Source organism: Pongo pygmaeus, chromosome 21, assembly GCF_028885625.2.
Source record: "Pongo pygmaeus isolate AG05252 chromosome 21, NHGRI_mPonPyg2-v2.0_pri, whole genome shotgun sequence".
Taxonomy (NCBI): Eukaryota; Metazoa; Chordata; class Mammalia; order Primates; family Hominidae; genus Pongo; species Pongo pygmaeus.
The window spans coordinates 18,223,388-18,355,347 of NC_072394.2; the positions used below are offsets into that span (position 1 = coordinate 18,223,388).

Here is a 131,960-nt window from a genome sequence, read left to right on the forward strand (position 1 = left end):
ACTTTTTTTTTTGAGACGAAGTCTCACTCTGTCACCAGGCTGGAGTGCCATGGCACGGTCTTGGCTCACTGCAGTCTCCGCCTCCCAGGTTCAAGCAATTCTCCTGCCTCAGCCTCCCTAGTAGCTGGGACTACAGGTGCGCACTGCCATACCTGGCTAATTTTTTTGTATTTTTAGTAGAGACAGGGTTTCACCATGTTGGCCGGGATAGTCTTGATGTCCTGACCTGGTGATCCACCCGCCTCAGCCTCCCAAAGTGCTGGGATGACAAACCTGAGCCACCGCATCCAGCCTGCAAGCAGCCTTTCTAAGGACAGCAGTTCAGGTGGGCCGTGTGAACTCTTTTCTGTACACTGAGTCATTGAGCCTCCCATGTTCTGATGGCTGCTGAAATAAGACCTGTGTCTTCTCCTCTTCTCTGGCTGACAGTCGATTAGAGAAGGTGCATGTTAGACCAGAAATAGTCTAATAGCCACAGACAATGGCTGACAGTGTGCCTATTGTACCACTTGACCATTCAGCCTCTTCCCAGGCACCAGTGCCTCCAGATGGTCATAATGGCAACTTGAGGGAGTATTGCTAAAGGGGAAGAATAAACACACAGCAAGAACCTCAAACTTGACAGCAAGGCCTGAGGGAGAAGAGAGGATGGAGGAAGAGAGTTAAAGGAGGTAGAATTCCTGCGCAAAAAAAAAAACCCACAAAAACAACCTCCCCACAAACATCACAAAAACAAAAAGGCCAGAAAGCACCCAGTCCTGCAAATCTAAGCTAATTGAGGGCTGACTGGGTGACCAGCACTGGCCTGCTGCCCACATTATCCCATTTGATCATCATGACCACCCTACGAAATGGCAACTTTTTCTCCACTTTATAGATGAAGAGCCTCCAAAGGCAGCCTCTGTCCAGATTCTAACATCCTAGCTTAACATAGCTTGTTGGTTGCATTTTTAGAAATGGAGTCATACAATATATATTCTTTTGTTTCTGGTTTCTTGAATTCAATACATCTGTGTTGTCGTGTGTAGTTATAGTTCACTTTCTTTATTGTATAGGATTCCTTTGTGTAAATATATCACAATTTATCTATTGTACTGATAATGTACTTTTGGGTCGTTTTCAGCTTCTAAGAACACTAGCTATTAACAAGCATGCATGTGCCTGTCTAATGCTGGACACATTACATGTACTTCTTTTCTTTTCTGTCTTTCTTTCTTTTTTTTTTTTTTTTTTTGGTGAGACAGAGTTTCGCTCTTGTTGCCCAGGCTGGAGTGCAGTGGCACGATCTTGGCTGACTACAACCTCTGCCTCCCAGGTTCAAGTGATTCTCCTGCCTCAGCCTCCCAAGTAGCTGAGATTACAGGTGCCCGCCACCATGCCCAACTAATTTTTTTTTGTATTTTTAGTAGAGATGGGGTTTTACCACATTGGCCAGGCTGGTCTCGAACACCTGACCTCAGGCGATCCACCTGCCTCAGCCTCCCAAAGTGCTGGGATTACAGACATGAGCCACCGTGCCTGACCACATACATGTGTTTCTATTGGATATATGCCTAAGAGTTAGTGGGTAATAGAATGTGCTTACATTTAGCCTTTAGCTATTTTTTGCTCAAGACTTTTAAACATTGTTTGTTTTTTACCTAATTTGTTTTTCTAATGTTACTTACTTATCAATTTAAATCTTGTTCAACCTCTAAGTTCTTACTTTTTGAACATCTTTTATTTATATGGTCTAATTGTACTATTTCTATCTTTTTTTTGCCTTCCAACTTTAGAGTCATCTCATTATTATTATGGTTATTATTATTTTATTTTAATAGGTTTTTGGGAACAGGTGCTGTTTGGTTACATAGAAAACTTCTTTTGTGGTGATTTCTGAGATTTCGGCACATCTCTCACCTGAGCAGTGCACACTATACCCAATGTGTATTTCTATCTCTTTAAACACAATTTCATATCGACACTGTATTCTTTTTATAATGTTTTACCAAACTTTATGGCATTACTTTGAATTTTTTAAAGTGAACTCTCGCACCCCACCCGCTCACCTTGCTTTCATAGTTGGCAAACAGGAAGGGTGGGCCTCAGCCAGCATTGAGGCAGGAGCGGGCACCCAGGCCCTGGCTGAGTACAGGGAGGCAGCACAGCAGAGCTCTCCGGCGATGGAGCAGTGCTGTGTCTTCAGCATGGTGCTGGTTACACGAATGTACACATGTGACTAAATGGCACACACACAGTACCAATGTTGGCTTCCTAATTGTGATATTTTTCTATGATGTGATAAGATATAGCCATTAGGGGAAACTACAGGAAGGACACAGGGGACTTCTCTCTACTACCTTTGTAACTTCCTGGAAATATATACTAATTTTTAAAAAAACTTCAAAGAAAGCCCCCACAACGTTGGCTGAGAAATCCAAGAGATTAATGGGCACAAATGTTCCACCTTCTCTTTTTAATCTCCCCAAGAATAGTAATGCCTGCCTTGGGGATACCATAGCAAAAAATGTCAGAAAAGTGTTGAATGTTGACTGGTATTAAATTACTACCACTGCCACTGCCAGCGTTCTTACTAATGGTTAATATTTATTTGAATGCCTGCTTCATGTTAGGCACTGTGTTAAGCAATTTATATGCATTGTCGTCATCAATCTACAACTGCCTCAAGGAGTAGGTACTGTTATTCTCAGTTAAGGATGAAGACATTGTAGGTTAGCATCATCCCAGGCAGTTGGCAGAGGGAAACCCCATGTGGGCCCGGCTGAAACAGGGTTCTGGGCATTCCAGCACTTCAACAGGGAGAGTAAAAGCCAAAAAAAAATGATTTGTTCTTTCAAAGCCAATCCCATCTTGGTGAGAATTGGTGTTGCTGACGTGCATCTCAGCTCACAGTTCACACGTGCAGGAGCTCTCCTGTCCGTGCTCTGCCTATAATCTCTCAAATCCCGCACTTTCTGTGCATGCCAGCTTAACTTCCCTGTGCCCCTTTATCTGTGCACTGTCTCTGCTGCTTACTCTGCCCTGGAGCTGCCTCAGGCCAGAGGTACTAGGGAATTCATGCCCCCTAAGAGCCAATACTGATGGGAACTGAACTGTTGGATGAATACCCCAACTCCCTCTCCCCGCATGGAAATGAATGCCGTAATGCCGTGTGTATGTGTGTGTGTGTGTTTGCTATGGTGTCCCTAGACCTCGCCTGTTGTATTAAACCCAGGGCTTTTGCTTGAGCTCTTGGGAATAAGATCTTCCTCCCTTTCTTACTGGATGTGAAGGAGGACACACCTAATCCATTGAGCTGCTGGCAGCCTCCCTGTGACCACATGGAGGAGGAAGTGGAGTGGGGTAAGCCCGGCAACATCATGTGAGACCTTGAATCAGGCTGTGGAGTTGGGGGATGCTTCCTCCCATGGCTTCTGTGCCTTCTGTGGAAAGAAAGCCCCTTGAACAGAGGACTCCTGGCTTCTCCCTGTCCTCAGGACTTCCTCTCCTGCTGGGATTAATCTGACTGGTCTGTTTGGGAAGAATGAACTGGGCATTGTCACCAGGTCTGCCTCATTCACAGGGGGCACATATGTCCCTTTGCTCCTCTAGGAGAGGAATTTGTTTATAGACAGACCTAGTTTGGTCCAGTGTTGCTCGTGCAAGGGGGCAGAAGTCTAATTCTGGAGTTTGCAATTAGAAAGTGCACTTGCCTGCAAAAATAAGGCACATCTCTCAACCTGGTTATCGTATCAGTAGCAAAGGCCTTGTCTTTCTTAGTTCTTTGGTGATTTCTTCTTATTTCACACTTTAGGCAAGGAGAGAGGGTGATCTTCAGTGGGCCCCTCAGAGGTGCCATCATAGGCCATACTTGCAAATGTCTCTTGGCTGTTCAGTTGCTTTGAGCTTCTTCCCTCTCCTTATTCTGCTTCTCAATTTATCCATACTATTTTAAAATCTAAAGAATCTTAAAATCTTGCCTGATATGAGAATGAAATTGAAGTTCTGCTACCATGAAGGCGTAGGTGATAAGGTCAGGAATAATGTAGGTCACCTCATTTGGACCCCCAAACTGCCCTGGCCTAGCAGACTTTCAGATTATTACTATGAGCTGAAGAATTTGGATAAAAGGAAAAAGAAAAAAGGTGGAATCATGATCTTAAGAGAATGTGTTGACAAACATTTATTGCCTATATTAAGGATTATTGCTCATTGCAGGATTCTCTCACATGCAGTGGCCACAGGTGTACATTCCAGGACACCTAGTCACTGCTGCAGCTTTTGTTCAAAATTTTGTACTGTTCAAACCAGGGTACAGCAAACACTGAGAAGAAGCAGTTGACTTGCTAAAACAAAAAACAAAGGCAATATTTTAAAAGATGCAAGGTGAAATTTAAAAGGAGAAGGAAGAGAATTAAGACACGAAGATGGAGAAAAGGCCACCACCTTCTCCACCCCTACAATCCTATTTGACCACAAACAGAAGGACATTTTCTGGAATGATCCCAGCAATGTTACTATCAAGCGGCTGAACTCAAAATAAATATCAAACAAGATATTTAGAAATAAAGTGTCTGCGCAGCCCATATTCACCATGGGTACTGCTGATTCTTTTTTTCCTTCTTCATTTTTACTCATTTTTTTAAACTTCACTTCTTCCCTTACTTGTCCTCTCTTGGCTCCATTTATTCATCCACCCGTTCTTCCAACCATCTATCTATCCCTCCATTCATCTACCCATATGTCCATCCATCCATTTGTCCATCCATTTATCCTTCAATCCATCCCCCATCCATCCATTTACCCATCTGTCCACCCATCAACCCATTCATCCATCCTTCCATTCATCCCTCATCCATCTCCATTCATTCTTCCATTTATCCCTCCTTCCATCCACCCATCCATCTTTACTTCCTGACTTTGCTTCCTCTCCCTCAGTGCATGCAGCCTTGCTTCATTTCTTCATCCATCTGTCCATTGCACCATCTCCCGCAGATGGGCCAGTGCCAGGTGGGATGAAGGCCTGTTGGAGCTGGAGCTGCCTTCGGGGGTGGTGGCTTCCCAGCAGAGCACACGCATGCAAGTTTGTGCCCCTCACCAACCCTCACCCACCAGTCGAATCATTTCTGCACTTGTTTCCTCACCTCCTCCTCCCCCTGGATGAACACAGCTGGATGAAATGAGAGAGGACAGGAGCCCAGCACTTGTGCGGCCTTGTCATGTTGACTCTGAGGTATTCAGTCAGTGCACCTGCCAGGTCCCTCCCATAGGCTGCTCTAATATTAGGAATTGTCTGCTTCCCTCGCCCCAGAGTGCACCCCTGCAGCTCGGCCACCACAACTCCTCTCTGTGGACATGTTCAGCCTCCTCACACTCACTCCTTCCAGCAACAAAGGAGCAGCATCCCAGCCGTCTCCACCTTTGCTTTCCCTTTCTGAGGAAGGAGGTGTTACCCATGCATTCTTTTCAAGCCAGCTTGAGTAAATTCCAATTAATTCTTCCCAATTCATTCTAAAGCCACAGAAAAACCTCACTGAAAAGGACTTCTGTTTACGTTAAGGTGCTTTTACCCAATACCTTGTGAAGCTCCCCTTCCTGGGGGACACAGTTCGTGGTCTCTGGCTTTTGGCAGGTGGTCCGCTGCATTTCCACGTTCAGGTGATACTCCAGGTGGTCAGTGATCTGCGGGCAGCAGGCGTGGGAGAGGAACAGCTTGTCTCCTTCTCCGCTGTCTGTGGTTTCTGTGCCTGGGAGCTCCGCTACCCTATGTCCAAGGGCAAGGAGCTGGTCCTGGGTGGATTAGCGGGCTCCTCTCTCCTCTTTCTATTTGACTCATGATTGTTTTTGTCATTCCAAGAGAATTAACCAGAAACCACCAGAAACATGATCTTTCCCCCTGGGCAAATCTATCCCTTGGATAACGCAAGTGACGCTAGTGGTTCTGGATAGGGGTCTGTAAACTTTTTCCATAAAGGGCTACATAGTAAACATCTTAGTTATTATTGACCATGCGGTCTCTGTAACTACTCAGTTCAGCGTGAGTGTGGCAGCAGCAAGCAGTGGCAGACAAAGCACGGGAACGCTCATGGCTAGGTCACAAGAACACAACTTACAAAAGTGGGCAGCAGGCAGATTTGGCCCTTGGGATGTAATGTGCTGAGGATCCCTGGTCCTGGGTTTTGTTTAAGTGCCTTAACTTTATCACCCTAGTGAATTTATGCTTCTCTTAAAGTGCTCACTTCAAACTAAGCAAGGTTGAATTTCCCTTAAGTGGGACTATTTCTGACACCAGTGGCCACCTGATGTGGGCGTGTCAGGCCTGGGGAGAGGCTGGAAGTCATACACTCACCTGCCTCTGGACTTTAAGGACTCGGAAGATCCTGAAGCGGTACTTGTCATCACTTTCCTTGTTATACTGGTCGGTGATCCACTGCAAGCTGTCCTTCGCATGGTTTTCTACTGCCGTTACTTCACGGACGCTTAGAAAGGTTTTCTTCCTTGCTTGGTAGGGGAGGGCCATCAGAGTCAATAGAATGGCCAGCAGGAGCTGTAGGGCCTGCCAGGGCTCAGCCATCATCCTTCAGCTGCAGAGGAACAGGAAGAGTCCTCTTTGCACTCCTCAGGGACAAGTCGAATCACACTGACCATACCTGCCCTGGCAGGATTTAAGAGCAGCTGGTGGTGGACACCCACAGCTCTCCTCTCCTCCTCCTCCCTCTTCATCAGCAGCTGAACTCGAGGGGAGAGCAGCAAGAGACTGTGCAATGGTTTTTGCATAAGTTCATGCCACACACACACAGGCTAACACACACATTTTCTCTTTTGAGGGGCTGCTCCCTCAGCAACACACAGGCTTCTGTGGGCCCAGCATTGTCTTGGTGAGAGCCAGGCCAGGGCCCCTGGGAGTCCTGGAGGATGGTACCTGCTGGAAACACGGGGAGACTGAATGCCAGGACTGGCACATGCATAGGTGAGCAGTGGAGGATGGGCACTGTGGGGAGGGGCCGCCTGCACCGGAAGCCACTCTCCCCCAACCTGGTTCCTGGAGACGAGTTCTGGAAAATCCCCTCCCTTAGAGGACAAAGGAGCAGAGGCACCCTACAGAAAGGTGTGAAGGGAGGGAGAGTCAACTCTGACACGGACGATTCCCCAGTACCGCCAAGTCCTAGAGTAGCCTCCGCTGGACTTGGATGTTTTGGAGGAGGAGGCAGTGGGGAGGAAGCTTCAGGTGTGAGACACAGGAAGCTTTCTGGTTGGACATACTGGTCTCCTAAAGGTCCCATCCTGGGGACCTGATGGGAGTCCCCAGACTTGGTGGCCAGTTAGAGAAGGAAGAAGCCACTGGTGGGTGGAGGCTGGAGCTTGTGTCCCACGGCACACAGAATGCAGGCTTGGTGCGGTTATGTTCGATTCCTAGAAGGCCTGTTATGGTGTCTTTTGGGAAGATGCGATATAAAAATGTGCAGTGATGGCTCCTGTGTGGGAACCCGGGGAGGAGCCCTGGGCACACCCAAGGCCTATTTCGAGGCTTCCTCATGTGCCTCCAGGGGAGGCCAGGAACCAGGAAGCCAGGGCCTCTTTCCTGACACCCCTGCTCAGCCTTCCCTCACAGACACACTTGCTGCATAGCCATATTCACACCCGAACACACGGACACACAACACATACACATACCTGCACATACAGTCACACTCACACACTGAAACACAGACACACAATACACAGAGACAAATACCTATCCACACTCACACTGAAATATACAGACACACACACCTACATGTATACATCCACATTCACACTGAAAAGCACAGACACACAACACACACACATACTGCCACACATGCACACATACACACTGAAACACACAGACACACAACACAGAGACACACGCACCTACACGTACACAACCACACTCACACTGAAACACACAGACATACTACACACACATTTACACATATACAATGACACTCACACTAAAACATATAGACATACAACACACACCTACACGTACATGCCCACACTCACATTGAAACACACAGACACACAACACACACACATACACACACATACATTACACACCTACACTCACACTGAAACACACAGACACACAACATACACACAGACACATACCTACATGTACACACCCACACTCACACTGAAACACACACACACAACACACACAGACACACACCCCCACGCATACATACCCACACTCACACTAAAACACACAGACACAGTACACACACAGACATACACACCTGCACACACACACACTCCCAAAACTCATGGACCTCAGGGTTCACTCCTTGGAGTACAGCGGAGCACACGTCCTCCACGCCCTCTTGATGGAGGGTTTGGCGTCACTGCAGAGTGAACACTGTGGAAGGGCTCTGTCTCCACCTCCTGTCTGTGCTTCTAGGACGGCCTCAATTTGTCTAGTGGCACAAAGGCAAAGTGGAAAAAGGTGAGAAGCTGGGCATCAGTTGGGCCTAGTGTGAGGTCTGCTTGGCCTCTGCCCTGAGCTCCCTGAGCGGCTGTAAGTGGGATATCAATGCTCTTTTCACTGGGTTACTCTTGTATTATAATTAAGAGCCTATGGGGAGAGACTGCTCATTTTATTTTCCTCAGTAACAGAGCTGCATTTTTGTTTAAGTATGGGACTGCCTGCAATAAAGACTGCATTTCCCAGCCTTCCTTGCAGTGGGGGTGGTCTCATGACCAAGATCTAAGTGAAATTCTTGTTTGAGACATAGAGGAATTTACTCTGTAAATTGCTGACTCAGTTGCAAAGAGTCATTTTTGCCTTATCTGCCATTGGGAATGAGGACATGATGGCCGGAGCTCCAGCAGCTCTATTGGAACATGAAGTAATCTGGAGAACAGAAGCCAGCTCTGAGGATGGGAGAGAAAAAGATGAAAGGATTGTGGTGCCTTGTGCCCTTGCCACTTTTTGGAGTGCCAGCCCTATATTGCCATCCCAACTCTTTTATAGTAAAGTTTATTTTCTTGTTTATATAAATAAGAGTACATTTTCAACTCCTGTGTGCTTAAACCACCATAGTTTTGGTCTCTAATTCTCATGGCTGGCCACATACTACTACTAATTGAAACAGAATCTGACTCATAGTAAGTGCTTAATATGTAGTGGGATTATTGTGCAATTGTCTGAACAGTATTTACGAAATTTTGTTTTTTATTGTCTGAATTAGGTTGTTCATGGCATAGACATATTTACTACATGTCTCTGGCAGAGTTGCTGTAAGACTAGGAATAGTATATGTAAGCATCCAGCACGTGGTGGGGCAGGATGGTGGGGCTCACAAAGAATCCCTCCTGTCAATGTCTGTGGGGGTCTGACTGTGGATCCCCTCCCATGTGTGCTTTGCAGTTGTGCAGAACTGGCAATGTTCATCTCTGACCTCAGCGGGCAGCCCGTGGGCCTTCACTTCTATCAGTGCAAACATGTCTTGCCAGTTCCCTCAGGCCCCAGGTAGCAAGGCAAGAGGGCGGCACCAAAGAAGCCAGGCCAGGAGGTGCAGGTGGTCGATCTTCCGCAGGGTTGCACTGGCAGCATTACCTCTTGGTTGATCTCGTCAGTGGCCCGTGGGTTCTCTTCCTGTCGCCCACCCACCCTCCTGGCCCTGCATGGGGAGGTGAGCAGTGTGAAGAACACCACGTCCTCCAGCCCTCTTGTTCTTGTCTTTTTTCACCTCTGCTTTTTCTTCTTGTTATTCCCTCCCCACTCCCCTGCAGGCTGGAATACAAACTCTTCTCCAAGCCCAAAACTTGACCTCCTCCTCTGTGTTCATAATTCTTTACCTTAGCAGATACAAGAATCCCCTTTGAGAAGCTGATGGAAGCTGTGGCCCACTCCCCCGAAAACAGAGAATGTGCCCCTTATGGGGAACAGGCTTCACTTGGAAGTGTCATCATGGTGTGGCTTTGTCCTCACTTCCTACTGTTCCTTTGCATGGAATCAGCCATGCTATTTGTCCTCTGTGACTTTTCAAGTGACTCCCAGACAATATACACAGTCTCAATCCAGTTATTGAAATGCTAGTTTTTGGAGATGGTCAAAACTTTGAACGTGCTTTAAAGTTGCGCTTCTCCCTCCTGGAGGCTTGCATTTGGGGAGGAGTGCTTGCTTCTTTCTCTTTTTCCCTATGCACCACATCTCCTCTGCCTCTTCCATCTCACCAGCCATGGTTTTTAGGGCCCCTCTGTGTCAGAACGAGCAGAGGTGGAAGATGTAGAGGACTGGAAAATTCCTACTTGGCTGCAGCTGCTGTGCTCCCCAGCCTTGGCAGAATTTTATTTTATTTTATTTTATTTTTTTTATTTATTTTTATTATTATTACTATTATTATTATTATACTTTAGGCTCTATGGTACATGTGCGCAACGTGCAGGTAAGTTACATATGTATACATGTGCCATGCTGGTGCGCTGCACCCACCAACTCGTCATCTAGCATTAGGTATATCTCCCAATGCTATCCCTCCCCCCTCCCCCCACCCCACAACAGTCCCTGAAGTCTGATGTTCCCCTTCCTGTGTCCATGTGTTTTCATTGTTCAGTTCCCACCTATGAGTGAGAATATGCGGTGTTTGGTTTTTTGTTCTTGCGATAGTTTACTGAGAATGATGATTTCCAGTTTCATCCATGTCCCTACAAAGGACACGAACTCATCATTTTTTATGGCTGCATAGTATTCCATGGTGTATATGTGCCACATTTTCTTAATCCAGTCTATCGTTGTTGGACATTTGGGTTGGTTCCAAGTCTTTGCTATTGTGAATAATGCTGCAATAAACATACGTGTGCATGTGTCTTTATAGCAGCATGATTTATCGTCCTTTGGGTATATACCCAGTAATGGGATGGCTGGGTCAAATGGAATTTCTAGTTCTAGATCCCTGAGGAATCGCCACACTGACTTCCACAAGGGTTGAACTAGTTTACAGTCCCACCAACAGTGTAAAAGTGTTCCTATTTCTCCACATCCTCTCCAGCACCTGTTGTTTCCTGACTTTTTAATGATTGCCATTCTAACTGGTGTGAGATGGTATCTCATTGTGGTTTTGATTTGCATTTCTCTGATGGCCAGTGATGTTGAGCATTTTTTCATGTGTTTTTTGGCTGCATAAATGTCTTCTTTTGAGAAATGTCTGTTCATGTCCTTCGCCCACTTTTTGATGGGGTTGTTTGTTTTTTTCTTGTAAATAAGCTTACCAACCAAAAAAAGTCCAGGACCAGATGGGTTCACAGCCGAATTCTACCAGAGGTACAAGGAGGAGCTGGTACCATTCCTTCTGAAACTATTCCAATCAATAGAAAAAGAGGGAATCCTCCCTAACTCATTTTATGAGGCCAGCATCATCCTGATACCAAAGCCTGGCAGAGACACAACAAAAAAAGAGAATTTTAGACCAATATCCTTGATGAACATTGATGCAAAAATCCTCAATAAAATACTGGCAAACAGAATCCAGCAGCACATTAAAAAGCTTATCCACCATGATCAAGTGGGCTTCATCCCTGGGATGCAAGGCTGGTTCAATATACACAAATCAATAAATGTAATCCAGCATATAAACAGAACCAAAGACAAAAACCACATGATTATCTCAATATATGCAGAAAAGGCCTTTGACAAAATTCAACAACCCTTCATGCTAAAAACTCTCAATAAATTAGGTATTGATGGGACGTATCTCAAAATAATAAGAGCTATTTATGACAAACCCACAGCCAATATCATACTGAACGGGCAAAAACTGGAAGCATTCCCTTTGAAAACAGGCACAAGACAGGGATGCCCTCTCTCACCACTTCTATTCAACATAGTGTTGGAAGTTCTGGCCAGGGCAATTAGGCAGGAGAAGGAAATCAAGGGTATTCAAGTAGGAAAAGAGGAAGTCAAATTGTCCCTGTTTGCAGATGACATGATAGTATATCTAGAAAACCCCATTGTCTCAGCCCAAAATCTCCTTAAGCTGATAAGCAACTTCAGCAGTCTCAGGATACAAAATCAATGTGCAAAAATCACAAGCATTCTTATACAGCAATAACAGACAAACAGAGAGCCAAATCATGAGTGAACTCCCATTCACAATTGCTTCAAAGAGAATAAAATACCTAGGAATCCAACTTACAAGGGATGTGAAGGCAGAATTTTAAAACTGGCTGTTCTGGGGTCCCTTCCTGCCTCGGCCCAGCCTCCATTGTCAGCAGCCCCTCCCCTGCAGCTACCCTGGCAGCTGTGCTCATTTCCTGTGGCTGCTGTAACTAGTTACTAACAACAGTGGTTTAAAGCAACACCCTTTTATTATCTTGCAATTCTGGAGGTTATCAGCCCTACAATCAAGGTATTGGCAGGGTCGCATTCCCTCTGGAGGCCCTAGGGGAGAAACTGTTTTTTCAGCTGCCAGCATTGCGTGGCTTCTGGCTCCTTCCTCCATCATCAAAGCCAGCATGGAGTCTCTTCAGTCTCTCTACTCTCTGGCCTCTGGTGCTCCCAGCATGTCTCCTTCTCTGACTCTGCATCTCCCTCTTCTAAGGACCCCTGTGATTAATTACATGGTGCCCCTTCAGATAATCTCACCATCTTAAGATCCTTAACTTAGTCACATCTGCAAAGTCACTTTTGTCCACAAGGTAACAGGTTCACAGGTTCTGGGGTTAGGATGTGGACATCTCGGGTGGGGTGTTATTCTGCCTGTCATGGCAGCACAGAGGCTCTCCCTTCTGGCTGCCGGTTGCTCTTGCCTCGGCCAGGACTGCTCTGGTTCTTTTGGCTGAGATATGTGGAGCCCTGTTGACATCCCTACTACCTCAGTTCCTTCTCTGCTCTGGACCATCTCAACCCAGCTGCTTCTTGGCTGCCTGGCCAGAAAAGCAGGAAGTCAGTCACCACTAGCTTGGGCGAGGGTCAGGTAGATCACCTCCCTCAGAACTTCCTCTGTTCCCGACTCCTGGACATTTCATTTTCTCAACATGGGTGAGCAATTCAGGTGGCTTCTGTATCCACTATGAAAAATTTTATGTTCTTCTCTGGCACCTGATTTTGAAACTTGTCCTAATAAAAAATTCCATTTAACATTCAGTAACATTTACATAAAATGTTGCATATGACTTTAGGGAGGTTACAGGCCCCTGAATCCAATCCCTTGGCATGGCATAATATGTATGTATGTATATATACATACATATATATATATATTTTTAAAAGCTGGTCAAGTGAAGCAGTGGGAGTGGAGAAAGAACAAAGGAATCTGTAACTGTTTGTGATCAATAAGTTGTAAATACCATTGTACTTGCACCAGCCTTGATGCTATTTTAAGAACCCCTTTTCTACAGTCTCAGTTACTAAAAATTTGGCCACATTCAATGCTCCTATAGAGGTGACTCCCATATAGATAACTTCATTCCAAGTTCCCTTTTTGAAGTGTGATTCTATATTGCTACCTGTTTGCTGCAAATTCCTTTGAAAGTCCCACTGTAAACTGAATCTCCTCCAGCCAAAGAAAGGCTCATTGTCTTGACTCCCTTCCACCGCCTCTCTGGGGTACCCTATTTTGTCTCTTGGGAGCCCCAGAGTTAGCCACCAAGTCCTCCAGTCATGTCTCAGTTCCACACCCCATCCCCTATGGCTTCTTCTTGGTAACATGGATCCATGGCTCCGTGGATTAATTGCTAGGAGACATCCATCCACGGATGCAATATTGTAGCATGTTTATCTTCCAAAAAAATCCTTCTGACTTTCCACATCCTACCAAGAGTTGGTTAAGATGCTAAAATTAAAAATAGAATGGACTGCCATTTCCAGCTGTCAGAAAGACTTCCTTTCAACCTGGTATAGAATACTCAGACTGCAGTTTGTGTATATTTGCCCAAAGTTCCTGCAGCCACAGGCATGGAGTTGCTCTGCTGGAAGATGTTATCTGGCCACCAAACTGTCATCTCACATAGATGAACATGCTGAGGAACTTGCTGGTTTCTAAAATTTTCCAGGCACTCTTAAACTCCAGTGGCTTGTAAGTTTTCAGATTGCGATCAATGAATGTTCCTGCCCTGCTAAAGCTTCTTCACTGTTCCATATAGCTCAGGTGGATGTGTCTCCTTGCATGTTGATTCTTGCTTGCTGTTGTTACCTCAGCTTTCATGTCTCATGAAAACTGTTCTCCCAGCCAAATTGAACAAATGCAGTGCCCTGGACTCAGAGAGGATTGAGTGTGCAATTAATCAGGAGGGTTCCAGTCTCCCAGGAGAACCAGCAAATATCACTGAATTATGGTGAGGATGAGAAAGGCACATTTATCAGTACTGTTCCCAGGAAGGAAGGCCCCTGGACCATTGGAGGTGGCCCCAGTTTCCTTTGGGACTTTGGTTAAGGTGGGTTTTGTTTTGTGGGTCTGGGGCCAGAGGAGTTGGAATTGCAGGGCCTCAGAGGAGAGGCTGAGCTTTTAGCCAGAGACTCCTTTTCCTCACCTTCCCTGGACCATTTGGTCTCTTATCTCCATTAAAGTGGGGCCAACATTTAAGAGATGTAGGTTTAGAGGATTCCAAGTTCATGAGCTTCCTGGGGCAGCCGAATTCCCTCCTACAAAGTCTCCAGCATACATGCTGTAGCTCAGTCTTGGTAGGGGATTCCCCTCTGCTGAGCACTCTTGTCCTTCTCTTCTTTTTGTTAACAGCTGCTCATATTCTTGGACTCTGCTGAAGAGCAGTCTCCTCCAGGAAGCACCTTCTGATTGCCTGGCCCACCTTCTGCCCAGGCTAACATGGATGCCACTGCTCTCTGGCCACACTTCTATCAAAACATACAAGCTGTTCTTCTTCCACTGCTCTTTGGCTCTGCCTCTGAAACCTCACTTTGAATCCCTTGGGACAACAAAGTCAGACTGGCTGGACTCACATCTGGCTCCACCATTGACCAGCTGGGTGGCTGTGGGAAAATTACTTACATTCAACGTGCCTCAGTCTTCTCACCTGCAAAATGGGTATAAAATAGTTCCCATTCATGCTAATGAAATGAGATAATCCAGGCAAAGAGCTTATAATGGTTTTTTTTTAAAAAAAGTTCAATTATTATTGTTGTTGTTATTATCATTTGTTATTTTCTGTACTTCTGACAAGTAGTGTAGTTCTTGATGTTGAATGAACCACTGACAATGTTCACACACACACGCACATGCGTGCACTTGCCCAAATGTTAAACTTTGGTTCTCTCCTCTTTACTCATTCTTTGTACCCAGTCAGTCATAAGGTCCCATTGGGTCATTCTTCAGAACACCTGTCAAAAACCACTGGCACGGCACAGGATTTAGTTTTATTCACAACTGTATCTCCAGGGCCTGACACAAAGTCATTGCTCAAAAACATGTTGGATGAGTGAAAGCATGAATGGATGACTGAATGAATAAAATCCTTTTCCCTGTAGACTGCATTTCCACAGCTGCCTTCCAGCCCACTCTTCACTGACTCCATCCAGATTCCTGTAATATCCTGACCATTCCTGCACTGTCCACTCTGGCCTCTCCCTGCACAACACAGCTAGTTTTATACCACTGCTGTGAGGTCTTCAACTGGTTCCCAGTGGTTTAGCAAATAAGGAACAAGCTCACAAGACAGCTAGTGTTTATAGCATCACTTCTGTTTATACTTCCCCAGCTTGTACTTCTGCCAACATTAGATGAGAACGCCTTTTCCACAAACCCTGCTGGCCTCCCCAAGTCCTTTATAAGCACCTAAAATGCATTTATACTGTTCTGGGAACAAATATAATGGAATCCTGCTTCACAGCTCAGAAGGCAAATGGTGGCTGCCTAACAGCTGAGCTCCCCAAATGCCGTCACCAACAGGAAGTCTGGTTCCTTCTCCGCATTCAGCCAGGGTTCTCTTGTAGCCTCAGTAGAATCCAGAGGTTCATGGGGTGGCTGTCCTGGCTGCCAGACGAGCATTCAGAAGTATCCCTTGTACTTGTTGATCCCATCTGGAATTTGTGTTGGTGGAAGGAATGCCCTGGGGATTGAACTATGTATTTATTTATCTATTTATTTTGCAGATGGCTATCTAGTTTTACCCACCCCATTTGTTGAATAGTCATCTTTCACTTTTTAATTAATAAATTTTGTAATCATGGGGTTGTCAATCAAGGAAAATGGCGAGACAAGTCTCAATCGTTTTTGGAGATTTATTTGCCAAAGTTAAGGATGCACCTGGGAGACAGGTGCCTTTCTCTGAAGATGATTTTGAGAGCTCAAAATTTAAAGGGGAAAATGTGGGATATTGAGAAGCCCACAGTTTTCACATAAACAAAAGGCACACAAAAAATGTCGGGAATCTGCATTTTACTTAAGATAACACAGACAAAATGGGGTAGGGAAACAGTCAGATACACCCTGTCAAAGGAAATTAAATTTTGGGACCCCAAGCTCATTTAGCCAAAGGGAAAAGTCAAGCTGGGAACTGGGTCATGCAAACCTACCTCCACCTTTTGGTTCCTAAATAAGATGACTACAAGATGAAAAGCTACTCGCCTCCCCCATATTCTGCCCACAAGGAAATTCCTGGTGAGATGTTAAAACTTCACTGTGGCAATGCAAATTGATAGCTTATCTTTAAAGGTGCAGTCACCCTGGCCAACCAGACACAAACTTTATTGTTATCTTATTTTCAGAAATTGCCACAGCCACCCCAACCTTCAGCAACCACCAGTCTGATCAGTCAGCAACCATCAACATCAAGGCAAGACCCTCCATCAGCAAAAGGATTATGACTCACTGAAGGCACAGATTGTTAGCATTTTTAGCAGTAAATCATTTTTAATTAAGGTATATATATTGTTTTTTATACACTTAATAGACTATGATATAGCATAAACACAACTTTTATATGCACATATATAGTCTCTTATACACTTAATAGACTATGATATAGCATAAACACAACTTTTATATGCACTGGGAAACCCCCAAAAAATGTGTGACTCACTTTATTGCAATATTCACTTTATTGTGGTGGTCTAAAATGAAACGCCCAATGTCTCCGAGGTATGCCTATGTAAGAAATCACAAAACATGTCTATAGTGATTACACCATTTTGCATTCTGACTGGCAGTGAATGACAGCACCAGTTTTTATCCTCATCCTCACCAGCATTTGTTGTTATCATTATTTTTTATTTTAGCTATGTGGTATCTCATCATGGTTTTAATCAGCATTTGTCCAAGGACTAATGACATGGAGCCTATTCGCTCATAACTAGTGATCTTTTTATATGTGTATTTACTATGTGTTTATCTTTGGTAAAGTTTTCATGTCTTTTGTCCATTTATTAATTGGTATGGTTTTTTTTTTACTATTGAGTTTTTGAGGTTATTTGTTTTTTCTGGTTACAATTTTTTAGGTATGTGATTTGAAAATATCCTATTTCAGTCTGTAGCTTGTCTTTTCATTTAACAGTGTCTTTATTAGAGTAAAACTTTAAATTTTCATGAAGTTCAATTTATCTTCTTTTTTCCAGGGATACATGCACAGGTTTGTTTTGTAGGTCAACTTGTGTCATGAGGGTTTGTTGTAAAGATTATTTCATTGCCCAGGTATTAAATCTAGTACCCATTAGTTAGTTTTGCCTGATCCTCTTTTTCCTCCTACTCTCCACCTTCCAATAGGCCCCAGTATGGTTTGTTTCCATCTATGTGTTTATGTGTCCTCAGCGTTTAGCTCCCACTTATACGTGAGAACATGTGGTATTTGGTTTTCTGTTTCTGCATTAGTTTGCTAAGAATAATGGCCTGCAGTTTCATCCATGTCCCTGCAAAGGATATGATCTTATTCTCTTTTATGGCTGCATAGTATTCCATGGTGTATGTGTACTACATTTTCTTTAGTCTACCATTGAGAGACATTTAGGTGGAGTCCATGTCTTTGCTATTGTCACTAGTGCTGCAATGCACATATGCATGCATGTGTCTTTATAACAGAACAAGTTATATTCCTTTGGGTATATACCCAGTAATGGGATTGCTAGATCAAATGGTATTTCTGTCTTTGGGACTTTGAGGAATCACCACACTGTCTTCCACAATGGTTGAAGTAATTTATATTTCCACTAACAGTATATAAGCCTTCTTTTTTTTTTCTCCATAACCTTGCCAGCATCTGTTTTTTTAAAATTTTTAATAGTAGTCATTCTGATTGGTGTGAGATGATATCTCATTGCGGTTTTAATTTGCATTTCTCTAATGATAAGTGATGTTGACCTTTTTTCAAATGCTTGTTGGCCACATGTATGTCTTCTTTTGAAAACTGTCTGTTCATGTCCTTTGCCCACTTTTTAATGGGGTTGTTTGTTTTTTTCTTATAAATTTAAGTTCCTTATAGATGCTGGATACTAGACCTTTGTTAGATGCATGGCTTGCAAAAATTTTCTCCACTCTGCAGATTGTCTGCTCACTCTGTTGATAGTTTCTTTTGCTGTTCTGAAGCTCTTTAGTTTAATTAGATCCCATTTGTCAAATTTTACTTTTGTCACAATTGCTTTTGGTGTCATTGTCATGAAATCTTTGCCCATGCCTGTGTCCTAAAAGGTGTTGTCTAGGTTGTCTTCTGGGTTTTTATAGTTTTGAGTTTTACATTTAAGTATTTAATTCATCTTGAGTTAATTTTTGTATATAATGTAAGAAAGGGGTCCAGTTTCAATCTTCTGCATATGACTAGCCAGTTAACCCAGGATCATTTATTGAATAGGAAATCCTTTCCCTATTGCTTGTTTTTGTCAGGTTTTTAAAAAGTCAGATAGTTGTAGGTGTGTGGCCTTACTTCTGTGTTCTCTATTCTGTTCTATTCGTGTGTGTGTATGTTTTTGTACCATGCTGTTTTGATTACAGTAGTCAGGTAGCATGATACCTCCAGATTTGTTCTTTTTGCTTAGGATTGCCTTGGCTATTTGGACTCTTCTTTTGGTTCTATACGAATATTAAAATAGTTTTTTTTAGTTCTGTGAGGAATGTCAATGGTAGTTTAATAGGAATAGCATTGAATCTATAAATTGCTTTTTAACAATATTGATTTCAACAACATCGATTTTTCCTATCCATGAGCATGGAATGTTTTTCCATTTGTTTGTGTCATCTCTGATTTCTTTAAGCAGTGTCTTGTAGTTCTCTTTGTAAAGATCTTTCACTTCCCTAGTTATCTGTATTCCTAGGTATTTTATTTTTTTTGTGGCAATTGTGAATGGGTGTACATTCCTGATTTGACTCTTGGTTTGACTTTTGTTGGTGTATAGAAATGTTAGTAATTTTTGCACATTGGTTTTGTATGCTGAGACATCATTTTATGACTCCTTAACATAAAATGAGAGATATACAATTTTTTTTAAAAAAGATCATGCCTTTCATGTCATGTCTGAAAATTCTAATTTCATGCCATGAATATTTTGCTCTAAAACTATTATAGTTTTATATTTTTATCTATGATTCAATTTTGAGTTAATTCTTGTATAATGCACATATGATGAAATTTAGTTTCAGATTCATTTCTATTGCATATGGAAGCTCAATGGTTCCAACACCATTTATTGAAAAGATTTTTCTTTATACATTGAATTGCCTCTACATCAATGCCAAATGTGAGTTGGCTACCAGTTGGTCTATTTATGACTATTTTGTTCTATTCTATGTTTTGACTATTGTATTCTGTTTTTACATATGTGTCCATCACCTTATAAATACCATCATCTTCCAGTTCTATAGGATTTGAGGTAGACTATTGGGATTTTCATAACATGACACATATAATCATACATGTTTCTATATGCAAATAGGGAGGTATATGCATACAGTTGGGTGATATTTTTATTCATTTTGACAATCTCTATCTTTTAATTTAGATCACTTATATTTAATGTAATAATTGATATGTTTGGATTTTAGGTCTATTATAGAGAGGCCCATCAGTCTTAGTCCAGGTTCCTCAGGCATCTGAACCCCAGGAACAGCTTTAACCAGCATATCTGTCTTCTCTAGCATCCATGTTCCCTTCCAGCAAGGTTCCCTAAGACAGTCACAAAATATTTTGTCTGCTGCCAGGAAGAAAATTCCTATTATTTTTTCACATGGTGAAATAACAGTGCTGATGCTTGATCCTGTTTCTGATTTATGGATCAGTGGATTGAAGAAAAGGCATTTTGTTTGTTTGTTTCTCTCCAGATCTACTTTTTAGAGCTCACAAAATGATGAAACGTTCTAACGCCAGATGGCTACTCTGCTGTGTTTTGCTGTGTCTCAGTGGTTCTCTGGGAATGATGGCTCTCAAATGTGATATAAGAATTGGACACCAAAGGAGAGATAGTTTGAGACTGTTGAGCTCTGCAAAAGTCTAGCAGGCAGAGACACACCTTCCAGAGTGGCTAACGTTAGCCCCTGGTGCTCTTAGGCAACACATATGCTCCAAAAGGAGGCAGAAACCCTCAGGCCAGCTGGGAGACCAGAGGAGACCAAGCAGGTCAGCAGTGGGGATGTCAGGGAGGGGATGCTCTTCCCTTCTGCTCCCTCTTCTACTGCCAGATTGGGCACCAGAAGACAATGCCAGAAGACACTTTATAGGGAGCAACTTACCTTCAAATCATAGGCTTTCTCTTTTGTGATTCTGAATTCTCCTGAGCCCCTGAATTTTTTATTATGGTTAAAACGTGTATAACATAAAATTTGCCATTTTAAGCATTTTTAACTGTACAGTTCAGTGGTGTTAAGTACATTCATCCATGTGCAATCCTCACCACCATCCATCTCTAGAATTTTTTTCATGTTGTAAAACTGAAACTCCGTACCCATTAAACAATAACACCTCATTCTTCTCTCCCCCAGCCCCTGGCAACCCCTAGTCTACTTTCTGTCTCTGTGAATTTGATTAGTCTAGATATCTCATATGAGTGGAATCATATAGTGTTTGTCCTTTTGTTACTGGCTTATTTCACTTAGTATAACATCCTCAAGATTCACCCATGTTGTAACATGTGACGAGTTTTTCTTTTTTATGGCTGAATAATATTCCATTGTATGGAAATGCCACATTTTGTTTACTCACTCATCCTTCCATGGACACTTGGGCTGCTTCCACCTCTCAGCTATTGTGGATAATGCTGCTATGAACATAAGTGTGTGGATATATGCTCAATTGCAAGCCTCTGATTTTGCGCCTTTGGTGATGAAGGAATCCCAAGGGAGGGTTTGCAGAAGCTCCAGGGCAGGAGCCCTGATCAGGCAGCTCTCCACTCTGCCCATGAGTCTCCAAAAGGTCCTCTAGGTATATGAGCCTGTCCCTAAGGGCCTGACCAACTTCTTGGTTAATAAGAAAAACTTTGCCAAGACTGTAGATGATCACAGAAGCAGCAGCTCAACTCAGCATGTCCCTACCAGCTTTTTGATGCTTAAATCCTTCAGCCTGGGGACTCAGCATGGTCTCCATCATGAGGGCTCAGTTGGCAGATGCTACTCACTGCCCTTTGGAGAGACACTGTGGTAATAGACACTTGCCTTGATGTAGGAAACTGCCTGGCTTGGAGCAAGACCTGGAGTGGAGGGCACCAGGGGCAGAAAGGGGATGAAAGGTCTTGACTTTCAACACTGCTTGGGAAAATGCATTTTCTCTGCTTCAATTGAGGGGACAAAAATTAAAGTTCAGTGCCTGATAAGGAAGAAGACTATGGTAAATATCCAAGGGTTTCAGGTGAAACCATCACAGGCCACATCCTAGGAGTAAAAGTGAACTGGAAATAGACCATCTGCAGAAGCCCAGATTTGAATCTTTGAACTGAAAGAAAATAATGAACAATCTAGAATTCCATAGTCAGTAAAGATACTCCTCAAAAATGAAAGCAAAATAAAGACATTTTCAGAACATCAAAAAAGAAAAAAATCTCAAAAATTTTAAAGATGAAAATGTTTCAGAATGTGTTCTTCATTCATAGTAAACAACTATAATAAAAATAGCTAAAAATAATTTTAATAACTCTAGCTGTCTGTAAATTTAACAATAAAAATATTAAACAATAAATTTAAAAATAATTCATGGATTTTTGAATTGAAAGATAATAACCATATGACATATCAACATTTCTGAGATGTTGCCAAAGAAGGGCTTAGAGGGAAATTTATAGTCTTAAACCCATGTGTTAGCAGTATTTTGGGGACACCCAGAAGAGAGAGGATGGAGATTTGGCTGAACCCCTAGGATAGGGGGTCCCAAGGAAGTAAAATTGTTTAGAGAAAAGTCAGCTTTTGGAAAAAGCTAAATGATATACCAAGAAGATCCAATAAAAAATAAACACTAAAGAGAGTTCTTTGGGGGTAAAGGAAAATGATCCCAGGTGGAAGCAAAGTAATGTTGAAGGAATGGTGCACAGAAGAAGGGTAAATCTAATTGATAAATCCACATGAATATTAAAAGTATAAAACCACTGTAATATTGTTTTACAGGCTATCAAATATGTAGAATTTAAGTACATGACAACAATAACATACAAGGTAGAAGGGGACAAAGGGGTAATAGTGCCCTAAGGTTTCCTCACCATCTTTACAGTGGTATGTTGGGAGCAGGCCCCCCAAAATCTGGCCATAAACTGACCCCAAAACTGGACAAAATCTCTGCAGCACTGTAACATGTTCATAATGGCCCTAACGCCCAAGTTGGAAAGTTGTGGGTTTATGGGAAGTAGGGCAAGGAACACCTGGCCCACCCAGGGCGGAAAACCACTTAAAGGCATTCTTAAGCCACAAATAATAGCATAAGTGATCTGTTTCTTAAGGGTGTGTTCCTGCTGCAGTTAACTAGCCCACCCTATTCCTTTAATTCAGCCCATCCCTTCGTTTCCCATAAGGATACTCTTAGTTAATTTAATGTCTATAGAAGTAATGCTAATGACTGGTTTGCTGTTAATAAATATGTGGGTAAATCTCTGTTCGGGGCTCTCAGATCTGAAGGCTGTGAGACCCCTGATTTCACACTTCACACCTCTATATTTCTTTGTGTGTGTCTTTAATTCCTCTAGCTCCACAGGGTTAGGATCTCCCCGACCAAGCTGGTCTCAGCAAGTGGCACCCAAGGTGGGACTCAAATCCAGATCAAAGGGTCACCAGAGCAACAGTTGGAATGGAAAACTAGCTGGAGGACACCCGAGTACTCTTAAAGCAATCCCCATGGTGAGTAAGAAGGGGAGCTCAGAAGCATCAGGGTAATAGTGGGACAGGTGTGGGGTCTGGTTTGTTTCATCTTGGAACTTTTTCACACTGATAATGAGAAGAACAAGAGTATAGCGAAGTAACAGAAGAGGTTACAGAGCGTGTTTATTTGCCAGCTAAAGCGGCAAAGGAAGGAAAGATTCATCCCTACCCTTCTGCACCCCCTCCTTATTATTTTGAAGAAAATGACCCCCCAGATCTTTCTTTTCTGGAGGACACTGGGTGAAAAGTAGTTGCCCCAGTCACTGTTTGAGCAGCACCTCGAGCGACCACTTTTAGTTCTTTTCAGGCAGGAATTCAGCAAACTAGTTGAGAGGGTGATTTAGAGGCTTGGCAGTTCCTGTTAGAATACACCCCCCAGATCAACAGGAAAATATTACAGCTACATTTGAGCCTTTTCCTTTTACATTACTCAAAGAATTAAAACAAGCTATAAATCAGTATGGACCAGGTTCTCATTTTGGAATGGGACTGTTAAAGAATGTTACTGTTTCAAGTCAGATGATTCCTACTGACTGGGACGCTCTTACTTGAGCTTGTCTAACTCCTGCTCAAGGAGTTTTACAATTTAAAACTTGGTGGGCATGGGTGCAGCACACCAACATGGCACATGTATACATATGTAACAAACCTGCATGTTGTGCACATGTACCCTAGAACTTAAAGTATCACATATATATATAAAAATATATATATATAAAATTATATATATATATATAAAATAAAATAAAACTTGGTGGGCAGATGAAGCTTCCATTCAGGCTGCTCACAATGCCCAGGCCCAAACTCAAATTAATATAACTGCAGACCAACTTTTGGGGATTAGCAGCTGGGCTGGTTTAGATGCACAACTGGTCATGCAGGATGATGCCATAGAACAGCTTAGAGGAGTGTGTATTGGAGATTGGGAAAAAATCACTTCAGGTGGAGAACAATACCTTTCCTTTAGTGCTATAAAACAGGGACAAGGGAAGCATACATTGATTTTATAGCTCAGTTACAGGAGTCTCTTAAAAAGATGATTGCAGATTAGGCTTCTCAAGATATAGTGTTGCAGTTATTAGCTTTTGACAATGCTAATCCCGATTGCCAGGCTGCTCTGCAACCTGTCAGAGGGAAGGCACATTTAGTTGATTATAACAAGGCCTGTGATGGTATCAGAGGTAATCTGCATAAAGCTACCTTGTTGGCACAGGCAATGGCAAGACTAAGAGTGGATAAAGGAAATACTCCATTTCCTGGAGCTTGTTTTAACTGTGGGAAGCATGGTCATGCTAAAAAAGAATGTAGAAAAAATCAGCGAGTCAAGTCGCCAGATAGGGGAAAAAAGAAAACTGTTGAGCCTGAAATATGTCCAAAATGTAAAAAAGGAAATCATTGGGCTAGTCAGTGTCACTCTAAGTTTGATAAAGAAGGGAACTTGATTTCAGGAAACGCCATGAGGGGCCCATCCCTGGCCCCATTCTAAACTGGGGCATTTCCAGCTCAGGCCGTTCCCTCACCCCTGTACAATGTCTGTCCCCTGCCACAGCTGGTAGTGCCACAGTAGATTTATGCTGCATGAAAGCTGTGAGCCTTCTGCCTGGGGAAATCCTGCAAAAGGTCCCAACAGGAGTCTGTGGACCCTTGCCAGCAGGGACAATAGGATTACTTTTAGGAAGGTCTAGTGTAAGTTTAAAAGGGATACAAATACATACAGGAGTCATTGATTCAGGTTACAATGGGGAAATTCAAATTGTTATATCTACTTCTGTTCCCTGGAAAGCAGACCCAGGAAAGCACGTAGCACAGCTCCTGATTGTGCCATATGTGGGAATGGGAAAAAGTGAAATTAAATGAATAGGAGGATTTGGAAGCACAAATAAACAAGGCAAAGCAGCTTATTGGGTAAATCAAATTACTGATAAATGTCCTACCTGTGAAATAACTATTCAAGGAAAGAAATTTAAAGGTTTGATAGATACAGGAGTGGACATTTCAATGATTTCTCTATAGCACTGGCCATCCACGTGGCCAATTCAACCTGCTCAATTTAACATAGTTGGAGTTGGTAAAGCTGCTGAAGTATATCAAAGTAGTTATATTTTGCACTGTGAGGGGCCCAATGGACAACCTGGGACTATTCAACCAATTATAACTTCTGTACCTATCAATTTATGGGGAAGAGATTTATTACAACAATGAGGAGCACAAGTTCTAATTCCAGGACAATTGCATAGCCCTCAAAGTCAACATACAATGCATGAAATAGTGTATGTCCCTGGTATGGGACTAGAAAAAAATTTGCAAGATTTGAAAGAACTGTTTCAAGTGGAAAAACAAAGTTCCTGCCAAAGATTAGGGAATAATTTTTGATGGCGGCCATTGTTAAGTCTCTAGAACCTATACCTTTAAAATGGTTAACAGATAAGCCAATTTGGGTAGAACAATGGCTGCTAAGTAAAGAGAAATGGGAGGCTTTAGAGAAATTAGTTACTGAACACTTAGAAAATGGGCACATAGCTCCAACATTTTCCCCTTGGAATTCTCCAATTTTTGTAATTAAGAAAAAATCAGGTAAATGGAGAATGTTAACTGAGTTAAGAGCCATCAATTCAGTTATACAACCTATGGGAGCATTACAGCCAGGATTGCCTTCTCCTGCTATAATTCCAAAAAAATGGCCTTTAATAGTCATAGATTTAAAAGACTGTTTCTTTACTATCCCTTTAGCTGAGCAAGACTGTGAACAGTTTGCATTTACAATTCCTGCAGTAAACAACCTGCAGCCTGCTAAGCATTATCATTGGAAAGTGTTGCCACAGGGCATGTCAAACAGTCCAACAATTTGCCAGATGTATGTGGGGCAAGCAATTGAACCTACTTGTAAAAAATTTTCACAGTGTTACATTATTCACTATATGGATGATATACTTTGTGCTGCCCCCATTCGAGAAATATTACTCCAATGTTATGATCACTTGGAAAATTCGATTTCTCATGCTGGTTTAATTAGAGCTCCTGACAAAATTCAGACTACTACTCCTTACTCCTACTTGGGGACCTTAGTAAATGACACTACCATTGTGTCACAGAAAGTAACCATACATAGGGATCAACTAAAAACATTAAATGACTTTCAAAAATTACTAGGGGATATTAATTGTATATGAACTGCTCTAGGCATTCCTACCTATGCCATGAGTAATCCGTTTTCTATCCTTAGAGGAAATCCTAGTCTTACTAGCCCTTGGCCATTAACAAAGGAGGCTGAGGTCGAGTTACAGCTGATTGAAAAGCAAGTCCATAAGGCTCAAATAGAATAGATCCAGAGAAGACTCTAGATTTGCTGATTTTTTTCATCTCAGCATTCACCTACTGGTGTTATTGTCCAAGAACAGGACTTAGTAGAGTGACTTTTTCTTCCACATACTAATTCACGGAATCTAAATCCTTATTTAGATCAAATCACTATGATAGGGATCGGGAGAACTCAGATTGTTAAATTACATGGATATGATCCTGGAAAAATTATTGTCCCTCTCATGAAAGCACAAATACAGTAAGCTTTTATAAATAGTCTTACCTGGCAAATCCATTTAGCTGACTTTGTGGATATTCTCGACAATCATTTTCCTAAAACGAAGCTGTTTAAGTTTTTGAAATTAACTAATTGGATTCTCCTGAAAATAACAAAATTTAAACCAATTGAAGGTGCTGAGAATGTTTTTACAGATGGGTCTAGTCATGGTAAAGCTTCTTATTCTGGCTCAAAAATTAAAGTTTTTCAGATGCCCTATGCTTCAGCTCAAAAAGTGGAGCTTGTAGCTGTAATTGAGGTATTGACTGCTTTTGATATGCCTATTAATGTGATTTCTGATTCTTCATATGTGGTTCACTCCACACAGTTAATTGAAAATGCTCAGTTACGATTTCATACAGATGAACAACTGATGACTTTATTTACCCAATTGCAAACAGCAGTTAGGAATAGAATGCACCACCCTTTTTACATCACTCACATTAGGGCTTATACACCTCTTCCAGGACCTTTGACTGAAGGGAATCAAATGGCTGATCACCTAGTTGCTACTGCAATATCTAATGCTAGACACTTTCACAATTTAACCCATGTTAATGCCTCTGGTCTCAAACGCAGATACAGCATTACCTGGAAAGAAGTTAAAGCTATTACCCAGCGATGCCCAACTTGCCAAATGGTACATTCCTCATCTTTTACAGGAGGAGTTAATCCTCGAGGACTGGAACCTAACTCTATTTGGCAAATGGTTGTCACACATGTTCCCTTGTTTGGGAGACTAGCTTATGTACGTGTGTGTGGACACCTTTTCTCACTTTGTCTGGGCTGCATGCCAAACAGGAGAGTCTTCTGCCTGTGTTAAACATCACCTTTTGCAGTGTTTTGCGGTGATGAGCATTCCAGCTTCTATTAAAACAGATAATGCCCCAGGCTATACTAGCCAAACTCTAGCTACATTTTTCTCTATGTGGAAAATTAAACACATTACTGGTATCCCATACCATTCTCAAGGACAAGCCATAGTGGAAAGAATGAATCTGTCCCTAAAAAAGCAGTTGCAAAAGCAGAAAGGGAGAGACAGAAAATATGGAACACTGCAGATACAACTGAATCTAGCATTATTAACTTTAAATTTTTTGAGCCTGCCCAAAGGCCAGATGTTATCAGCAGCTGAACAGCATCTACAGAAACCAGCTGCAAAGAAAGAAACAGAACAACTGATTTGGTGGAGAGATCTGATAACAAAAATTTGAGCAATAGGTAAAATAATAACTTGGGGTAGAGGTTATGCTTGTATTTCTCCAGGCCAAAATCAACAGCCAATTTGGATACTATCAAGACACCTGAAACTTTATCATGAGCCAGATGCTGAGGAAGAGACTCCGGGAGGATCCTGAGGACCCCCCGGTTGCAGCCATGTCAAGACTGATTCTAAGGAGGACTCCAACTGTCATGAGCCGCACTCGTCGAACACAGCCACCCATCTGGGGACAGATCAAGAAGCTGTCACAGATGGTGGAAGAAAACCTGAGGAAAGTGGGACAACCAATCACAATGAGTAATTTTATGGTAGCTATGATAGCGGTTATCACCACTGCCATGAGTATTCCTTCAGTAAGGGCTGACACAGAGAACAATTATACTTATTGGGTATATTTATCAATCTTGGCTGGCAATAATGCCTGGATGCAATCAGTTTATGACACAGTTACACATGCTTTCTGATCTCAGTATTTACCATAATAAATCTGCTCCCATAATTGAGGCATACCACCCTCAAAAACCTATTTGTAAACAGGAATGGACCCAGTTAGAAAAAATGAATGTACTTGTTTGGGAAGATTGCATTGCAGAACAGGTAGAGGTGCTGAACAACGATTCCTATGGAATCATTATTAATTGGTCCCCTAAGGCGATGTTTAGCTTAAATTGCACCTCTCAGTCTGCGTGCCATGGTCACACTATGTTCAGCTGATCTGAACAAAACAGTCAGATGGTAGATATAATAAGAAGTACAGCAAGAGTTCCTATTATCTGGAACCATGGCGGTATAGTGGCACCTCAACCTCAAATGATATGGCCTGCTCTAGGAGCTTAACATAAGGATTTAGAATTAAAAGAACAAACATTTAAAGCATCCCAGGCACACCTGACCTTAATGCCAGGAACTGGAGTGCTTAAGGGAACTGAAAATGAATAAAAACACTTGGAAGCTCTGTGATTTCAACGATGATTGTGCTTTTAATCTGTGTTGTTTGTCTTTGTATAGTCTGCAGATGTGGATCCTGACTCCTGTGAGAAGTAGCTCACTGTGACAAAGCTGCCTTTGCTTTTATCGATTTGCAAATCAGAGAGTGGTAAAGGTACTAATTTATGGTAGACTCAGTTAAGTCAATGATACTCATTACAATCACTATAGTTACCATTAAAAGAAGAGGCAAAGAAGAAATAACTTGGCTGGGTGCAGTGGCTTACTCCTGTAATCCCAGCACTTTGGGTGGCCTAGGCAGCTGGATCACTTGAGGCCAGGAATTCAAGACCAGCCTAATCTACATGGAGAAACCCCATTGCTACTAAAAATACAAAATTAGCTGGACAGAGTGGCTCACATCTGTAGTCCCAGCTACTCGGGAGGCTGAGGCATGAGAATTGCTTGAACCCAGAAGGCTGCAGTGAGCTGAGATTGCACCACTGCACTCCAGCCTTGGTGACAGAGTGAAATTCTATCTCCAAAAAAGAAAAGACAAAAGCGGAGGTTAACTAAAAGCCACTGAGGAGAAGAAATTGAATAAAACAAGAAACAGGGACAAATGAAATGAACAGAAAACAAACAGCAATATGGTAGATTTGAAACCAAACATATGGTAATATTAGTCATTAGTAACTAATAATATGAGTAATGTAAATGGAACAACTTTCCAAATAAGACTCTTAGACTGATTTAAAAAACTATTTGGTGGTTATGAAGGCAGATATTAATTAAGATACCATATTAGAATAAAAATATGAATAAACATATTCAAGTAAATAAGAATCAAAATAATGCTAGATGTTTTGATGTCTCTGACATCAGACTTCAGAGCAAGAGGAATTACTCAGCATAAACTGGTACATTATATAATGATAAAATGGTCAGCCACCAAGAAAGTGTAACGATTCTACTTGTATAAGCACTTGATGACATAGTCTGAAAATAAATCAAGCAAAAATTGTCAGAAAGAAATAGACAAATTCACAATCATAATCATCATGAGAAATTTTAACATAGTCCTCAGTAACTGGCAGAAAAGGAGAACAAAACCTAAACCAAAACCAAACCAAACCAAACTCAATAAAACAAGACAAAGTAAAAAGAGTAAATATGGCCGGGCACAGTGGCCTATGCCTGCAATCCCAGCACTTTGGGAAGCCGAGGCAGGTGGATTACCTGAGGCCAGGAGTTTGAGAAGAGCGTGGCCAACATGGTGAAATCCTGTCTCTACTATAAATCCAAAAGCGTGGTGGTACACGTCTGTAATCCCAGCTGCTCAGGAGGCTGAGGCATGAGAATTGCTTGAACCCAGGAGGCAGAGGTTGCAGTGAGCTGAGATCGTGCTACTGTACTCTAGCCTAGGTGACAGAGTGAGACTCTGCCTCAAAAAAAAAAAAAAAAGAAAAGAAATAAAGAAAAAAATGGGTAAATATATAGAAAATTTCAACAGAATGGACTTACTGATGTATATAAATATCTAACTCTACATCTATAAAATGCAGAATACGTATTCTTTTCAACTGCATATATTAATAGAATATTGGTTTTTCTAGACAAAAATATTCTAGACAAAAATTAGTTATTCTAGACAAAAAATAACTCAAAAATTTCAAAGGGAGATAATGAAATGGTGTTCTCTGACTGTAGTAAGTAGACTTGAGTTAGAAGTCGAGGAGAGAAAAGATAACTAGAAAATCAACTACATTTGGAAATTAAACAATTAAAAAAATGTCATAGTGGAAATTAAAACTGGTTTTGAAATGAAGGAAAACTAATAATTAGCCTGGGAGGATAAAGCCAGTTTCACCTTCTGGTGGAGGAAGGTCTGGCAGCAGGGAAAATGGACTCTTATAGATATCCCCCTTGCACCCTGCAGAGCCCCACTGGCCACACACTTTGTGCTCCCGTGGGCCCAGCTGGTGATGTGGGCTCCAGCCTGGTCAGAGGCAGGCTTAACAACTGCTTCTGCTCTTCAGGAATTGGCTCACCAGAGGTCTCAGAGATTTCTTTTTCCCTGGTGAGCCTTACCTGCACTATGTGAGGGCAAGCCAGGGGCCTCAAGGCCTCCACCAGGTCTTCTCAGGGCTGGGCTGCGGCTGGAGGAGGCTTCCCTGGAAAGGTGTAGGCAGCAGGCATGTTGCATGCATGCCTTCAGGTCCAGAGTTATGTGACCTCCTGCTCTGCCTTGTTTGGAGATAACGGAGGGACTCTGCGGGGTTGTGGAGAGAGGCACTGGACAAGGCACTGCTCAAAGGGAGGTGCTCAACAGCTCAGGGCCGCTGGTGGACAGGGCTGTGTGAGACCCAAAGCTGAGAAGGAAGTCACCAGCAGCAGCTGCCACCACTCCTCCACCTGACTGTCCCCGGCCCCCAGTGTGGACACTGAGGATAGCCATGTGGTGGAAGGTGCCCCTGTTTGTGGCACTTATTGTGCTGAGCACCCACATCTGGATCATTCAAAAAGAATTTGTAGACATCCGTATTTTGTGGCATCAATGGAGTTTGCTGTGGCTCGGTTCAATGAGGACAATATGGAAGAGTACACGCACAGGTTGCTGGAGGTCCAGTGAGCCCAGCAGAAGGTGAGTAGCAGTCATTTCTTCCACTCCCAGAACTCTCTTCGCTGGCTGAATAGCTCAGAGCCCGGGGTGATGGCAGCAGGGGGTGACGTGGGGGGGTCTCATGTCTGCACCACATTTCTGAAGACAGGGCTCAGGGGACCCTTCCTCCTGCGGAGGGCACACAGCCTTCCTGATCTTTGCCCATTTCCTTGGCCATCTGCCCCTTCCTTGCGTTACATCCCCATCTCTGGACCCTGGGAGGCTGCAGGAGCCCTGGGCACAGGGGGTTATGCTACTGCCCAGCCACAGTGCCCGGGGTGGGGGCTTCATGCCAGCCCAGGAGGGGAGAATGCAAGGAGGGGCAGGGCATATGTGAGTGTTCTTGGTGTGTACGGGAGTATGAGTATGTGAGTGTGTTATTGATATATGTAAAAACATGAATGTGCTGTTGGTGTGTATCAAGGAATGAGTGTGAGTGTGTTGGTGTGTGTTGCGCATAAGTGTATGTTGGTGTAGGGTGCATGTTTCTGGCATGTTTCTGGCATTTGTTGGGCATGTGTGTGTGAGTGTGTGTTGGGCATGAGTGTGAGTGTGTTGTGTGTATAGGGGCATGAGTGTGAGTGCATTGTGTGTGTTGGTCATGAGTGTGAGTGTGTTGTATGTATAGGGGCATGAGTGTGAGTGTGTTGTGTGTGTTGGTCGTGAGTGTGAGTGTGTTGTGTGTATAGGGGCATGAGTGTGTGTTGTTAGTTTGTTCCAGGGCATAGTTGGGTATCATCTCATCCCCAGCATGGATTGCTGAGCCCCTGACTGGGTCAAGTTTCTCGACAATTTCTAGGCTGTCCAGTGAGACCTGTGCCCCAGCCTGCCCAGACTTCCTGTCTGGATTCATTTTCTCTCTACGTTTGGGTGCTTCCTGAGTTTCATGGACTGCTACGTAAAGAAATGAAAATAACTTTTAATCACTTCTTATAGAAGCCTAAGAAACATGCACAACAGCATGGTGCAGCTCTGCACTCACCTCGATGAACACTGGCAAGGTAGATAGTTATGAGCAATTAGCACCCACATGAAGCAGAACAGTGCCATCCCCCAGAGCCCCCCTCTGTGATCCCATCTAGATTCTAACCCTGCAAGGAGTCCTGCTGACCTAGTTTTTAATCCCAGGCATTAGTCTCGCCCATTTCTCACTCTGTGTAAAAGGAACCACCCAGTGTGAGCCCTGTGTGTGGCTGAGGCTCAGGTGTAAGGCAGAGGCAGTTTATTGTTAGGTGTGTCTGTGGCATGCGCAGGCTCACTGCTGCGTAGGATTTGATTGTGTGAGTGTGTCGCACCCTATATGTTTATCACTGTGTCAATTTGACTGTCAGGTATTAGTCATTGGGAAGATTCCAGTGTGTATCTGAAGCACACTTAGTGGACTCTCTTCTATTGACCTGCAGAGAGATTGTACATGGCCCTGTCTAGGCCTATTTGTATGACATGCACATGGCAGGCTTTTATCCACTTTCCTGTTTGTTTCTCTGCCTTTTTAAAAAATTCATGAAAAGAAAATACTAGCAACTGTTTGTATAATTTCTTCTTGACAGACGTGGACAATGATATTTTTAACAGACTTGGAGATGGGCCTCACAATTTGTAAAAAATATGATGAAGACGTTGACAATTGCCCATTGCAAGAAGTCTCAGCAGAGAAAAAGGTTTGAGAATAAAATCAACCCCAAAGCATCATGAATCTCTCAGGAATGGATAATAATATCAAGGTGGGCCTTTGGGAGGAGGCTTAGAAAGGTCATCAGAGGTGATCCTGGGGCAGGATGAGGGTCCCTGAGCCCTCTCCCACCTGGTGTCAGGGCTCCCTCAGTGAAGGCAGAAGGCTGGCATGTAAGCAGACAAAGTCTGGCCTCAGCACCAGGGAGATCCCTCTGCCTACAGCATGGCTGGCTGGACATAGCAGGCACCTGCAGATTCTACATGGCCTCTGTCCCCGGACCAAGCCCTCACTTTGCTTTCCAGGCCAGTACCTTCCTGAGACCCTCGAGATCCAGGTAGATGATGTTTTCCATGCGGTCCTCACTCTTATTTTGTTCTTGGGGATTGGAGGACTGTCTAGTTTCTCTGGTCACTCAACCTGTCCCTCTAGTTCCTGTGTGGTAAGGATGTGTCCTAGTCAGTCTGAGTTCTGACACCATCCTCCCATGACCCATACATGACCCATGTGAGCTCAGAGCTTGAGGATGCCCTGAATCATAGTTACAGGAGAAGCAGGGCTGGTCTCGCCCTTCCACCTGCAGTCTTGCTGTCAACTGCTGTGCTCAGTTGGTGGGTGCCCAGAGGGACCATCCCTTGGGAAGTCCGCTCTCTCCCCTAGAACACACAGGGTGGGAGCCATTCATCCAGCATCATGTGTGCTAGGGAGATTGTGAGTGGACAGGATGCTTCAGGGGTCAGGTGATGGCCCAACCAGACATCTTTCAGGAATCCCCAGGCTCAGGTGGGAGCATTCAGCCACCTGTGCCCCTTGTCCTGGTGGAGGCTTGGGCATTTCAAGCCCTGTTCCTGGGTGAATGTTTTTGTTTTTCATTTTTGTAGTTTTTAATACATCTTGACCCCCTACTACATGCTAAATGCTCTCAATGCATTACATTTTTCTAATTTGTATGTTATACTTATTTTTTTTCAGGTGTACTGCACCTTTGTCATGGATGCCCGACCTTGATTTTCCCAGTTCAACCTCCAAAACATCACCTGTAATGTGGAAACAGGTGGTAGCAGAGCCCCTGATTTTTTTGCAGCAGAAGTCCTCTCTTCCTCTAGAGTATGAAAGTTTGTAGTTCTAGGCCTATGCTGCACTAGCAGAATTAAAGACATCTTAGCTCCTTCTGGGTCTGTGAACAGTTTTGCACTCTTTCCTATTATTTATTTGCCATGGATGTTGCTGGCAGTGATAAGGGAGGTGCAGAGTGTTGAATAAACAAAACTCCCCAGTTGATTTGAGGTGGTTCATGTAGGAGCTCCCCGCCAGTTGGTTGGTGTACTCATCCATCCACCCATCGATCCATCCATCCATCCATCCATCCATCCATCCATCCATCCATCCATCCATCCATCTGTTCCTTCATTTATTCATGCACTCATTCATTCATTCATCCTTCCATTTCTCTATGCCATCATCCATCTACTCAGAAGGAATGCAGACAATTTTGTTAACCACACATGGCCCTTCTGTTTCCATCTCAGGAACAGGCTCACAGAGGGTGGCTTTTCTGCAGAAGGGCCAGGCCCAGGCCTAGGGATCAGAGAAGGTCACTGAAGCTGACAGGAGGCTCTGCCCTCTGTGGACACTGAAGGCTGCATGAATGACAAGGATGTCTTCTTCAGTGTTCAGATGACAGCTCAGAGAATGACAGCTCCAGTCCCCATGTCCCTCATGACACATCTGGTGCATATGTTCCCCAGCTGGGACTCAGCTCGGCCTTCATGTCTGTCAGCACCACTCACTGCCCCTGGGAGAGGCACCGTGGTGACAGACACCCATCCTGATGAGCAAGCCTCTCTGCTGGGGTCTTGGTCGGGGAGCAGCCTTGGAGGGGCAGAGAGATGAGGGTCTGGGGGGGAGGGGGTACATGGGTGGGCCAGAAAGGCAATGCAAAGCCCTCTGGAAGAGTCTTTCAGATCTGAAGTGCTGGAGAATCTTTCCTCCTCTATCCTAGGTTTTTAGGGACTTTGATTTGAATATTTCTTGGTAAGAAGTCTGCATTTTTCCTGTCTGGCTCATTCCCGTGAATTTGCCATAAGGGCTGATGGGACAGAATTTTCAGGAACAGCTCTGGGAAGCTCCATCTGTCACGGTAAAAAGATGAGGCAGCTTTGGTCCTTTGAACCACCTGTGTGCAGGATTTGTAACATCCCCTCACAATTTGAGAGGGCATATTTATATTACCAACAGTGTGTCTGTGTGGTCAGCAAAACCAATCTATTGCTCCCCTTGGCTTTGAGAGCACTCAGGCTGCAAGGGGTGGAGCCCTTGTTGATGGACCTCATGCCCACTGTTCTAGGCAAGCACAGTGGGTTCTGGTCAGCATTGCTCACTGATGAAAGCACCTTTACCTTCATTTCCCAGTTCACAAGGAAGGCCTGGTGTCCTGCTCTTTTTCAATTTAAAGATATAATTTGAGGTCAGATGCACTTAAGTGCACCAGACGGCTTTCAGTGTTCATGCCACACTCTAGCATTTGGACTCAAATGCTGGGTTATTTGAATGTTTCCTCCGATGATTCTCATGAGCCTCTAGTTGGGCACCTTAGTGAAAGTAGGCATGACCAATTCTGACTGTGGCTTCTCTCTCTGCTGGTTTTATGAAATTAGAAACATGGCCTTTTGGGAACTAAAGGGCACAGTTTTGCTCAATTATTGAAGTTACAACAGTTCTATCTGTGGTGCCCACTCTTAACACAACCTAAAAATATATAAAGTGACACATGCCAGGGCTAGAAGAAAAACCAGCAGCCCCATCATCCTCATGGGAAAGTTTCAGGCACCTCTCTTAAGAACGACAGAACCCACCAAGTAAAACTCAGAAGAGGCTCAAAAAATTTAAGAGCTCACTAAACATATTTGATCTTTTGTTATATAGAATATCTCCCAACAACTGGAGAACATTCATTTTTTCAGCTGATAGAACATTTAGCACAATTGGACATATTCTTAATGAATTTCAATCACGTAGAATATGTTCTCTGTGAAATTTAGGTAGAAATTAAGGACAGAAATGTTTGAAATTTCAGCTACATGCCTCTAAATAACACATGGACTAAAGAAGTAATCCCAGTGCAGATTAGACTGTACTTTTAAAACACTGGAATTGAAACCTGAGTAGCAAACTTATGGGATGCTACTGATGCCATGCTCTGAGGGTCACCTCCAGATCTGGAAATGCACATGCTAGAGTATGAACAGGACAGCAACTGATGACCTCCCTTCGATCTCAAGAATCAAAGAATTGTAAATAGAACTGGGGAAAAAGAAAGAAGAAAATCATAGCAAAAAGGCATAGGTAAGTGAAAGAGAAAGCAAAGATTGACAGAAAGGATCAAGAAATCCAATAGTTAATTTTTTGAAGGTCTAATAAAATCTCTAACCCTGGGCAAGGGAGAGCTGGCATTGGAGAAGGCAATCACAACCCACACCAGCAGTGAGGAGGGGCCTCAGGACAGATCCTGCCGACCTCAGAAGACAACAATGAGACATTTTAATCAGCCTGCTGGCAGGAATGGCAAAGATGAGCAAGAACTGGGAGCTGCAGCTTCTCTCGCAGGAGGACACATGGGGGTTCAGGCACACTTTGAGCATGATCAACCTGACAAGGCCACTGTGCTCCTCAGGCCCCCACCTGTCAGCCACTTTCAGGTCAGTCCTGTGTAGAAGTGCACCTGACCCTCTGTGTCTCCTCCCATTGAGAAGCTGAAAGAAGGTGGTCATAATTGTGTCCATCATTCTGGCCACAGTCCCATCTCTTCCTGTGTCAGCCCCAGTCCTGCCCTTACTACCAGTCCCCGAGGCAGTGGCCCAAGCTCTGAGACATTTTTTGAGATCATCAATCTACCTACCACACAGCCAAGGTAGGGTCAATTGCTCCAGCACAGGCCCCTTTGTGCACATTGGTGCATCCAGACGTGGTGCAGGCACCTCCATACCCTCCCAACCCACTCATCCCCTGGCCCTGTTCACCTCCCAGAGGCTTCCCCAGGAGTCAGATAGAGCTCAGGTCAGTTCCCCTCAGGACAGTCTGACACGGTGGCTCGGCGCGGGCCCAGGGGACTACAAAGAGGCAGAGCTGGGTGAGAACACACATTGGCCGGTGCTCCCAGGGCTTCTCTGAGCCTCTGGCCCCTTCTCATGTTCATGGTTGCCTTCCACATCCATCCTAGCAGGGCTCTAGCCTTGGACTTGGCTTCTTTCTTGCCCCCCTGCTGAGAGCAAGCACTGCAAGGCCACAGGGCAGGAGGGGGACATGGCAAGTTGGCTAGCAGGTGCCAGAAAGGGTGGAGAGGATGACCCCAGCCCCCAAAGCTGGCCCGTCCCCCTGTACCCTCCTGAGGCTCCCTGAGATCATGGGTCCATGTAGCCAGGGTCACAGGCAGACATGGCTCTTCCCTCAACTGCTCAGGATTCAGTGCCCATTATTATTCCTAAGCATTCCCATCACTCTGCCAGTCCTGGGATGAAGCCCTGTGAAGGCAAGGCAGGTGGGCTTGAGACCTCCACCCTGGTCTTATCAGTGCTGGGCCAGGGCCAGAGGAGGCGACCCTGAAAATGTGCGGGCATGTGTATGGCATGCATGCCTGTGGGTCCAAGGCTATGTGACCTTCTGCTGGCCTTCTGTTTGGAGATAATGTGAGGAACAGTGTGGGGGAGTGGAGACAGGCACTGGACAGAGGTACCAGTCAAAGAGAGGCTCAGCAGCTCAGGGCCTCTGTTGGGCAGTGCTGCGTGGGGTCAGAGCTGGGAAGGATGTCACCAGCGGCAGTGGCCATCTCCCCCTCCACCAAGAGCTCCTGGCCTCCAGTGCCAACTCTGGAGACAGCCATGCGGTGGAAGGTGCCCCTGCTTGTGGGGCTCATCGTGCTGGGAACGCATGTCTGCAGCTGCAAATTTGTAGACATCGATAAGAGCTTGAAGGATTTCGCCAGTGCTGTGGAGTATGCTGTGTTTCAGTTCAATGAGGACCAGGAGGATGAGTTTGCCTACAAGTTTCTGCAGGTCCACCGGAGCCAGCATAAGGTGAGCAGCTGCTGTCTCTCCCCCTGAACCCTGCATTCCCTGGCGCCAGGCCAGGGCTGGGTGGATCCTTGGTCTGCAGGAAAGAGCAGTGGCATTCCAAATTCTGAAAATATGCATATAATTTAAATATAAGGTATCACTAGGAGAGCTACAGCTTTCTATTTTGCTTCCTTAATGAGGGTAGCCCCTGCAAACAGGGCATAGGGTGTGAGCGTGTTGGCTTGTGCTGGGCATGAGTGTGTGTGTTGGTGTGTGTCAGGGCATAGATGTGAGTGTGTAGTCGGTGTGTTGGGGCATGAGAGTGTGTTTGTGTTGATATATTGGGACATGAGTGTGTGTGTAACTGTGTAGTAGGTGTTTGTTGGGCATGAGCATGTGAGCGTGTTGGTGTCAGAGCATGGGTATCTGTGTTGGTGTGTGTTGGGGCATGAGTGTGTGTGCTGTTTTGGGGCATAAGTGTGTGTGTGTTGGTATGTGTTGGGGCATGAGTGTGTGTGTGTTAGGGCATAAGTGTGTGTGAGTGTGTTGGTGTGTGTTGGGGCACGAGTGTGTTGGGACATGAGTGTATGTGTGTTATTGGTGTGTGTTGGGGCATGAGTGTGTGTGAGTGTGTTTTTGGTGTGTGTTGGGGTATGAGTGTGTTGGGGCATGAGTGTGTGTGAGTGTGTTGTTGATGTGTGTTGGGGCATGAGTGTGTGTGTGTGTTGGGGCAGGAGTGCGTGTGTGTTGTCTGTTGGCACATGAATGTGTGTGTGTTGTTGGTGTGTGTTGGGGCATGAGTGTGTGTGTTGGGGCATGACTGTGAGTGAGTGTGTTGGGGCATGAGTGTGAGTGTTCTGGGGCATGAGTGTGCATGTATTGTTGTGTGTTGTGTCATGAGCGTGTTGGTGTGTGTTTGGGCATGAGTGTGTGTGTTGGGGCATGACTGTGAGTGAGTGTGTTGGGGCATGAATGTGAGTGTTCTGGGCCATGAGTGTGCATGTATTGTTGTGTGTTGTGTCATGAGCGTGTTGTTGGTGCATGTTGGGGCATGAGTGTGTGTGAGTGTGTTGATGTGTTGGAGCATGAGTGTGTGAGTGTGTAGGGGCATGAGTGGGTATCATTGTCACCTGCATGGATTGCTATCCCCAAGGGATGTCTGCTTCCTAGACAACTTTCAGGAGAGATGTGAGCTCCAGCCTGGGAAGATTTCCTGGTTAGATTTGATTTCTCTCTCTCTCTGGGTGCTTCCTGAGTTTCATGAACCTCCATTTACAGAAACGACCGTAACTTTCAATAACTTTTTATAGCACCCTAATAAACATACTGAACAGCAACCTTAATATTTACTTCAATTAATATTCTCAAGTACTTTTGTGCGGTCTTCACCCACATAAAGGACACAACATTGCAGCCCCCAGGGTTCCCCACCCCAGGTAACCGTCTAGATCTATCTCCCAAGGGATAGTGCCATTCTGAGTACACTGCCTGCACTGCTGTGTAGGATTCAATCATGTGATTGTCCATACCCTATGTATTCATTTCCCTGTTGATAAGACTTCTGGGTATTAGACATCAAGAAGAGTACTATAGGAAAGACTCTAGTGCCTGCTTTAGGTATAGTGAATGAATATCTGTTTTTGAAAAAAAATGGAGAATTAAGATAAAAATTTGAAACAAAAAACTTGAAATAAAAAATAAGAGAAGAAAGATTGCACAGGATATGTATGTCTTTATTTGCATGAATAGTAACATTCACCTCTTCTGGCAACTTTTCTGTTTGATTCTCTTTGATTTTCTCATTCCAATTTCTTCTTGACAGAGACTGACGTTGATATATTTAATGGACTTGGAGATGGGGCGTACAGTTTGTAAGAAACATGATGAAGACATTGACAATTGCCCATTGCAAGAAGGCACAGAAGAGAAAATGGTTTGAGAATAAAATGAACCCAAATCATGAATCTCTCAGGAATAAAAAATAATGTCAAGGCAGGCCTTTGGGAGGAGGCTTAGGAAAGGAATCTGGGGTGATCCTGGGGCAGAATGAGGGTCCCTGGCCCTCTCCCACCTGGTGTCAGGGCTCCCTTAGTGAAGGCAGAAGGCAGGCATTTATTTGATAGACAGAGCTTGGCCCTCAATGCCAGGGAGAGCCCTCTGCCCACAGCCCAGCTGGCTGGACACAGGCACCTGCAGATTCTGCAAGGCCTATGTCTCTGGATGGAGCCCTCACTCTGGGTCCCAGCTGTATCTTCCTGAGACCCTCAAGATCCAGGCAGATGGTGTTCTCTCTGTGGTCCTCACTCTTCTTTTGCTCATGTTCTTGGGGATTGGAGGACTCTCTAGTTTCTCTGGTCACCCAACCTGTCCCTCTAGTTCCTGTGTGGTAAGGATGTGTCTCAGTCAGTCTGAGTTCTGACACCATTCTTCCACGACCCATACATGATCCATGGGATCTTGGAGCTTGAGGATGCCCTGAATCAGAGTTACAGGATCAGTGGGGCTGATCTCACCCTCCCACCCTCAGCCTCATGGGCAGCCTCCCTTTGGGGTGGGTTTGCAGCTGCTGTTCAGTTGGTGGGTGACTGGCAGGGCCATCCCTTTGGTAAGCCCACGGTCTCCCCCAGAACACACAGGGTGGGGGCAGCTCATCCACCCTCGTGTGCTCTGTGGCGGCTGTGAGTGGACAGGATGCTTCAGGGGTCAGATGATGGCCCAACCAGGCATCCCTTCAGAAATCCTCAGGCTCAGGTGGGAGGATTAAACCACCTGTGTCCCTTGTACTGGTAGAGCCTTAAGCATTTCAAGCCCTGTTCCTGGGTGACTGCTTTTGCTTTTTAGTGATTTATTTTTGTAGTTTTAATACATCTTGACTCCCTATTGCATGCTAGATGCTCTCAATGCTTACATTTTCTAATTCGAGTCTTACAATTTTTTTCAGGTGCGCTGCACTTTTATAGTAGATGTTCGAGCTTGGTTTTCCCAGTTCAGCCTCCTGAACAGCACCTGTGTGGAGAGAAGCTGGTGACAGAGCCCGTGGTTTTTCGCAGCAGAAGTCCCCTCTTCTTCTATAGTGTGACAGTCTGTAGTCCTAGATCTGTGCATCCCGGCAGAATTAAAGGCATTTCAAAGCACTTTCTGCGTCCCTGAGCAGTTTTCACTCTCCTATATTGTTTATAAACCATTGATAAGCAATGGCGAATTTATTATCATCATTATTACTTTGGTTGCAGGTGCAGAGTATTGAATAAATCAAACTCCCTGGTTGATTTGAGGCAGTTCCTGTATGGTTCCCACCAGTTGGTTTGTGTGCTCATTAGTCAGTCCATTAATTCTTGTATTCCCTCCCTCCCTCCCTTCCTTCCTCCCTCCCTCCCTCCCTAACTTCCCTTCCCTTCCCTTCCCTTCCCTCCCTCCCTCCCTCCCTTCCTTCCTTCCTTCTTTCCTTCCTTCCTTCCTTCTCCAGTTTCTCTATGCTCTCATCCATCTACTCAAAAGAATGCAGAACATTTTGTTAGCCACATGGGTCCCCTCTGTTTCCATCTCAGGGACAGGCTCACAGTGTGTGGCCCTTCAGCAGAGAGGCCAGGCCCAGACCCAGGGTTCAGAGGAGGTCACTGAAGCTGACAGGAGGTTCTGCCCTCTGTGGACACCGAGAGCTGCATGAATCACAACGATGTCTTCTCCAGGTCTCAGAAGATGGCAGCTCCAGTCTGCATGCCCGCACCTGCTCCTGATGCCTGTGTTACCCATCTGGGACCCAGCCAGGGCTTCATAGCTACCAGCATCACTCACTGCCCCTGGGAGAAGCACTGTGGTGTCAGACACCCATCCTGATAAGCAGGCCTCTCTGCTGGGGTCTTGGTGGGGGATCAGCCTTGGAGGGGCAGAGAGATGAGGGGATGGTGTGGTGGGGGGACATGCGTTGGGCAAAGAGACAGTGCAACAGTTTCTGGAAGAGTCTTTCCAAATGGAAGGGCTAGGGAGTCTTTACTCCTCCATCCTTGGTTTGGGGGGTGATTTGAATATTTCTTGGTAAGAAGTCTGCCTTTTTCCTGGCTAGCTCATTCCCATGAATTTGCCATAAGGGCTTATGGGACAGAATTTTCAGAAACAGCTTTGGGTAGCTCCATCTGTCATGGCAAAAAGATGTGGCAGCTTTGGTCCTTCGGCGAACTTCTGTGCAGGATTTGTGTGCAACATCCCTCCATAATTTGATAGGGCATATTTATATTACTAAGGGTGTGTCTGCATGGTTAGCAAAACCAATCTATTGCTGGCCCTTGGCTTTGACAGCACTCAGGCTGGGAGGGGTGGAGCCCTTGTTTATGGACCCCATGCCTACTGTTCCGGACAAGCACAGCCACATCCTCCCTGAGCTCTGGTCAGCATTGCTCACTGATGGAAGCACCTTTACCTTCAATTCCAAGTTCACAAGGAAGGCCTGGCATCCAGCTTTTTTTCACAATATGGCAGCTGTTTTCCACCTTGATCCACACAAAATCCCACTGGTTTCATTTTATATTTCTCTTAGGGACCAAGCATCACCCCTATCTGTACTGCAACAGAAAATTTGGGCCTAAATCACAAATACATGGAGTCCTCAGGTGTTCGGTGCTTGGGGCTATGGCTGTGAAGTGGTTCTTTAAGGTACTCCAATATTTTAGAAATTGTGTTTACTGCAGTTGGGTATTTTGTCCATGGCCTGTGTTCTTTAGTTCTGGCTCTCATAGAAATTGAAAACATGGCCCTATTGCGGATTTCACTGTTGATGGTGTCCCGTGGTCATGAGCTATGTAAGCAGCTTTGGTAGGGTTAGTAAATTTTGTGCCTGCCACTTTTGTTAGTTATATAATGACCTCAAACCAGTAGAGTTTTGAATAATGTGTCAATATCCAAGATCAGCCAGAATCCACGAGTCCATCTTGTGTCCTGGAAAAATCTCTCTGAATTTGGCTCAGTCATTAAGTGGCCCAAATAAGTAGGAAGTAAACATATTGAAAGTTATAGTACACAAAATTGACATATATTTCTAAATTCTAGATCTATGTCAAACCCCGAATATTTTCTACATCTTATAGAGTGACCTGTTTTGAAGGAGCAGGGCTCTTTGGAATGCATTTGCTGAGACCCTTCCTAAAATTAGGACTTAATTGAAATCTCAGCACTGGAGTGAGGGAGGCTGAAGGTAAAGACAGGAGAACTACATTCCTACACACCCAACACTGTAAAATATGTGTCACCGAAATCATCTCCTTTAACCCTCACCACAGCCCCCTCCCCATCTTCATATTAGGGCACTGAGCTACTTCTGTGGTTAATTACTGGGATTTTCTGAAATTGACCTCAGGGCCAAATGAGTCCACTACCCATATCACCAACTGCCCTTCTAACTCTTGAGTTTCCAACCCCACAGATCCACAGGCATTCAGTAAAGAACAAACCAACAGCTTAGGAACACTTGCAACTGCCACTTATCTCTTTTGTCTGATGTTTCCCAAATGATTTTTTTTTTTCAAAAGAAAATCACCCACTACAAAAGTTGCTATTGTTTATTTCCTTTCTCCTGTCAGCCCAGGAATGCAATCAGTAGATCAAAGTAACAAATCTGTCTGTCATGAAAACCTCTTGTCTGGTCTCCAGCCATACCATACTCACCTTTTGCCCCACCTGCTCTCTGAGCTCCACAGACCCTGAATGGCCTCTTCCCATTCCTCTTCCAGGCTCTTGGCTGCACCCCACTTGAAGATTTCTGCTGCTTTTTAAATGGTGATACCTATTATCTCTGCAATGGTCTATATTTTACACAGACATGCCCCCTGCTTACATCCTGTGCGTGGCAGTCAGAAAAATCTAAAATGCCATCTAAATCATACATAACCTCAAATTAGTTCTATATTTTAAAAATACAGTCTGTAATTGATTGGAAATGTGGAAAAAAACCTGGTCCTTCAAAACAGATTTTGAGAAACATAGGACGTTTTATTGGCCATGAAGTTTATCTTCACACTGATTTTCTGTTCTACATATTAATTCAGACATGGCCAATGTCTTTGTCTATACTGTCATTTACCTATTGACTTCTTATGTCTTCCGTGGATCAGAAATCCTTAATTTTATAATTTTTAATGTGGGGTGTGGCATTTTATACTAAACATTTTTAGAGTACTCTTCAAGTCTTTTCCTCTCTGCTTATTTTTTGGCTTCTTGACCTATCAATTTTTGGCTTCAGAACTATCAAATAAAATGTTGGTCACTTATCTTTTTTTCTGCAGTTCTCTTATTTTTTGCTAGATATGTGTTAGACTGCAATGATGGTATATAATGTTTTGATGACTGTATTTTCTTGTCCTATTTTTTCCTTTGTTTATTTTTGTTCCTATATTAGTTATCTATGCTATGTAACAAATATCCACAAACTTAGAAGATTAAAACATCTATTTATTATCTGAGTTTCTCAATTTGTGTGAGTCAGACTTACGTGGGTCCTGTAATCAGGGTCTCACAATGCTGAAATCAAGTTGTCAGTCAAGACTGGGGACTCATCTGAGGCTTGGGGTCCTCCTCCAAGCTCATATGAGTTTATTTTAGGACTCTCAATTCTATTCCATTGATCTCTATATATATCCTTATGTTGGTACCATAGCGTTTTGATGACTGTAGCTTTATAGTAAGTTTTGAGATTGAGAAGTATGAGTCCTCCAACTTTGTTCTTTTTCAAGATTGTTTTTCATAGTCTAGGTTTCCTGCATTTACATGGGTGAATAGGTCCATGCAGTTCCCCACTCTGGCATTCCAAAAGTATAACTCTTTTCTAGATTCTCCTTTAAAGACTCACTGGTTAGGTAAGGTCCATGCAGGGAAATATGCCTTTATATTATCTCAGAGCAATGGATTGGAGACTTTAATTACGTCTACAAAATAGTGTCACCTTTGCCATATAACCTAACCTAATCCCAGCAATGATATTCCATTATATTTCTATGTCCCACCCACAATCAAGGGGAGGAGATTATACAGAGTGTGTATCCCTGAGGGGATATCTTGTTGTTGTTGTTTTAAGATTTCTATCTACCACAGTTTCTTATTACTTTATTTTTTGCATTAAGTTCTATTTTGTAATATATTAAGATTGAAAGTCTAATTTTTTTGCTTCAAATTTGCCTAAACATTTTTCCAACCTTTTTTAAAAAAAATATTTTGGGCATCTTTTCATTTTGAGAGTCTTTCATAGACACTATGCTGTGGGTCTTTTTCAAAAATCCAATCTGTGTGTCTCAATATTTTATTTACCGAGGTATTTTTATTACCGTTATGCTAGATATCTTCTCTGTTATTTTCAAACCTTTCTGTTTACCGTATTTTCTCATTTTGTGTTTGTACACCCTCCTAGTGATGTGCCTTTGGATGGATAAACTGAAGTTTCTTCTGCTTATTCGACTGTTTTTGTTCCTGTGGTTACTGCTCACTTAGCTTCAGGGCCATTTTCATGCTCATATCCCCTGTGGCCTCCAGTTCCTGTCAAGATGGTGAACTAGCAGGGCAGCTGGCTTCTTTCTGAAATCAATGCTAGACAGACTACAGAAATGACAAGGAAACTTAAATTCTAGTGACCATCAAAGAATAACAAAACAAAAGCTACGTGAGACTCCCGAGTGACTGGCGGCTACAGGTTGGCTCTTGTTTTGAAGCAATTTTTCACCATAGAAACTGGCAGCAAATTCTAAGACTTCAGGTACCAGGGCCCCAGGGAAAGAACAGGACAGTGCAAGATTTCTTTCAGCAACAGGAGTTGATGACAACCAGTGGGGTCAAAAGTCTTCTTTCAGGGAGTTACATGGCCCATCCCAAATCTCCTGGTATGGTGGTATGAAGGGTTGAGACTATTCGAATGTTGAAGAGGGGTAAATATATTTTGCATGTAGAGCTTGTAGGTGTGATTGAGGATCTTGGAATGGGGAGATTATCCTGGATTATCTGGGCAGGCCCAATGTAACACACAGGACCTTATAAGAGAGAAGCAGGAGGGTCAGAATCGGGGTCAGAGATAGAGATGTGATGGTAGAAGCAGCAGAGAGTGAGAGAGGGAGAGCAAGTGAGAGAGGTTTGAAGATACTCCACACCTGGCTTTGAACATAGAGGAGGGGACTGTGTTTGTCAAGGTTCTCCAAAGAAAGAGAAGCAAAAGCATATTTATATATTTATTGCAGGCCCTTGCTCACACAATTACGGAGGCTGAGAAGTTCCATGACCAACCACCTGCAAACTGGTGAAGCAGAAACGCTGGTGGTGTAATTCAGACCGAGTCCGAAAACCTTTCTGGAATCACTGCTAGAGACACAACCGAAGTTGTTGGTGGTGTCTGAGCCTGAAGGCCTAAGAACCAAGAGCTCTGATGTTTGACGACAAGAGAAGATGATGTCCCAGCCCAAACAGGGAGAATGTGTTTGCCTTTCCTTCACCTTTTTGGTTTATTCTGGCCATTAATGGATTGAATGATGCCCATCCACACTGGTGAGGGCAGATCTTTTTTTGCTCTGTCACCTATTCAAATACTAATGTCTTGCAGAAATGTCCTCACAGACATATCCTCACAGAAATAATGTTTTACCAGCTACCTGGACATTCCTCAGCCCAGTCAAATTGGCACATAATATTAACCATCAGAGACCATGAGCTGAGAAATTTAGTCAGCATCTAGAAACTGGAGGGGGAAGGAAATGCACTTTCCTTTAGAGCTTCCAAAAGAAATACAGCCCTGTCCATACCTTGATTTTAGCCCAGTGAAAGCCAGTTTGGACTTCTGACCTGCAGAACTGAGATCACACATTTGTGCTTTTTGAAGCCACCAGATTTGTGGTAATTTGTTACAGCAGCCACAGAAAATGAATGCAGGTGGATTCCAATTTTGGAAGACTGTTAAAATTGCTTTATTAAAAGCATTTTTTAAAGTTGTTCTTTTTTCTTTTTAAATTTTTAAACTTTATTTTATTTTGGGGGGTACATGTGAAAGTTTGTTACATAGGTAAACTTGTGTTATGGGGGTTTGTTGTACAGATTATTTAATCACCCAGACATTAAGCCCAGTGCCCAATAGTTATCTTTTCGGTTCTCTCCTTCCTCTCACACTCTACCCTCAAGTAGGCCCCAGTGTCTGTTGTTCCCTTCTTTGTCTTCATAAGTTCTTATCATTTAGCTCCCACTTATAAGTGGGAACATGCAGTATTTGGTTTTCTGTTTCTATGTTAATTTGCTGAGAATAATAGCCTTCAGTTCCATCCATGTTCCCACAAAAGACAAGATCTTGTTTTGTATATTTTACGGCTGCATAGTATTCCACGGTGTATATGTACCACATTTTCTTTATCTAATCTGTCATTGATGGGCATTTAGGTTGAGACCATGCTTTTACCATTATGAATAGTGCTGCAATGAACATTTGCATGCATATGTCTTTATGATAGAATTATTTATATTACTTTGAGTATATACCCAGTAATGGGATAGCTGGGTCTAATGGTAGTTCTGCTGTTAGCTCCTTAAGAAATAGTCATATGCTTTCCACCATGGTTGAACTGATTTACACTCCCACCAACACTGTATAAGTGTTCCATTTTGTCCACAACCTCACCAGCATCGGTTATTTCTTGACTTTTAATAATAGCCATTCTAACTGGTGTGAGATTTTATCTCATTGTAGTTTTGATTTGTATTTCTCTAATGATCAGTGATATTGACCTTTTTTTATATGCTTGCTGGCCACATGTATGTCTTCTTTTGAAAAGTGTCTGTTCATGTCCTTTGCCCACTTTTTTAATGGGGTCATTTGTTTTTCTCTTGTAAATTTAAACAAAGTTCTTTATAGATTCTGGATATTAGACCTTTGTCAGATGCATAGTTTGCACATATTTTCTCCCATTCTGTAGGTTGTCTGTTTACTCTGTTGATAGTTTCTTTTTACTGTGCAGAAGCTTTTTAGTTTAATCAGTACAATTTGTCAATTTCTGGCTTGTTGAAATTGCTTTTGGCATCTTCATCATGAAATTTTTGCCAAAGCCTATGTCCAGATGGTATTTTCTAGGTTATCTTCCAGCGTTTTTATAGTTGTAAGTTTTACACTGAAGTCCTTAATCCACCTTGAATTCATTTGTGTAAATGGTGGAAGGAAGGAGTACAGCTTCAATTTTCTGCATATGGCTAGCCAGTTATCGTAGCACCATTTATTGAATAGGAAGTTCTTCCTCCATTGCTTGTTTTTGTCGGCTTTATCAAAGATCAGATGGTGGTAGGTGTATGGCTTTATTTCTGGGCTCTCTATTCTGCTGCATTGGTCTATGTGTCTGTTTTTGTACCAGTAACATGCTGTTTTAGTTACCATAGCCTTGTAATATGCTTTGAAGTCAGGTTGATTCTTCCAGGTTTATTCTTCCCATTTAGCACTGCCTTGACTATTTGAGCTGAATTTTGGTTTCACATAAGTTTTAAAATTGTTTTTCTAATTCTGTGAAGAATGGCATTGGTAATTTAATAGGAATAGCCCTGAATCTGTAAAGTGCTTTGGGCAGTATGGCCATTTTAACAATATTAATTCTTCCTATCCATGAGCATGGAATATTTTTCCATATGGTTGTGTCATCTCTGATTTCTTTGAGCAGTGTTTTGTAATTCCCATTGTAGAGATCTTTCACCTTTCTGGTTAGCTATATTCCTAGGTATTTTATTCTTTTTGTGGCAATTGTGAATGGGATTGCCTTTCTGATTTGGCTCTTGATTTGGCTATTGTTGGTGTATAGGAATGCCAGCGATTTTTGTAAGTTGATTTTGTGTCTTGAAACTTTGCTGAAGTCGTTTATCAGCTAAAGGAACTTTTGGGCCAAGGCTATGGGGTTTTCTGCCTTTTGCAATAGCATATTTAAACCTTGAGGACATTATGCTAAGTGAAATAAGTCAGATTCAGAAAGACAAGTACTGCATGATCTCCCTCATATGTGGACTCTAATAAAAAGTCGAACTCATAGAAAGAGAGTAGAATGGTGATTACCAAGGGCTTGAGGGTGAGGAGAAAGGGAGATACTGGTCAACTGGTACAAACATTCAACTGTAAGAGGAATGAGTTCTGGAGACCTCATGTGCGGCATGGTGACTACAGTTAATAATAATGTATTGTATACTTGAAGTTCGCTAAGGGAGTAGATCACAGGTGTTCTCATCATTAAAAAAAGGTAACTATATGAGGGGATGAATATGCTAATTTGCTTGATTGTGATAATCATTTTGCTATCTATCTATCTAAGCATCACACGTGCACCCTCTGTATAACTTTTTATTTGTTAATTATGCCTCAATAAAGCTGGAAACAAAAAACCCTGCAACTACTTCCCCCAAAAGACCATAGAAATCTCAAAATAAAAGAAAAATAAAAAGATGGAAATATTTGAAGAAATTATGGAGATACATTTTCTAAAATTAAAGGAAAACAAAAGACCTCAAGTATAAAGGTTTGGTATCGATAAGCTGTGCTACGTAAGAAACAGCCTCAAAATTGATAGCATGCAGCAGTGAGGATTTACTCCTGCTTGAAAAGTGTGCAAAGTAACTGGAGCAGCTCTCTGAATATGTTCAGAGAAAGCCCAAATCAAAAATTTCTAAGTAATATCAACATGATGATGGTGTGTGTGTGTGCGTGTGTGTGTGCAAGTGAGTGTGCATGCTTGTGAAGGCCAAAGGAGTATAAAAGTGTTAAGGGTATACGATTTGGATCTTTTACCTAGTTAACAACCACCACCACATACTTCTCCAAAGTCTAAAACCTAGAAATACTGCTTTGATTCAGTGAATGTGTATGTATCAGTCAGCTGTTGGCCCAGAAGTGCTGCATAACAAACCACCCCTATCCTGTAGCTAACCACAGTGAGCCTTCATTTTCAGGCACATAGGTCTACAGGCTGACTGCCCCTTGGCTTGTCCAGGAGGCTTGGCTTTACTTCAGGGTGTCACAGCTGGCCTCACCAAGGGGAAGTCTGCTCTACATGCATCCTGGGGCGCAGATCGGGTGCTCCTAGACTCAGTGAGTCTCTATGAAAACATGGTTAACCCTGACCAATAATACAAATAGTACAAATCAAATAAATGGAACATAATCATCTATTCCATGAAGAAAGGCTAGGTTGAAGGCAAAGATATGAAGAAGCAGGGATTGTCATAGGTCAATACTTCTCTAATCAAACTGGGATCTGAATATCAGCAGAATTTGGATCACATGGGGAGTTAGTTAGAAATGCAGAATCTAGGCCTTGCCTCAGACCCACAAACTCAGCACTTGCATTTTAATAAGAGTCCCAGGTGGTTCATGTGCACATTAGTATCAGGAAGTGCAGATCCACTACAATGATTCTCAAACTTGGCTGCAGATTGGAACCCCTGGGGAACTTTAAAAACAGCTGGCTTCCTGGACCCTGTTCCAGAGATTCTGATTTTATCAGTGAGGTATGCCCTGGTGTTTTAAATCTCCGTCAGTACTTTTAACATGCAGCTGGATTTGAAAATCATGAATACATAATTAGTAAGTGACAAAGATTTTGGCAATCAATAATAAATTTAAATTTGCATAAAGCTTTGCATCAATTTTCCATCTAGTCTTTTATTTTACAAAAATACTTGTGTAACATCATGAAGATATTGGAAAGGGATTGGTCACTGCAGTACTGTTTGTAACAGCTGAAAATGAGAAACAACTGAAGAATCTACTCATCGGGAGAAAGTTTAAATACAGCATAATGCATTTGCACTCTGCAATGCTTTGCCACCTGCCTGACAGATTCCTGCCCACATGTGTTTTCTGTACGTTGCCCTTGCTCATAGAACCCATTAATCTTTGCAGCCTGGGAAGAATGCTCACCTCTCTGCCTCACCAGGAACTTTCTGGACACTGATTTGGGATTTTCACAGAAAAGCAGAAGCTTTGAGAGCGTAACAGGTGCATGCCCCCCTCCTCCCACTAAGGGCCAGGCCTGGGCATCAAAGTGGGCCATGTGACCCTTATCCTGGCAGGACAGGGCAGGGGTTACTGTTGGCCCAAGCCAAGGGAGTTCAGAGGCCAGGCATTCAGGAAACCAGAGTCATTGGCACAGGTGGGCAGAAGATGCCAGAGGGGCCCTGTATTAGTCAGGGTTCTTTTAAAGGGACAGAACTAATAGGATATATATATGTGTGTATATATATAAGGTTAATACTTAATAAACTCCCCTTTATATATATATAAATAATATATATGTAAATAATATGTATATAAAAGGGAGTTTATTAAGTATTAACTTACATGATCACAAGGCCCCACAATAGGCTGTCTGCCAAACTGAGGAGCAAGGGGAGCCAGTCCGAGTCCCAAAACTGAAGAACTTGGAGTCTGATGTTCGAGGGCAGGAGGCATCTAGCATGGGAGACAGATGTAGACTAAGAGGCTAGGCCCATCTCTCCTTTTCACATTTTTCTGCCTGCTTTATATTCGCTGGCAGCTGATTAGATTGTGCCCACCAGATTAAAGGTGGATCTGCTTTCCCCAGCCCACTGACTCAAATGTTAATCTCTTTTGGAAACACCCTCACAGACACACCCAGGATCAATACTTGGTGTCCTTCGATCAAATCAAGTTGACACTCAGTATTAACCACTGCAGGCCTCTGACTCTGAGGGCAGAGCAGGAGGCATTTGCCTGCTCTCTGTGACCCTGTGAGAGCTGTTTAGACCAAAGGCCCGAGGCTGGCAAATGGGAGATGTCCTCACTGGGACAGGACACAGGTGCTGAATTACATCACAAAGCATAACCTCCCTGCAGGGTGTGGACTCAGAAGGGCAAGAGAGACCAGGACCCTTGACTGGGCCACAGGCATGAACTAAGAGTGCCGAAGACCCAGGAGAACCACTGATCAGGTCAGCACCCAACTCCACAGGGAGTAGGAGGGAGCTGCAGGCACAGCAGGCTGAAAGTCCACCAAGGGCTGAGGCCACAAGGCCTCTGGGGCAGCCACAGTTTTCATGATCACATCATACAGGACTGAGAAGCAGATAACAAGAGTGACGTGCACAGGGGTAGGCATAGACACATTGGGGCCTAAGGGGAGAGGAACTCTCCCTAGACACACAGATTGCTCTCAGGATAAGGAGGGGAGGCTGGTAGAGAGACTCCTTAACTGGCATTCCTGGGTGAGTTTCCTTGGAGAAAGAGAGGACTAACCCCAAAGAGTGACCCTAATGGCCTGTCTTGAATCCAGCTGGGCTGACACTAAGAGGAGTCAGCGTGTGGCTCGAAGATTCTTGAACCCACAGCAGCAGCCGCGGCCACCCCATCCTGCCCACAGCTCCAGCCCTGAGAGGACGAGGAGGAGACTCGACTTTGCCTCTTGCCCAAGGGACCATGCCCAGGTGCCGGTGGCTCTCCCTGGTCCTCCTCACCATTCCCCTGGCCCTGGTGGCCAGGAAAGACCCAAACAAGAATGAGACGGGGGTGTTGAGGAAATTAAAACCCGTCAATGCCTCAAATGCCAACGTGAAGCAGTGTCTGTGGTTTGCCATGCAAGAATACAACAAAGAGAGCGAGGACAAGTATGTCTTCCTGGTGGTGAAGACACTGCAAGCCCAGCTGCAGGTAAAGGTGTCTCTCCTTTATAGGCAGACATTTGCATATGGCGGCACAGTTGAAGCCAGACTGAAAGACTGGGCATATGAGAAAAATGACAGTATGCAAAAATCCTAAATATGTGAATGCTTAAGAGCATAGACACTTCCACAGCATTAATAAGGCAGTGAACACACAGAGCGCTTTCTACAAATGCTTGCGCTGTTGTTCTAAGTCCTTTGCATAGATTAACTCATTTAAACCCCAAACTGCAAATCAAATGTTCATGTATTTGCTAAGGTTGGGAGACAAATAGAGCGCTAGCCATGAGAAAAGATCTGTTAAAGAAAAGTGAGTCCGGGTGAACCTGGACCCAACTAGCAGACACTCCTTCATCTCCTCCTGTAATCCTTTGATGCCAGATGAAAACAGATTTAAATGGACATCACAAGTAGCCTTGATTGCATTCAGTCACTAATGAATTCAACAAATACTAATGTCCTGCTATAAGCCTACTGCTGTTCTACTCACTAAAGACTCAGCACAGAACAAGACAGGCAAACTTATGCCTGCATGGGTCCTTATGGACTGTGTGCTGAGCTGGTGGGAGGGGTTTTGGGTGGGGAAACCCCAGAGGATCGGAGGTTTCACAGTAATCTGAGGGACTGGGGCCTAATGTGGCTGAGGGGGCTGTGCCCTGGTCGGGCCTGTGTGAACCTGAGCATCTCAGGCCCAGGAGAGCTGATGGTTCTGAAGAGCCCACCTTTCACCTCTCAGTCCTTACTGAGCATGCAGCATGCCCTGGGCTTGGGGACAGGAATGGAATGAGAAGACCTTGTCTTCAAGGAGGTGACAAACTGGAGAGGAGTCTTTACTCAAGTGTCCGGCTCCAGGAGGCTATGGAGCTCTGACTGATCTTGGTGTACACAGGGCTCCAGGCAGTGGGCATCTTAGCCTTCCACTAAAGCTCTGTCTGGGGGTGAGGGAGGAAGGAAAGTGGAAAGGACGAGAGTGAGAGTAATTTTTTTTTTTTGCCAAAACTTTAAAAAAAATACAACTTTTTTGAATAAAATTGCATAATTGTTAACCAACAGGTCACAAATCTTCTGGAATACCTTATTGATGTAGAAATTGCCCGCAGCGATTGCAGAAAGCCTTTAAGCACTAATGAAATCTGCACCATTCAAGAAAACTCCAAGCTGAAAAAGGTAGGTGATGAACCACTGGTCTGTAACGGCCTAGGCAGCTCTGAGCCCAAGAGAGAAAGCTGAGGCACGCAGACCTTCCCTCTGAGGTCTGGAGGGCTCCCAGTGTTTAGCCCCAGATAGCCAACCCTGTGGCCTTTAGAGCAGAAGATCCAGGGCCACGGAACATGGTGGAACCCTCTGAGCTTCTTTCTCATCCTTCATCCTGCAGAAAGGATGTTGTCAAGACCACTCTTATCTCAAGGGCTCCATTGACTTCTGGCCTTTCGATGCAGGCAAACTGGACAAAACGTAATCACCAAAAACCTGTCCTCTTGGGTCCAGACAAGCCACCCGCTATTCCTGGGCCCACAGTCAATCATCCCCGTACAAACACGAAAGGAACTTTATTCATTCACTCATCCACTCATAGAAACTTACTGAGCACCAGGTGCTACGTGCTTTACACCAGGTCTATTCTGGGTGCTGGAGATTAAGCAATGACTAAGCCAGATGGTGGCCCCGCCCTCCTGGGTTTACAGTTGATTTTTCCTGGGGTCAGTCCAGGTTTGCAGGAAGGTTGGGGCAAACCCAAAGACTCCCAACAAAAGGAGGACTTGGCCCAGGGGCTTTTTGGCTTCAAGCCTGTATTTTTTTTTTAATCTCAGAGCAGCTCATACGCCAGTACTTGGTCCCAGACTGATGAAGGCCTGAGCATTCTGCAGGTTTGCCCAACAGGTGCATCACTGCCCCAGCCTTTACATTGGTGGTTCTCCAATGTAAGCAGGCATCACAATCACTTGCAGGTATTGACAAACCCTGATGACTGGGTTCCACTGGCAGAGTTTCCAATTCAGTAGGTCAGGAAATGGGGTCTAAGAATTTGCATTCTTAATGAGTTCCCAAGTGGTGCTACTGCTGCTGCTGCTGCTGCTGCTGGCCTTAGGATCATTTTGAGAACCACTGCTTTATGCACTGCCATGGCACAGGAATTTGCAAATACATTTATGAACTGCCCTGCCATTATATTTGATGAAAACTGCCTCTGTATGCTCAGATGAAACAAACCCTATCATTTCCAGCTCACAGTAGATGACCCATCAGGACAAACATTTCAGCAGTGAGCTTGTCCGAATGCTATCTGATCTTTTATGCTTATTTTATCTTTTACTGGTATTAGGAGTATGGTTGCTTTAAATTTATATTTTCTCCCAGGCTTTTAGGGATTGTAGGAAAGTTTTTGCTTTTGGCAGTTTGTAGAAAATATTAAAGTGCATTAAAGAAAATTGTTCTTAAGGAGCCCACTTGTGTCTAAGATTTCCATGATACGTCACAGTTTTTAAGACATACATGTTTAAGCAGACATTTGTCAATAATAAAAACTTTCTCTTTTTCCAAGCAGATGCTTTTGGTTTCCCAAATTTGATGTAATTTGCCTATAAAGTCATCTTGATCCAGTACTTTTTATTGCATATTTTCAATACTCAACAGGGACTAAACTTTCTTCTTTCTGACTTTGTCTGCCTCTTAACTCCTGGAAGTGCCCCAGTGATTTCAGTCTATTTGAGATGGCCTTTGCAGTTTGTCCAGGACCACTATCTCTCTGCCTACCCATCTATTACCCAACCATGTATCCATTCATTAATGTGTCACATACATACATACACATAGGATATTTTATTTGTCATTTCAATATTTTGAAAGAAAAGCAGAGTTTTTTGGAAGAAAAGATATGTTAGGCCCTAGAATTTTCTAAATTGCTCTTGACTTGTTATTAGAACAAAAGGGATTTTAAAAAGTTTATTTTAGATTCAAGGGTACACATGCAGGTTTGTTATAAGTAAATTCGTGTCACAGGGATTTGGCGTACAGATTATTTCATCACCCAGGTAGTAAGCACAGTACCCGATATGGTATTTTTTTCCGATCCTCTCTCTCCCCTGCCCTCCATTCTCCAGGAGGCCCCAGTGTCTGTTGCTCCCTCTTTGTGTCTATGTGTTCTCACTGTTTAGCTCCCACTTATAAGTGAGAACATGTGGTATTTGGTTTTCTGTTTCTGCATTAGTTTGCTTAGGATAATGGTCTGCAGCTCCATTCATATTACCGCAAAGGACATTAACTCATGTTTTATGGCTGTGTAGAATTCCATGGCATATATGTACCACATTGTTTTTTTATCTAGTCCACCACTGACAGGCATTTAGGCTGACTTGATGTCTTTGCTACTGTGACTAGTGTTGTAGTCAACATACATGTGCATGTGTCTTCATGGTATTCCTTTGGGTGGGATTCCTGGGTTGAATGGTAATTCTGTTTTTTAGTTCTTTGAGGAATCACCTCACTGCTTTTCACAATGGGTGCACTAATTTACACTCCCACCAGCAGTGTGTAAACATTCCCTTTTGTCCATAACATTGCCAACATTAAAATGGATTATTTAATCAATAAAATAACATACTTTAGTTAACAATTAGAATCATTTCATTTACATTGTATTAAAGAGAATTAAACATAATGTCAAGTTTATATCTGAACTTGCACCACAATGTTATGATTATTAACATTTCTTGTCTTCCCGTGGTTAAAATAGAACAGAGATCCCTCTGGGCAACTGCTGATGGCTATGAAGTCTGCAGCCTCTAGCTCTGCAGATTCCTGGGAGCTCGCTCTAGAGTGGTGACCCATCTCTCAGCATACTCCTAAACTGACACCTAGCAACAAGACAATTGCTTTTCTTTTTTTTTTTTTTTTTGGCATTCTACTAATTTTTGTTGTTGTCATCTTTTTCAGAAATTAAGCTGCAGCTTTTTGGTAGGAGCACTTCCCTGGAATGGCGAATTCACTGTGATGGAGAAAAAGTGTGAAGATGCCTAATGGTGTTTTGGGGCATCCCTCCAACCTCTGTGACTACTTTATCCATGAAAATAAAACAATGGCAGGTGGGAGGCTGTTCCCAACGTGCTTTCTTCATGCATACCTCTCTGCTTGGTGTTTTGTTTTTTAGTTGCATGTATGTAGGGACAGAAGATGGGCATGTCCAGCTCCTCTTTCCTGGCACCAAACACAGCCATGCACCTTTGGTCAGCTTGATTGTCTACCCGTCACCAAGTACAAAGGTTAGGGTGAGGTCTGATTCCATTCCCTACAGCAAATCAGAGTATTGGGGTAAATTCAGCTAGATATCGGGCAAAATTCCCCCCCGATATTTCACGTAGGTTCTTTTCTATTTTCCCTAAGTGTCAGCCAGCCTGAGAAATAAAGGGACAGAGTATAAAGGGAGAAATTTTAAAGCTGGGTGTCTGGGGAGGCATCACATGTTGGCAGGTTCCATGATGCCCCCTGAGCCTTAAAACCAGCAAGTTTCTATTAGTGATTTTCAAAAGGGGAGGGAGTGTACAAATAAGGTGGGGGTCACAGAGACCACGTGCTTCACAAGGTAATAACATATCACAAGGCAAATGGAGGCAGGGCGAGATCACAGGACCACAGGACCAGGGTGAAATTAAAATTGCTAATGAAGTTTCGGGCATGCATTGTCATTGATAACATCTTATCAGGAGACAGGGTTTGAGAGCAGACAACCAGTCTGACCAAATTTTATTAGGTGGGACTTTCCTTGTCCTAATAAGCCTGGGAGTGCTACGGGAGACTGGGGCTTATTTCATCCCTACAGCTTTGACCATAAAATATGGCCGCCCCCCGAAGCGGCCATTTTAGAGGCCCACCCTCAGGGACGCATTCTCTTTCTCAGGGTTGTTCCTTGCTGAGGAAAAGAATTCAGCGATATTTCTCCCATTTCCTTTTGAAAGAAGAGAAATATGGCTCTGTTCTGCCCAGCTCACAAGCGGTCAGAGTTTAAGGTTATCTCTCTTGTTCCCTGAACATTGCTGTTATCCTGTTCTTTTTTCAAGGTGCCCAGATTTCATATTGTTCAAACACACATGCTCTACAAACAATTTGTGCAGTTAACGCAATCATCACAGGGTCCTGAGGCGGCATACATCCTCCTCAGCTTACGAAAATGACAGGATTAAGAGATTAAAGTGAAGACAGGCATAGGAAATCACAAGGGTATTGATTGGGGAAGTGATAAGTGTCCATGAAATCGTCACAATTTATGTTCAGAGATTGCAGTAAAGACAGGCATAAGAAATTATAACAGTATTAATTTGGGGAACTAATAAAAGTCCATGAAATCTTCACAATTTATGTTCTTCTGCCATGGCTTCAGCCAGTCCCTCCGTTCAGGGTTCCTGACTTCCTGCAACACAGAGAAGGAATCCCTTTTGCTTGGGTAACAATCCCTTACAGAGGTCTGCACCCACTGGGGGCTAACTCAGCAGGTTCCATCTGGATGCTTCCTTTGGCCTGAGGCTCTTCCTGTCTAAGAGTCCCGAATGGACAGGTCATTTGGGCTGGGGACCCCTGTGACAGAACTAGTAGCCCTCCCCTGTGGGATCTCTATAAATTGGGGGATTTGTGTTTCTTCCTGTATTAGTCTGTTCTCACACTGCTGATAGACATACCTGATACTGGGTAATTTATAAAGATTAGAGGTTTAATTGACTCACAGTTTCACATGGTTGAGGAGGCCTCATAATCATGGCAGAAGGTGATGAGGAGCAAAGTCATGTCTTACATGATGGCAGGCAGAGAGCTTGTGCAGGAGAACTCCCATTTATAAAACCATCAGATCTTGTGAGACTTATTCACTACCACAAAAACAGTATGAGGGAAACCACCCCATGATTCAGTTATCTCCAGCTATCCCTACCTTTGACACATGGGGATTATTACAATTCAAAGTGAGATTTCAAACCATATCACTGTGTATGTAAACAATGGTCACAAAGACAGAGGGGTGGTGGCAATAAGTCTTGAAGGATAAGCTGTGTTGCATTGTTTGCACATGTCTGTTCATGGGTGTACGTGTGTGCATGTATGTGTGTGTGTGTGTTTGTGTGTGCATGTATGTGTGTGTGTAGAGAGAGAGAGGGAGAAGGGAGAGAGGGAAAGGGGACTTGGAGAAGGAAGTAGCCAAACAGAGACAAGAGCAGGAGATAAAATTCTCTTGAAGAAAGTAACTGTTAAACAGATGTGTCTAATAGAGAATTATTTAATGGGTGGAGTTTCTGCAAAATGAAAAGCTCTGGAGGTTGTCTAATGTGAATAGACAACACTACTGAACTTTACACTCAAAAATAGTTCAGATGGTACATTTTGTATGTATTTTACCATAATTAAAAATTTTAAAAACAGATGTATCTATTTTAAACATAGTGTTGGGTATGACTCAAGAGGCTAATTGTATCTCCAATGTCTATTAGGAGAAGCCAGGTTTTATCTCCCATGGCTTGCTTGGCAGGTGGTAGGGATTTCAGTATTTCTGCCCCCGACAAGATGAGGCCATGAAACTCCAAGGCCTCAAACTACTTTTTCCTCTGGTTCCTCTGACTTAGCCAATGTGTGTTTCAGGAGTTGGAGACTGTCGCCCTGTCTTCAGGCAGCAGAGACAAGTGGAAGTTGCCTTGGAAAGCCTCTGTTGTTCCTAGCTGTTTCCTCTCCCTCTTCAGCCCCTGCCTATGGTCTCTGTCTGTGTGCCACTCCCATTATGCCCACGCTGCTTCCTCTGCTGAGGCCCCACTCTGCTTCCTTGTTTCCCTTCTCAAATCCCCAACTAACAAAGGAACCAGGATTGGAATGTGATGTATCTTTTATGACTTGAGATTAATACATGTATCCTGATTGAAAGTGCCTCTTTCCTATGTGCTAGGAAGACTCCATAAGAAATTGCCCTCCCTTCCCTCTACCCCAGACACAGGAAGTCATGAGCCATGAGGAACAGCAGGCTGGAGAAGACCGCAGACCTGCCTTCCAGGGGCTCTCAGTGGCTGCATGGACTTACAGCTCCATGTGTCTTTTCTGGTTTTCTGGGATATGAGTGTCTTAAGAAAGACAGCATTTTTGGAACATCTTGAATTGTCTTTCCTGATAGATAGGTGAGAGGCAGCCTCAAGGACTCAGATGTCGGGAGAAGACAAGGATCAGCAGTGTGTGACCAGCTTGGATGCGGTGCAGTGGGGAAGATGCCCACCTGTGCTGTGTACAGATCTGCTTCTTGTACGGGCCTAGAGGCATGTCATGTATATGTGTTTCTATGCACAGGTCTATTTCTAAGTGCATTTCTATTTATATTAAAATTTTATTTAATTTAATGTTATCTCTTTTCAACTTGCCTGCCTTAATCTCTTCCTTTCATTTTCCCTCTAAACATGGCCAAACTGAAATAAAATGCAAAACAAGCTTCATTTTTCCTATCCAGCATTTAATGTCTTTTTGCTAAGATATTACAGGAGAACACACAACACATGTGCATGCACATGGACTCACTGTACACCACCTTTCCCTGCCTTTTCCAGAAATGAGCCCACTGTCACAGGGCCTGCTGGGTTCTCTTAAAGGTCATGGGGAGCTCTGAATGCCCAGCGCTGTCTGAGCCTGAAATGCAGGAGCACTAGGAACACAGGAGACCATGGAGCTGGAGGGGACAGGGCAGAGCCAGGCAATTCGTGTGATCTTGGATGCTGCCCAGGCTCAGGATTCACAGGGGGGTCCTTGCCCTCTACCTTGCTGTTCTCCTTGTAGGGATGCATGGCCTGTCCACCTGGCGGCCAGTCATGGCCATGCTGTGCATAAGAACAAGCAGCAATTCAGCTGAGGACAGTCTTGGGCAGGGCCGTGGGGACCTTGCAGGTTGGTGGGGAGTGAGGTCTGCTCTGTTTGTGTTGTGATAGAAGTCTGTTTGTGTTACCTGAGGTGGCTAATTTATAAAGAAAAAGGTTATTTGGCTCACAGTTCTGTAGGCTGTAGAAGCAGCATAGTGTTTTTTGTGCTGGAGAGAGAGAGAGCACATGAGAAAGAGAGAGAAAGGGGAAGTGTGGGAGGGAGAGAGAGAGAAAGAAACAGAGAGGAGAGACAGGAGAAGGGAGAATAGAGACACAGAGAGGAGAGGCGGGGAGGGAGGTGCCAGGCACATTTTAACACTCAATCTTGCAGTGAGAAACTCTCTCATTACCTCGAGGAAGGCACCAAGCCATTCATGAGGGATCTACCCAAGCACCTCCCACCAGGCCCCACCACCAACGCTAGCGATCAAATTTCAACATGAGATTTGGAGGGGACAAACATCCAAACTATATCAAGATGCAAGGTGTTGACCCTGCTGGGAGCAGGGATGGGCCGCCTTTGGCCACAGGGACAGCAGCAGCATAGAGCTCAGAGCCACAGACTTGGGAAGGAGCCCGGTGCACTCTGGTCTCAGAGGACGTGAGTGCTGTTCCAGCCTAGCCGGTTTCTACCTGTAGGGCCTTCACCACCTAACTTAATCCTATCTGCTCACACACGACCTGGGAGAGTGTCAGGACTGCCTGCCCCCCAGGGGCCTGGTGGAATGGGAGGCAAGCGGGGTGGACCTGGGAGTAATGTCCCATGTGCGTCCTAGGAGGGGCCCTCCTTCTCCTATGTGGTTGGTACACTTAGACCATTAGATGCATTTGTAAAATCTGCAAAAATGTCAGGGACAGACAGTCATCAAGACCTGGGGAGGGACGGTGCCCCTGAGAGTGTGGGGTGCAAATGGCAGCCAATCAGTGCCCTCCGCTGATTCTTTCTGGACCTCTGTGTGGTGGGGTGGCTGGGTGGGGGGGTGCAGGTGCGGGGTGAACAGGGGGTGGGCTCTGGGGGACCCACTTGTGCCTCAGCAAAGGGGACTGTTTTACTCCCACCCCCAGGCCATGTTCCTTCCTTCTTGCTCTCCTCTGTGACTCTGTCCAGAAAAAAAATTGCTTGAAATTTGGAAAAAGGCAGAGGGAGATCAGCAGAGCTTCCACCACCATTTTGGAACGTTGCTTAACAGGCCTACTGCGGGTGATGGAGTTATCTAGGGAAGGTGCCTCTGTTTGACTCAGTCTTTGTTATTGATTTAAGGCCAGACTCTAAATTTACCATTAACTTGTGGAGCTTTTTGTCCAAGGGAGATGCCAGTGATTTCTGTGCAGCAGGAAAGATCTCCCCAGATGCTGTGGTTTTTCTGCTCTTTAGGAACTGAACCAGTTATGTAACTGACCTGGGATTTCACCTCATGCCCAATAACCACGATTCCTCCAGTTCTCCTTCAGCCAGCATCTCCCGTTGCTGGTTCTCTCTTTACAGAGTTGAGGGAATCAGATGCTCCTTCTGTATTTATAAGTGGTCTAGGTTTGTAACTTTCTGAAAATTACCCTATTGCAGTCTCCATGTGAATCCCCCAAAGTTCCCCACACTCCAGGGCATCAGGTTTGTCTGATGGATTCAGGACCTGCTGCCCTCCCTCCGTCCCTCTGCCCGTCCCTTGTAGGGTCCCCGCAGGGAGAGTGAGGCAGGCCTCCTCAGAGGCCTACTGCTCGCTATGGAAGGGACAGGGGTCAAGGGTGCAAGTGATACACAGAAAAATACCCAATGGCCAAGAGATGGCTTTGATGGACATGCACGTTGGCCCCTCGTGTAGGGGCTTGTCAACTGCAGGGCCACCTGGGAGTCAGCTGGGGTCCAGAGAAAGCGACGCTGAGAATGTCCTATTTGGATCCCATTCAGGGAAGAGAGCGAGTGCTCAGACGCTGATGATGGCCACCCATTGCCAGATAGGAACATTTTGGTCATGAACTTATGATGCCTGAAGACAATAAAATGAGCATCATGTCCCTGGAGCAATCATTGTTCCTTTTGTCTGGTTCCAAACTCCTTCAGATTCCTTGTTTTTAATAACACATCTGCATCCTCAAATACAGAGACATTCTGAGTGGGCCATTGGGGGCACCCTCTGTGTGGACACTCCGGCTTTCTGCTTTGCTAACCATATTCCTGGAGGCTTTGTCACCTACACCATGCTTTAGCTTGACCACCCAGGTGAAGCTGATAAAACTCCAAATCTGACTGAGCCCTGTTCCAGAAGCAAGGTGACAGAACCTCAGGGCATGGAGGTAAAAAGCTACACCTGCTTGTGGAATTTTGCCTTGACTTCCGTTGTGGATGAAACCAACTCCACTGGTATAGCCACAGAAGCCACCAGAAAGCCAGCACTTGCTGAAGTGTCCAGGAAACCAGTCCAGGGTGGAGAGCCCATGAGACCAAATAGTTTGGAAATCATCTCTGCAAATATCATTGCTGTTTTAAAACAAATTTAAAGAAAGGGGAAAGCAGGGTGGGGATTTGTGCTAGTGTGAGACAAATAGCAAACATGAGAAGCCTGTGTGCTCTTGCCTGCTTGCAGTGGAGTCAGTCTCAAAAAGCCCCTGACTCTGTGACAACAGGCAGCTCTCCTGAAAGACGCTTTGAAGACAAAGCAAGATAGCGTGCCCACAGCCCCCCACATCTCAGGCCTGAGCCACTGTGTTCCTTAAAAGATAAACCATCCTAGTCCCTGCTTCCTGCTGCACATAAGATGATGTCTGTTGGGGTCAGTGATGATGCTTCTGTCATGTATAACCAGGTGGATTCTTACACCCAAACCTTCACGTGATTCTGCTTTACTGTAACTTCTGAGCAAGTGTGATGTGATTTTGCATGTACTGAACCTCCACACTTCATATATAAACTGTCGGCTGAAGCCCTATTTCAGAGTTGTCTGATGGAACTTCTCTAGAGGGCTGCTCCTGGGCTGTAGACCTCCATTTACGGTCTTCAGTAAGAGTCTGGAATAAAATGAACTTTAATTCTTGAAAAACTTGATATTTTTCTTTAGTCGACCCTAGAAAATGGTTAGGTATCACTACTGTGCTTTTTGTCATGATGGAGAATTTACCAACCTAGGAGTTGGCTCCTACTAAAAAAAGAACAAATTGCTTTCTAAAAAAGAAAAATGATTAATTACCTTTTTTTTTTTTTTTAAGGAAGCAATCATGGAAGAAGAAAAACCAGTTTCCCACGGCAGGTGTCTAACAGGCTATGTTGAGCAGATAGTGATTGATACATTGAAAAAAATACCAGGGCAAACATATAGTTAATAAACTTTAGCAGTAAGTGATAGTAGAATGGAAACATCAGGTAGCATGCTCAAACGCACGAGAGGGAAATCCAAAGGAATGAAAATTTACCCAAGCTAAAACCAGGAAATAAAACACAGTAATAGAAACAACAAACGTGGATGGATTTTATAAACTAATAGGCTAGAGAGTCTAGGACTTTATTAGAGTATAAAACTCACAGGATGCTCTTAAAAGCCATGTTGACCACAGACTAATCCTGACATGTTGAAAATTTGCTCAGGGTGAAGATATACTGAACAGCTGCTAATTAAAGAAAGTAAGGGAGAAAATATTAATATCAGGCATCACGGAATTTAGGCAAAGAGCATTAGGTTGGGTACAGAATTATGTTTCAACAAAACATACTCTGACACCAAGAAAATGCAAATAAAATGGCCCTAAATGACACACAAGCCAATGTCAGATTATAAAAATGAGAAAATCACAACTAGAGCTAAAGACTGAGAAATCTTTCAGAAGTACAAAAACATAAAGGCTATAAATGAGGTGGATAAAGTAATGAAACCATTATTTTCCTAGGTACATACAAATGAAGATGTGGCTCCCACCCACCGAACTGGAGGAAATCAAAAAGGGCGGAAGTACAGGAGAGACAGAGATGTCTGAGGACTGCGCCCCGTCACTCCCAGGTGAGAGGCGGCGGGCAAGAGCCCTGAGGCCACAGAGACGTGCTGTCCTCGAAGGGAGGGGGTGCCCACCTGTGCCAGTCATGGCGGGCGGGTCAAGGAGGATGCGCGCTCAGAGCTGACCACGGATTCAACCTTCCCACATCATTGCTCACCTTGGTGAGAGCGTGGAACAGACTGGGGTAGGTTCCAGAGAGTGCAGGAAGAGGGGAATTGGAGACTATGAAGACAGACACTTCTTTTGAAAGATTTTGCTGTAAAGGTGAGGAAAAAAAGAAACTTTTAATCTGAGTAATGTGAGTCCCCTTTAATTATCAAGCCCAGAGGGGCATTGAAATGTGACAGCAGACACAGCAGCCATGTCTCCCTCCCGCCTTGAACTAAATAATGACCTCCTGAAGCCGCTGGCTATGTGAACTCTAGACTAATGGATGCCAAGTAGCTACCGGGTGCCATGTGCGGGACACCATCATCCATACCCTATATAGTTCAACAGTGTAGAGCCAATCACCACCCAAAATTCTTTCTGTGAACCAATGAGAACTCCTGGCAAACACCTTTGTATCTGCCCACTCCTTGTCCCCTTTTGCCTTTAAATGCCTGCTTGTAGCAAAAGCTGAACAGGAGCACTCCTCCCCAAGGCAATGTGGAAGTGTGTCCTGGGCTGCTGTCCTTCACCTTGTTCCAAATAAACTCTGTATATTAATTTTGCCTTAGTCTCTTTCTTTAGGTCTCCAAAGAGGACCAGAGACATTCTGGAGAATTTGGAAAGTAAGAGGCTAAAGTAACTTTATTTATAGTTATAAATGTTTAACTTGAAAATGTAAAAATGAAATTCTTTACTATCTAATGCATATAAAGAAAATATATGATAAAAATAACATTTATAATACAACAAACACATAGGACACACCCAATGACAAGCTTTAGAATAACTTCAAGGAGGGAAAAGTGAACTTTTATTGATGGAACAAAAGATCTGGCAAAATGAAGAGACAGATCATATTCCTGACAGGAAGATTTAACATTAAATATATCACAAGTACTAGTTTCCCCAAAGCTGGGGAGGCCAGAAGGTTGGGGTGCTCACCACGGCTGCTCATGGGAGGGCGAATGGAACCTGCAATCAGGAGGTTTTCAGGAGCTGGAGGACTTTCCCATGCTTAGACCACACATGGCTACTTTGAGAATTGCCCTGTGACAACCTTTTCTTGATTGGGGTTCCTTGAATTTTGAATTTGAGGCTCTTTTGCAGTTGTTGCGGGCAATCTCCATGTCTAAGATGACCATAACTCACCCCCAGAGAAATAGCTCTGGTAGATCCCACAGGCAAGAAGCATTCTCTTTTTTTTTTTTTTTTTTTTTGAGACTGAGTTTTGCTCTGTTGTCCAGGCTGGAGTGTAGTGGTGCAATCTCGGCTCACTGCAACCTCCGCCTCCCAGGTTCAAGCGATTCTCCTGCCTCAGCCTCCCGAGTAGCTGGGACTACAGGTGCCTGCCACCATGCCCAGCATATTTTTTTGTATTTTTAGTAAAGACGGGGTTTCACCGTGTTAGCAAGGATGGTCTGGATCTCCTGACCTCATGATCTGCCCACCTCAGCCTCCCAAAGTGCTGGGGTTACAGGCGTGAGCCACTGTGCCCAGCCACAAGAAGTATTCTTGACTGAGGCTTCTAAATGGACAAAGATAGATGGAACAACTGCTAATTTTAAAAAGTAGGAGAGGAAAAAAAAACACACACCAGCCAAGGGCTGCTTTTTCCTTGAAAACCCAACCCACTTTTGAAGAATGAGAAAGAGTGGGGTTGAACATGGGGCCACACATGGTCTGATTTGCCCCGATTCTGGCTCATTCCCTGAGGAACGCCCTTACTGAGGTGGATCCAGTGGAAAATTAGATGTCCTCCATTAGACTTGCTGCACAGATGTGGGCCATGGATCAGCAGCATCGGTGGCACTGGGAGCTTGCTAGCAATGCTGAATCTCATGCCCCATCCTGGACACACTGACTCAAAGTCTGCATTTTAATGAGATCCCAGGTGGTTTGTGTGCACATTAAAGCTTGAGAAGAACTGCCCTCAAGTCTTAAAAATTTCTGAATGTCAATGGTAAGCCACCTAATTCTGTACATTAACATGCAGGACAATCGACATGTTAAGAATATTTAATATATTAAAGTATTTAAATCGTCTAGTTTTTTTTTTTTTTTTTTTCTTTTACAAAGATCCTGTATACCATTTTGCTCCTAAATAGCTTCCAAATGGTTTTTAGTTGTTGCTGTAAGTAAGTAGAAATTTTCCCCGGTTGCTGGTAGTTTGTACTGGAGAATGTTGTGAATCTGATTACATTATAACATTTTGCCACTTTTCTTACTTCCTGGAATAATTTAAGTGAAATACTCATTGACTCCTTTGATGGTAAATCAAGGAGCTTAGGGCTTACTGGGAAACAAGATGGACACACCAGGAAACACAGCATGCCTATGTGAGGACACCAACACAGACATGGTGAGGGTGGGTGCTGTGGGGGTCCTAGACTCCTCCTTCAGGTGCAGGCTTGCCTGTAGGTGTGTGGACAGTGACCGAGGTCCACAGCTTTGCTTTCCTTTGGGACCTACCAGTTTTATAGAAAAGCATGGTTTGAAGAAGCCCCATTCCCCATTCCTGAAGCTTATGAGGATTCCATGGTTCTAGGATTTTAGAACTTTCTATACCCCATGTTCTGACTTTCAAGACACCTCCTCCTTCTTTTGTCTATGCTATATTCTTCAGAAATCCCTGATATTCTGCACTAAAAGGGCGTCATGGTATCACACAGATTTTTTTTTTCTGTAAGACAACACATAATAATGTAGCAAAAAATTAAAAAATAAAAGATAATTTACATTTCCTACGTGCTAAAGTTCTGACTATGTATCATATATAGCCAGGGAAATGGTCCCTTCATAACTCCTGAGTCTTACCTCTGGTTTTTCTTTCCTTTCTCTTTCAGTGCCATCAACGCAGGGTCCCAAGGGTTCTCAGCCACATCAGCTCCAAGAAGAACTTGCTTCATTGAGGATTTAGGGGAGCTGTCTCATTGACAATGAGAAGTTCTCCTCCCCACAGCCCCGATGTGACCTGTTAAGGTTTGGGGTGCCCTGGCTCTTGGAGCTTTCATCTATGGTCTAAACCTTGAGCACCATAAACATTAGGTTGGCAGTATTTGGAGCTTGCATAAGTGCATGCGCATGCCTTGTTCACACATGTCCCAGTATTTTTACTTACCCTGTTGAGGGAGTTTATTCTTTCCTTTGAATACATTTCACTCCCACCTGTAGGAAACTCCCAATTGGTCTTTCTACTTTGGTATCTTTAGGTGAATTAAAAATTTCATTTTTAATAGATATTTCATATTTGTGCTACATCCTTCTGAACTCCAGAATCATATATATGCATATGTGTATATGTGTGTAGATATCTATTTAGAGTATATATGTTTTATACATATCTATAATAAACTCGATATTCATTTCCAGTCTGGTGTTAGGCTGCATGGTTCTCACTGACAGGCAGTTCTGGGTCCTGGGAGTCTGCCATTGTTGAACTCCATTACAGGCTCCCTAGCCCTTCCACTGATGGCTGCATTTGGCTAATTTTGGGGAATGGGAGCAGCAGGAAACATGAGGGCAGCTGGAGCAAGTTTTGGGGTATTTCTTCCTGGCTGTTGGAACCCAGTTAACAGCAGCTGCATTCTTCCGCCAGGGGCCAGCGCTCCGGCTGGGCAGTCCCTCCCCACCACCTACGGCAAACCCCAGTGCGTGTGGCAGGCAGAGCAATGCTTCCAGAGATGTGTACATCCTGAGCCCTGAAATCTGTGGATATATTATGCAACCTGGCAAGGGGAAGTTCAGGTTGCAGAGGCAGTTAAGGGTGTTAATAGGCTGACCTTAAAATAGGAAGATTATCTGGATTATCCAGATAGGCCCAAATTCCTTAAAAGACGGTAGAATGGTAGGGGAGTCAGAGCTGAAGTGATTCAATACGAGAACTCCACTCACTGCAGGCTTGAAAGATGGAAGGCAGTGAGGCAAGGACTGTGGGCAGCCTCTAGGAGCCAGGAAAGGCAAGGAAATGGTTTCTTTCCTAGAGCTTCTGGAAGAATGCAGCACCCCCCCGGCCCCACACTGTCCAAAGCCCAGTGAGCCCATCCTGATTCTGACTTTCAGAGCTGTAGGATCACAAACTCGTGCTGTCAGCTGCCAAGGCAGTGGTATTTGTTCAGCAGCCGTGGGAAACTAACACACTGGGCTTGGCCACCACTGCATCCTTCACCCGTGGGGTCTAGGGATGGTACACGTGCCCCTTTCACTGACTGTGGGTCTTTTACCCTCCCTTGTTGGTTTTCCTTTGCAAATATCCCTCTGTTCCCTCTCCTCAGATACCCTGTGGAATTTGTCTCCAATTTCCTGGCAGGACTGGGGATGAGATGGGCGACTAAGGGGGGAAGGGTAAAAACGACTTTATCCCCCTCCAGCACCCTCTAGCTCAGTCAGTGCCCACTGTATAATTATTGTCACAAAACCACAGCCAGATAATTCTCTTTTTTTTCTCATAATCAAAGGGCCATAAAATAGATTTAAAGCATAACTCACACTATCTCTGTCATTACTTGGTACATTTTTCTCACCCTCAAAATTAGCTGTTTTTTTCTTTATAGACCAAAGAGAATTAACAAAAATAAACTTGTGCCGAGTTCACAAGCTTCAGCTGGATGTGCTGGGGCTGGATCAACTCAGTGCCATCGACCTCCCACAGGGTGAATGGGAGCCACTCTTCAGGCCCACCTAAGCATCTGCTCTTTCCCATGGAGGGACTGGTGTCGGGCCTCCAGAAGGGGAGAGGCGACTTCAGTGTCTGGACAGCTTCCTGTGTGGACCTGGCAGCACTGCTGGTGGCGGCGATGGCTGACAGTGTCTTTGTGCTCCCACCCTGCCCAGATCTGTTAGATGCTCTCCACACAAGGCCTTCTGCCCTTCTCTGCTCCTACACCCTGATCCCAATCACACAGGAAGCATCCCCATCCTGGGGTCAGTACCCCATTTTCAGAAACTCCTCTCTCTCTCTCTCTCTCTCACACACACACACACACACACACACACACACCATTGTCCCTCCTGAGCCAGGGCTGCTTCCCAGTGACTGGCAGCCTCCCATCTCCCTGGCTGCATCCTGGCAGGCTCAGCCCAAGCTGTGGGAAGACCAGTGCCTAAGGAAGCCATGTGGAACAGAGGACAGAGGGAATGATCAGGGCAACGGGGCATGATCAAAGGAGCCATGTGGTCTGAGTAACTGCCCACAGCTGTGGGGCCAGGCTTGGGTAGTGGGAGGCAAAGAGGCTGAAGAGTGCGGGGAAACACTCTCCCCTCAGTATTCTGTCCATCTTTTCAGGCAGGCAGTGTCTGGCTACCTTGTGGTCAATCCTAGCTGATAGCTTTCTTTCTTAGCCATGTTTTAGCACAAGGAAACGAGTTTCAACCTCTTGGCTGGGCCATGGGAGCAGACTGTCCAGTGGAAAGTGAGGTCAGAGCAGAGGCTGGCTCTGCAGTAACCTCACAGAACCTTCATCTGAGTTCCAGGTTGCTGACCCGGAAAAGGGCAGAGGTGCAGCCACAGGCCAGCTCAGAAGGCAGCTCCAGTTTCAGCTCTGCCATGTTCTGGCTTTAAGGCTTCGCCATGCAGCTCATCCCTCAGTGGCTCACTTGCAGCTTGGGAGGAAAGCCTGCCTCCCACCTCAGACAGGGCTGCTGGCCTCCCGGTGCCTCCCACCTCAGACAGGGCTGCTGGCCTCCCGGGAGTGGGCAGCGTGGGCAGGCAGAGCAGCTTCAGTGGCCTTGGTATGGGAGGGCGGTGGCCTTTCTCCGTCTAGGCCGTGGATGTATTTGGACACTTTTGTGAGTCACTGATGGGGTCAAACCAGGGGCCTGGGACAGATGGAAGAGCAGCAAGGTATCCATCCTTGCCTCCGCTGCCTCCTCCCACGGGCTGGCTGCAGACTTCCTTCCACCAGAGTTGAGAAATGTTACTTCTCAGGTCCGTTTTGTTCCTGAGCAGACACAGAGTTTGATTGTTGCAACTTCAAAGTAGGCCAGGGACAAAGAGAAAGACTGCAACTCTCTTTTCCAAAGAACAGAGAGTTCTCAGATTGCGGTATAGGGAGGGCTTGAGTTCGGGAGCCCCTAGGTTTTGCCTAAACACAGGGAGCATCTGTGGCTCCCAGGCTTCCATGGATGTGAAGACGTATGTGAGTCCGGGGGCCTTTCTGAGGAAGACAACCACGGGAGGGTGAAGATGCTTCTCCCTTTCCTCCCCAGGGCCCTCATCCCCTGTCCCAGTGATCTCGCCACCAGAGACACTGTAGTGATGGGCCTCCGGGACTTTCACACAGCAGGCTCTCCCCAGCGGGTGCACATGTGCAGGCGACTGGCATGCTCTGCTTCCAGAACCCTGCCTGCCCTTCCTCCAGGAGCCTCAGGGCTCACACCTGGGCCCTTGCAGGAATAGGTGCACATGGGAAGTGTGTCCTGTGCCTGCTGAAGCTCACTCAGCCTCACCTTGCAAGTAGGAAAAGCATAGGACATGGAGACTGCTCGCTGCGAAGGAGGAACATGACCCTACGGTGGGACCAGCTTTAATTGCTAAATGTTACAGCAAACTTCAACTATAAGACAAAACCCAGTGCCAGGCTGCAGTCAGAGAATTGCTCAAAGTCCCCCCATGCTTCTCTCTGACAAAGGGAGATGTGATGAAGACAGAAGTTTCTACAGGGTCTTTCCTAATTCAGCAATCCCTGAAGCAAGACTTGAGGGCCCTGCTGTAAGGAGAATCACTGAATCAGATCATTCTATCTGTTCTGTAGAGATAGCTGAGTGCCAGAGAGGTTAGACAACTTTCCCAAATGCAAGCTGCAGCCCAGGAGTGCTGACCATAGGCCAGTGCCCATGCTTACAGTGAGCCTGGCTGCACCGGGTGTTGTCACCAACTTAACGTCTGGCTTGGGAAACGGCCAGTAAATGATGGGTCTACGAAAGAAGGGGTGGTGGAACTGTTTTATCTCCCAGGCTCATTTGCTTTGAAAGGGAACTAATCCAAATGTGACAGAGCTCTCCAGGTATGGACTTGGCAGCCTCTTGGGAGACCTGCCTCTCAGGAGACCCCTAATCCTACAGATGGAGAAGGGCTTTAGGTGGTTTCTGGAGAAATGTCGGGGAGGTCAGAGGGGAGGGACTGAGGCCTGGAGACAGACAGAGAAATCAATCAATCAATCAATCAATCACTAAACGACTTATTTCAGTAGCTTCATCTGGGCCCTCCAGCCCAAGGTGGCTCCAAAAGTTCTGCAGAGAAGGGGCTCTCCCACAGCAATCCCAGAAGCTGGAGGTCTTGTCTTGATCTACTTTTCCACAGCGTGTATAAAAGTGAGAGAGATACAACTGTTCACATGCAGAAGTAGAGGCTCCTCTGATGTATGCAACCTGGGGAGGGAGGGAGCCCAGGCCCTCGCTCATACCATGAGCCCACCACGCTTCTGACATGCACCAGTTTCAGTGGGATTTGCTTCCCTATGTTCAACTTGTGATGCAGGTTGTGAAGCTTCCCTCACACCCACCACCCACTATGTGTTTTGTTCCTTCTCCCAAGCCCTGCCTACTAGGTCAAAATTGATGTGTGCTGGTAAAGCTGGTGATGATGGTGGCTGTCATTCTGTAAACAGTCCTGCTGTTCCTGGTTCCAACAGAAGGCTGCTCTCTCCAGCCCAAGGCCCAAGGCAAGACTGCCTTCTTCCATCCTCAGAGCCAGCAATGCAGCATCCTAGCATCTCAGCCTCCCTCTCTTCTCTTCCTTCTGTCCCATTTTCTATAACCCTGTGACCTCCCTCTTTCCTGTATAAGAACTTTTGTGCTTGTGTTGGTCCCATCTAGATAATCCCAGAGAATCTCCCCATTTCAAGATCCTTAAGAGTAATGTATCTTAATACATAAGAGTTAAACTAACAGAAAAGAACCGGAATGGAGAACTTCCAATTTACCAGAAGAGGAAGAGAAAATTGATTCTCCAAACATGAGTAAAGGGAAAAAATGATAGGAATCATGATTACAAGAAAGGAAAATAAATGAGTTGTGAATGGATTAAAAGAAAATATTAGTGACCACAAAAATGTGAGTGGATTAAATTTCCCTACTAAATTTCCCTACTAAAAGACCTACTAAGAAACCAAGGTCCAGTAATATAATGTTTATAAATGATGTCTGTAAAACGAAATGACCATGAAAGATTATATGTAAGTAAATTGATGAAAATAGGTCTCAGGAACTAAAATAAAATGCTGTTCTGAAACATTTTGGAAAACACATTAAGGCCTCAAAATGAAAGAACTGATATAAACATTAGAAAAGAGGAGGTAAAACATCTCTTTGCATATAGTTGCTTACCTGGAGGACTTAAGACTCAGGTGAAAAGGCTGCCTGGTCAGTGGACCCCCAGGAGCAACCTGAGCAGGTGGCGCCCCTACCTTTTATGCTCGGTGGAACCTGGCACTGACCACTATGTTTAGAACAGCCTGATCCCACAGTAGGCCTCAGAAAATATTTCTTGACGTACTAAATAAAGCCACCATTTAATGTCATAAAGAATGATTCATGTGAAAGATGTAATAATTCTGAACCCAAATGCACCTCAAACTATATAGATGCCTTAAAACAGAGCAAAAGTGGACAGAATCATCACCAAGTGACAGGGAGGCAGCCCCAGAGACAGCAGGCATCTTTGCATGTACCTCTCCCAGTAAGCAAGAGCTGGTAGATGCCAATCAGGAAGGGCTGGAAGAGGCAGGGCACACAGGCAACACCCACATCAGGGGGATGCCTGTGGAGTCCACATCTGCACCCAGGGGGTTGAGGAACAAGGATGGATTTCCCAGGAGGCTCCAGCCCATAATTGGGAATTGACTGTGCACTGAAGAAATCCACCTGGGCAGGGGAGGAGTAGGAAGGCGGAGGAAGAGCACAGCCCAGGGAGGAGGAACACCCAGAGCCTCAGAGGCCCAGGGCGTGGGAGGGTGGGGGGGCGCCTCCGGTGTAGGAGGCCTTCCTTCCTTCCTCCTCTGTCCTCCCAGGCCAGCTTGCTGGCTTCACCTGACCCCTTGCCTGGCCTCAAAGGCAACCTTTTGTTACTACTTTGTCCCCCATTTGGTTTATACTTTTCTTCTTGTTTCTCTGTCTCTTTCCTCATTTCGTTTTCTGCATCCCTCTCACCTCTGTCCACTGGACTTGTTGTGGGAATGAGCTACAGTCCTGTGCTGCACAGGGACGCTTCCATCAGTGACAGCCCACATGTACAACGGTGGGCCCAAGATATAGTGCCATGTTTCCATTGTACCTTTTCTGTGTTCAGAAATGTTTAGATGTAGAAACACTTACCATTGTGTTACAATTGTGTGCAGCATCCAGCAGTTACAAGCTGTACAGGTGGGCAGCCTAGAAGCAAAAGGCCATACCATACAGCCTAGGTGTGGAGTAGACTCTATCATCTAGGTTTGTGTAAGTCACTCTATGATGTTCAGACAATGACAAAATCACCTAGTGACACATTTCTCAGATATAGCCCTGTTGTTAAGCAAAGCATGACTGTATATGTCAATCATTATCTCTGTGTACTGATTTTTTTTTTTTTGGTTCCTAATTTTAGGAATCTAATGAACTGCATATACTGCTCATGTATTCTCTCCCTCCTTTCTCTCTCTTTTTTCTCTTGTTCTCTCTCTCTTTCTCTTTCTCTCTCTCTCTCTTCCCCCCCTCCCCACACACAATCACACACATACACAAATGAACAATTCTTGTACAGGACTGGGGTAGCTTGTTGCATTTGCATGCTTGTTGACTATTTGATTTTCTGGAATTTCTCCCAGGCAAGACATTGGGTATGTACAAGGAGCGATACACAGAATAAGAATTTTGCTGTTGATAATAATAGCAAATGATGTAAATAACACATATGCTCAGACTAGGGACTAGGTGAAATCAGTTATGGAACATTATTCAGCATTACAGGTAAAAAAGGAATTCTTTATATAATGGGGGTTGGAAGGCGGCAACAACAGGTCAAGGAGCAAGTAAGAATATTTCTGGTATTCCCAAGTGCCAATAGAATGCGAACTGGGGTAGTGGGCTGGAGACAGGCTGGCAACCAGAGGTAGGGTATGGGCCACCTGATACAAGTGCAGCTTGCAGGTACTTGACACTCCATTTAGCCAAAATTCAACCCTTCACATTTCCTGCCCAAATCTGCTTCTCCTCCACTCCCTGTTTCAGCACATCCCACCACTACCTGCTGCTGAAGCCATTTATTGTCTGGGGGTAAGACAACAAATGACAATAAATGACTCCTCCTTCAACTCAATCAGCTCCATAGCTCCAGGCATGGCTCATTTTCCCTTTTGCCTGTTAATACTGTCAGGCCTCTGAGCCCAAGCTAAGCCATCATATCCCCTGTGACCTGCACCTATACATTCAGATGGCCTGAAGCAACTGAAGATCCACAAAAGAAGTGAAAATAGCCAGTTCCTGCCTTAACTGGTGACATTCCACCATTGTGATTTGTTCCTGCCCCACCCTAACTGATCAATTGACTTTGTGACAACACACTCTCCCTGCCCTTGCGATAATGTACTTTGTGATATTCCCCCACTCTTGTGAATGTACTTTGTATGATACATCTTCCCCACCCTTGAGAAGGTACTTTGTAATATTCTCCCCATCCTTGAGAATGTATTTTGTAAGATCCACCCCCTGCCCACAAAAAATTGCTCCTAACTCCACCGCCTATCCCAAACCTATAAGAACTACTGATAATCCCACCATCCTTTGCTGACTCTTTTCGGACTCAGCCCGCCTGCACCTAGGTGATTAAAAAGCTTTATTGCTCACACAAAGCCTGTTTGGTGGTCTCTTCACACGGACACGCATGACAAATCCCCCAGCTGAAGTCACCTTTGCTTACAACTGCAATATTCCAACGGCCTCTGAGAATCATACTGAAAAAAATAGACATCTTACCATGCCATGCCTGTGCGTTTAAACAACTGTTTTCTTGGTTTTCAATATTTTAGGTCAAATGTTGGGCAAAGTACAGTCCTGAGAAAAAAAACAAATGAGGATTTTGACAACAGAAGGTGGCACAAGGAACAGGAGTGGTGAGGGCGACAGCAGGGCTGTGCTGACATCCTCATCCTACAGAGAGAAGTGCCAGGAAATCCTGGGAGGTGATGAACTGGGAGAGTGTGATGATGGTTTTCAATCTCATAAAAGCAACTAGTAGAGTATCTATCTATCTGTTGATCAATTAGTCAAAACAGTGAGAGGCAGAGGAAAGAATAATAAGCTACTGTGTGAACTAACCTCTCATCTTCTATATCCAGGACTCCACATCCTTTAGGAGCCCTGGGACGTGGAATTGGGAGGTAAGGAGTGGGATGGGCACTTGCTTTTCATCATCTTCAGGCCGCTCTGCATTTGACTTTTACTATGGGAATTTGACCTTTTTAAAAATAACTTTATTTTTGAACAGAGTGAGCACTACAGGAATAATTCACTTAGAAAGTGAAATTCCTGCATAACACAATGCCTCAGGCACAAAGTTGCAAATGGTTGGAAATACCCAGATCTCCTTTCTTTGACCTTAAGAAATCACTGTTTGCATTCTTAACAAATGCAAATTCTTCTCTGCTTAGTGTTTTACAACTAGCTTACAGCAGTTTGTATATGACAGATCTCTTTCAGTGCATGCACATATTTTGGTTGATGTTTTAAATCTGATTTCACAAATATTAAACATTTTATTTAAAATTTACTATTGGGCTGGGTGTGGTAGCTCATGCCTGTAATCCCAGCACTTTGGGAGGCTGAGGCTGAAGGATAGCTCCAGGCCAGGTGTTTTGAGACCAGCCTGGGCAACATAGTGAGACTTCATCGCTACAAAAATAAATAAATAAATACATAGATAAATCTATTATTGATACATATTTAGTCTGTTTCTCTCATTTTCTTTTCTTTTACTCTTAGAAACTATGTTGCAGTGAATAATTTTTCAGCCAACTTTGTGCACGTAGGCAAATATTTCTGTGGGATAAAAATCCTAGATGCGGAACATTGTGTTGATGAATATGTAATTTTTAAATGTTTAACAGATTGCTAAATTGCTACTAACAAGGACTATTGAATTCCCATTCTGCCAGTGTGGCATGAAGGCCACATATCAATCCAGCATTGTTGTTGTGTTTAACTTTTTTCCAATGTGTAGGAAAATAGTGACATTTCCTTGTTGGGTTAAATTTTTATTTTTGAAGAGCTTAACCATATTTTCACATGTGTAGCAGAGATATTTATATTTATTTTCCTGTGATTTGTGTTCATGACTTTTCCCCAGATTTTCTTCTGGATTGTTTGTCTTTTTAAAAAATTTTCTTGCCGGGCCTGGTGGCTCATGCCTGTAATCCCAGCACTTTGGGAGGCCGAGGCAGGCAGATCAACTGAAGTCAGGAGTTCGAGACTAGCCTGACGAACACAGAAAAACCCAGTCTCTACTAAAAACACAAAATTAGCCAGGCATGGTGGCACATGCCTGTAATCCCAGCTACTCAGGAGGCTGAGGAAGGAGAATCGCTTGAACCTGGGAGACACGCCATTGCACTCAGCCTAGGCAGCAAGAGCAAAACTCCGTCTCAAAAAAAAAATTTCTTATAAGAGTCCTTCGATATTATGAAAACTAAAATTTCCAGTGTCACATTTGTCAAATTCTTACCATTTATCTTACTCCACACCCACTAGCATGACTATAATAAAAAAGACAGGTAACAAGTGTTGGCAAGGATGTAGAGAAACTGGAACCCTCACACACTGCTGATGGGAATGCAAAATGGTACAACTATTTTTGGAAAACCATCTGGCAGTTTCTCAAAAAGTTGAACATACAGTTATTATATGACCCAATAATTCTACTTTTAGGTATATGACCAAGAGATAGAAAAACATATGTCCACATGAAAGTCTGAACAGGAATGATCGTAACGGTATTTATTAAAAACAGCCAAAAAGCCAAAACAGTAGCCAAAATAACCCTACTTCTCATTAATTAATGAGTGGATAAATATAATATGGTATGTGCATACAACAGGTTATTATTTGTAATAAAAATAAATGAAGTAGTGATACAGGCTACAGCCTGGAGGAACCTTGGAAACACGCTAAGTGAGAGGTACCAGACACAGGAGATCACACACAGCGATTCTGTTTACGTGCAATGCCCAGAAGAGGGACATCTGTGGAGAAAGCACGTTAGTGGCTCCTCCCTAGGGTGGAAAGGGGATGGAGAAATTGGCATATAAAGGCTAAAAAGTTTGAGGTTTCTTTTTAGGGTAACAAAAATGCTGTAAAATTGATTGTGGTTTGGATATAAAATTCTATGAATATACTAAAGTCATTGACTTGTATGCTTAAATGGGTGAATCCTACAGTGTGTGAATTACCTCTGAATAAATCCATTATAAAACCCCCTCCTCATTATCAGGGAGCCCAGTCGTGGTGTAGATGATGGTGGTCCCAGCCACTCCCGGCCTGCACCTCCTGGGACCTTCCTAGCTGGGTCCTTCCTAAAATCCTGATTATCCTGAGTCATGAGCAAAGTAAAATGCTTTCTATGAGGCAGTAGTTCCTGCAGCAACCAGTGTCTGCAGTCCTGATGACCCCACCTTAGACAGAATGTGTTTGGTGATGTGAACATTGACAGGGAGGAGGAGCTATGCCAAGAGGAGAGGAGGGCTGCTTCCCCTCCCTATGCCATGGGGGCCCATGCACAGGCCCTGGGACCTCTAAAAGGCCCCACCCCAGCCCTGAAGGAGCCCATGAGAGTTCTGGTTCCCCTGTGGGCTTGTGGGTTCACACCCACCACAGCGCTCAACAAACACTGCCTCCATCCTTTTCCTTTTACCAGGCCCCTTCCCCTGTGGAATACTCAGTGGAGGACACAAGCATCTCTCGGCTCTGTGTTGTGCAACCTCCCATGGACACTTGTGTTCTGCTTTGGACACAAGATGTGTGGATCATAGTGGCAGTTGGAGTGAGGCATCACCACAGGCCAACTGTTTTCAGACAACTGATGTGTGGCCAAGAGGGGAAATGGATTCCTTTTGGGTAGATTGTCTGCTTGAATTCCTGGCTCATTTTGAGCCAAGACGATTGAGGAAATTGTCTTTTTCTGTTGGCTTTTAAAGAGCTGTTTCCATAAAAGGGAATTTAGCCCTTTACCAAATATGTTCTAAATGACTTATTGTGTGTTCCCTTTCCTTTTTGGTCTTTGTGGTGTGTGTGTCTGGTGTGTGTGTTTGTGCACATGTGCACACTATACAAAATGTATAGCCAGATTTATTACTCTTTTCCGTTGGCCTCTGCGTGTTGTACCAGCTTAGAAAGGGCTCCCTAGTCGAGCATGAAATTCAGTTTCAAACACTTGAACCTTTAACCCAGGGATTCTCAGGGCTGACTTTCTGTTTGGAATTGGACCTCAGGTCTGATGTACTTTGGGCTGATCTGTATTTTATCTTGCAAAGAGAAATATTAATTTCCAAACTTGTGAGTTCTTGGGAGCTCCCCTACTGTCACCAAGGCAGGCCCTAAATGCAGAGTAGGATGAAGTTCTGCTCCTCTGTGGAACCTGGCTTGAGCAGACAGGTTTCAGGTCCTGAGATCACAAACAGGGGAGAGAACTGTGTCCTAAGTGAGCAGAATCAGGAATGCTTTCCTGGGACATGTGTCAAGATGGGGGAAGACAAGGCTGACAGGTGGGAGGGATCTGTGCTGGCTCTTATGGGTTACGTTGTTCACTCCACAGAGGTAGCTTAGGTCGGCATGGTCATTGCCAGCTGACACCTTCTACCTGGCGTGTCTGGTGGCAACTTTTGTCAGCTGGTGTCCCCTCAGCTCCTGGCCAGGCGCATTCCCAAAGGCCTGTTGGTCCCAAAGTCCTTTAGCCTGGTTCTTTGATGGTTCCTTCTGCTTCTAGGGCCATGGCATCACATAATGGGGCTCCGAAAGTCATGGCTGTCAAGTTGCTGTCACGTGTACCTAGCACAGTCCAGAGGACAGAAGTTTAGAAAGTCAGCAGTTGTGGAACAAAGGTGAGGGACTTCTGTGAACTGGCAGCCCTTGGTGAGCCCGTGGCCTTCTGAGAGCCAGTGGTCAGAAGCGTCCTTCACTTGAGCAGCATCAGAGGGCCTGGGCTGACCTCACAAAGGGGCCATGGGTGTGACTACCTTGCTGGGGAGTGAAGCCAGAGGGCAGAAGTGCCCTGGAGTGCAGACCCCAGCAGACACTCTGACCAGGCACAGGAGCATGAACTGAGCTTGCTGGGGACAGAGAACAGCCAAGGGGCAGCCGGCAGTCAGCTCAAGTCCTCACAAAGGAGGGCAATACCACCTGTGGGCCGGGACCGTCGGCTCGAGGGCCAGCAGCCAGGAACTTGGCGAAGAACTTGGATCTGAGGTGGGCCCATGGTGTAGTTGTGGTGTGCTTGCCAGAGTGGCCTCCAAGCCCACCCTGGAAGGTGATCCAGAGACCATAGAGCAGAAAGGCTCCCTTCTCAGAGTGAGCTGCTGGAAGCCCACCAGTGTCAGGTCAGTGTAAAATAAGGAGCGAGAAGAGGGTGGAACAGGTCAATGTGCTTAAAACACAGAGAAATGGGGTGACAGTGAGGAGACCATCTGCCTGGTCCTGGGTCCTCCATGTTCACACCCCCCATCTCTCTCAGCCACATCAGCTCCCCGTTAATGGTAAGGTTGAGGGACCATGGTGGATGTTTGGGCAAGAGTCCTAGAGATGGAAGGTGCTTGTCAGTCACACACACTGGTTTACGGACAGATGCAGGCAGGGCTGCCCCAGCCAGCTGATGAGCCTCCTGCACAGCTGAGGACTTGATTTGCATTTCTAGAGGAGAGCATGTAGGGTGCCAGAACGATGTCACCAGAATGATGTCACCAGAGGATGGCCAGATTAAGACCTCATGAATCTTCTGGCTATGGTATCTCATGTATATTTAGTGCCTGATGGATATCAGGTGTCTCTTAGTTTTGCCAACACGTTCTGTGTTCAACTTAGAATACACTACCTCCACATATATTTCATTAACACAACTTAAGACTTCTGCCTACATCTCTATTTGCCCACTCTCTATACACATCTTAACTGGTTTGCCTGTCTTACAAACTACATGCTCATTTATATTCTATAGTAGAATTGGATATCCTCAAAAGCAAGTGTACATTCCAAGCAGTTATCTACATATGTGTGTCTCTTAGATTGAGATAGGTTACAAGGTAGGGGGAAGGGCAGGCCCTGAGTTAAAGAGTGGATGCTTCCATCAAGTATGCTTAAGTGCTCTCTTGACCTCTTGATGAGCCTCAGTTTCCTCCTGTATAAAGGGGTTACTCACAAAACAGCCCCATGGGGGATGGCAATGATTACATAAGACACATGAAGTGCCTGTGGAACTCTCTCAACCCTAACCTTCTGAGGTTTTAATGGAGGCTCCATTTTATAGGCATGGTTGATTAACCGGTCACTGATTAACTCAATCTTTGGCCCCTCTTTCATCCCTGGAGGTGGAGGGTGGGGCTGAAAGTTCCAATCCTCTAATCACCCTGCAGCCAGCCTCCATCCTGTGGCTATCTGGGATCCCACCAGGATTCACCTCATTAGCATACATTCAGGTGTGGTTAAAAAGGGCATGTTAGAAATAACCAAGATGATGCTGTGACATCTCAACCACTCAGGCGATTGTAAGGGTTTTAGGTGCTTCCTGCTAGAAACCTGGGGTGAAGACCAAGTATCTATTTCTAATTCTACTACAATATCACCACTGTGTTAACAGAAGTTCCTTCCTTTTAATCAGCAGTGCCAAGAAGAGCTGGGGTGCCAGTATCTGTGCATCTTCACAGGCAGCAGGGGCCAGCGTGCCACATCTGGCCCCAGTCCTGAAAGGATAGATGGTGCTTGGCCTGTGACCCTTGGCTGAGGCGCCATGGTCAGGCTCTGCCAGGCCCTGCTGCTGCTAGTGGCCACTGTGGCCCTTGCATCCAGAGGAGTCCAAGCCTGGGGCTCAACGAACGTGGTGAGGACATTCCAAGATATCCCTCAAAACTATGTCTACGTGCAGCAGGCACTCTGGTTCGCCATGAAGGAGTATAACAAGGCCAGCAGAGACAAGTTCAGCTTTAGGGCGCTGAAGGTTCTGAAGAGCCAGGAGCAGGTGGGTGGGGTGCTTGCTCCTTGCCCTTTCACTCCCCGCCCACAGTGTCAACAGAGTCAAACTCTGTAAAATATTTAAAGGGGTTTATTCTGAGCCAAATGTGAGTGACCAAGGCCTGTGATACAGCCCCAGACAGTCCTGAGAACATGTGCCCAAGGTGGTTTATAGTTTAATATTGTACATTTTAGGGGGATAGAAGTTACAGGCATACATCATTCAATACACACAGGTATATGTTGGTTTGGTTTAGAAAGGCGGGACAACTTGAAGTGGGGGCTTCCAGGTCATAGGTGGATTCAAAGATTTTCTGATGGTCAATTGCTTGAAACAGTTAAGTTGTTACCTTAAGACCTGGAATCAGCTGGGCATGGTGACTCACTCCTGTACTCCCAGCACTTTGGGAGGCAGAGGCAGGCAGCTCACCTGAGGTTGGGAGTTTGAGACCAGCCTGAACGACATGGAGAAACTTCATCTCTACTGAAAAAGAACACAAACTTAGCTGGGTGTGGAGGTGCATGCCTGTAATCCGAGCTACTTGGGAGGCTGAGGTAGGAAAATCGCTTGAACCAGGGAGGCAGAGGTTGCGGTGAACCGAGATCATGCCATTGCACTCAGCCTGGGCAACAAGAGCAAAACTGTGTCTCAAAACAAACAAACAAACAAATAAACAAACCCGGAATCAATAGAAGGGAATGTCTGGGTAAAGATCAGGGGTTGTGGAGACCAAAGTTAATCATGCAGATGAAGCCTCCAGGTAGCAGGCTTCAGAGAGAATAGATGGTAAATGTCTCTTATCAGGTCTTAAAAAGTGCCAAACTTTTAGTTAATTCTCTCCTGGATCAGGAAAAGACCTGGAAAAGGAAGGGGATTCTCTACAGAATGCAAATTTACCCCCATAAGAGCTGGCTTTGCAGGGTCATTTCAAAATTCATCAAAGAAATATATTTTGGGGTCAAATGCTTCTTTCAGGACCTGCTATTTGTCTTGGGATGCTATAGTAAAGTTGGAATTTGGTAATTTATTGCTACAAAGATCTGTTTTGTCAGTCCGAAGACCTCTGTTTTAATGTTAAAGCTAGTCAGTTGTTTCTGAATTCCAAAGGGTGGAGGGTATAATGAGGCATGTCTGACCCGCCTTCCCATCATGCCCTGAACTAGTCTTTCAGTTTTACTTTGGAATGCCCTTGACTGAGAGGGGGTCCATTCAGTCACTTGAGAGGTCTTAGAATTTTATTTTTGGTTTACATCAGTCTGAACAGAGCCCATTATCTGTGGATGGCTACTGAAACTAGGAATAGAAGACACAACTGAGAGATGCCTTTAGACACAATATATTTCTTTTATTTTAGGAGTTTTTGAAGGAAAACAAATTATATTTCATTCTTTGTTATACTGGGATGGAGATGAAAAAAATATCCATTAAAATCACTTGAAAGTGGTTACAGTCACATCAAAAAGTAGAGATAAGAGCCCAGAAGGCAGCTTGAAGGGAGCAAGGTTGGACCATTTGTGCATTATCAATGTGGGCCATGGCAAAGATGGGTTATGACACATTGAGCGAGTACAGCTGATGATGGGAAAGGAGCCTAGACAGAAGGGAGGCTCCTCTTTACAGGAAAACACCAACTCAAAAATGTGAAAGAAATGGCCTAACTAGAAAATTATGCCATCTTCTAGTTGTATCTTCTCACCACTACCACGGTCATAACTATTTCAGGCAAAGATCATCAGTGAATCCTACAACCACTGGGTGAGAGTGTTTGGCGTGAACCATTGCAGGGATTGCTTATTAGTTACAAGGGGAAAAGACACCCTTCTAATCAGAAAATTTGATAAACACCTTTCTTACCAAATGCTCACCACCAACCCTGAGACGAATTGGCATCACATACTTCCTGACACGATGTGCACAGAGGGGATGCCAGCACCTGTATATGGTATTCTTGCCCAGAATGCATACTTTGAATGTAATCAGAGGAGAAATTAGACAAATCCATAATTCAGCACATTCTATAAGACCATTTAAAATACCAGTATCATGAGAAACAGGGGAAAATGCTAGAAAACTTTTCCCCAACAAAGGAGACCTATGAAGCCTGACGGCTAAATGCAGCAGGTGGTCCTGTGTTATCTCGGTGTCAACTAGAGATTCAGTCTGGTTTATGAATTTGAAAAGAAGAGCTTTGTTTCTCTAAAGGATTGCAGCCTGCAGGGTGGCCATTCTGACAGGCTGGGAATTCTGACAGAAGCTGGAAAGAGGCACTTTGAGGGGAGAAGCATAAGACAGGAATCTGTGCTGAATGGGTTGGCTAAGTATACATATTTAATAAGCTATAGGAGGAGTCATGAAGATTCATGAAAGAAAAATGTATGCATGCACAGTTGAGCTTCATGCCTCTTCATGGGTTGCATCTTCAAAAATTGATGCTATTAGCATTATCCAAAGGTGGATTTTCAGCCCTCTGATGGCAAAAGCTGAAGTAGGGTCAACAAAACCCTCACTGTGCATCCTCCACACGTCAGGCAAAACCAGTCCAGAGATGGTGGCCAGTTTTCAGGAAGGGATGCCCTGTGAAGCTGGAGAGCTGTCACATCAAAATGCAAAGAGGGAAGAGGGACTCTGGTCTTGGCCTCAGATGATTGACTAATGGCCATAAAAGAATGAGTCATTTATTTCTTGTTTTCCAGTGTTGGTTTCTGCTTACTCCTTAGGAAAGAATACAAATTAAAGGTTAGTGAGGAAGGGACACACTGAGGTATGTCTAACATCCCATCCCATCATGGCCGGGAATTCAGTTTTTAAGGTTTCTCCGAGGTCCCCTTGGCCTAGAGGGGGTCTGTTCGGTCCATTGGAGATTTAGGGTTTTATTTTTATTTCTCAATAAAAGAAAAGAAAAAAATTATAAAGGATGTTATTGGGACAATTGATGAGATTTTAATCTGGGCTATATAATAGAAGAGAACTTTGTACCTGCGTTAAATTTCCTGAGAGAGGTGATTGTCCTGTGGCTCGGCAGGTGCCCAAGACAGGACGTGGTGGCACACCGTGAAGGCCCAGGAATGAGATCAGTCTGCTGGAGTCTGGGGAGTGAGAGGGTGGCTGGAAGGCAACACCGAGCTTGGGTCATGGCGGTGCTGACATGAAGTGTCACGCAGAGATGCCTCTTTGTGCTCCTCCTTCTCCAGCTCATCTCTCTGCCGCCTTCCCTTTGACCTTTCCTGTTCATGTCTCCAGGCTGCCAGGCCACCTGCCCTACTTTCCTGTTTTCTTATCTGATCAGGAGAGAAGGTTCACTGGGAGGCTGCATGCCGACAGTGCTGGGACATTAGGCCCCTTATGCATCTTGCCATGCTCTGTGGGACCTTGGCTCCCTCTGGTTCTTTCTGTAGGTCTGGTTATGTTGCTTGTGTTGCTTGAGTAGAGCACAGCTGTGACCAGGAATATGCCACCAATGAGCGAAATTAAAACCTTAGAACACAGGCAGTCTGCAGCCTCTCAGGCATGTTTAACACCTGTTCTCAGTAAGTTCCCGTCCCCTCCAGAACTATTCCACTTTCTTGGGTTTCTCCATATCTAAGCTTTCCTACTTACACCAATAAAATAGTGTTTTTGTTTTATAGGCAGGTGTTTAATAATGCAGTAAACCAAATACCTGGATATCTAAAAAATTATATACCATTTTGTACTGTTTCTTGTTTTTGTTTTTGTTTTTTTCCGTGAATGAATGTTTTATTTTTCAGTTTGCTGTGAGCTTTTGAATGCAGGCAATAATTCAAAAGAATCAGGTAGAAACAGATTCAATAAGAGACTACAACACAAGTATTTCAAATTCCTTGGCCTTACAGCTACATACTGCTGCAAAAGAGCACAGAAAGAGATTTTTAAAAATGTATCATCCCCCAAACAACACACCATAAAAGCAACAAAAAAATTCTTGGTGACAATTCAGCTTAAACTTAATAATATACACATAAGATTTATGAAAATAAAACAGCCATATCTTATTGGGAGATTTAAGTTAAGAATACACAGACTTGTATCAGGGGTTGGCCAAGTTTAGCCTGCTGCAGGCATTTAAACAGAGTAGTTACAGAGACAGCTTCGCCTGCAAAGCCTACAATCTTTACCATCGGGCCCTTTAGGGAAAAGTTTATAGATGCTGCTGTTTTCTTTTCTTTTCTTTTGGATATTTGAAGTAATTTTATTAATTTTTTCTTGACATGTTAAATGTTTCTATTTATTTTTAAGGTATACAACATGATGTTTTGCTCTATACATTGTGAAATGACTACTAAAATCAAGCTAATTGATATACCCATCACCTTACATAGTTACCTTTTTTTGTTTGCGTGTGGTAGGAATACTGGAGATCTACTGTTAGAGCAAGTTTCAAGCATATGATACACTGTTAATAACTGATGTCATCATGCTGGACTATCTCTTGGTAGACTGAGTTCTGCTGCAGAGTTTGTGCAATGTGAGTGCTGGCGCAAGGAGCATCCCATCCCCAGCAGCCTGGAGCCACACGGCAATGAGAGAATTCCAGTTTACTTGGCACCAGGGCTGGTTGCTTTCCGCAGGTGCACTCAGATCTCATAGATCATTAAGTTAGAACTACCTTCTTCTACATTACAGAGGAGGAAACAGTCACAGAAAAGTTTAGTAACTTGCCCAGAGCCACACAGCTAGTAAGTAGAAGAGCCAGGATTTAAAGCCAGGCTGAGCCAGGCATGGTGGCTCACACCTGTAATCTCAGACTTTGAGAGGCTGAGGTGAGAGGACTGCCTGAGCCTGGGATCAGCTTGGGCAGCATGGCAAGACCTCATCTGTAAATTAAAAAGAAAAAGAAAAAGAAAAAGAAAAAGAAAAAGAAAAAGAAAATTAGCTGGGTGTGCCTGTAGTCCCAGATACTCCGGAGGCTAAGGCTGGAAGATTGCTTGAGCCCAGGAGTTCGAGGTTGCAGCGAGCTGCAGTTGTGTCACTGCACTCCAGCCTAAGCAATAGAACTACACCCTGTCTCAAAAGAAAAAAAGAAAATAAATAAAAATAAACTCAGGCTGCTGTGCTCTTCTTCATCAGCACCTGTCTCTGAACAATGCCCAGTGGAGTGAAGGTGGTGGGAAAAAGTGCAGCCGCAGGGGAGGGAAAGAGAGGGGCCTTCGGATGGCCGGGAGTCAGAGGGGCCTGTCTGTGTAAAGACTGAGGGGCTCCTCAGCAGCCAGGACCCCACCCGCCTCCTGTTTCCTGAGCAAGTGTGGGTCAAGATAGGATTAGTGGTTGCTTGGTAGCTGATAAGTATGAATTAGAGCTGTTAGTTTTTTGGGTTTTGGTTTGTTTGTTTGTTTTTTGTTTTTTTTTTGAGATGGGGTCTCCTTCTTTCCCCCAGGCTGGAGTACAGTGGTGCAATCTTGGCTCACTACAAGCTCCGCCTCCCAGGTTCACGCCATTCTCCTGCCTCAGCCTCCCAAATAGCTGGGACTACAGGCACCTGCCACCACCCCCCTACCCCCACTTGGCTAATTTTTTTGTATCGTTTTTAGTAGAGACAGGGTTTCACCGTGTTAGCTAGGATGGTCTCAGTCTTGTGACCTTGTGATCCACCCGTCTCGGCCTCCCAAAGTGCTGGGATTGTAGGCGTGAGCCACCGCACCCGGCCTAGAGCTGTTAGTTTTTTATTGTAATTTCAACTTAGACCTATGACTCAAATATACTGCAATGGTTTGCAACTAGGGGTGGCTTTTGCTCCTTAAGGGAGTTTTGGCAATGCCTGGAGGGATTATTTTGTTATTATGACCAGAGGGGGCTGCTCCTGACATCTAGTGAATGGAGGCTCAGGATTCTACTAACCATCCTGCAAGGCACAGGGCAGCCCCCAAACAAAGAGGGATCCAGCCCAAAATATCAATAGCACTGAGGTTAGGAAACTTGATATACAGTCACCAGAAAGTTCTAAGAGTACAACTGAAAGTTGTTTAAAAAGATGAAAGCAAACTCTCAATTTCTTGAATCTCCAGTCTGGCTTGTCATTCTTGAGGGCACCACTAAGAGCAGTGTGCTCTGTCCTAGATATTTTCTATGCACTTACGTATGCATCTGAAATATTTAAAAGTATATTTTATAGTCATAAAATCATGCTTTCTATGCTATTCTCTACTTTTTTTGCCACTTGAAACATGTCTTAAAAAAGTTACATAAATACACTTAGATCCACCTCGTAGTTGTATTTCATGAGATGATGTGCCATAATTTTTTTTCGCCCATCTCCTAATGGACCATGAGGTTTGTTGATATGAAAAGTGAAACAATGAATATTCCTTTGTACGTGTTGCTATGATATTGTGAGGTTGAAATCAGGTGTCGACTGGATTGAAGGATGCCTGGATGGCTGGTTAAGTCTTGTTTTCGGGTGTGTCTGTGAGGGTGTTGCCAGAGGAGATGGATGTTCCAGTCGGTGGAATGGGAGAGGAAAACCCACCCTCAGTGTGGGTGGGCACCATTCAATCGGCTCCCAGTGAGGCTAGGACAAAGTAGGCCAGGTGGGAGAGGAGGATGACTTTGCTGGCTGAGGCTTCTGGCTCTTTTCTTCCTGCACTGGATGCTTGCTCCTCCTGTCCTTGGATATCTAACTCCAGGTTCTTTGGCCTTTGGACTCTGGGACTTGCGCCAGTGGGTCCCCGGGGCCTCTTGGGCCTTTGGCTGCACTGCTAGCTTCCCTGGTTTTGAGGCTTTTGGACTTGGACTGAGCCACTACTGGCTTCTCTCTGCTTGCAGACAGCCTACTATGGGATTTTTGCCTTGTAATCATGTCAGCCAATTCTCCCTAGTAAACTCCTTTTATATACAAACTTATTCTATTAGTTCTGTCCCTCTGGAGAACCCTGACTAATACCGAAAGTATCCTGAATTTGAATTCATTGGTTAAAGAGTACATTTGCAAAATAATGGCAAATTGCCCCTTAAAAGGGCTAAATTACATTAGATTTTTTGCAATGCTGCAGGTCTCAGTACCTCTTGCCTCTCATTTTCACCAGCTGTGGTCTCATTTTGTCTTTCAGATGTTTGCCAGTCTGATGGAGGCAAAATAACATTTTTTAATTCCACTATAGAGTGAGGAATTGTCTTTCAATGAATTTATCTACATTATATGTTTAATTCTAAGAATTGTTTCCCTTTTTCTTTTGCATTGCTTGTCTTGCTCTTACAGAATCATAGATGTTCTTTATGTACTATTCATATTAAACTATGGTTCTCATATATTTCACTCACATCCGTGTGAAGAGACCACCCAACAGGCTTTGTGTGAGCAACAAGGCTGTTTATTTTACCTGGGTGCAGGTGAGCTGAGTCCGAAAAGAGAGTCAGCGAAGGGAGATGGGGTGGGGCCATTTTATAAGATTTGGGTAGGTAAAGGAAAATTACAGTCAAAGGGGGGTTGTTCTCTGGCAGGCAGGGGTGGGGGTCACAAGGTGCTCAGTGGGGGAGCTTTTTGAGCTAGAGTGAGCCAGGAAAAGGAATTTCACAATTCAGTTAAGGCAAGGACCGGCCATTTTCACTTCTTTTGTGGTGGAATGTCGTCAGTTAAGGCAGGAATAGGCCATTTAAATATCACTTCTTTTGTGATTCTTCAGTTACTTCAGGCCATCTGGATGTATACGTGCAGGTCACAGGGCATATGATGGCTTAGCTTGGGCTCAGAGGCCTGACAATATATACTGCCAATATTTTGTGCTTGCCTGTTGCTTGTAGTTTAATTTTGCTTACAGTGTCTTTAAGATATGTTTTTAAAAACACTGACACAATAACACTTATTATTTCTTCCCATATGTTGTTTGGAGTTTATATCCTGCTTAAGAAGTCCTTTTCCATTCTTGAGTATAACAGTTAGAATTGTTATAAAGTTTTGGTGCTGCAAAAGAAATAGCACTTGAATATAAAATTTTCTATTTTTCTTCTCAGCAAGGCAATTTACTTCTATAGAAGGGTGCATCCTCACAGATGGAGCAATGGTGAGCTCACACCTGGACAAGGGAGGGGAAAGTGTTCTTATTCCTGATGCACGTGGCCCCTGCTGCTGTGTTGTTCCCTTATTGGCTAGGGTTAGACCACACAGGCTAAAATAATTCTGATTGGCTAATTTAAAGAGAGTGATGGGGTGAGTTGTTTGGCAGGGAAAATGGTCATGGCAGAGAAGGAAATCAGAATGAGTCAGGGTTGAGAATGAGTCAGGGCAGTGCAGGTAATCAGAATGAGTCAGGGTGGAGCAGGCGATCGAAAAAGGTTGCTTTATGAGGAAATTAAGTTTAAAAGTAGAAGGCAAAGAGTTGAATATACTGACATATTGATTCTTTGAAGAGAAATTTAGAACTCATATCTAACACAATTCTTCTAAGATATTTATAATTTTAGCTCAGTAATCTATCTTGGAATTATTTTTATTTATGGTGTGGAGTTAAAGTTATCCAGTTAAAGTTACTGGATCTAACTTTAACTTTTTAAAATAGTAAATTTCCGTAACTGTCTCTATAAAAGGCTTCTGTGTTTTGAAAAGCCAGCTCACCATAGACTAAGTATCCAAATATAGTTGAGTCTATTGCAGGATCATTGTTGATTCTCTTTCCTTGATTATTTTATTTGTTCCTGGGTGGGTATTGTAGAGTTGCTATTGAGTAGGAAGAGTCCTTTACATTATTCTTTTAAAAACCTTTTAAAAATAAGAATTCCCATTTATTCCTTAAAACCTTTTCATTGTGAAACCAACACAAAAACAGAAAAGTTCATAATGCATAGATGTCAAGCAGAATGAATCACTTTAAAATGAACGCTCATGAAATGATTCCCCATATAGTCTGGAGAGAACATCTCAGGCTCCCTGGAGTTATGCATGCCACTCTTCCCTGCTCTGCCCTGGAAGAAGCCTTTACCGTGAACACTGCCTAAGTGTACAGCCCTCGACACCACAGCTTTACCTGCTCCTTGAACTTCATAGGTGTGAGATCCCACATTCTGCGTTATTTTGGTTTGGCTTGTGTCTTTCAATATTATGTTTGTGCATTTCATTCATGTTGTGGCGTGTAGCAATAATATATTCCTTTTGTTTTTTTCAAAATCAAGTGTTTTATTTTTTTAAAAATTTATTGTATATATTTAAAGTATACAACATGATATTTTCATATACCTGTAGATAATGAAATGGTTACTGCAGTTGAGTGAGTTAACATATCCATCATTACACATTGTTACCTTTTTATGGGGATCAAGATCCCCCAAATCCACACTTTTAGAAAAATCCCAAATACAATACAGTAATCTTGACTTTGTCCTCATGTTGTACATTAGAACTCCAGACTTGTTTGTTCTACATATCTGTGACTTTTTATCCTTTGACCTATGTCTCCCCATTTCTTCCCCGACCCACTTCACTTTTTATGTTAAGTGAAGTAAAAAACCAGATACAGGAAGAAAAATACTACATGATCTCATTTATGTGTGGAATCTTAAAGAAAAAAAAAGTATGTTCGTTCTTACTGCTGCAGAAAATTTCATTATGTAAGCACTCTATCATGTATTTATCCTGCTATTGTTGATACATATTGGGGTTGTTTTCCGTCTTTGACTGTATGAGTAGTGACACTATGCACACACAGGAATAACTAGTGGATACTGTGCCTTGTGGATTCAGTTCCGTAATACAGTCCATTGCATTGTATTCCATGCACTACAGTGAATATCACACTAAAGTGAGTCACACACATAATTTGGATTCCCAGTGCCAATAAAGTTATGTTTACACTATACTGGAGTCTATTAAGTGTACAATAGCACTAAATCTAAAAATATATACCTTAGTTAAAAATATTATATTGTTAACAACACAAATGATACCTTAGGCCAATTGTAACCTTTTGCTGGTGAGGGATCTTGCCTCGATGTTGGTGGCTGCTGACTGAGCAGGGTGGTGGCTGCTGAAGGTTAAGGGGACTGTGGCAATTTCTTAAAATAAGACAACAGTAAAGTTTGCCACATTGATTGACTTACTCTCATGAAAGCTTTCCTGTAGCATGTAATGGTGTTTGATAACATTTTACCCACAGTAGACTTTTTTAAAAAAATGGAGTCAACCCTCTCAAACCTTTCAGCTGCTTTATCAACTCAGTTTGTGTAATAGTCTAAATCCTTTGTTGTCATTTCAACAATGTTCACAGCACCTTCACCAGAAATCGATTCCATCTCAAGAAACCATTTTCTTTGCTCATCTCTAAGAAACAACTCCTCACCTATTCACATCTTATTATGAGACGGCAGCAATTCAGTCACATTTTCAGTTCCACTTCTAATTTTAGTCGTCTTGCTATTTCCACCACATCTGCAATTACTTCCTCCACTGAAGTCTTGAGTCTCTCAAAGTCATTCATGATGGTTGGATCACATTCTTCCAAATTTCTGTTAATGTTGATATTTTGAACTCCTCCCACGAATCACACATGTTCTGAATGGCATGTAGAATGGTAAATCCTTTCCAGAAGGTTTTCAACTTACTTTGCCCAGATCCATCAGAGGAATCACTCTTTGTGGAAGTTACAGCCTTATGAAATGTTTTCCTTAAATAACAACACTTGAAAGTTGAAATTACTCCTACAGAATGGATGTTGTATTAGCTGACATGGAAACAATATAAATCCTTGTATATTTCCACTAGAGCTCTTGGGTGACCAGGTGCATTGTCAATGAGCAGCAATACTTTGAAGGGAATTGTGCATGTGCTTTTTTTTTTTTTTTTTTGGGCATTATGTCTCAGTGGTAGACTTAATATATTCAGTAAACCGTGCTGTAAAGAAAAATGCTTTCATCCAGGATTTGTTGTTTTATCATAGGTAGAGTAGATTTAGCATAAGTCTTAAGTGCTTTAGGATTTTCAGAATAGTAAATGAACATTGGCTTCAATTTAAAGTCACCAGCTGCGTTAGCCTCTAATAAGAGAGTTAACATGTCAATTGAAGCTTTGAAGACAGACATTGACTTCTCTCTAGCTATGAAAGTACTAGATGGCATCTTCTTCTAACAGAAGCCTGATCGATCTACATTGAAAATCTCTTGTTTGTGTAGCCACCTCCGTCAATTATCTTAGCTGCATCTTTGGGATAACTTGCTGTAGCTTCTTCATGAGTACTTTGCCGCTTTACCTTGTACTTTTACGTTATGGAAATGGCTTCTTTTGTTAAACCTCATGAACCAGTCTATGCTAAATTCCAACTTTTCTTCTGCAGCTTCCTCACCTCCCTCAGCCTTCATAGAATTAAAGACAGTTAGGGCCTTGCTCTGGACTAGACTTTTGCTTCAGGGAATGTTGTGGTTAGTTTGATCTTTCATCCAGACCATTAAAACTTTCTCTATATCACCAATAAGGCTGTTTTGCTGTCTTATCATTTATGTGTTCACTAGAGTAGCACCTTTAATTTTTTTCAAGAACTCTTTCTTTGCATTCATAGCTTTGTTAACTGTTTGGTGCAACAGTTCTAGCTTTCAGCCTATCTTAGATATCAACATGTCTTCCTCACTAAGCTTAATCATTTCTAGCTTTTCATTTAAAGTGAGATATGTGTGACTCTTCTTTTCACATTACAATGAGGCAACGGTAGGGTTAGTTGGCCTTATTTCAGTATTACTGTGTTTCAGGGAATAGGAAGGCCTAAGGAGAGGAAAGAGATGGGGAATGGCCAGTCTGTGGAGCCGTAGGAACACACATATTTATAGATTTAAGTTCACTGACTTATATGGTCATGGTTCTTGGTGCTCCAAAACAATTACCTAGTAACATCGAAGACTACTGATCACAAATTACCATAATAGATGTAATAATAATGAAAAAGTTTGAAACATTTTGAGACTTGCCAAAATGTGACACAGAGACAGGAAATGTGCACGTGCATGTTGGAAAAATGGTACCGATAGATGCTTGACTCAAGGTTGCCATAAACCTTCAATTTGTCAAGAACACGGTACCTATGAAGCATGATAATTCAAAGTACAATAAAATGAGGTGTGCCTGTATTTGTACATGTGTGTGCCTTTGAAGTTAGGTATACATCCAAAAGTGAAATTGCTGGATCCAAGGGTGTGCACTTCTCTCTCTGACCTCTAACCCAAGATTTAAAGGGCTCATGTGAATAGGTCAGGTCAACCAAGTCAATCTGCCTATTTTAAATCAGCTCTGCCCTAGAGGATAGCCTAATCACAGAAGTAAATTCCATCCTATTCACAGTCCTAGGGATCCCACAGGGCACACACAATAGGGAGCAGGACTCCTTGGGGGCATCTTAGAATTCTGCATACCACACTCCCTTTGTTCAATGCCTAGGAAACTTTTCTAGAATTTCTAAAAAAATGTTTTAAATGTTTTGTCAGTTGTCTCTGATTCTTCTGGGACCAGTTATTGTGTTTAAACTTGATCATTCTCTTTAATATGTTCTCTCCCCCAAGTCTTGTAAACCTTGTTTTCTTGTTCATTTTTAAATAAAGTCCACTTTTGCCATTGAGCTGCTCCATTTCCCCAAGAGGCTGTCTTTGAACAGAAGGGCTGCTAGGGGCTTTGTGCAGGTAGAATGCCCTGAGAGGCAGAAATTTTGGAAGAATCTACATTTCAATAAGGTGTGGATACTAAGATTGGCAAAGAATAGGGGACTTCGGAGAGAATCAATACAAATACACACTAAGCAAGTTCTAGTTCTGGGTCATAGTTTTATTTCCTCAATATCTATTGATTAGGCGTGAAGATGCTACAAGCTCTGCTGTGTCCCAAGCTCTAATAAGCAAACCATTAGCTTCCCCAGGAAAATAATTTTGGGGGGAATCGTTTTCTTGCTTTATTTTGGAGACAGTTACCATTACTTTAAAATTAAATACTATGATGAGAGAGAGAGAGACAGAGATATCAAGGTAAGAAAACTTCTAAATTACCCCAAAACTTCTGGACAGAAAACAGTTGAAGAGCGGGAACGCAAAAAAGACATTCTTGGCCTTGAGTAGTCAATGACATGTTTATTTACCAGAGATGACAATTGATATTATATATTCTTTAATGATATATGATTTTTACATTACTCATTGACAGGTGACAGATAGTTTGGAGTACTATATTGAGGTCAAAATTGCCCGAACAATTTGCAACAAAATTTCAGAAGATGAAAACTGTGCATTTCAAGTGGATCCCAAAATGCAAAAGGTATGTGGCTGAGACAAGGAGAATCCCTTGCGCTGGTAAGATTTGTGTACCAGATCATATCCAGGACTGTGGATGACCAGGTTCTAGACACAGAGCATCATTTCTATTATCTGTTGCTGATGCCAACCTTCCCTTCCCGAATGTTATGGGATCTTTGGGGTGTTGCTTTTCTGGCTGAAAACCTCTATGGCTGGTGGCACCTTTGCCCAAGTTCTTGTCCTGTTTCTGGGAAGAATGAGGTACACAGACAAGCGGAGGGTGAGCAAGACAAAGAGGAGCTTCATTGAGTGTTAGAACAGCTCAGAGGAAACCCCGTGGTGGGTAGCTCCTCTCTGTAGGCAGTTCATCCAGAGTGTTCAGCTCTCAGCAGAAAGGGTAGCTCCTCTCTGCAGCTGGTCATCTGGTAGTCTTCCCAGATCTCAGCAGAGAGAATAGCTCCTTTCTACAGCTGATTGTCTGTCCTCTGCTCTGTCTGAGTCTGGGGGTTTCTATGGTCTTCAGAGGGAGAAGTGTGTGCTGATTGGTCTGTGGTCAGCCATAGGTGGGCGCAGCAATAAGTACAAGTTCCCCCTCTGGTCTGCAGGACTGGCAGCCCAGCCCAGAGGCCTTAGGCCCTCCCCAGACTGAAGGTGGGGCTTCGCCCGGGACCCACCCCCTTCTGCCCAGGAGCCTGTCTGCCTTCCACCACCCTTCACGGCCCAGGCTGTTCATGCCAAGGGGCGCCCACAGGCCAGTGCTGAGCTGTCCTCAGCACCCCCTTGGCCTCCCTCCTGTGCTTCTCGGTGCCCAAAGACTGGAGGGGGCCGAAGCAACAGGGGGCCAGAGTATTACAGCTGCCCGGAGCATGCATGCACCCGACTGGATTGCGACAACTCCGGGGTTCTGCCCCAACCTTGATCCATGATCAGAGCAGGCGCCAGGAGCGGGGAGAGGCCAGGCAGTGTAAGCAGGCATCCCAAGCCTGTGGGGGGCAGGGAGAACTTCCCAGGCCCTCAAGAGCACAGAGATGCCCAGGTCTACCCCTGGACCTGGGCAGCTGCAGCTGAATCCAGGGGCTCCTGCCTCCCACAACTCAGAAGCTGTGTGGCTCCTGCTTTTCCCGGAGTCCTGGGCCCGATTTCCTGCTGTAGCCGGCATCTTGGCAGTGGCCACTCTCCATGTGCCGCTGCTGCCATCACCACCAACACACCAACACTCACTTACACACACACACACACACACACACACACACAGTGGCTTAAAGTAAAATGAACTCATTATTTCTCACTATTCTGCAACCTGGGCTGTGTTCTATTGGGGCAGGAATATTCTAGATAGCTGCTTTACTCATGTGTCTGGCACCTCCACTGGGATGGCTGAAACAATGGGGGGCTGGCTAGGCATCCTTCTCATACTGCTCAGGGACTCCCCGTGGGGCAAACTTGTAGAGTGATCAGTTATCCTGGTTTGTCAAAGACTGTAGGCTTTCCTGGGATGTAGGCCTTTCAGTACTAAAACCAGGGAAATTTTAGCAAACCAAGATGTGTTGGTCATCCTACACTTGGACATTCTCACAACATGGTGCTTCCAAGAGAATCAAAATTCTTAATTAGATCCTAAGAGGAAGAAGCAGAAGCTGCCATCAGAACTGATAGAGAAGAAAGTGATGGCCGCCATGTTGGTGCACTGTCAATTCCGGCACCCTTTGCTGAGGGGTCCTGGCCCAGTAGAAGGTACAGCATGACCTTCCTCCACTGCAGTCCTTGAAATAGCATTCCTCTCCCGCTGGAATTCCACAAACCTGTGATTGCTTTGAAGCAGGGGATGTTGGAAGCAACGCTTCTTGGCTGATTCTGATACCAGTGGGCTAGGGGAGGTCCCCAAATGCCAGCGGGACCTTGACCCTGGATGATGTCTGGGCTCTTGACACCTTCATGAGAAGGAATTCAAGGCTAAGTTTGAAAATAGTGAAAATACAGAGATTTGTTGCAAAGCAAAAAGAACACACTCAAGATGTGGGGAATGTGGGTGTGTACTTGAGAGAGAGACCCATGTGCAAGAGGGTTTGGTGCTCCTCCCTTTGTGGGTTTCTTTAACCAAAGGCTGGAATATTCATGAAAATTCCTGGAAAAAGATGGAGATTTCTTGGACCAGTGTGCCACCCATTTTTACAACAAATATGGGTGTTCCCAGAGCTCCATGGTGCTGATGGGTGTGTATTTAGTATGTTAATGAGCACATAATGAAGTCCTAGGTGAAACTTAGGTCAAATCCAGTGCCATGTTGGGTCCAGTCAGTCTTAGCCAGCTTGGTCCACACCCTGGTTTTCAGGGTATCATCAGCCCCTAGCTTCTGCAGCTATTTCAACAGTTTCCTTTTGCTAGTCATGCAAAACTGCTGCCTGGAATGTTCTGTTTTCCTGCAACCACCCTGTAGTATTCCTGTCTCAATTCCACTAGTCCAGCTGCTGCATGGAAGTCCTACAAGGCTCTGGGACAGTCCCAAGACTCCAGCCCAATGGCCCTGCATGCTCCCCATAGTCTCAGAGGTCCAGGCTGCTGCTGCTTCAGGCCAAGATGGGGGACAGCCCCAACCAGGCCAGGGTGTTGTCAGATGGAGACTGTCACAAAGGCAAGTTCATCACAGAGGAGCCAGGCTTAATAAAAAAGTCCCTTACTCTCCTCATAGTTAACTTAACAGGGATACATTTCAGATTTAAATTTAATATTTTAAAATGTATATAAATATTTTTTTAAAGTATATTCTCATAAAAATATATGGGATAACAGTGAGGTCATGCCCCTTGGTCTTCTTGATGATGCCCCAATTCTGCCCCCTGCCAAGGAGTTTCCACTGGGATCATTTGTGTGGACAGCCTTAAGATAATTTCACTATAAACTTACAAAAATGACATAGTCTTTTTTCTCTTTCTCTTTTTATTTAAATAACTGCTGACACATTGTGTGTTTTTTGATATAACTTCCTTTTTTCACATTTGTCTTGGTAATCTTCTCATTGAAATTATTTCCAAATTTTTACTTTCACAAATGAAACTGCATTGAAACCCATACATATGCATATTTCTGTGCCCTGTGTATTTTTTCATCTATTTACTAAATACCTGAAGCAGGCACAAGACATGGATAGGCGGAAATAGTGGCAGATAAGTGATTGGCAAAAACTACTCAGACATAACGCCAATTAAAAATATCCTCATATTTAGGCCAGGCGTGGTGGCTTATGCCTGTAATCCCAGCACTTTGGGAGGCCAAGGTGGGCGGATCACCTGAGGTCAGGAGTTCAAGACCAGCCTGGTCAACAGGCTGAAACCCTGTCTCTACTAAAAATACAAAAATTAGCTGTGCATAGTGGCATATGACTGTAGTCTCAGCTACTCAGGAGGCTGAGGCAGAAGAATCTCTTGAACCTGGGAAGCAGAGGTTGTAGTGAGCCAAGATCACACCATTGCACTCCAGCCTGCGCCACAGAGTGAGACTCCAACTCAAAAAAAAAAAAAAATCCTCATATTTTAATGAAGAGCAGACATCATAGCAGAATGCCAAATGCAAGCAGGTGGCTAAATCTAGAGAGTGAATTCTTATAAGAGATTAGAAATAATTTTAAATTAAGTAATATTTAAAAAATTCAAGAAAGTACTAAAAATGATATATCAAATGCCCATCTGCCCACCACACAAATTTTACAACTATTATCATTTTATTACATTAATTTTAGATATCTATTTTTTAATTTATTTTTATTTTTAAAAATAAATTTTATTGGGTATATTTAAAATATATCACATGATACTATGTGATTCATATAGATAGTAAAATGGTTACCATAGTGAAGTAAAATAACATATCCATAATCTCACATAATTATGCATTGTTTTTGTGACACGAACAACTAAGTCTAGTCATCTAGCAGAAATTCCAAATATAGTATAATTTAATTAACTCATGATGTACATGAAACCTCATCCTATATCTGCTAATTTGTAGCTTCTAGCCTACATCTCCCAACCCCCCACAACCCGCTCTGTGGGTAACCATTACTTTATTCTCTCTCTGTATATTTGGCTCTCTTTATTTTTTTTTCAGATTCTACATATAAGTGTGATCATGCAATATATTTCTTTCTGTGTCTGGCTTGTTTCACTTAGTACAACGTCCTCCAGGTTCATCCATGTGGCCAATGACAGGATCCCCTTCTTCTTTAAGGCTGAATAATATTTCATTGTGTGTGTGTACTGCATCTTCTTTATCCATCCATCCGTTGATGGGCACTTAGGTTGTTTCCACATGCTGGGTATTGTGAATAGTGTTGCAACAAACACAGGAGTGCAGATATCTTTATGAGGTGACGATTTTATTTCCAGAGGGATTGCTGAGTCATATGGTAATTCTATTTTTAATTTCTTCAGGAACCTCCATACTGTTTTTCATAATGGCTGTACCAGTTTACATTCCCAGAAACAGTGTACAAGGGCTCTCTTCTCTCCACACCCTCACCAACATTCATTATCTCTTGACTTTTTGGTAATAGCCATCCTAATGGGTATTATAATTTATTTTAAAAAGTAAAATGTTACACATCTATTATGCTCCCCCCTCAAAGATAACCACTCTTCTATCATTGCTGGGTAACATTTCTACCTATGTTTAAAAACTTTTGCCTATGTGAAAGAATTTTGTGTGCTTTTCAAAATTTACATAAATTTTGGAACTTTCTGTTTTGTTTTGTTTTTTATTTACAAGACTTGCTTTTTAATATCCTTCTTTTTGGGAGCAATAAGGCAGCTCCTGTTGGGGCCACAGCCTTAGGTGGAGGAACACAGCCAACCTGCTGTGACTCCCTGACCTCACTCTCCTCCTGCTTCACACTTTTCTGATTTTATCCTTCCTTGGCCAAACTCTACCGGAAGCCAGAAGGGGCCCATTGACACTGTCCATGGTGGTCATAAAGCAAGGGTGCCCAATGGCATGGTCCAGAGAGGTCAGAGGATAAGGATGTCCATTGGAGCAACTCACAGAGGTCAGAGGGCAAATGTGCCCATTGGAGCAGCCCATGGAGGTCAGAGGGTAAGGGTGCACATTGGTGTAGTCCGTGGAGGACAGAGGGTAAGGGTGCCATTGGAGCAGCCCATAGAGGTCAGAAGGTGAGGGGCCCACTGGTGTAGTCGATGGAGGTCAGAGGGTAAATGTGCCGATTGGAGCTGCCCATGGAGATCAGAGGGTAAGGGTGCCCACTAGAGCTGCCCATGGAGGTCAGAGGGCAAGGGTACCCATGGGAGTTGCCCATGGAGGTCAGAGGGCAAGGGTGTCCATTGGAGCAGCCCATGGAGGTGAGAGGGCAAGGGTGCCCACTGGAGCAGCCCATGGAGGTGAGAGGGCAAGGGTGCCCACTGGAGCAGCCCATGGAGGTGAGAGGGCAAGGGTGCCCACTGGAGCAGCCCATGGAGGTGAGAGGGCAAGGGTGCCCACTGGAGCAGCCCATGGAGGTGACAGGGCAACGGTGCCCACTGGAGCAGCCCATGGAGGTCAGAGGGCAAGGGTGCCCACTGGAGCAGCCCATGGAGGTCAGTCTTCCAAGACAAGCCAGGTAGAGACAGGAGGAGTGCAGACCTCGGGGGACAAATGGAGAAAATTTAGCACAGGGGCAGGCGTGGAGATGTGAGAGACATATGAATCCATTATTAGTCTGTTGAGATACCTCAAATGAGAGATGATGTTGGTTAGGTTGGGGAGGTGCTCAGATTCTGGGTCTATGGAAATTTATTTAGAATTTGCTGATTGATTAGCCATGGAGCTTGAGAGGAGGAAAATCAGGATGGCTTCAGGTTTGAGAGGTTGGGAGGTGGTTTGCTGTCTTTGTTTTCTCTTAGGATTGCATCCTCTATCTTGAGTACATGGCACTCAATAAACTTTTTTCCACTTGCCCACATCTATTTATCATGTGGAGATTTTTATCTGTCTCTGTCCTTGCATGGGGTCCTTTCCTGTTTCATAAAGCTCTTATAGGTTGGACTCTATCTGTTTCCTTGGTTTATTTATTGGCATTTAGAAAGGAAGAAAGTGTGGATATCTGGGATCCTTGGAAAATAAATTTTAAAACAATATTTAATAGTTATTGGCCTGATTCATTCAATGTCAAAAAGTTGGAAATTTTCAAAAATATTAAGCTTTTTCAAATCAACTATTAATACCCTTATCTAAATCTTACCACTGTAAATATATTGGTATATATTTTAGTTTAAACATATTTTATTTTTTTTGTAATTGAGACCATGATGAATACTGTTTCATGATCTAGATTTTTATTTAATAATAAAACCTAAGCATTTCCAAAACTGTAAAATTATTAGAGAGCATCATGTAATGAAACCATTTGATATTATTTTATGATGCTTCCATATATTATTTAGCTAATTCCTGAGAATTGATTATTTAAGATTTTCCCTAATTTTTAGCTACTATGCACAGTGCTATAATGAATAGTCTTGCTTCTATGTGTGTGTATGTCTGATTACTGTTTCCTTATAGCAAGGTTCTCAGAAATTGAATTAGTCATCCAATATTTTTTCACCTCTTACAAATTTTAATATACATTGCTAAAATATCCTCTAGGGTTGATCTTGATAATTGGGTTATTCAGATCCTCTGTTTCCTGATTGTTTTCTGTCTACCTTGGCTGGTCCGGAAGTTAAGCAATTATTTAGTCAACTCTCTGGCAAACCCGATGCCCACTCTCTCTCTTTGCACCACTGGCACACACAGGCTCCCCCGTTCCTGGATCCCCCTCTCGCCCAGGTGCAGAAGCCTGGACTCAGTTCTGCAAGGTGCTGTCTGGATTGCTGGTGGCATGTCCTATTGTCTCTCCAAAACTGTTCCTACACCTTTATATCTTAGAGAACTTCTTCTCTACTTGATGCTGTCATTCAAGTTTACATTGACTTCATGGAAGTATTCTTACTTTATATTTTTATTCTAAATGAAGATTTTAGGAGAGAGAGGAGGGAAAGCGTGTTCTCATTCCCATGCACGGATCCTGAAACCTACATGTTCTGCAGGACTCTGGAATGAGAGCTACTTGTTTCCTTCCAGCCCTACAGCTGCAAGCTTTCCTCCTTGGTTGCTGGCACATTTTTATTTCCCCAAAAGGTGCAGGACCTGGTAATATTCTTGCAATGTTGCATTCCCCGGGTAGGACTGTCTGTGCAGCATGGGGTCTCTGTGGGCTACAGGGAGTCCATGTGGCTGGATGAGAGTCAGGAATGGAGATGGGGATTTTCCAATAATAATCCATCCTTGGGCTCTGACCCTTGCTCTCCTGGGGTGAATGAAGCCACACCCATGATGGCTCAGATCACAGCAGATGAACTGATGAGGACTTCTCTGGTGAGGGGGCTGGATCCTCTGTTGTCTGATGAGGCGTGGCTGACTCAGACAGGTTAGCCCTGCTGAATCTAACAGATTAGCCCTGCTGAATCTAACTCCTGCCCGGAAATAGGAACTTCTGCTTTTGTTTTCTTCTTTTTAGAATAGAAACTGACTATTCTTTTTGTCTCTTTCAGGTGGTTTTTTGTACTTTTATTGTTGCATCTAAACCATGGAAATTTGAACTCACCATGCTGAAGAAACAATGCAAAGACATGTAGTTATTTTCTAGCTGTTCTGCCACACTCATTTCCATTTTAAAGAAGAAGCAAAGACACTTGCAAGAACTAATACAACACAGTCAACCCATTAACTTCATTTGTTTGGCCTTTTTGCATTTTTGTGTGTTCTTCATGGGCTGATGTTGAAAATCCATGATGAGTTTTGACAGCATTGCACAGCCTATTCTAGCTGGAAACTTCACCTACTATCTGGGATAATCTGCTACCAATAAATGGAAGTGGTTTCTACACCTCACCCAACTCTGAGTACAAATTACTTTTCATGGACAAATCTTTCTAGATAACCAGAGGACCCAGCCCTCAATTGCTTCAAGCATGCTGGCACTTACTGTAAGGCTCTGAGAGTCTTGGCTGCCTTGAGAGTTTCTGTCCATGGATTTCTACAGAAATCTCCCTTCCCAGGACTTTTTGGAAGACACAGCCCGTTAGCTTAGAAACAGTTAGTTTTAACCAGACCCAACCAGAGAGACAGCTGGGCCGTTTAGAGATTTTCATTGGTTTTGAATTGAAGCAGAAAAGTTAATGATGCAGGGAGAGAAGACTACATTCATGTGTATGTGTGTGTGTGTATGCATGCATGTGCATGTCTGTGCATAAGTGTGTGCTCACAATTAGATGTATCAGTTAATGCTGCATGACAAATCACCTGGTCACTTAACGGCTCAAGCAATTGATTTATATGTCTCATGGTGTCTGTGAGTCAGGCATCTCTGGATGGCCTGGCTGGGCAGCTCTGGTTGTCACATCTCATTGTGTTACACTCTGATATTGACTGTGCTGCCATTATTTGAAGGTTTGATGGACTCTGGAGAATCCTTTCCAAGGTAGCTCACTCCCATGGCTGCAGGTTGATAATGGTTATTGACTGAGGTCTCTGTTCTCCGTGTGGCTTCTCCACAAGACTGCATGTCAGCTTGGTATCCCAGATGACTTGCTCCAGACACAGTGTTCCCAGAGACCAAGACAGAAGCCACTGTATCCTTTGTAAACTAGACTCAACCCAGAACAGCCCTGGCTCAGTGTGGACTACACAAGGACATAAAGATAGGAGATTAGGGTCACCAGAGGCCATCTGGGAGGCCGGCCACTACAGTGTGTACACATGTGTGCATGTGTGTGCACGCATGTGTATGGGGAGTGGACTGAGGTGATACCATGACCATAAAGAGGTGCTTTCTGAAATCCTGATGCTTAGGCAGCAGCACCAATGTGCAAGCTGGGGCAAGGAGACAATATTGTGTAGTAGCCAGTAATAATACAGGGTCAGGTTCTAACTTAGACACATGACAGAAGGATGGTGACGCTCAGAGGCCACCTGCATGACAGCTGTCCTTGAGGGCTCTTCTGTGACAGGGCTGACTGCAACCTTCTGAGCCTCTCTGCCTGATGGCTTTCTCTGCCAAGGAAGGGCAGGCTGGAGTGCCAGTGGGTAATACCCCTGAGAGGAGCCCTCAGCCAATGATAGGAGTTGGAGGATAAACATCCTGGCCTTTTATCCCCTGGGATATAACACCAAGTGTGTCTACCCAGTCACTGAGGAGTGTCCTGCAAGACTGAGACCTAGCTATCCATATTGCTAATCTCTCTATCCGTGCTGCTTCTGCCCCTTACCATTTCCACTTTTCAACTGCCTTTCTGGAATCACTTCTAAATAAGCCACTTGTGCTTGAATTTTTTGTCTCAAAGTCAGCTTTTGGAGGAGCCAACCTGATAGTGGAACCCAGATCTACTGTAAGTGGCACCCTGAGACCCCCAGGGGCTTGCCTGGCTGAGATCAGACATCAGGACACCCTTTACCTTGACAATGGAAAAACCAAATTCTGCCAAAATATTTAAAGAGGTTTATTCTGAGCCATATGAGTGACCAAGAAAGGGAAACACAGTCTCAAGAGGTCCTGAGAAAGTGTGCCTGAGGTGGTCCAGTTACAGGTTAGTTTGAAACATGTCATGGAGCCAGAAGTTGTAGGTAAAATTATAAATCAATACATGGAAGGTGTATATTGGTTTGGTGCCAAAAGGTGGGACACCTCAAGGCATTGGCTTACAAGTTTTAGGTGGGTTTAGGGATTCTTTAGTTGGAAATTGGTAGAAAAAGTTAAGCTTTGTCTAAAACATGGAGTCAGTAGAAAGGAATGCTAAGGGGGTCTACTATCTTATCTGTCAGGTAATGCCATGCCAGAGTCAGGTTGGAAAGCAAGTCACAATGTACTGGGTCAGAAAGGACCTTTTTGATGAAATTTTATGGTTTGTAAGACATGATTCCTCAGGTCCTTAAACAGGAATTTCAGAAAGAAAGAAAAAACGGTAAGAGTTCAGTCCTCAACCTGCACTCTCTAACATCTGCCAGCAGCTGAGCTCTTGGGTGGGGGCAGGTGAAGTGGCGTTCTTCATGGCCCCACCCAACCCTGGGCCCCTTTCTTTCCCATGTGCTGGCAGGGTTGTGGGGACACTGTCAGAGCAGTTCTTGTTCCATTCTCTCCCTGTCTCAGGAATGGGATCCCTGTGCTACTAGCTGCAGCACCTGAGGACACATCTCTCTCATCTACCCTCGCCTTCATCCCCAAGCTCTGTGGGTATGCAACCTGTCCTTCTGGGGCACTTGATCTCCCTTGCTTCTTGTCCTGAGCTGGCCAGCCCTACGTGGTCTCATGAGCAGCCCGCTCATGAGGAGGAAGATGCTCTTTGCTGAGCCCTGACAGTGTGATTGAACATTGGAGGGGCCTGGATCTTCACATGTCCCGGGTTGCTTGTTTCCATCATACTCATACCCCATGTTGTCTTAGGGCCTACCAAACCCTACTGCCCACATCTAAGGTCAGTTTTGTTAATGTGATCTGTGCATGGATTCAGGTTTAGCTCTTCAGAACCATCTGGCCTCTGTTGACCCATTGAGTCAGAGTCAGGATGAAGAATTAAGATCAAGACAGTTTCACTGACTCGTGGAATTTTTGAGTTTATTGACTAACAGCAATATTTTTGTATGAGTATGAAAGGAAATGGAATGTGTGGACATAGAGGCTCCTGAGATATCTCTAAATTGTCTCCTTTCTACCAAGGCTGTGTTAGCCTTGGCCACACCAGGAAGGACACAGACATATATAAAAGAGGCTTCATGCAGTGTAGCTTGCCCTTCCACCTTCTACCATGTGAGGACACAGCAGGGAGGCCCTCACAAGATGCTGGCATCTTGGTCCTGGGCTTCCCAGCCTCTAGAGCTGTGAAAAATAAATTTCTGTTTCCTGTAAATTAACCAGCCTGTGTTACTATGTTATAGCAGCACAAACAGAAGAGGACAGTTCCTTTCCTGGGCTCAGCAGGGGCCAGGGAAGAACCAGAACTCCAACTCACAGGAGGTATGTGGACATGAGGGACTCTGGGTCTTGGGACCTGAAGTGGAGATTTGGAGTGAGTGGGAGTTGTCCTGAGACCACATACAGGGCCAGGACTGACAGCTGAGATGTTTCCTTGTGTATGTATCCTGGCAGTTCCCTGCCCTCCCCAGGCTCCACCCTATCTTCCCTTCCTCTGCCTCAAGGAGGGAGGTTTGGGGAGTCTGCAAAAACCTCCTCACATTTTCCTCGTCACTTTGTGTTCATTATTATGGTCAATCTCCCCAGGGCTGTGTCCCAGCCCTGACCCCCTGGGAAAAATGAGGAAAGTATCCAGATGTCCCCCAGCAGATGGGAAAGTGGCCACAATGTAGAATAAAGTAGTGTATATGTAGCACATTTTGGAACTGATTTATGCTTGGTGTTTTCTTCTACTGCCACTTTTGACTTCAGCTGTAACCATTTGAGGACAGCCAAGCAGAGGCTGCCATCTTTATATAAATGACTCAGGGACAGCAGATGAGAGATTAGGAGCTGAAGGGTGCAGGGTTAAATGAGAACTCACATTTCTGGGGAAGGAGGAAGCTAGTGATGCTACACTACAATCTGTGCCCCTTTTCCTTCCTGGGGTTGGGGTCCAGGGATGCTACTGACCAGATGTTCCCAGCATGTCTCTGGCCTTAGCCTCTGGCACAAAATTTGCTCAGGGGCCCACCTCATGGCTACACTCAACATCTATGAACCCAATTTCCTGATTCTTCACTGCACAAATTCCCGAAGGAGGAGAAGTGTAGCTGTCTCCAGGAGCAAGCACAGACAGGCAAGGCAAGCTAGGAGAGGTCTTTCCAAAGGAACAGGGCCCGCAACGTGACACCTGTCCTCTAATTAGGCCTGTGCACCCGGGTCATGTCATGCATGATGTAGAGTCTGGAAATACAATAGAAATAAACACATGTCCCAGAAATTGTGGATGTCCATTTCTTTGGGATGCAGAAAACTGTTAAAGACCTACACATGTAGTCTGAGTCAGGCAGGAATTAGTGCATCCTCCCAGGGGCCGGTGCCTTAGAATTGGCTCCTCTCCCCTTGCTCCATGAGGGACGGCTGTGCTCCAAAAGGGTCCTGAGCCAGGACACCCCATCACCTCAGTGAGCTCACTCCCCATGAGACCCTGTCCTGGGAGCTGCCTCAGAAATGGTTCTCAAATGGAATGAGTAGTGTGGATTCTTTGGATCCGCAGGAGGCGCTGTGGATAAAGCACCTCCTCTGAGCTTCCTTCTGCTGATGGAGTCAGGATCAAGAGACGGACCAAGGGTGAGCGCAGACAAGGGAGGTGGTGGGAGGGTCTCAAAGGAAAATCTGTTCAAGTGTGGAACAAGGCAGGGCAGGGCCATGTGGGTTCTAGAGACCCACGCACCAGATGGGACAAAGTGCAGCAGCTGTGCCTACCCCAGTGCTGGCAGGCCGCAGGGAGGTCTCCAGGCTTGGCTCCCCACTCTGCCTTGCCTGAACGCCCATGATCTAGGGACCACCCTCCTAGCACTTCTAGGGAGGGCACATCCCAAGACGATGGTCCAAATGCACCACAGGTCTGTGTTGGGTCCCACCAGGCTGACCCTGAAACGCAGAGTGGTGGGTGCAGGTAGTTTATTTGGAGGTGATCCCAGGAGGCACATGTGAGAAAGGGAGACAGAGAAAGGGAAACACAATGTGTCTGTTATCAATGGGTTACACTGGGGCTGAGGGTGTTTATCCTGCTGGGGAGCTCTGAGAACCATGTGACACACACCTCTGAATCAGGTGCCAGGAGGCTGGGAGACTGGGACATTCACCTGCCTCCCTCCTGAAGATGGAGCGTGACTCTCAGACTTGACCTAAGGGGTTGGCAACCATGGCCCGAGGACCAAATGCAGCCCAGTCTGCTTGTCTCCATGTGTAAACAAAGTCTTGTTGGGACAGGACTGCTCTTATTTGTTTATGCATTGCCTATGGCTGCTTTCAACAGACAAAGGCAGTGCTGGGTAGCTGAGAAAGTGACTATATGGCCTACAAAGATCAAAATAGTTACTCCTTAAATCTTTACAGAAAATACACGCTGAAGCCTGGTCTGGGAGATGTGGACAGGGTGTCCATAGCTGCTGGCTATTCTCAGCTAACACACTAGGTATACATGCACCCTGAGCATTAGTGCCAATATCACATTTGTTGTGTGGGATCCCGAGTCCCTGTCCTGCTCCATGTGCACATCTGATGCCCTGGGAGGCCACCCTCACTGCCCCTCTGCAGCCTGCAAGGGTTCCTGAGATGGCAGCTCAGACGCACCTTAGCTGTGCCTCCGGAAGTGGCTCAGGAGGCCCAACAGGGGAGAAAAACTTACCCCTGAGAGCCCAGGAGACTGCCCTGCTGAGAATAACTCCATCAACTGCCCAGGCCCCTTCCTCCAGAATCATGGCACACAAAGCTTCTTAAAATGCTAATTGTTAAGATTTATACTACATGATGAACTCAGACAATGAAGAATTTCTAAAATACCTGAGCATGAATTCCTAACACATGAAAAGTAAGAACACACAAGCACAGAGCTGCTCAGGCACTGAAGGGCCATGTTGAGGAACTGCCAACGTGCTGGAAAGGAGAGGACGGCATGTGGCCAGGCCCGTGGCTAGGACTCACTCAGGAATGCCCACCTGAGCAGGTCTTGTTCCAGAGGTCAAACCGTGTCCTCCAGTGCTCTATTCCGATGGTGAAGAAGCAGGTGCAGGTCTGAGGGAGCAAGCACATGAAGGGACAGTGTGTGGGGGCTCGGGACACAGAAGCTTGTGGCTTCTGCTATCAATACGGGTTCCATCTCATTCTTACCCATTGCCAGGGCTGGGCTCTGGACCCCGAGTGTGGCCCTCCAGCCTGAGTTCTGGGCTGTTCCAGACTTTCAGGGTGGTCTGTGGCTCCCTCCTGACCAAGGAACACCTGTAGTAGCACCCTCCTCCCCAGCCAGCAGCCTCCAGGGGAAACCCAGGCTCTCTAGTGTCTTTCATCCTCCAAGAACAGCATGGCACACTCCATTCCAGAGGGAGCTGCTCTCAGATTTAAATAACTACTTAACCTATTACCTAATCCTCTGATAAGGGGATGGAGTAATGCTAGATGTGTCGTGCACAGTGTCCGGGTTCATTATGTCCTTGTCCCCAGAGCAGGTACTGCAGCTCAGGACAGGACCAGGGAGGGAGAGCAGTGGGGTCCCTCCTCTGCCTCCACCTGCCTCAGGCTCTGGATCAGGAGAGGGGGACCCTGAGAACTGCACACTCAGAGAGAGGTGATGTCGGATCCCCACCAGGCTCTTTCTTCAAAAGGCAGAGGAAGGCTGGGGAGGAAGACCAGAGAGGGGACAGTCTCTACTCAGGCCTAGGAGACTAGGACCCCAGGGGGCAAGAGCAGTCTGAAGGCCATGTGCCCTGGGTACAGGCAGCTGCAGTGGCGTGACGTGGCAGAGTCAGGAAACTCAAATTGACCAGGAGCCTGCAAGTGGACCCCTGGCTGCCTGCCCCTCCTGTGCTCGCCACTAAGGCACAAGCAGGGTAGCCTGGTAGAGGCTGCTGCAGGCTCACTTCTCTAAGTCTCTTTGTCAGCTGCACTCATGTCCACACCACACCCCATGTGGCATCCACAGCTGTATCCAGGAGGGAAGCTGGTGTCTTGTCTTACATTGTTCAGCTCTGGGCTCTCTTGAAAAGGGCAGTTGTCAATATCGTCTTCAAATTTCCCACACATGGTTCTGCCCAGTTGCAGATTCATGGAGAATGTCATCTTATCATAACCCTGTTGAATAAAAAAGATTAAAGTGGACAGACTCTTTGAGTTGCTCATAGGTAACTCCTTGTGAAAATGCCACCTTGTAGGAAGAGGCTGCAACACTCTCCCCCACTAGGGAGCTCGTGCATGGGCCTGACATCAGCTCACTGGAGGTAAAACCCAGGAGACCTTCTCTAGACTGAGGAGTTAAGAGCAAACAGCAAATATGTGTGGTGGGTCCTGGGAGAGACACAGGCTGTCAAACCCTATTAATGCATCCTCTATCTCCAGCTTCACCTCCCTGTCTCCCATGATGAGACCCGGCTTCACTCTCAGCAGGCATGTGAGCCTGCAGCTGCGTTTTCAGAGAACACGTGCTGCATGCTCAGGAAGGTGTTAGCTCTCCATCAGTTTTCAGGGTAACCTCAGCCCTGGGGCAGGGGGAGCCTTATCTAGAGTGTGTGCCTAACCTTTCACCTGACCTCCAGCAAGAGGAACGCAAGAATGCCACCCAGCACTCCCACTATACACAGGCACACACCCTTGGGACAACGGCTTTAAGAAACACCATCTGCCCTATTGCAAAGGGCACTCTGAAGTTCTCCTTGCTCTCCTTCCCACTCCATTCTATGTCATTCCACTCCATAGACTCCCTCCCCATCCAGCCAGGACCTTGCACAGAGTCTTTCCAGAGCTTAAGCTCTGTGCGGCACTGGGGTCCCTCTACCCTTCTTTCAGGCTCTTGGTGCCGACAAAGGAAGAGCAATGTTCCTTCTCCCTCTAAACTAGACGTTCTCCACTAGGAGGGCATTTTAATTGTTCATGCCTGCAGCCCAGATGAATTGCACATTCTTGAATCATTTAGTGATTCCATTAAAAGGAGAATATTTTAGGATTAAGGACCATGGACCGTGGAAGAGTGTAACACAACATTCAACTCATTAAGTGTAGACGCAGTGAGGAGCCCAGAGCAGGTGGAAATCAGAGAAGAACTGACTTCACAGCGGCCTCTCAGGGCCGATGGTGCTTCCTTTTTACTTCTGAATTATCAGCTCTCTTTGTCTCTCTGTCTCTATGTCTCTTTCTGCCTATTTGTCTCTGTCTCTCTCTTCCCTTTCTTTTACTCTGATTATCTCTTTTCCTAATTATCTCTTTTTTAATTTCTTTGAAATGTTTCTCAGTTTCTGTCTATGGACATTTTTTGTGTGACCCATTTCCTCACCTGATGCATTGTTTTCTCAGTTTTCCTTATTTTGAGGTCATTCTTCAGTTAAGTGATGCCATAAAAATCATGGAGGTTGAATAATATATCTAGCATTGAGTAGATCTGGACTCAAAAAAATTATAATGTATATCTTTCATAAAGACAAAAAGCAAATTTCTGAGGTTGTATTTTATACGAGTTTAGACTACAAATGGTGAACCAAGAGTCCTGGTTAAGCCCTGCCCCACACACTGCCACCCCTGCCCATCACTCAGCAGCCCATGCAGGACACTAGTGCAGAAGAGGTTGTGGTCACCAACCTTCTCCTTCCAGGAATCCAGGACACGCACCAGCTTGTAGGCATACCAGTCCTTGCTCTGCTTGTTGAATGTGTACACGGCAAACTCCAGGATGGGAGGGAGATAAACAGCGATTTGTTTTTGGTCATTCCACTCCTCTTCCTCTTGGAAACACCAAGCATAGGCAACCAGGAGCTGGAAGCTGAAGAGAAACAGCAGTGGCGCCCAGGACAGAGCCCTGCTCCGCAGCAGACTCCACATGGCGCAGGGCACAGGAAGCACCCCTCCCTCCAGCCTTCCCAGCCTGGACTCCCACAGGAACCTACTGCACACTGTTCTGGCCCTTAAACTCTTGAGCTCAGGCAGAAACTCCTCCCTCCAGGCCTCATCTCTGGCATTATAATCTGTCCCTCCCATATGTGGCTTCACCTCCTCCAGACAAAGCTGTTTCAATCATCTCTTGTTCAGGCAGAAGTAACAGCAACCATGGGGGCGGGTTAGAAAGATAAGGGACCCCAGTGGGCAAGAGCAGGGCATGAGGTCCAGCCACCACTGCTCCCTAGTGCCTCAGTGGGCTAGAGGAGAGCACCCACTTTCTCGGGTGTCCCAGGGTCAGTCCCTGAAATAAGAATAGAAGTACAAGAGGTGTGAGTGGAAGATGATCCCTGGACATGCCAGTGGGGTGGGGAAACAAAACCAGATGGGTCAAGGACTAAAAGGAGGAGCTGCCAGGAGTAAAAGCTCTGTGAGTGAACAGAAGGCATGGCTGCACGGGGACTCATAGGAAGGCTCCACAGCACCTGCCTGAGTATCAGCAACCTGATGCTCTGGGGCCCTGGGGCTGAGAGTGAAGACTGCTCTTGGGCATCCTTCATGGCTGCTTTAAAGCTTAGGACCTGCTGCACTGGCAGAGCAAACCTCCCGACAAAGAACGTAGGAAAGATTAGTACAGGTACTTGCAGCTGGATTCAGCCACTGGAGATACAAGTTTGGCTAAGTTGGGGGATGGTCCTAGGAACCCGACACTGCTGGAAGTCAGGGATAGAGGAGGGGGCTGGGGACAGAAACAATGCCATGCATTCAGCACCAGGTCACTTTCTCCTGAGCATAGCTGGACATAGATGTGACCTGTGCTGAGCTCTGACCTTGGATGTGGCGGCCATGAAGGACAATGTGCCCAAGCCGAGGCTACTCCCATGAGCTGGTGTGGTGTACCCTTCCTTCCCAGGCCTGCAGGATGGAGGGAGCATCCAGGTGGGACTCTGAGTCTGTGGATGGTACTCACAGGAGTGGGTCTCAGCAGAGTTGCCTCCAGCACAGCCCTCACCCTCTGGCTGACCCTCTCAGCCCTGAGTCATGAGTGACAAATGCCATTTCATGGTTCCACCCCCTGAGATCCTTGTCCCTTCCAGCAGCTGGCAGAACTTAATGAATTCACCTGAGTTCTCCCAGAGATGCAGAGAGTTGGGGGTAGGAGTGGAGGGGTGGTCCTAGCCTTGGAGACCTGAGACCCAGTCCAGCTGCGCCAGGAGCTGATTCTGCACCTTCACCCTTCCCTGAGCTTTCTGGGCCTCCCTTGTCCACTCCTCCGATGGGCATAGCATTGTCCATCCAGCCTCCTGAGGTTTGTTGCTTACTGGACAAATTGCCCTCATGGAGTCAAAGTGCTGTGATAATCGCAAAGCTGTATGCTTAGATTGGCAATAGTTCTGCGCTGGTAATTCCTTTCCTTATCTCTGCTGAGGGTACGTGGGGACCTTGCATATTTGACGTTTCTCCCCAGTGTTCAGGCCTGGACCACAGCCTGGGGAAGGAATGAAGGCAGGGCTCAGCACTGCCACCAAGGCTGACAGCAAAGTGGAGACTCTGGGAGGTATTCTCACCACTGTGATGACTAAATGCACCTGCGTATCTCTCCAGAGGGGAGCACAGATGAAGGAGGCCAAGGCACAGGAAATTCCTGCAGAAAGGGGCTCAGAGGGAGGGCGTGCAGGGGCCCTGGAGACAGGCAGTCTGGCTTCCTTCCCGTGCTCTCTCCAGAGCCCCACTTGGGTCCTCCCTCGCACTCTCCTCACCCACCTGGAGCACCCTACCCATCTGCGCCATGTACTGTGCATCTCCTTGATCTTCATATAGAGTCTATTTTTCTTTCTGAGTCACAGAATCATCGTTTGTCCAAGTCAGATTTCTCTCCATTGTGGGAACAGGTGAATAAACTCACCCTCGCTCCCCAACAAGAGTATCGTGGCCAAGTACAGGAATCTGTAGTTCACATTTACAGGCCTTTGTCCAATTCTTTCACATACATCACTAGTCAAAGAGCAAGGAAAAGAATCTTCTTATTGCAGTAGTGACTTGGTACATGATTTGATCTCGGGCTGAGAGCATGCACAGCAATGCAAATGCAGGTTATATGATCATAAAGAAAAAAATCCATCAAGAAGCCGTAATAGTGATGAACCTGCATACAAATACCACTGTGGGCTTGGAGCATACAACAGAACAAATGACAATGTTGCAGGGAATATGGCACTTCCACAACCATGTTGGGAGGGTTTAATATGTCTCCTGGAAGCTGGCTTACAGAAGCCTACATGTTATAAAGGATACAGCAGAGTTGACAGATACAGTTACCTAGTCGACTTCAGTAGTTGCCTGTAAATTTCTTTACCTAATATAAAGTGTAAGGTATGTTTAAATTGTGGCAAAATAAACACAACATTTACAATCTTAACAATTTTAAGTGTACAGTTCACTATTATTTAAATATATTTACATTGCTCTGCATAGAATATAATTTTTAAAGGAATTATCTATTAATTATGAAATTAAAGTGTTAATTGTATTACAGGGATATTGGCAAAACAACACTTAAGGCATAGCTGGTGGGGTTTGGGTACACTGTACTTACTGAGGATGACGTAATTGGCTGCTCCCTAATGTGTAAGCTCTCACTCCAACATTCCCTGAAGCTCTGTCCCACTGCCTGGCTCTCATGGGTCGCCAGGCTCTTTCTTCGCAAGAAACCTGATTCCTTGATGGCAGGAGCTTTGAGTCTTCATCGTGGGCCTCTGTGCTGCCTCTGTGCTGAACATTGACAGGGGAGAGGGCTGGCATTAGCAGGGCAGCCCCATCCCATGGTGCTCTCCAGCTCCCATGGAGTTCTGGAACAGAACAAGTTCTGTGGAGGATGGTGCCAGGATGGGTGGCTTGAGGGAATCTGGAGGCAGGAGCCCCCAGCCAAGCAGTCTGTACCTCCCTGAGGGCAGCCTCACAGCCCAGGGATGTGCCACCATCTACTGGCCTAGGGTCTGAGCTGGTTATGAAAATGACCCCCACAAAGGTGTTTGGAAGATGAGTGGTGGCTGGGTGCAGTGGCTCATGCCTATAATTCCAGCACTTTGGGAGGCCCACGGGGGAGGGTAGCTTGAGCTCAGAAGCTCAAGACCAGCATGGACAACATAAAAAAAACCCATTTCTACAAAATAGACAAACATTAACTGGGCATGCTGGTGTGTGCCTGTAGTCCCAGCTATTTGGGAGGCTGAGGTGGGAGGATCGTTAGACCCCAAGAGATGGAGATGGAGGCTGCAGTGAGCCATGATCACACCAGTGCACTCCAGCATGGGCAAAAGAGTGAGACCCTGTCTCAAAAAAAAAAAAAAAAAAAGAAAAGATCAGTGGTTACTAATACACATTGCCCCCCTCCTTTTTTTGTAATTTAACATTCTATTTTAGATTCAGGAGGGCACATGTGCAGGTTTGTTACATGGGTATATTGTGTGATGATGAGGTTTGAGGTATGATCGATCCTGTCATCCAGGTAGTGAGCATAGTACCCAATAGTTAATTTTTTAACCCTCGCCCCCCTCCCTCCCCACCCTACTAGTTTCTAGTATTTATCTTTAGCTCCCACCTATAAGTGAGAATATACTGTATGTGGTTTTCCCTTTCTATATTAATTCACTTAGCATAATGGCCACTAGCTTCATCCATGCTCCTGCAAGGGATATAATTTTGTTCTTTTTTATGGCTGGGTAGTATTCCATGGTATGTATGTACCACGTTTTCTTTATCAAATACACTGTTGATGGGCAATTTGGTTGATTCCATGTCTTTGCTATGGTAAATAGTGCTGCAATGAACAAAGAGTGTATGTGTCTTCTTGGTAGAATGATTTATTTTCCTTTGGTTATATACCCAGTAATGGGATTGCTGGGTCGAATGGTCATTCTATTTTTAGTTCTTTGAGAAATCTCCAGTTGCTCTCCACAGTGGCTGAACTAATTTATATTCCCACCAACAGTGTGTAAGTGTTCCCTTTTCTTTGCAGCCTCACCAACATCTGTTATTTTTTGACTTTTAAATATTAATCATAGCCACTCTGACCAGTGTGAGATGGTATCTTATTTTGTTTTCTTTTTTAACTTTTATTTTAGGTTCAGGGGTACATGGACAGGTTTGTTTTATAGCTAATTTGCCTGTTAAGGGGTTTGGTGTACAGACTGTTTCATCACGAAAGTAATAAGCACAGTACCTGACAGGTATTTTTTTTTATCCTCACTCTTCCCTGGCCTTCCACCATCCACCCTCAAGTAGGCCCTTGTTCCTTTCTTTGTGTTGATGTGTACTCAGTTCCCACTTATAGGGGAGGACATGTAGCATTTGGTTTTCTGTTACTGTGTTAGTTTGCTTAGGATAATGGCCTCCAGCTCCATCCATGTTGCTACAAAGGACATGATCTTATTCTTTTTTATGGTTGGGTAGTATTATTCACTATATATGTACCATATTGTCTTTATCCAGTCTACTGTTCATGGACATTTAGGATGATTCCCTGTCTTTGCTATTGTGAATAGTGTTGTGATGAACATATACGTGCATATGTCTTTATGGTTTATATTCCTTTGTCTGTATACCCAATAATAAGGTTTATGGGTTGAATGGTAATTCTGCTTTGAGTTCTTTGAGAATTCACCAAATTGCTTTCCACAATGGCTGAACTAATTTACATCCCTACCGGCAGTGTATAAGTGCTCTGTTTTCTCTACAACCTTGCCAGCATCTGTTTTTTTTTTAACTTTTTGGTAATAGCCATTCTGACTGGTGTGAGATGGTATCTCATTGTGGTTTTGATTTGCATTTCTCTAATGATTAGAGATGTTGAGCATTTTTTCATATGCTTGTTGGCCACATGTATGTCTTCTTTAGAAAAGTGTCTCTTCACGGCCTTTGCCCACTTTTTAATGGGGTTATGCATTTTTTTTCTTGTAAATTTGTTTAAGTTCCTTATAGATGCTGGCTATTAGACCTTTGTTCAATGCATAGTTTGCAAAAATTTTCTCCCATTCTGTAGGCTGTGTGTTTACTCTGTTGATAGTTTCTTTTGCGGGGCAGAAGTCCTTCAGTTTAATTAGATCCTATTTGTCAACTTTTGCTTTTGTTGCCTATGCTTTTGTGTCTTCATCATGAAATCTTTGCCAGTTCCTATGTCCAGAATGGTATTGCCGACATTGTCTTTCAGGGTTTTTATAGTTTTGAGTTTTACATGTAAATCTTTAATCCATCTTGAGTTGATTTTTGTATATGGTGTAAGGAAGGGGTCCAGATTCAATCTTCTGCATATGGCTAACTGGTTATCCCAACACCTTTTGTTGAAAAGGGGGTCCTTTTTCCATTACTTGTTTTTTTTCAGCTTTGTTGAAGATCAGATGACTGGAGGTGTGACCCTATTTCTGGGCTCTCTATTCTGTTCCAATGGTCTATATGTCTGTTCTTGTACTAGTACTATGCTGTTTTGGTTACTGTAGCCCTGTAGCATAGTTTAACATTGGGTAACATGATGCCTCCAGCTTTGTTTTTTTTGCTTAAAATTGCCTTGGCTATTCAGGCTCTGTTTTGGTTTCATATTAATTTTAAAATAGTTTTCTCTAGTTCTGAGAATTATGTCTTTGGTAGTTTGTTGGGAATAGCATTGAATCTGTAAATTACTTTGGGCAGTTCGGCCACTTTATTAATATTGATTCTTCCTATTCATGAGCATGGAATATTTTTCCATTTGTTTGGGTCATCTCTCATTTCTTTGAGAATTGTTTTGTAGTTCTCATTGTAGAGATCTACAACATAGATCTTAGCTGTATTCCTATGTATTTTATTCTTTTTGTGGCAATTGTGAATGGGATTGTGGTCCTGATTTGGCTCCTGGCTTAGCTCTTGTTGGTGTATAGAAATGCTAGTGATTTTTGTACATTGATTTTGTATCCCGAAACTTTGCTAAAGTTGTTTATTAGCTGAAGGAGCTTTTGGACTCTGGGATTGTCTAGATATAAAATCATGCCATCTGCAAACAGGGATGGTTTGCCTTCCTCTCTTCCTATTTGGATGCCCTTTATTTCTTTCTCTTGCCTGATTGCTCTGGCCAGAACTTCCCATACTATGTTGAATAAGAGTGAGAGAGAGGGAATCCTTGTCTTATGCTAGTTTTCAAGGGGGATGCTTCCAGCTTTTGCCCATTCGGTATGACGTTGGCTGTGGGTTTGTCATATATTGCTTTTATTATCTTAAGCTAGTTCCTTCAATACCTATTTTATTGAGAGTTTTTAACATGAATGGATGTTGAGTTCTATTGAAAGCCTCTTTTGCATATATTGAGATAATCATTTGGGTTTATATTTTTTTGTTCTGTTTATGTGATGAATTACATCCACCACTTTGTGTATGTTGAATCAAACTTGCATCCCAGGGATAAAGCCTACTTAAGTGTGATGGACTAGCTTTTTGTTATACTGCCAGATTTGGTTTACTAGTATTTTGTTGGGGATTTTTGCATCTATGTTCATCAAAGATACTGGTCTGAAGTTTTCTTTTTTTGTTGGGTTTCTGCCAGGTTTTGTTATCAGAATGATGCTGGACTCATAGAATGAGTTAGGGAGGAGGCTCTCTTCTTCAATGTTTTGGAATAGTTTCAGTGGAAATGGTACCAGCTCTTCTTTATACATCTGGTAGAATTCAGCTGTGAATCTGTTTGGTCCCAGGCTTTTCCTCATTGGTAGGCTTTTTATTACTGACTCAAGTTTGGAACTTGTTATTGGTCTGTTCAGGGATTCAATTTCTTCCTGGTTTGATATTGGGAGGTTGTATGTTTCCAGGAATTTACTCATTTCTTCTAGGTTTTCTAGTTTTTGTACATAGAGGTGTTTGTAGTAGTCTCTGAGGGCTTTTTGTGTTCCTGTGGAGTTGTAGGTAATGTCCTCTTTGTCATTTCTGACTGTGTAATTCACATCTCAATTTCATTCAGTTTAACTGTGATTTTGGTTATTTTTTGTTTTCTGCTAGCTTTGGGATTGGTTTGCTCTTGTTTTTCTAGTTCCTCCAGGTGTGATGTTAGCTTGTTAATTTGACATCTTTCTAACTTTTTGATTGGGATGTTTAGTGCTATAAACTTTCCTCTTAACACTGCTTTAGCTGTGTCCCAGAGATTCTAGTATGTTGAATCTTTGTTCTCACTAGTTTCAAAGAATTTCTTGATTTCTGCCTTAATTTCGTTGTTTACCCAAAAGTCATTCAGGAGCAGGTTGTTTAATTTTCATCTAATTGTATGGTTTTGAGGGATCTTAGTATTAATTTCTATTTTTACTGCACTGTGGTTTAAGAATGTGGTTGGTATGATTTTGGTTTTTTCAATATGTTGAGAATTGTTTTATGGCAATTGTGTGGTCAATTTTAGAGTATATCCATGTGCAGATGAGAAAAATGTATGTTCTGGTTTTTTGGGGTAGAGAATTCTGCAGATATCTGTTAGATCTATTTGGTTGACAGTTGAGTTCAGGTCCTGAATATCTTTATTAGTTTTCTGCCTCAATGATCTGTTTAATACTGTCAAATGGGTTTTGAAGTCTCCCACTATCATTGTGTGGTTATGTAAGTCTTTTCATATGTCTCTAATAACTTGTCTTATGAATTTGGGTGCTCCTTTGTTGGGTGCACACATATTTAGGATAGTTAGGTCTTCTTGTTGAATTTAATCCTTTAACATGATGTAATGCCCTTCTTTGTTTTTTTTTTTTGAAATTAGACTAGTAACCCCTCCTTTCTTCTGATTTCTGTTTGCTTGATAGATTTTTCTCCAACCCTTTATTTTCAGCCTATTGGTGTTATTGCATGTGAGATAGGTCTCTAGAAGACAGCATACCATTGGGTATTGCTTTTTTATCCAATTTGCTACTCTGTGCCTTTATAATTGGGGCATTTAGCCTGTTGACATTCAAGGTTAATATTTATATATGTGAATGTGATCCTGTAATTATGTTGTTAGCTGTTTATCATGCAGACTTGAGTGTGTATTTGCTTTACAGTGTCAATGGCCTATGTACTTAGGTGTGTTTTTGTGGTGTCTGGTAATGGTCTTTCCTTTCCATATTTAGCACTATCTTTAGGAACTCTTGTAAGGCAGATCTAGTGGTAATGAATTCCCTTAGCATTTGCTCTTATGAAGCGGATCTATTTTCTCTTTCACTTATGAAGCTTTGTTTGGCTGAATATGAAATTCTTGGTTGAAATCTATTTTTTTTTAAGTGCTGAATATAGGCCCCCATCTCTTCTGGCTGATAGAGTTTCTGCTGAATGGTCTACTGTTAGCCTGATGAAGTGTTCTTTGTAGGTGACCTACCCCTTCTCTCTTGTTTTATGAATTTGGGTGCTCCTGTGTTGGGTGCATACATATTTAGGATAGTTATGTCTTCTTGTTGAATTGTCTTGTATAGTATCTCGCAAGGGTTGCTTTTAACACTTTTTTCTTTCACTTTGACCTTGGAGAATCTGATGACTGTGTCTTGGGTATGGTCGTCTTGTTTAGTATCTTGCAAGGGTTCTCTGCCTTTCATGAATTTGAATGTTGGCCTCTCTAGTGAAGTTGGGAAATTTTTCATGGTTGACATCCTGAAATATGTTTTTCAAGTTGCTTGCTTTCTCTTCCTCTCTTTCAGGGATGCCAGTGGGTCTTAAATTTGGTTTCTATATAATCCCATATTCCTCGGAGGTTTTGTTCATTCTTTTTTATTCTCTTTTCTTTATTTTTGTGTGCTTGATTTAATTTGGAGAACCAGTCTTCAAGTTCTAATATTCTTTCATCAGCTTGGTCTATTCTGCTGTTAATAGTTGTGATTGTATTCTGAAGTTCTTGAAGTGAGTTTTTCAGCTCTATTAGATCAGTTTTGTTCTTTCTTAAACTGGCCATTTGGTCTTTCAGCTTCTGGATCATTTTATTGTATTCCTTAGGTTGCTTGGATTAGGTTTCCACTTTCTCCTGAATCTTGATGATTTTCATTCCTATCCATATTCTGAATTCTAAGTGTGTCATTTCAGCCATTTTAGGCTGGTTAAGAACCATCACTGGGGAACAAGTGCAATCCTTTGGAATTAATAAGACATTCTGGCCTTTTGAGTTGCCAGAGTTCTTGCACTGGTTCTTTATCTTTTCTGTGAGCTGATGTTCCTTCAGTCTTTGAAGTTGCTATCCTTTAGATGGGTGTTTTACTCTTATCTTTTTTGATGCCCTTGGGGTTTTGATTGTGTTATAAGGTGAGTTCAGTCACCTGGTTTCATTTCTCAGCACTCCTGGGCTGCATACGCTAATCTGGGTGGCTACTACCAGGTCCCTGACTTTGTTTTCTAACCCCTTGACATTAGAAAACTGCTGTGCTGGAGGGGCTGAGGTGTTCCCAGTCTGTTGGCCACAACAGTCCAATGAATAGTGCTGGTGAAAGCTCTTTGCTGGGGTGGTGGCAACAGGATCCATGCTCACCTGTGTGTGCCAGCAGCTGCAGCAGCATGGCAGGGTGCACACGTATCATCTGGAATACAGCACTGGGGAGATCAGGGTGGCAGCATTCCTGCATGCATTCAGGGGCATGGTAAGGGTGGGGAGCTGGTGAAAGTAGGATTGCTGGCTTCTGTGCACACACTTGCACCAGTGGTGGCAGTGGCATGGCAAGGGCAGGACTGCCAACATCTGTGTGCTTGTTTGTGCCATTGGTGGCAGTTTGAGAGGGTGCCTGTGCATCAGCAGAGGTGAGCCATTGGGGTGTGTATACATGGCAGCAGTGGGGTGGCAGGGTGTGTGCACATCAATGCACAGGCAGGAGATTGGAGGGAAAATCTGCCCATAAGTGCTGGCAAAGCAAAGAAAAGATCAAAGTGAGCAGAAGGCATCAAAGTGGTGGGGGAATGCTGTAGCAGAAGGAGGTTGCAGGTGAGTGGGGACCAGTCTGCTGAAGCTCTCCAATGGTCAGGTGCAGCCTACAAGTGAAGGAGTTAGGCTGAGGGCCCCAGGGAAGCACTCTGCATCAGAACTGCAAGCAGGGATGGCCAGACTGGCCCCATCTCATGGACAAGACCACCCTGCTCTGTCCAGGTCTGACAGTCACCTTAAGACTACCGTCTGCTAGAGGAGCATGACTAGCCTTGGAGGATGGGCACCCCTGGCTGTACTCTACTACAGATGTTCCCATACCAAGCTCTCTCAGCTCCACATAGGCTGGAGTTCTGCCCCTGCCACCTCTCTAAGTAGTTACTGTCTCTGCCAAGTCCCTGCCGTGTCAAGTGTCCATGGGGCTCTTGGGGTTTCCCACTGCTAGGATTCTGGTCTCTCATGGTGGGAGTGGGCCACTCCTCACCTGTTCAACTCACACCTTCCCTATGAGTCACTGGGGGCCAAGAATGTGTCTGGGTGCTTGGCAGTCCTTTTCAGCATTCCCAGTTTCCTTTAACATTCAGCCCAGCATCTGCATCCTCCCTCCATATACTGTCAATGCCTTCCTTCTGAAGATCTGCTCAAAGATTGCCAGTCTTCCCAATGTCCCAGTCTCTTGGTAGAAGATGTTCCTTCTGGCTGCATCTAGCCAGCAATCTTGGCTTCTCTCTTCATTGTGGTTTTGATTACTCTGATGACTAGTAATGTTGAACTTTTTTTCATGTTTGTTGGCTGCTTGTATGTCTTCTTTTGGGAAGTGTCCATTCACGACCTTTGCCACACTGGGCTTTTCAGTTTCCTTTTTGTAGGAATTTGCCAGTAGAGGAGGGAAGTGGAGTTAGGGAGAAACAGCAAAAGAGATGGAGAGACATAGACAGAATAAGCCCCCAGGGATAGTCAAGATGTATCCATTAGGTGGTCATCAGTGCCTTTTAGTGGCCACAGTCATCACAGTTCAGTGGCCACAGTTTCTGTGTGGAGATGCTGCGTTCTAGAAGGAGACTTTCATAGCCTCCAAATCTAGTAATAAATGGGGCTCTGAAAAGACTGAATAATGTACTCTTTCCAGACACAACTTAAGCTTTGTCCCTGTGAAACGTGCCTCCAGCATTTATCTGCAGCTATTTGTATACTTCAGAGAGGATGAGAATTCTCTGAAGACATGTTAAAAACCAAATATCTACCCCTCCCCTTCCAATTACCCCCAGGAATCTGACCCACTAAGTCTGGGCAAGGCCAGGGAATATTCATTTCTTACCAGCACCCAGGGAATGGACATGTTTCTGGTCCCTAGACTATACTTTGGGTAGTCCGGTTTCAAAATACTTCTTTGAGATGTGGATACAGACCAAACCAGAAGTGACAAGTAATTCACCTTGAAGGACATGGAGGTGGAGGATGGGAGTGCGAATGGCTTTGGGGAGACAAACAGAATCAGGGAAGGGTTCAGAACATCATGCCTGGTGATAAAGATAAAGGATTTCTAGACCCAGATGTCAGCCACCAGGATGATACCTCTGGAAAGGAAAGAGTCTGCTTTAAATCTGTGAGCTGATCCTCTCCACTGTGGCCCCTCAGAGCTGAGGCTTCCCACTAGCTACAATTGTGAGACTCACATTTACATTTTAGTCAATGCCCAGAATTGACTGTTTAAAGTTTTCTGATTTTAGCTATTATGAAGACTGTTGTGATGAACATGTCATTTTTATGTATTTGTGTGTATAACTGATTATTTCTTCCTTGGAGACAGAGTTCTCAGAAGTTGAATTGCTCAATTTTCTTAACCTCTTAAGGATTTTTATTTTTAAATTTAATTAACTAATTATTTTAATTGCCAAATAAAAACTGTATATATATATATATGTATATACACATGAACACATACACACAGAAACACATACAAATAGCATAGAATGTAATGTTTTAAAATATGTATGCACTGTGGAATGGCTATACCAAGATAACTAACATATGCATTACCTCACATACTCATCATTTTTTGTGATGAGAATAAAACCTAATCTATTAACAATTTTTGAGTATAAAATACACTGTTATTAACTATAGTTATCATTTTCTACAACAGTTTTCTCAAATTTATGTCTTCTAATTGAAATTTTGTTTTCTTTGATGAGCATCTCTCTAATCTCAGTTTCTCCCTTCCCCATCCCTACAGCCTCTGATAACCACCATTCTACTCTCTGCTTCTATGATTCTTACTTTTTAAGATTCCATATATAAGTGAGATAATGTGGCTTTTGTCTCTCTGTGCTTAGTTATTTTACTTAACACAATGGCCTGCAGGTTCATTTATGTATTCACAAATGAGAGAATTTCCTTTCTCTTAAAGGATCAGTAATATTCTATCTTGTATATGCACCACATTTTCTTTATCTGTATATCCATTGATGGACACTTAGGTTGATTCTATGCCTTGGTTATTGTGAATAATGCTGCAATGAGCATGGAAGTGCAGATTTCTCTTTGACAGACTGATTTTATTTCCTTTGGATATACCCAGTATTGGGATTGCTGGATTATGTAGTAGTTCTATATTTAATTTTTTGAGTAACAGCTATACTTTTATCCATAATGACTGTATTAATTAACATTTCCAGCAACAATGTGCAACAATTCCTTTTTCTCCAACCTTTGCCAACATTAATCTCTCATCTTTTTGATAATATTCATTCTAACATATTTGAAGTGGCATCTCATGGTTTGATTTATTAATACATTTCCCAGATGATGAGTGATATTGAGCACTTCTTCATATATTTGTTGGTCATTTTTGTGTCCACTTTTGATAAATGTGTATTTATATTCTTTGCCCATTCTTGAATTGGGTTATTTGTTTTCTTGCTATTGAGTTGTTTGAGTTTCTTATGTATTTTGAATATTCATTTCTTATCAGACGAATCATTTGTAAACATTCTCCCCCATTCCATAGGTTTTCTCTTCACCCTGTTAATTGTTTCCTTGCCTGTGCAGAAGCTTTTTCATTTGATGTAATTCCATTTTTGCTATTGTTGCATGTATGTTTATGGTCCAATCTTAAAAATCATTGCCCAGAAAAAATGTTATAAAGCCTTTCCCCTGTGTTTTCTTGTAATAACTTTACAGTTTTGAGTCTTACACTTAACTACAAGATCATTTTGAATTGATTTTTGTAGGTAGTGTGAGATAAGTGTCTATTTTTATGTTTCTGCATATGGATATCCAGTTTTCTCAACATCATTTCCTGAAGCGACTGTCCTTTTCTCCCTGTGTGTTCTTGGCATTTTTGTCATAAACCAATTGACCATAGGTTCTTAAATTTATGTCTGGGCTGTCTAATATTTCCTTCGGCCTATGAGTCTGTTTTTATTCCAGTATCATGCTGTTTTGATTACTCTAGCTTTGCAGTAGATTTTGAAATCAGGTAGAGTAATGCTTCCAGTTTTGTTCTTTTTCTTAAGATTTATTTGGCTATTCAGCATCTTTTCTGGTTCTCATACAAATTTAGGATTGCTTTTTATATTTATGTAAAAAGCATCATTAGAATTTTAATAGGTATTGCAATGAATCCATAGATCACTTGGGTAATATGGTCATTTTAACAATATTTATTCTCCCAATCCATGAACATGGAATATCTTTTCATTTATTTGTGCCTTCTTCAATTTCTTTCACCAGTGTTTTATGGTTTTTGGTTTACAGATGTTTCATTTTATTGGTTAAATTTATTTCTAAATAGTACATATTTTTGTGTAAAATAGGTTGTTGTTATCGTGTAGAAATAAATAAATAAATAAATAAATAAATAAATAAAAAGAAAGTCTACTGATTTGTGTATGTTGATTTTATATCCTGAAGCTTTACTGAATTTGTTTATTAGTTATAACAGGTTTTTTTGTGGAGTCTTTAGGATTTTCCATACAAAAGATAATGTCATCTCTAAACAGATACTATTAAACTTCTTCCTTTCTGATATGGGTGACTTTTCTTTATCTTGCCTTATTGCAATGGTATGACTTCCAGTACTATATTAAAGAGAAGGGGCAAGAGTGAACATCCTTGTCTTTTGCTTGATCTTAGAGAAAAAAACTTCAAATTTCACCATAGAGTATAATGTTAGCTATGGTTTTGGCATATGCTGTATTGAGGGTTTTTTATACCTGATTTTTGAGGGTTTTTATTGATGAAAGATGTTGAATTTTGTGAAATGCATATACTGAATTTATTGAGCAGATCATTTGTTCTTTGTTTTCCATTCTGTTAATGTGGTGTGTCACATTTACAGATTTTCATATGCTGAACCATCCTTGCATTTCAGTGCTAAATCCCAATTGATGATGGTAAATCATCCTTTTACCATGCTGCTGAACTGACATTATGATATTTTATTGGGGAATTTTGCATCTATGCTCATTGGAGATATTGGTGTGCAATTCTCTTTTCTTATACTGTCATTCTCTGGCTTTCATATAAGAGTAATGGTAGTCTTATAAAATAAAGTTGTAAATAGTCTGTTCTCTTCAATTTTGGGAAATACTTTGAGAAGATTTGGTATTAGTTCTTTAAATGTTTGATAGAATTCAGCAATGAAGCCACCAATTTCTGGGCTTTTTTTTTGACAGGAAATGTTTTATTACTAATTCAATTCTTTTACTCATTCTTGGTCTCTTCAAATTTTTTATTTCTTCATGAATCAGGCTTGGTAGGTTGTATGTTTCCAGAAATTTATCCATTTTTTTACTGTATACAATTTGCTGACACATAATTGTTCATAGTAGTCATTTAAGATCCTTTGTATTTCTGTGGTATCAGTTGTAATATCTTGCCTTTCCTTTCTGATTATATTTATTTGACTCTTCTCTTTTTTTCCTAGTCTAGCTAAAGGTTTGTCAATTTTGTTTATCTTTTTAAAAAACCAATTCTTTGTTTTGTTGATACTTTCCATTGTTTTCCTAGTCTCTATTTTATTTCTTTCTGCTCCAATCTTATAATTTTCTTCCTTCTATTAAGTTTGGGCTTAGTTTGTTTTTCTTTTTCTGGCATCTTGAGGTGCAATATTAGGATGTTTATTTGAGGTTTTTTTCTTATTTGATATAGACATTTGTTGATATAAATTTCCTCCTTAGAACCACTTTTTGCTGCATTCTATAAATTTTGGTAAGTTGTGTTTTTATTTTTGTTTGTCTCAAGATAATTTCAAATTTTCCTTTTAATTTATTAATTTACCCATTGATTATTCTGAAGCACGTCTTTAAATTTTCACATTATTTGTAAATTAAAAAAACTTTCTGTTATTGATTTGTAGATTCATACCATTGTGGTCAGAAAGGATACTTGATATGATTTCTTTCTTCTTAAATTTGAAATTTTTTTTGCCTAATGTAAAAAGTATCTAGAAATTGTTGTTTGTGCAATTGAAAGTAATGTATATTCCACTTCTGGTGGCTGGAATGTTCTGCACATATCTGTGAGGTCATTTGGTCCAGGGAATAGTTCAATTATAATGTTTCCTTATTGTTGTCTGTCTGGATAATCTGCTCATAGTGGGAAGTAGAATATTGAAGTTCCCTACTCTTATTGTTTTGCAGTCTACCTCTCCCTTGAAATCTATTAACTATTGAATTATATGCTTAGGTGCTCAGATAGATGCCTGGTGTATCTGCATTTATAATTCTTATATACTGCTAATAATCAGTTCTTTTATTACAGGATATTTTTGTCTTACTGAAGTATTTTTGACTTAAAGTTTATTTTATCTGATATCAGTATATGTATCTCTGCTCTCTTTTGATTTGTTTGCATAGAATATCTTTTTTCATCTCTTTACTTTCCACCTATTCATACATTTAAGGTAAAATGAATCTCTTATAAGCAGCATAGACATGGATCTTATTTGTTTATCCATTCTGCCATTCCATGTCTTTTGATTAAAGATTATAATCTATTCATATTCAAGGTAACTATTGATATGTAAGGATTTACTACTGCCCTTTTGATAATTGTTTTCTGGCTGTTATGTAGATTTTTGTCTTTCTTCCTCTCTTGTTTTCTTTGTTTATGATTAGATGATTTTATGTAGCAGTATGCTTTGAATTTTTTTTTTTTTTTTTGAGATGGAGTCTCAATCTGTCGCCCAGGCTGGAATGCAGTGGCATGATTTCAGCTCACTGCAAGCTCCACCTTCCAAGTTCACGACATTCTCCTGCCTCAGCCTCCCAAGTAGCTGGGACTACAGGTGCCCACCACCATGCCTGGCTAATTTTTTGTATTTTTAGTAGAGACAGGGTTTCACCGTGTTAGCCAGGATGGTCTCGATCTCCTGACTGCGTGATCTGCCTGCTTTGGCCTCCCAAAGTGCTGGGATTACAGGCGTGAGCCACTGTGCCTCGCCTGAATTTTTACTTCTAATATTTTGTTTATCTACTATAGGTTTTTGCTTTTGGTACCATGAGGCTTACACAAAATATGTTATAGTTATTACAGGCTATGTTGAGCCAAAAATAACTTAACTTCAATTACACTGAAAAACTCTACACTCTTCTCCCAACATTTTATCATTTTGATGTCACAGTTTACATCTTTTAATATGTATATCCCTTAACACAGGGGTTCCCAACCCCTGGACTACAGGCTAGTACTGATCCATGGCCTTTTAGGAACCAGGCTACACAGCAGGAGGTGAGCAGTGGCTGAGCAAGCATTACCACCTGAGCTTTGCCTTCTTTCATGTCAGCAGTGGCATTAGATTCTCATAGGAGTGTGAACTGCACGTGAGAGGGATCTAGGTTGCATGCTCCTTATGAGAATCTAACTAATGCCTGGTGACCTGGGGTGGAACAATTTCCTACCAAAACCATCCCCTACTCTCAACCCCCCAGTCCATGGAAAAATTGTCTCCTATGAAACTGGTCCCTGGTGCCAATAAGGTTGGGGACCACTGCCTTAACAAATCATTGTGGCTACTATTATTTCAAAGAATTTTGTCCTAAAATCTTCATACAAAAGATATAAGAGATTTGCAAATTACCATTATAGTATTAGAGTATTCTGAATTTCATTATGTACTTAGTTTCACTAGGGAGATTTTTATTTTCATATATTAATATGCTACCAATGAGTATTGTTTTCTTTCAGCTAAAATAATGTTCTTTAGCATTCCTTTCTTTCTCTTTCTTTCTCTTTCTTTCTTTCTTCCTTCCTTCCCTCCTTCCTTTCTTTCTTTTGATGGAGTCTTACTCTTGTTGCCCGGCTGGAGTGCAGTGGTGTGATCTTGGCTCACTGCAACCTCCACCTCTGCCTCCTGGGTTCAAACAATCCTCCTGCCTCAGCCTCCAGAGTAGCTGGGATTACAGGCACCCGCCAACACACCCAGATAATTTTTGTATTTCAGTACCATGTTGGCCAGGCTGGTCTCAAACTCCTGACCTCATGATCCACCAACCTCGCCCTCCCAAAATGCTGGGATTACAGGTGTGAGCCACCATGCCAGGCCAGCATTTCTTTTAAAGCAGGTCTAGTGGTGATGAACTTCCACAGTTTAATTTGTCGGGGAAAATTCTTATTTGTTCTTCATTTCTGAAGGACAGATTTGTTGGGTATAGTATTATTGGTTGCCAATTAAAAAAAATCTTTCCGTTTATTTAATGTATCATTCAGCTTTGTCCTGGCTTTTCAGGCCTCTGATGAGAAATCAGAGGATAATCTTATAAAGATTCTCTTGTATGTGACAAGTTGATTTCTTCTTGCTGCTCTCAAAATTCTCTTTGCCTTTGGCAGTTGAAAATTGTATTATAATGCATTGGTAAAAATCACTTTATGTTTAATCTATTTAGGGTTATTTGGGCTTTCTGAATCTGTATGTTAATTTCTAGCTCCAGATTTGAAACACTTTCTGCCATTATTTACTTAAAGATGTTTCCTGCCTCATCCTTTTCTGTGTTCCTTCTGGGAACCCTGTATTGCATTCATTGATTTGCTTTATAGTTTTTATAATTCCTGTAGAATTTATTTACTCTTTTTGTGCTTTTTGTTTTGTTTCTCTCACAGGGTAATTTCAAATGACCTGGTCTTAATCTTACTGATCCTTTCTTCTGGTTAATCAAGTCTACTGTTGAATTTATTTGAAGAAATTTTTCAGTTTAGTTCATTTGTCTTTAGCTCCAGAATTTGTGTGGTTCTTTTTTGTGGTTTCTCTCTTTTTTGATCTTATAATTTTGCCTGTGTACACTTTTACTGATTTTATTTATGTATATTTTGATATTCTCTTGTAGTGCACTGAGCATTGAAATATTATTACTTTGAATTTTTTGTCAGACATTTGTAAATCTCCATTTTTTTAGGGTCACTTACTGGTGCTTTATTTTTATGGTAGTGTCATGGTTCCCTGATTGTTTGTAATCCTTATGGCCATGTGTTGGCCACTGTACATTTCAAGTAGGCACTTGTTCCAATATAGACTGACTTTGACAGGAAAGCCCTTCACCAATCATCCTGTCCAGAATTCTGGGCAGGCATCTGGTATGGTCCATGGTAAGCCTGTTGCTGGAGTTCTTGGGCAGGTTCACCTGGTGCTTGGTTCTATAGGGTTGGGCCTGTAGCCTGGGTTTACCAGGATTAACCTGTTGATTGGGTCTGCAGTGATGAGTCTATAGCATTTTTCCATGTAGTTGGGCAGCAAGTTGAATTAACTGGGCAAGCCTGAATCCTGGGTCCACAGAGGCTGACTTGGCACTGAGGAAGTCCTGAGTCTGTGTCTGCAGTGTCCAGCCAGGTGCTGGGATGGGTGTGGTGACTGTGATGGAACTGGAGCCTGAGTGTACAGATTCTAGCCTAGCCCTGGAGAAATCCAGGAGCCAGGGTCCATGGCTATAGGCTGGTGTCCTCAGTTTTCAGAGGTTGTTCTGGAGACTGAGTCCACAGGGGTGGTTCTTGAGCCTTGGTCCACAGAGAAAGCTTATGCAGGAGTCTACTGGTGTGGTTCTGGACCCAGGGTACACTGAAACATGTCTGGATCTTGGGTCCACTGGAGCCTGGTGCTCTGGGTACCAGCCTGGGTCCTGGGGCAGTGTAATGCAGGGGATGCAGGGGAGTCCTAGAACCTGGGTCTGCAAGGTCTGGTCTGGAGCATAGGGCTACAGAAGCCAGGCTGGAGGCTGGATGTGTGCATGCTGGCCTGGAGGCTAGATTCATGAGGACTGGCTTGGAGCCTGGGACACAGTCATCCTGAAGGCTGAATGTGTAGGTACAGGCCTGGGTCCTGGGACTGTGCAGGCTGGCCTGGAACCTGATTGTGCAAAGGAAATCCTAGAACCTGGGTTTGCAGAGGCTGGACTGGCAGTGGAAACTTTTGAGATAGGCCTGATCTTTGGGTTTACTGGAGCACAGGATCACAGGGGATGGTCTTGAGTATATGCAGGCTTGTATGCTCAGTCTTCCAGTGCTGACCTGAAGTCAAGGGTTTTAGTAACTGGACAGGTGCTGTGTTAGACCTGAAGACTGACTCTGAGGAGCCAGCCTGGAGCCTGTATCTGTAGGAGCTAGCTTACTGCTGGGATTGGCCTGAAACCTGGGACCACAATAGCTGTCTTGGTGTTGGGGTGGGGCTGTAGCCTTGGACCATGGTGCCAGCCTGAAGGCTGGGGTCCTGTGGAACTGCCTGGCACTGGTTTTACTGTGGTAGATGCATTGTTGAGGTCTGAGGCAAAGTTCAATACTCCCTCACCTTCCTTCATGTAGGGGATGTTTCTGTCCACAGTGTACAGCCTGGAGTGAGAGGAAGGGTGATGTGGGTTGTATAAAACTCTCCTTACTGCGCTCTTCAATGTTTTATTCTTATTTCTGTGCTACCCAAGTGTTGCAATCTGTCACTTGGTTTGATGAGCTCCTGTGAGGATATTTTATGTATAGTTAGGTTCAAATTGAGGTATTTGTGAAGGGATGAATGTGGAAAGTTTCTATTCTGCCACCTTATTGACATCATTCCAAGGATTTTTATTATAATAAACATTGTGAAAATGTCCGATGTAATTGAACTTGAAAAGTGGACAATTTAATTCCT

General features: G+C 43.8%; 5 protein-coding genes across 10 annotated transcripts; 3 read left to right on the forward strand and 2 right to left on the reverse strand.

Annotated features, from left to right (window-relative positions):
• Positions 1 to 4,149: 4,149 nt before the first annotated feature.
• On the reverse strand, positions 4,150 to 6,621 carry CST11 (cystatin 11). 2 transcript variants are annotated; one of them, XM_054467387.1, is made up of 3 exons: positions 6,329 to 6,621; positions 5,557 to 5,661; positions 4,150 to 4,325 (listed from the first exon to the last, which is right to left on the reverse strand). In XM_054467387.1, exons 1-3 carry the CDS (start codon positions 6,554 to 6,556, stop codon positions 4,242 to 4,244), a joined length of 417 nt encoding a protein of 138 aa, XP_054323362.1. In that variant the 5' UTR covers positions 6,557 to 6,621; the 3' UTR covers positions 4,150 to 4,241. The 2 variants fall into 2 exon arrangements, with proteins under 2 accessions (XP_054323362.1, XP_054323363.1); XM_054467388.1 differs by lacking the exon at positions 5,557 to 5,661.
• Positions 6,622 to 36,813: 30,192 nt separating this feature from the next.
• On the forward strand, positions 36,814 to 41,452 carry LOC129022021 (cystatin-12-like). Its single transcript, XM_054468148.1, has 3 exons — positions 36,814 to 38,339; positions 40,141 to 40,251; positions 41,260 to 41,452. Exons 1-3 carry the CDS (start codon positions 38,070 to 38,072, stop codon positions 41,344 to 41,346), a joined length of 468 nt encoding a protein of 155 aa, XP_054324123.1. The 5' UTR covers positions 36,814 to 38,069; the 3' UTR covers positions 41,347 to 41,452.
• A 10,698-nt stretch (positions 41,453 to 52,150) lies between these two features.
• On the forward strand, positions 52,151 to 57,092 carry LOC129022066 (cystatin-8). 2 transcript variants are annotated; one of them, XM_054468191.1, is made up of 4 exons: positions 52,151 to 52,247; positions 52,589 to 52,962; positions 54,027 to 54,140; positions 56,907 to 57,092. In XM_054468191.1, exons 2-4 carry the CDS (start codon positions 52,732 to 52,734, stop codon positions 56,988 to 56,990), a joined length of 429 nt encoding a protein of 142 aa, XP_054324166.1. In that variant the 5' UTR covers positions 52,151 to 52,247; positions 52,589 to 52,731; the 3' UTR covers positions 56,991 to 57,092. The 2 variants fall into 2 exon arrangements, with proteins under 2 accessions (XP_054324166.1, XP_054324167.1); XM_054468192.1 differs by having other exon boundaries at positions 52,172 to 52,406.
• Positions 57,093 to 79,473: 22,381 nt separating this feature from the next.
• LOC129021747 (cystatin-13-like) lies at positions 79,474 to 103,276 on the forward strand. Of its 4 annotated transcripts, none has more exons than XM_054467608.1 (4): positions 79,474 to 80,526; positions 81,804 to 82,157; positions 95,266 to 95,376; positions 102,932 to 103,276. In XM_054467608.1, the coding sequence occupies exons 2-4, from the start codon at positions 81,930 to 81,932 to the stop codon at positions 103,013 to 103,015; spliced, it is 423 nt and encodes a 140-aa protein (XP_054323583.1). In that variant the 5' UTR covers positions 79,474 to 80,526; positions 81,804 to 81,929; the 3' UTR covers positions 103,016 to 103,276. The 4 variants fall into 4 exon arrangements, with proteins under 4 accessions (XP_054323583.1, XP_054323585.1, XP_054323584.1 ...); XM_054467610.1 differs by having other exon boundaries at positions 79,659 to 80,395; XM_054467609.1 differs by having other exon boundaries at positions 79,660 to 80,526; positions 81,801 to 82,157.
• Positions 103,277 to 108,827: 5,551 nt separating this feature from the next.
• Positions 108,828 to 112,058, reverse strand: LOC129021749 (putative cystatin-9-like protein CST9LP1). Its single transcript, XM_054467612.1, has 3 exons — positions 111,679 to 112,058; positions 110,068 to 110,181; positions 108,828 to 109,128 (listed from the first exon to the last, which is right to left on the reverse strand). The coding sequence occupies exons 1-3, from the start codon at positions 111,916 to 111,918 to the stop codon at positions 109,039 to 109,041; spliced, it is 444 nt and encodes a 147-aa protein (XP_054323587.1). The 5' UTR covers positions 111,919 to 112,058; the 3' UTR covers positions 108,828 to 109,038.
• Between the last annotated feature and the right edge of the window lie 19,902 nt (positions 112,059 to 131,960).

Bases quoted from the DNA above. Each gene is read 5' to 3' on its own strand.
- CST11 (XM_054467387.1), bottom strand. From the start codon at position 6,556: ATGATGGCTGAGCCCTGGCAGGCCCTACAGCTCCTGCTGGCCATTCTA. The intron at 5,662-6,328 runs GTGAGTGTATGA...TGCTGCCCGCAG, and splicing joins TCCTTAAAGTCCAGAGGCAG to ATCACTGACCACCTGGAGTA. The intron at 4,326-5,556 runs GTATTGGGTAAA...TTTTTGTTTTAG, and splicing joins AGGAAGGGGAGCTTCACAAG to CAAGTCAACTGCTTCTTCTC.
- LOC129021747 (XM_054467608.1), top strand. From the start codon at position 81,930: ATGGTCAGGCTCTGCCAGGCCCTGCTGCTGCTAGTGGCCACTGTGGCC. The intron at 82,158-95,265 runs GTGGGTGGGGTG...ACTCATTGACAG, and splicing joins TTCTGAAGAGCCAGGAGCAG to GTGACAGATAGTTTGGAGTA. The intron at 95,377-102,931 runs GTATGTGGCTGA...TGTCTCTTTCAG, and splicing joins TGGATCCCAAAATGCAAAAG to GTGGTTTTTTGTACTTTTAT.
- LOC129021749 (XM_054467612.1), bottom strand. From the start codon at position 111,918: ATGTGGAGTCTGCTGCGGAGCAGGGCTCTGTCCTGGGCGCCACTGCTG. The intron at 110,182-111,678 runs GTTGGTGACCAC...TTTATTCAACAG, and splicing joins TGGATTCCTGGAAGGAGAAG to GGTTATGATAAGATGACATT. The intron at 109,129-110,067 runs GTAAGACAAGAC...TTGCTCCCTCAG, and splicing joins AGAGCCCAGAGCTGAACAAT to ACCTGCACCTGCTTCTTCAC.
- LOC129022066 (XM_054468191.1), top strand. From the start codon at position 52,732: ATGCCCAGGTGCCGGTGGCTCTCCCTGGTCCTCCTCACCATTCCCCTG. The intron at 52,963-54,026 runs GTAAAGGTGTCT...GTTAACCAACAG, and splicing joins CACTGCAAGCCCAGCTGCAG to GTCACAAATCTTCTGGAATA. The intron at 54,141-56,906 runs GTAGGTGATGAA...CATCTTTTTCAG, and splicing joins AAAACTCCAAGCTGAAAAAG to AAATTAAGCTGCAGCTTTTT.
- LOC129022021 (XM_054468148.1), top strand. From the start codon at position 38,070: ATGTCACCAGCGGCAGTGGCCATCTCCCCCTCCACCAAGAGCTCCTGG. The intron at 38,340-40,140 runs GTGAGCAGCTGC...TCTTCTTGACAG, and splicing joins TCCACCGGAGCCAGCATAAG to AGACTGACGTTGATATATTT. The intron at 40,252-41,259 runs GTTTGAGAATAA...AATTTTTTTCAG, and splicing joins AAGGCACAGAAGAGAAAATG to GTGCGCTGCACTTTTATAGT.